This window comes from Oryza sativa, chromosome 8 (assembly GCF_034140825.1).
Source record: "Oryza sativa Japonica Group chromosome 8, ASM3414082v1".
Classification (NCBI taxonomy): domain Eukaryota; kingdom Viridiplantae; phylum Streptophyta; class Magnoliopsida; order Poales; family Poaceae; genus Oryza; species Oryza sativa.
The window spans coordinates 27,616,305-27,728,675 of record NC_089042.1 but is presented as its reverse complement, the minus strand read 5'-3'; the positions used below and the strand labels follow the sequence as shown (position 1 = coordinate 27,728,675).

The following is a 112,371-nucleotide window of genomic DNA, read 5'->3' as shown; positions in this document are numbered from 1 at the left end:
GAAGGCCATTTTGGTTTGATGCCAAAACGTGCCCTACCAAATTATTGGCATTTTGAATAGTAGTTTGGCTAGTGTTTAATTTGCTACCAAAATATACCAATAAGACACATAAGTTGTCAAAGTATTTGGTACTACCAAAATTTACCTATGATTTGGCATTGTCAATATTTTGGTATGGTAAGGGGGTGTTCCCCTCTCTCCCAAACACCCCTAACAAACCAAACAAGCCACTGAATTTTGATTGGACCGCTCCGATCTAACCCTGATGATGCTGACAACTCTCTGGGCATGTCTGGCTAGCTTGTTGTTACCTTCAACCATAGCGATCCAAAGTTTCAAACATTATACCATCTCAATCACATAGTACTAATCTTTTTCACATGAATACATGATCACTCCGTACAAAAAATTCGGTAGTAAGATATAAAATCAAACAGCATATATGCCTACACTACATATACCTCTACGGCTCTACCAAACTGTTTTATATCAAACATTGTCAAATTAACTTTTTGGTGTTGGATGGCATTCCCGCTCTCAGCAAATGCACGTATCATTGCTGTCTCTCTCTTTTTTTTCTTTGGTCCTCTTTTCTCCTATATTGGATGGTACAATGCATAACATTGCGAACATTGTCAGGTAGCGCGGTTTGGTTGTTTTGGCTTGACTATAGCTAAGCTGGACCCTTTTTCGAGAAAAAGCGATGGATCGTAGGGTAATATTTTTAATTCAGGCCTTATTTAGATCCAAAAAATTTTGGCCAAAAACATCACATCAAATGTTTGGACATATGTATGGGGCATTAAATGCGAGAAAAAAACCAATTGTATAGTTTGCATGTAAATTGCGAGACAAATCTTTTGAGCCTAATTACGCCATGATTTGACAATGTGATGCTATAGTAACTATTTGCTAATGACAAATTAATTAGGCTTAGTAAATTCGTCTCGCAGTTTACAGGCAGAATCTATAATTTATTTTGTTATTAGTCTACGTTTCAAATGTATGTCCGTATACTTCAAAAACTTTACATCCAAAAACTAAACACATCCTCAGATGATCGATCTAGCTCTGGCCATTTGCAGTACGGAGTTTTCTGCAACAATTCAAGGTATAAGTAAGGCCGTGTTTAGTTTTCTCCCTTATTCCCGACTTTCCATCATATCATATCAAATCAAAAATTTTCCTACACACATAAACTTTTAACTTTTTTTTTCAAACTCCTAACTTTCTTCAAATTTCTAACTTTTTTCAGAAACTAAACGCAACCTGTGTTTAGATGGTGAAAAAGTTAGGAAGTTAGAAGAAAAATGGTAGTTTGGAGAAAAAAAGATAGTTTATATGTGTAGGAAAGTTTTCAATGTGATGTGATGTGATAGAAAATTGGGAATTTGGGAGAACTAAACACGGCCTAAGAAAGAAAAAGAAAAAATCAGGTTGATGTCGTCACGTTCGATGGAACAGAATACATGCATGATGCATGTGCAGATGTGAGATGTGCTGAAGTGCTCGTCCAGTATATACAGGATAGATTGCAAGTTGCGAGAAAACAAACAACGAATCTCAGCAAAAGTGATCTGAAAACGTTCTCAGTGAACATGAATAAAGCTGGCCAAAACTCTCTGTTATGATCGATCTCCATTGTCTAGAGCTTTCACGTTCACGGATGGATCGAGTTTTGATGACGTTCACGGCACGAACAATATACTCCCTCCTTCCCGTTTTATTGGACGTTTCCGACCAGTTCAACAGGATTAAGGAAGCAATGAAGTTACGATTTTGCCCTTCTTTGTTCATATCTAGTATTCCCTTTTTAAAACATGTTTGACCATTCGTCTTATTCAAAAATTTTTGTGAAATGTGTAAAACTATATGTATACATAAAAGTATATTTAAAAGTATATTTAATAATAAATTAAATGATAGGAAAAAAATTAATAATTATTTAAATTTTTTGAATAAGACGAACGGTCAAACATTTTTTAAAAAGTCAACGGCGTCAAATATTTTGGAATGGAGGGAGTACATACTGCTGCTCCGCCGGCTCGGCGACGAGGCGGCCGTCTGCCTCGCCGCCTTGATGCCGCACGAGGCCTCCAGCTCGTCGTCTCGATTTTGTCTTTCATGTCGTCTCCCCACGCCGTCGCCGCCACACAAGAGCAGGAACCCATAGCATTGCTGTTGTTGCTGATCCGAAATGGTGCTCGTGCTGCTGTTGCTGCGTTCTGATCTGAACTTGATGCTGCTGGGTGCTGGTCTGAAATATTCAGAAATCAGCTTCTCCTAATCTTGAAAAAAGTCGGTCCTCACATGAAAATGTGAACCATAAACCATTGGCAGGGTAGAGATAAAAAACCCACAACTACAACCAATGACTGTATTCCAATTACGGCTCAGAAATCGAAATCCACAACTGCAACCAAGGATTGAATTCCAATTACGGCTCAGAAATCGATTCTTTTGATTCCTCAAACACAAATTCATCAATAGAATTAACACTCAATCTGAGTTGCTTACCTCTCTCGTGCATATCGTATTCTACACAAGCACCATATGGTGTTCGTCGTCGGGCACCGGCCTCGACGTCCGCCATGCCGCCGCCGGCGGCGGCGACGACTTACGGCACCGAGGCAGAGGACGAGGCCATCGTCGGCGAGCAGCGACATCATCACCTCTTCGATAGCAAGCAGTAGCCGGAGGGGACGGCATGAGGGAGTTGTGGATGCAGCCGTAGGGAAGCGCATCCCAGCTCCATGCTCGATCTCCCACGGTGTTGGAGGACAGGGGCAAAGACGGAATGCTTCAATTGATTTGGCTTACGGCGTCAAACATTGTGACACTAATTTTTTTTTGACTTGCGGCGTCAAATAAAATGGGAAGGAGGGAGTATATAACCCCCTGTCACGTTAAGGCATGTACAAACAAAGCCATTTCTAGAGTACCTTCACTAATTAAGGATACTTTTTGGGGCACTCATCTCCCAATGAAAGCTACACTAGGTGAACTCTTCAAAATATGAGGTAATTGGGTCAAGATACTTAAACCCACAATGGATGTTCCAACCAAAAAGCCCACGGTGGGTATTTTCCTATACTACCCTCCTCCACCCCTAGCTCACCGACGTGTCGCCAATCTCTCCCTATCTCTCGCGCGTCGCCGATCTCCTCGCCCTCCCAAGCCACCACCGCCGCCTCCCTCCTCGCCCTCCCCAATCACCGCCACCGCCTCCCTCCTCGCCCTCCCCAGCCACCGTCGTCGCCTCCCTCCTCGTCCTCCCCAGCCACCGCCGCCGCCGCTACCAGAGCTTTGTCGGCGAGGGCGATGAGGAGGGCTGTCGCACCACCGTCGACTCCGCCTCTCTCCTTTCGCCTGTCGTTCGTTGCCGTCGACTCCACCCCTCTCCCTTCGCCCGTCGTTCGTCGCCGTCGCTGCTCGCCCCTCCTCTCTCTCTCTCTCTCTCTCTTCCTCTCCCTCGGCGGCGAGCGCAAGGCGAGGGCAGCGGCGGCGAGGTGTCGTCTTACTCGGGCGGCGGCGGCGGCTCCTCCGCCTTGCACCGCCACCGGCCGGAGGCGACAGATTCAGCATCGTCCTGGGCGGATCTGGCCCCCACACGGCCAGATCCGGTTTGAGCGGCGCCGGTCGCGCCGCATTGAGGAGGAGATGGTGGCAGTGACGGGCGCGACGCCGGCTGCGGAGACGTAGGTACTCGGGCAGCAATGGCCTCTCTCTCTTTCTCTCGTCGTCGCCTCTCTCTCTCTCTCTCTGGCAGCCGGCGAGGGTAAGGGGGAAAACAGGGGGAGAGAGCGGTGTCCACAGGCTCCTCCCCTAGCCACGGCCGACCCAGTGCGGCTTCTTGCTTGGTCCCCCAGCCGAGGAGCTCGTAGAGCCACGTCCCTTGCAGAGGGGTCGCGGCCCTCTGCTGGGAGATGGCTTCGATGGCAAACCCCGACGGCGTGAGCAGGGACACGGGCTAGGGGTACGCATTGAACATGCCCTTAATGGAACACTTTTACTACCGTAATCGTAGATGTATGACAGTTTTAATAGGATTCATTAATTGTGTTGGTGCTTGTTAGGTTGTTTGTTTTTATTTTAAGATAGTGTGTTTTTTTGACTCTTTATGTGTAAATGCTAATAAGCGAATTTGTATAATACTAATTGGCTGTAACTCGTTTAGTAAAGGCTAAAAATATATTCCATTATCTAAAAATTTACTAACGGTTTTCATAACAATTAAAATTAATTGTTCTCTACGCACATAAATAAAACTGGGAACTACAACAGCAGTTTTAATTAGTTCCTTACCCAAAATATGATGTGCTTGTGGGAGGCCTTTTTTTCAGGCAGGCAGGCACACTCCCCTCCGCGCAAGGATAATAGCAAGTAAGCTTAATATAAACTTACGGAAGGAGAGAGAGAAAAAAAAAAGCAGGGTGTTGGTTTTTATATAAGAGCTAGCTTTATACGTCCTTCAAAACAAATATATATATTAAATGCATAAGTGAGAGAGAGATGAGAAGAAAAATTAATTCAAAACAAATATATTAAATGCATAAGTGAGAGAGAGTGGAGAAGAAAAATTAAAGCCAACATTATAACTAATCTATTACTACCTCCGTACATATATGTCTGACGTTGGCTAGTATAAATCTGAACTAGCCAACGTCATATAAAAAAACTAGAGAGAGTATATATATTGGCTTTAAAATGGACTAGTAGTTCTAGTCCTTGCTCTCATATTCTCCATGCTGAGGTAGCTAGCTAGCTAGCTAAACCTACCTACGAGTTCTAATATTCTTGCAGATTAATCTACGAGTGGAGTAAATTTCACTCCATAGCCCGGCCGACAACCCCCAACAAACTTGCATGCTGACACCGATCAGAACGTCGCCGACGACGTCGGCTTCTTCGCCGCCGCCGCCGCTGCCGCCGCCTCCGCCTCCGCCTCCGCCGCGGCGGCCTTCAGCTGCACATCTCATCAACACGTCGATCTATGAGCACACAGAGTCTGACGACGAAGGAAGGAAGGAGACGATAGGGTAGTACGTACCTGGTGGCACTGGTGGCGCAGGGCGGCGTTCTCGGCGCGGAGGAGGCGGACCTCCTGCTCGAGCTCCTGCAGGTACGCCTGCTTCCGCGCGCGCGACCGCTCCGCCGACTCGCGGTTCTTCATCGCGCGCCTCTTCCGCCGCTCTACGCCGCCGCCGCCGCCCAGCTGTTGCTGGTGCAGCTCCGCGCGGTACAGCAGCTCCCGCTCCAGCGACGCCGACGCCGCCGCTGCGCTACCGCCGCCGATGCAGGAGGGGTAGGAGCGGGACGACGGAAGCCCGTCCTGAAACGACGCCGGCGGCAGCACGAGCTCGTCATCGTCGCCGCCGCTACCAGTACCAGCCGCTCGCTCCATGCTCGCTGGAAGTGGCAGGTAGCAAGTTGGCAAAAATGGCAGATAGCAAGTTGGGCTCTCTCTCGCTTTGTATTGGCCGCGCGTTGCTCGCGTGACTTTGAATTGGCCTGTTTCACACTAGCTAGCTACCACATGCAAGCTGCTTTGGAACATAGCAATCACAAGCTAGGTCGTGTGGTCCTTTATATGGTACTCCCCGTCCCATTGGAAAGCAATCTAATCATTGTAAAGCAATCTAATAGCGGAAAAAATATATGCTTGTACTATAAATCTGAAGGGTAGATATATTTAGATTCGTGTTACATCTAATACTAGATTCATATCACGTTCGATCATAGATCTCAACGCCAACAGGACTGACATGGTGCTTAAGGGCCATATATTTCAACGGCACCAAAAGGCCTAGCGTTGATATCGGGTGACGGGTGGTTAGCTAGCGTGCGCCCACCACGTTGGCTAGCTAGCCAACTCGAACAATCCGATTAGGTGGCAGCTATCTTAGGGCATTTACAATATGAGCTACTTCTAAAGTGTTCTTACTAACTGAGGATACTTGTAAGGGAACTCAGCTCACAATGGAGGCCACAGCTAAGTGGGTTCTTCCAAACTCGAAGCAACTGAATGAAAACACTCTATCCCACAGTGGGTATCCCAACCAAAAAGCCACATATATTAATTTCCTCTCCTACCCCTGTCGGCAACGCGGCTCTCACTCCTCCCTCTTTCTTGTCGCCTTTCTCTCTGCTCTCTCACTCCCTCAACTTGCTCTCTGCTCTATCCCTCTCTCTCTCTCTCTCTCTCTCAGCAAAGCGGACGGCGAGGGCGCGCATGTCGCGGCGGTCGAGGCAGCGGACAGCGAGCGTCGCGCGGGTCGCGCGACGAGGAGGACCGCCGCCGCTGCCGGAGCTTCGTCGGTGAGGGCGACAAGGAGAGCCGCCTACTCCACTGCGGATCCGTCGCCTCCGCCGCGGATCCATCGACGCCGCCGCTCGCCGCTCTCTCTCTCTTGTGGGTCCGCCTCGGCGCCGTCCCGGTCCCGGTGGTCGCGACGAAGCTCCTCTCTCCCTCTTCATCGTCGACGTCCGGCAGAGACTCTACCTCTGCCAAGGGGTGGAATAGGAATACGAGCTGGGGAACCGATGTCCACAGGAGCCCATCGCCCCCGCCCCCCCTCCCCCCAATGCGTCTCTTGGCTACGTTGCTTGGCTAAAAAGCGGCAAGAGACGCGTCCATCAGCCAGGGGACGCGCTCCATCGTAGGGAGCAGACGCGGACGGAAAAGCGAACGCCCGTCGGTGAGGGGACGACCTAGGGGTTACCCATTGTAGATGGCCTTACTCACGCTAATTAAGATGATGAACATCAATGTTATTGGGGTTGGCATTAAGATTAAATATTCATATAATAAGCGGTTTTGATTTCTATAGTCAAATATTTTTAAGTTTGATCAAATTTACAAAATATATATATATATAATTTAATAAAACTAATTTGGTGTTGTAAATGTTGTTAAATTTTTCTACAAACTTGATCAAATAAAAGAATTTTTATTAGGAGAAAATGACTTATAATACGGAATGGAGGGAGTGTTAACTTTTGCTAAGGTTCATTTTTTTTAAGGGTTAATGTGTCAAAATTTTGGGATAGGAGTAGTAATGGCTTTCACAATGCGACAGCTCAGTTTTCCACATCAAAGATTCCACGCCATATCAGCTTCTCCCGTTGCCAACTGAAGAATCTGGAGCCTATTTGAGACTCGCGTTTTTTAATAGCTGAATTTGGTAGTGCTCTTTTCCAAACTTTAATTACTCGTTTATTTTAACAAAAAAAAACTACAAATATTTGGAAAGATATCAACAAAGCCGCGCAAGTGCACTTAGGCGTAACTAACAGATCAGATTCCGATCTTCCTCGATGGAAGTTTAGGGTGTCTGTTTGAGAGAGGTAGAAAGTAGAAATTGAGAAGATATGTACAATGAGTTGAGCTATTAACCATGATTGATTAAGTAATAATTAGTTCATACTTAAATTTTGAATTACTATATTTTTTAAAAACAACTTTCTATAGAACTTTTTCTAAAAAACACACACTGTATAGCGGTTTGAACAACGTACGTGCGAAAACAAGGTTTTTTTTCCTCTTTTTGTTGTAGGAACAAAAACAACCTTAATTTACCATCACCTTAAAAACATATCTTTCTATGATTGTCTTTGCATCTTGGATTTTTTTTAAAACACATTATAAATGCGGACGCTTACAACATGCTTATACTCTTCCCTATAAACTCACATACTTATATATACATTACCCATATGAGCATCTTTGGAAAATTGTGCTGATATATCTTAAGACCGACAAAGTTAACACGAGTGCGTCGCTATCGACGAATATGTCACCTATCATTGAAAAAATAACTAGATGCAAATGCGAACACCCATATCAAAGTCTAAGATTTCAATCTAGGTGAGCAGATTTACACGATAAGAATCTTAACCAGTTTATCTCGCTTACTCCGATGTGCATTTTGGATTCTTGGTACCTAATCGATCGTCGATGTGATGGTCATTTGGAATAATTAATAATTAATTGTCAGCGTTACGGATAAGGTATACCTCATATCATACGACTTATGGAATATACGGGTATGGTATACCTCCTATTCTACGATTTATGGAATATACGGATATGGCATACCTCCCGTGAACGCTGTTGGAATCTGTTACAAATTATGGAAAATATCTCCACGAGTCAAGTGATTTCGAAAGTCCTGCTCGGTGGGGATAGAGTTTCCGTTATATCGTATAATATCTGATGTCTCTGAGTCTTACTTGGATATCAAGATGATCCACGGTATAAAAGGGACCCCCAGGGAGGGGTGCAAGGCATCGAATCTCATCGCCAACACACCCACCATAGTTTACAAACCCGGAGTATGCAGAGCCAAGTAGCCGGGAGATCTCGTCGGGTACATCGACTATGATCTTGTCGGTATCGTCAGTTTCGTCTACTTCCCTTGTAATCTGTGGTTCTTCCATATCAATCTTATATAAACTGAACTATGGCTATTACCTGATATGGTGGCCTGAACCAGTATAATCACTGCCTTTTGTTTGCTTGATGTCGAATTACGTAGATCATCGTTCCAACGTACCCCAATACCCTAATCATCCGGTCTACGAGTATCACTCGTCAACATTAATAATCTTTGTTTTAAAATATAAAAATCTAGCACTGATCCAATGTTTAGATTTATAATGCTAGGTAGTTTTTTTAATGTAAGTATTAGGTTCCTCTATTTTGTGGTGGAGGAAATAATATTCTAAGCTCGAGTGTTAACTCTTAACCGAAACCGGCAAGGAATTAAGGTTTGAGACTTTCCGTCGGTGCATTGCTAAATCTGATCGATTCTACAGGTGTGTTTAGTTCACGTCAAAATTAAAAGTTTAATTGAAATTGGAACGATGTGACGGAAAAGTTAAAAGTTTGTATATGTAGAAAATTTTTAATGTGATAGAAAAGTCGAAAGTTTAAAGAAAAGGTTGGCAACTAAACCAGGCCTAGGAGTATATGCTACAGATCTGAGCTGAAATTAGTGTCCCGTATTGTCCTTAAGCCTTTATTTAGTTTCAAACTTTTTCTTCAAACTTTCAATTTTTTAATCACATCATAAATTTTCTACACATAAACTTTCAACTTTTTTCCTTCAAACTTTCAATTTTAGTCAAACTTTTAATTTTGACGTGAAACTAAACACACCCTAATTTCTTCGAAGTTTGTTGGCCGCCTGCCGCCTGCTTACCAGTCACATCTTAGGTGGTGTTTGGTTGAGGTCAGGAAATGCAAACGTAAATGGGATCAGCTACAGCGGTAAGGGAAGAAAATGTATCACTTTACAGGTTTTGTTTGGTTGGCCGCTGTAACGTCTCATGTTTGCATTACATTGTTTGGATGGAACATGGTAACAGGTAACGGCTGCTTCCGAAGCAGGGAGCGCTTAGAACGTGACGCAGCTCAAAGCTAAGGCACATTACAAGCTACATAGCAGCAGTGTTCTCAAACACGTGTAGCACATCAAAGCTATGTAAAAATATTCACAATTTTATAACATGCAACTGTTTGATACTATCACACATTGGGAAGTGTATACAGTCTTGAAAATGTGAACATCAGTTTAATAATCTCAAGTATAAATTATGGATAGTGGTCATATAACAATGAACAAGCTCCAAATATTGTGACTGAGCTAATACATCGGTTATTCTTCATTGCTTCATCTGTGGTAATAATGAAATAATTCAGAAATTAGTGACCGAACAGTTATATGCAATAATTTAAAAAAAAGTCTAAAAACACCTTAAAGGAGTCTAGCACAAACAGTCTTCAAAAGTGATCCAACAACAATCTAAAAATGCAGTGATTAAGATATGCAATAGTAGCTCTCATATAGGGCAAACTCCTAAATTTTGTGACATGCTTCCTGGCCCAAAATAAAGAAAAGAAGGGAAATGTGTATTTTTTAATACCTGATAGCACTCTAGCTAGGGCATGTATAGGAATAATTCAAGAAAAGTTCATGTGGCTTTAGAATTCAAGTGATATAATTGGACAACATGCATCCAGAAACTACTGAAAGTGAATAATCGGGCAGGTCCTCGCTTCATTCTAAAAAGGGCATTGACTCCAAAGTTAAGAAGCACACATGCATGTAAATATGTTCTCATGCTCAAACAAAGATGCAAGGAATCCAATTTATAATGTTACTTCTACATTAAAAGAAATAAAAGATGCCACTGTGAGTTTAAAGGAGAGCACGAAACCCAAAAATATGTGTTCCACTTATGCAATTGGTAACAAGTGGAATAGTTTCTATGGTTTCCAATCATACACTTTTCATGAAATATAAGTTAGCTCACCTGCAAATTTACCCTCCATTTGCTTCTGCAAAGTGAATTTTAAAAGAAAATGGAAAGCAGGGCCATCTGAAGTCAACTTCCTGGACAAGAGAAAATTAAATGCTAATCAGAAAGTAGAGCAAATATTTGTTGAACAATGTCAACAGCAGCTGCAAAAAAAATATTTGCTAACAAAGTTTTTGGAATATAACAAGTAAAGAAATAAATTGCCCATGGGACAGTTATGCACATACCAGATATATAGGCAGTTAACCAACAAGTAAATAGCTGCACCGCGAGACTAATTTTCGCAGCAGTCATGAGGTAAGCAATAATTGGCACTTGAATCCTTGTGGAAGGATCACGATGAGAGCAGTGGAACTCCAACAGTTCAATCTCGATCCAACGATCTCAAGCTAGGGTGGTGTTTGGTTCGGAATACTCAAGAGTAAATATCGGATCCATTTTGACATGCAAATATTTGAAAGCAGCTAGTTTCTTGAATTTGTATCTAATATCAGCCTAGCATCATCCTGGAAGATCTCTGAACAAGATCTTGTAGATGTAGCTTCCGAATACTCAAGAGTAAATATAAGACCCATGCTGGGAGTGAGAACTTCAGAAGTTCAATGAACTAAACAACAAGAGGATACATTGTGATCTGTCTAAATAAAGTACTGAGGAAATATATGGATGAACAATTGACATGAGTGAAACTACTAGATTAGTAGACTCAGATTCAGCGAGTAGATTGGTTTGGAACAGTCCATGCTGCGAAACATAAGTAAATTGATTATATATGTGCAAGATGACAATTCTGTCGAAAAGGCAATGCACGACAAACCTTTTTTTTCCAATCTCACACTCTGCAAAATAATATATCACCTGGCAGTAATGAAAATCAAAATTCTCAAAATCTAGAGAGTAAAATGAGTTGGTCCGACAAAATTTCGGAACTTACCTACACTCGAAAACAAATATGAAAGAACCATCAACTACTATTCCAGATTTTTCCTGCAATCGGGAAAAACAGATTCTACAAAACTCATGTAAACTTATAAAGCAAACAGAACTGAGGCAGGAATACATGCAACCAATCAAGAATACAAATGATTCACTAGTATAAACTACTTCATGATTTGTTAATGAAAAGAAAAAGATCATCAATCATCAGCATCACAAGTATATCATCATAAAGAGTGGTGGTATCAGTGAGGGGAGGGTTCTCACCGGCGACGGCGGAAACGACAGAAGAACCTCCTTGGTGGCTGGTGCCTTCTTCGTGTGCCTCAAGATCTTTGCCATGCCTTCTTGATGCTCAACAGCCTTGTCCTTCTCGCAGATCCAGTCGTCAGGGATGTGGAACTCGAGGGAGATGGAGGAGGGACTGAAGGTAGCAGAGCAGTGGGTTGTCGGCCTTGTCGAGGCGGGCAATCTCCGGGCGGTCATGGAGCGTGCGAGGGGAGGGGCAGCGGCGTCGGGGCAGGGGGCAGCGGTGTCGACGACGCACGCCGGGCAGGGGGAGCGGCGCCGGCGACGGTGCGCTGCAAGGTGGCGGCGCTCAAGGCTAGGTCATGTTCGCTCCGCTCCGCCTCCGTATCGGTAACGCGTAACGCCCGATCTGGAGCGTAATCAACTTTGTATTGGGCTGGGATTCGTTTGCGGGCTAACCGATTACGGTCCATCTAAAACAAACAGATGTAAGGGAATCAATTCACGCTGGTATCTGATACGGGCCGAAAACAGCCCAACCAAACAGCTCCTTACTTTTTGAGCAAGCTTGAAGGATGTTGCGTAATAGAATCTTCAGTTGATTACTTGCAGGAAAGTGCATGCATGTTTTCTTGGCCTGCCTCACGAAAACGGTATGTCCGACAATATGAGCCACATCTATCAACATCATCCATGCCTCTTCAGTCTTAGCTCGCAAAAAAAAAAATCACAAACAAAATGGAAAAAAAAGCATTGCACACTAGTGAAAAACAATACTAAGATTGTTATACAAAGTAGCCGATATAACGAAACGACTAATTTTCTTGATCGGGTTCAATCATTGCTTACTTAAAACATGTCAGATGATGATGATATATAGAAACACACGATATTTATAATGAAGTTTAGTGAAAGCCTACATCTTCGGAGCTCTGATTATAGGTGCTCCTCCCTAATCAACATACTAACATTTAACCGCTACGAGTCCATGGCCTCGTCTCTATTATCTCTCTGAGTATTTACGCTACATTATAGTTATCATCTGACACGTTTTGGGTGATTGATGGATAAAACGATCGAGAATGCTAGTTATCGTTCCGCTATATCGATTAACTTTTATAACAAGGACGATGAAGGATGAACGTATCAGGTTATCTTATTATTTTCTTTTCGAAGAGGGAATTCCTCTGTGTCCCTTAAATCAGCATGGGCCGGAGAAGACAAATGGACCGTCGTATCTTACACTCCGGAAAAGAGAAGAGAAATGGACCGTCGTACTGACAAGTTACTACTCAGCCCACCAACACCTCGGGCCGGAAGCAAAACGGCCCATCCGCGAGGTCGGCCCGCGCCGGACAGCTGGCCGCCACGTGGGCCCCACCGTCGATACACTCGATGCGGCGGCGTCGCCAGCTGTATAAATACCCCGCGGCCTCGCCGAGCCGGCCATCCTCTCTCCTCCTCCCAGTCGCTGTCACGCGCTTCGTGCTCGCCGCCTTCCACCTTCGTGCTACCCCCCGCCATGGCTTCCTCCCTCGCCGGATCCGCCCTCTCCTTCGCCACCCCCGTCAAGGTCAGATCCCCCCACCCGCCACCTTGTTCTGCCGTACATCGATCCATCGATTCATCGATCCGTGTGCCTGACTGGTTTCTGGGTGCTGGGGGTTCTTTTTTTTTTTTTGAGCTTTCGGCTTGATCTCGGGCCTGTTTCTTTGGCCGATCTGTGGGTTTAGCTTCGTGCCCTTTGGTGGAGCGATTCAGATGGGAGAACGGCGAAAAGTTTTCTTTCTTTTTTTTTTTACCCTTTTCGCTTTCGGGTGGGTGGCACAAGTGCTTTTGTGTGCGTTTACTGATCCATTTTGTATAGCAGATCCGAGCAGATCTGCCTTTTGTGTAGGTTGAAAAGGCTGCAATATACTTGTATCCGTATGAAATTTCCGCCTTGTTAGGCTACGAGTAGATTTCCGCATAGTGATGATGAATTCGTTAGTCGTTACTGGGATTTACTGATTCTACTTGGATGGTAACAAAACTATTGGTCCTTTGGGTTCTCCATAAAAAAGTTGGTTCTAGTATTGATATGTTGTACTACCACCTAATAAAGAACGGGCGTATCTTGTTTTCCCTTGGCACGAAAAGGGATTTTTGTTTCGCCCCGTCACCATCCGGCTTACTAGCCTGGATTTTTGTCATACGGCTTCGCAAAATTCTTATGTTCATGGTATATAGGGAAATTGTAATAAAATCTCTTACAGAAAGTAAAGAAAAAAAAACTCTGATGAGTTTGCAACTATGCATTGGAGATTATTTCTCATCGAAATCATCTTTACTCATTTCAACACCCCATACTGGCTACTGAGACAAATTCAAGACATACAGCTAATGTGATACTAGAACAGTAGAATTATGACAATAACACTGTTTTCTATGCTATGTTCTTTTCCCCTGTGGATAGTATGCTATTCCTTTTTCTGCATTACTTCTGTTGTCTAAATAAACTTGTTCCATGAATTGCAGGCAGTCAAGACTAATTCGATATCTTTCACCAGCGCAAGGAAGGGAAATGCATTTCTCCGCCTGCAGCCAGTGCCTATGAGATTTGCTGTTTGCTGTGCCGTGAGTTCCATACTTTCTTGTCATGCATGATTTTTTTTCCCCATCAATCGCTGCTTTGCTATGCTAGAGATGAGATATCCGCTAGCAGTTGTGTTATTTCTGGATGAATGAAAATTTTCACCTGGGGCCAAAACCCTTTCCTTTATGACCAGGGAGGGTTTAATGCTTTAGCTGTTTGGAATTCACCTTTCCATTCTAGAAGGACCTTTTTGTTTCTTGTATCATTGATTTTTTGGTAGGGTAAAGTTGTATTTGGTTGGAGACCAATTTAGAACAAGCCTTGAGTAGAGTATAGAAAATATCAAACTAGACATTGGCAATGCCAATGGTTTGGCTTCAAACCAAAACCACCATATACACTGTTCAAACTACCAAAATATTGGTAGGGCACCGTTTTGGCACTAATCCAAAACGGCCCTATACTCCGTTTTTAAATGTATGGCACTGTTGACTGCGCTATTTCCCTTTTGCATTTTGTGTTGTCGTGTGTTTTCCTGCTACAATCTAAAGAGTGTCTCCTAACCCCTTCTTAATTTCCGCTCAATAGGCAAAAAAGGAGACAGTGGAGAAGGTTTGTGACATTGTTAAGAAGCAACTCGCTGTTCCTGAGGGCACTGAAGTTTCTGGTGCATCCAAGTTCTCAGATCTTGGTGCTGATTCACTGGACACGGTAACTCCCCCATAATTTTTTGAGTGATGTCATGCATATGGTTGTTTTGAACTAAGCAGCACCTTACCTAAATTTTCTATATATTTTGGGGGCCTGAATAGTTGTATCCTTGTAATCAATTTGGCTCACAAAATAATATCTGAGGGATGCTTTGGTAGCATCTCTCGTTTTACAAGTGGCATCTATGTCCTTTTAGAGATGTGGAATGGCTTTACAGCCATAGTGATTATTGGTGAGGCTCGCTCTTCATGTAGGTCTTGTTTTCCAAATCTCTTCAGTACTTTTAAGACTAGAATATCAGATGCATTGGAATTCCCAAGTTGCCACATGAAGTGTGATAACTGTTGCATCAGGTGTGAAAATGATCAAACAAGATGTTTAATCTATGAAGTTCAGGCACATGTGCTTTGTTTGGATGTTTAGTCTAATTCAGTTATAAGTTGGTAGAAGCCTGTATCTTCTTTTGTTTGAGTAAAGGATTACATGTTCAATTGCAAGTAGTAAAACTCAATTGTTGGATTGGTGCAGGTTGAGATTGTGATGGGTCTCGAGGAGGAGTTCCACATCAGCGTCGAAGAGTCAAGTGCGCAGTCAATTGCAACGGTTGAAGATGCCGCTGCACTCATCGACAAGCTTGTTGAGCAGAAATCTGCTGAAGCGAAATCATCTTGATATGCACAAATCACAATGTTGAAGCTCGTAAACTAGCTCTACTTCTACCTTGGGCCAGCCCTTGTTGTTTTAAGATTGTATCCTTATCGCCTTTTTTTTTTATGACTTGATGGTTTGGTGTTCTCAAGATTATTGCCCTCTGTGCCGTAATAATACTAATTAAAGTATTTAGGCCCTCTTTCTTTTAGCTTGGGATTATTATAATCCAGATTATTGGGAGTAAGCTGAAAAAAACAGACAACTTATTGAAGTAGCTTATTATAATCTGATAAGCTCATTTAGGTGAGCTTTTTCTAGATTATTGGGTGAAAAATTACCCACCATGCTACCCCACTCCCTCTTTAGACTTGCAAACCCAATAATCTAGGCTCTAATAATCTAGTAAAGAAACAACTAACCACTTATTTTACTACAGATTATAATAACTCAATAATCTAGATTATAATAATTTTAAACCGAAAAGAAAAAGTGCCTTAAGCTATTGGGACAGTTCAATGGCAATTATCTTGCACTCTGATTTACCTCGCGGTGTGGTTGGTCCATTGATGTGAATGAATGAGGTTGCAACCTGTAACTTGTGAATGGGTGAGGTGAGGAATACGATGGGCAATGGTCTCAACAAGCAGGTTATGTGCATTGGCCATTGGTGATGGCAAGCACATGTAAGATTCTCTGATGCAGCATAAGATATGTCATTCATGTGAGATGTGTATAGGTAAAGAGTCCAAGGAGAGCTTGTTGTAAGATTTGTCATGCAAGATGTGTATGGGTTTCTGTCCGAGGACAGCATACTGAAATTTGGAATGTTTTACCTTCCATCAGGGATCAAAATGATGGTATATTAATTGCAAAGCAACTAGAGGTGAGAGCAAATGGTGCACACTATAGGATAGGACTTAGGATGATGTTGTGATGATTATATGTTGTTATTCACCAAATGGAATGGACTAGTATTTATTTGCATCAACAATTAATCAATCTACAGTTACCTACATATAAAACCATGGACGATGGTGCATACAAGGAGCTGAGCATGAATTGATTGTTTGCCTAAATAATTCCCCAGTGAAGTGAGTGAGATCGATGATGGATGGAACCAATCAAAGTACAATAGCAGCGGCGGCAGCAGCAGCAGGTCAAAGCTTTAACTATCTGAGAATCTGATGAGAGACAAGAAGAGAGATGTGGCGGCTGGCTAGCTTATTGCGCGGTGGCGGCGGAACGAGGAGGCCTCTTGGAGCACTTGGCCTGGACGGCGAGCGTGCCGGTGGTGCCGGGGCAGTGGACGTCGCCGCCGTAGACCTCGCTGGAGACGACGAGGGAGCAGGTCTTCCGGCCGATGCAGGCCTTCTCGACCACCTCCTTGGTGCGCGGCGCGTGGCAGCTGCCGACGGTGTAGTTGCCGCAGATGCCGAGCGGGTTGCCGTAGCTGGCGAACACCACGGACTGGATGGTCTTCTTGGTCGGGCACGACAGCACCGCCGTCGGCTTGAGGCCGCCGGCGCCGGCGCCGGCGCCGGCCACCGCCTTGGGTTGGCTGTCCTTGCTCTCCCACGACCACCGGACGTGCGCCGGGTTCTTCTCCGTCATGAAGGTGCAGATGTTGTCCCGCTTCACCGTCAGGATCATGATGGCGTCGGGCTTGCCCCCTTCCTCCTCGAAGAACATGAGCGTGTTGCCCTTGGGGCGGAGCAGCGACCTCGGGACGTGGTAGAGGTACTGCGACGGCTTGCCGAGGGCGTGGTGGTAGGAGACCCAGTAGCGGCCGAGGCCCTCGCCGTTGACGAAGAGGAAGCCCTTCCCCATGGGGGTGAGGTCGATCACCACCGGGTCGGTCCCCGACGGCGGGTCGAACCGCCGCCGGTACCACGTCAGCGGCTGGTTGTCCTTCCCGGGCTTCCACGCCACCGCGCCCATCCCTTGCTCCGAGTGCACCCGCCGCCGCTCGCCGTCGAGCCCCACCACGTGCCCCCACCCGTTCGTCGTCAGGTCCAGCGTCCCCGTGTTCAGCCCCCGGATCGTCACCGTGTACACCCCGGCCATCCGGTGCTCCAGGTATGACCCACTGTCCTGAAATAACAAAAAAAAAACAACCACCATGGTTGTTGTTGCCCATCATATCCAATGTTTTAAATAGCGGGTTAAAACATTTAGCGATTAGTTTCTCAGACAACTATAGCGATAACTATATTGGGCTAAATAGGGCTATAGTGGCTAAATTGTACATGAGAGCAAATAGCTGGAACTCTTATCAAACAGATATAGCGGAAGATTTAAAACCCTGATCATATCACCACCAAGCTCCATCCTAAGAAGAACAACAATCATCAAAATGGTGGGTGGATGAAAGCTTTATTACCATGAGACCCAGCGTGGAGGAGAGGATGGCGACGTGGTTGACGCCCACTTTGAGATCCATCGCCTTCTCCATCGTGAACGCCTTGTTGATCTTCGTCCCGTGCCCGCACCCTGCAATATTTCAATTCATCCAAACGCACACGGTGGATGGAATCAAGCAGCAGCAACAACAACAACAACAATGGAACAACAAGAGGAAGATGGAAGAAAGCATCCAAGTTAGTTACCTACGAAAGCGTCATTGACAAACGCCACGATGGCGTGTCCATGGCTGCTCACCTCCAGCACCGGCTTGACCTCCTTCCGGTACGGCAGGTCGTCCGTCTCCAGCCGGAAGCTGAGACAAACAGACGACCGTATTATAAATCTCAATATGGTATCAGAGCCATCCAGAAAGACAACGACTACTACCTACGTACCTGGTGGTGTACCAGAGGTAGTCGGTCTTGTCCTTGGTCTGGTTGTACTGCTCGAGTGGCCTCTGTGTGCGGATGGAGGTCTTGCTGTAGCGGGGGATCTTCTCCTCACTGTACATCTCCCACACGTTGTCCTGCACCGTCTGGTCGGCGAAGTGGAAGGTGCGCTGGTTGTGCTGCGAGTTGACGTGCTGCGTGCTGAACACCACCGTCTTGCAGTCGGCGAGGATGCTGATCGACCGCCGCGCCACGAAGTACTTCTGCCCCCTGAACGTCACCGTCCCGTCCTCCTTGGTGTTGTGGTTCGACAGGAACGCCACGCACACGTTCTTCTCCTTCATCTCGAACACCCGAGCCTGCATTGCATTGCACCATGGAAACACATCATCATCATCATCATCATCATCAACAATGGCGTCCTACGTCTTCTTCCTCTTGCCGTCACTGCCATTGCCATGGCATTACCTCGTAGAGTTTGCCGAGGGGCTGAACGGAGGGGTTGCCCCAGAGGAGGGCCTTCTTGCAGTGACGGAGAGCGTGGTGCAGGTCCCTGAGATGGCCCCATTTAGGCTCCTTGTACAGGCCTGCTCATTGCGTGTTAGAAACTGAATTCTTCACAACTCATGGTGCTTCATCTTACACACATTTCTTGGGTACTGTGGATGGATTGTTCAGGGTTGCATACCGAATTCGTCGAGGGGGGCCTCGTCGTAGTATCTCGGCATCACGAACGCGGCGCCGTTCCTTCCAAAGTTGGTTCCTCCATGGTACTGTTGATTATTCACACAAGTAAAGCCACCAGTGTCAGTTCTGTCAGAAATTTCATCTCTCTTCTTTGTCAAGAACAGGTTACTGTTGCTGTTCAGTACTACCATGTAGTAGTTTGCCATTGTGCCGCCAACGGAGAAGAAGCGCGCCACGGAGAAGGCAATGTCCTCCGCAGAACGTTGGGACGGTGGATCACCGAAAACTCTGTACCTGTAGAGATCAAGAACCACCCCCCAGAAAGGAATAGAACATGTTAATCACTAAGAAGTCTGCATAAGTAGTATATATTTTTTTCTCTCACTGACAACATTGACAATGATCTTACAGAACAAGATGAATTGGATTTTACTCAAGTAGTAGTAAGTAGTAACTTACTGAGCAGTCCAGTTTTCAGTCCACAAGAGGGGCTTCTTCTTGTCAGCTGGACCCGGCCAAGTATCTCCACAGTGCCTCCCATTGCAGGTAGGGATCTGTTGGATAAAATAAAATTCAGATTTAATGGCTAAATCGTGGTAAATCCTGAACATGAAAGGTACTGTCAATCCAAAAGTTTGAACAAATTAAGTAATACTTTTGTTCTTTGGCCATGAACAGTCTAGTATCAAGTTTTTATTCCATCGAGAATACTTGCACTTGCTATAAAATGTATGTATGATCTTAATGAAGTTACCACTTCACCAGGAGCTTTAGTCTGCTTGCACATGATCCACGGGACACCAGTGTTGGTTGCGATGGCCATCTTAGCTGCCCAGTTGATGTACTTGGTGCCAGCCTCTTTGAATGCCACCTCCAGGTGCTGGTACTCATTCTCAATCTGTTATGATCATGTAACCAAGAATCACCATCAGCATTCAGAATGTCATTATTCCTTAGCACATTGCCAGATTCTAAGAAACAGGAAGAAAGGGATCAATTTGAAAGATGAACCTGTGCCAGAATGATGGGGCCTCCTTGTGATGCGAAGAGCTTTGCTTCCTTGAGCTTGTTCACTATGAGAGTGACAAACTGCTTCATGTACTTCTGCATACATGAAGTTCAAAAAAAAGGAGATAATCATCATATTAGAACATTCCTGCATTTCAAATACACCTGGCCAGTATTTCGGACAATCACCAAACAAGTTTTCAGAAACTGGAGCAATTAGTTGTCTCAGTCATACTGCGTAAGAAAATTGGATCATGATGTTGTCAGATTTGTCACCTTGAAAGGCTCATTGTTCGTCCGGAAGATAATGTCAGGGATCTCCCGGAGCCAATATGGCAGACCTCTGAAGAAAAACAACAACAAGAAGAAGAAGAGGCAAAAATATAAACAGGAGTTGCAAAATGCAGAGATGAACACGCATGCATGTCTGAATGAGATGGTGAAGCCACACAAACAAACCCATGGTTCCATTCAGCCTGCACGAAGGGCCCGATCCTGACAATGGCGTACATCTCCTTCTCCTGGATCAGCTTGAAGAACTTGATCAAATCATACCTCCCTTCAAAATTGTACTTAGAAACAAATTAAACAGCCATTCATTTAGACACGATTTAATTAGATGGATGAAATCAAATGCAAATTGAGCAATGTGTGAGGAGGGGATGAGGTACTGACGACGCCCTGCTCGGGCTCATGGCCGTTCCAGAAGACGTAGCTCTCGATGACGTTGAGGCCGCCCTCCTTGGCCTTGCTGATGAGGTCGGGCCACGTGTCCGGCGGGCTCCGCGGGTAGTGGATGGAGCCGGAGAAGAAGATCTCCCGGTGGCCGTCGATGATCAGCGACCGGCGGTCGTAGGTGATGACGGTCCCGTTCTTGGTCAGCTCGTAGCCCGACGCCGCCGCGGCGAGCGCTGCGACGGCGGCGGCGACGACGGCGAGCACCGCGGCCGCGGACATGTCATGCAAGGAAGGAAGGACGAGCAAGGAGGGCGGTGGCGAGCGCGCGTGAAAGAAACCAAAGGCTTGGTGGTGGCGCTGCTGCTACTCCTAAAGAAGGAGGTGGTGGTGGAAGGAGTGGCCGCGCGGGAACGAAGGGCATCCGTCCGTACGGCCATGGCCGCTGTCAAAACGGCGCGCGGTCGCACGCGGATTTGGCGCGCGGTGGTGCAAGATCGAGAGGAGCCTAATTTTGGAAGGAACTGACAGGGATGCCATGCAACTGCAGCAAATTAGTGCTCGTTCAAATATGATCAAGTTAGATTTAACTATGAATCTGTATGAATGGTTTGTGAGCACAAACCAAATCAGTTTGGAAGATGAACAGGTAAGGCAGTTGCTGGATTGCAGCGGTCCAGTAATCTGTACTCCCTCCGTATTTTAATGTATGACACCGTTAACTTTTTAACAAACGTTTGATCTTTCGTCTTATTCAAAAAATTTATGTAATTATTATTTATTTTATTTGTGATTTGATTTATCATCAAATGTTCTTTAAGCATGACATAAGTATTTTTGTATTTGCATAAAAAATTTGAATAAGACGAATGGTTAAACGTTGGTTAAAAAGTCAACGACGTCATATATTAAAATACGGAGGGAGTAGTAATTTGGATTGCCATTGATAAGATTTTTTTTTTGGTTTTGCACACTTGAGTCCAAAATAAGTATTGCATGGAATATTTAAATCCAACCATGAATCGACGATACAATTCAAGTAAATGATCTGCGAACAAAAATCAAATCAGTTTAAAGAGATCCTCTTATTCAGAGTATATACCTCGGTGTTAAAAGTGAAGAAGAAAAGCGAAAGGATATGTAGCCTAATGTTTACCAGAGCCTCAGTGGCATCTTAGGTCCTGGGTTTGACGTACCCGTTGACAGCGAGACACCTGTAGTGACTTCATTAATCTCCATGATGAATTTGCTGGCCCAATCTTCAAAGATGATCATAGGGGTAGAGTTTGCGTGCGTGTCAGCGTGTGTTTATAGGAGTGAGTGTGTGTGTTGTGAGTGTCTATGTTGTACTGTGTAATTCTAAAAAAAGTGAAGAAGAAAAGGTGTAAGACATAAAACAAAACAAAACAAAACAATATTTTTTTATTTCAAACAAACAAAAAGAGAAAATAATATTTGAGAGAAAATAAAAGGGGACGTGTCAAAAAAGTAAATAAAGAAGGTGAAGGAAAAAAAAATTGACAATGAGGGCCCACACGCCTTAATACAGTCATGGCAGTAGGTGTAAAACTACAGTAACAGCAGACGACGACTCGAGGGGGCGGAGCAACCAATCGCTGCCTCCCCGCGTTATCTCTTCTCCCCCACACGCACAGTAGCCAGTGAGTACTAGTCACACCACACGCTTGGCTTGACGCCGCACGCCTCCGCTCCGCTCCGCCGCCGCGGCCGATCTCTCTAGGGCTTCCAACCTCGCCGGCGACGCGACGCCACGCCATGGCCGCCCCGGTCGTGGACGCCGAGTACCTCCGCCAGGTCGACAGGGCGCGCCGCCACCTCCGCGCCCTCATCTCCTCCAAGGGATGCGCGCCCATCATGCTCCGCCTCGCGTACGTACCTACCGGCCTACCCCCCATCTCCTGCTCCTCCTAGAACCCTCCCCTAGTTCCTAATCCTTGTGATGGATTCGCGCGGCGGTGGCGAGGGAGGGAGCTCTCGTGTGTTTGGATTTGGAGCCCGCTCGGCTCTGCTTGCCTCGAGTGGTGGGATGAGTTACTGCTGGTGGTGGTGAGATGGGTCGCTTGCGATTGCGAGACTGTATGATTGGGTTTGGTTAGTTGCTTGCGGCGGGTACCTGCGCTGGTCCGTGGCGTGGCTGTTGGGCGAGGCAATTCGACGAACACCTTGAGTGCGTGCGCGCCTGCTTTGGATGGCTCCCAGATTTGGTTTTGATTGTGTGACTGCGCCTTTGGAATTAACGAGGAACGGCGGACGATGTTTAGTTCGCTAGTTCACATGTAGAGTGCACGCGTTTTTCTGTTGATCCGTTGGTTCTCTCATACTAGTCAGGAAACTAGCAACCTAGCAGGGGAGAGCGAGCATTTTTAATCACTCCCCATATTCCGTCATAACGGCAATATCGCAGGAAGCTAAGACGAATTTCTTATTTCTGTCTATAGTAGGTGTTCCACTCCATGAGCTTCGTGTTACATTTGTGGAGCTGATGAGAGACCAGTGTTACAAACTGGAACAAATAAGTGATGTTTCATTATCTAAAAAAAGGGGATGTTTGCACTACTGCTGCAAATGTTCTATGTATATTGTAATTACGAATGGACTCAGAAGAAGCATTACCATTTAACGCACCATTACAGATAGTGCAGCGTGTATTTGCTAATTAATTAGTACTTTATATATGGAATTGTGATTTTTTTTATCTTATATGTTGTATACAGTGTTCTTCTGTAATGTACTATGAGTTTTTCTCATTTATCATGGAGGATATTCTGCGTGCTCTTGGATTACTCTTGGACTAAAACTTAGTTCCTGTGCACTCCCTTGCAGATGGCATGACGCGGGCACTTATGACGTGAACACAAAAACTGGTGGTGCAAATGGTTCAATTAGATACGAGGAAGAGTACACTCACGGTTCAAATGCTGGTCTAAAGATTGCTATTGATCTTCTCGGTATGTATTGTTTGTCCCCAATGTGTTCCTAGATGATTAGACGAAAGTAGCTTTCACTTTTCCCCCATTGTCAGAATGGCTCTAGTTCCCTTTAAACCACTCATCAGCTATATGATTGATGCCTCTTAAGAAATCAATTTGAGTTTTCTTGTCAGTTTCTCAAAATTCTTTTCTTTTTCTATTGTTTTGGGTTTTACCTTGATCGGACTACAAACTAACTCTTTTTTTTCTCTAATTCGGGGATCAAATATTTTGGGAGAAATAACTAAAAAACAAGAAACTCCCATATTTTTGCAACTATTCTCAATGGTGTTGCAGTACTCACCACTCTTCTCTGTACAATTGCATTATTTACCTGTTCCACGTTATCTAGTTTATTGTTATATTGTCACTTTATTCAGTGATGAAATAAATCGAATGATTACTTATGCTTCTCCAATTGTCTTTTACTGTAACAGAGCCTATTAAAGCCAAGAGCCCTAAGATCACATATGCTGACCTTTATCAGGTAAATTAGCGTTGCTTGAATTGGTTCTTGTGCTGCCAACTTATTATAAGAGTGCCTTGATACTGTGACATCTTTTTTTTTTCTTGTCGCACATTTGATCTTTTTTATCTTATCGATTACTGTGTAAATTTTTAAGATCCTAACTAGATTTTTCTTACAGCTTGCTGGAGTTGTTGCAGTTGAAGTTACTGGGGGTCCAACTGTTGAGTTCATTCCTGGAAGACGTGTACGTGAAATAACATTTCTTTATGAATGGATGCATCTTTTATTGATTCACACTTATTAAGTTCTTTTGACCTGAATCAGGATTCGTCAGTTTGCCCCCGTGAAGGGCGTCTTCCTGATGCTAAGAAAGGTAATTGCCACAAACTATTCTTTGAACTGGTCTACCTTTTCTTTTGTCATTATAATCATGCTTCCTGACTCCTAGTGTTTGAAGCAATGAGTCAAAATATGTGTTAGTATTCTACATGTATCACATTTAGTCCCATGCATTTCTCCTGTACTTGTCTGCTAGTACTCATGTTCTGGCATTTAGTACTTAGTGTTGCTTGAGACAACCCAGTTCATGCAATACATACCGTAATATGTACATTATCTTAAACACACATACATCTCTTCATAGATGGGAGCCTCGTCTTTCATTTATCTTATATTCCTGCATATCTGGTATAGTTGTCATTTAGGTGTCATACCAGCAGGTGCTGTTGTATGTCTGGTAATTTGTTTTATGTTATTTATCTGTTTTCCTATTCCTTCTGCCGAAGTCTGTTTTCCTTTCTTACATTTACTGGGATGCAAGGTGCCAGTTCCTATTTTAGTATTTTAATAACTGGTGCCAGAATCCTGTTTTGATATGTATAATCGTAATCATATATCTATTTTTATGGGGGTATATCTGCATTTTATCTTTGTTTCATGAGCAGGTGCACTGCACTTGAGGGACATCTTTTACCGGATGGGCTTATCAGACAAAGATATAGTAGCTTTATCTGGGGGTCACACTCTGGTAAATGCTCTAATTAATGTAGAATTTGTGTAATGGTAATCCTGATTCTTCATGAGAAGCACAGTTTTAACAACTCGCTTTATACTTCAAGGGAAGGGCACATCCTGAAAGGTCTGGATTTGAAGGCGCATGGACTCAGGAGCCTCTGAAGTTTGACAATTCGTACTTTCTGTAAGTTGAATACAAAACTGGGTCATTTACGTACTAATTCTGGGCACTAGATTTGAGGTTAGAAGATAACAGTGTAATATTTTATTTAACTGCAGTGAGCTACTGAAGGGGGAATCTGAGGGGCTTCTGAAGCTCCCAACTGACAAGGCATTGTTGGAAGATCCTTCATTTAGACGCTATGTGGATCTTTATGCCAGGGTAAAAAGGATCTTTTATATATATATTTTTTTTCTATTCCTTGCACTTAAAACTCCCCCATTTTATATGCCCTTTCATCCATTTTTTAGGACTATAGGACCATTAACAAACTATAAAGTATTTGAATTTGTTAGTTGAAAATGCAATTAATAGATTTATTTATTGTCAAATATGATTTCGGAGCATTATATTTTTACAACTTTTACTGCTATATAATTGGAAGTGAATAATTTTCAAAATGCTACAAGAACTGTGAATATTTCATGCCGACGTACTATGCCTTGCGGTGCTCCATAATATAAGTTTTACATTCAGAACCATTTCTTCTGTTCATATGGCAGGATGAAGACACCTTCTTCAAGGACTACGCTGAATCGCACAAGAAGCTTTCTGAACTTGGCTTCACTCCACGGAGCAGCGGCCCTGCATCTACGAAATCTGATCTTTCAACTGGTGCTGTACTCGCACAGAGTGCTGTCGGGGTAGCTGTTGCTGCAGCTGTAGTTATCGTGAGCTACCTATACGAGGCTTCTAAGAAGAGCAAGTAAGATTGCTATGTTCTTCATCAGCATGGCCTCATAGTAAGTATCAGGGTCAAATAACAGAATTCTAGTGATGATCCAGCCATACGAACACTTCCTTCATGTCTACATATACCCTATCAATATTTCATGGGGAATTATATGGAGATGACATAGCTTCACTATTTAAAAGCACTTTGGACATATATTATTCCGTCTTCTGTGTGCTCTCTAATATCTACAAGAACAGTGGTTTGTGTCCTTCGAATGTTTGGTCAACTCACTAGCTAGCAGTTCAAGAACTGATAGACGCCAAAGGTGGAATAAGTAATTAACTTGCCTGAAGGGATATTTTATACCGGAGACCAACCAGTTATGTTTTACGTAAGCGTGGCTCTGAAGGTCCTTTTTTTTTTACTCGTAAAGTTCCAGTCATATGATGGCAACTGATAACAATTCGTACATGATAACGTTTTTAGAGGGATGCTTGTAATTGTAATCAACTCATGAGGAGTTGGTAGTAGTTGTTACAACTTACAACAACACGTGCAAAGATAATGTCATACCGTGTGTTTTTCATTATAGTATTCACGAGCATGCTGATGAACCAACCTGACCCAACACACGACCGTGGCTAACTGACGGCTATACCTATTCAATACTGATTCTTGTACTTCTAAGCAATCGCAACTTTTGCAAGAAGTGTCACAGGCAAGCGATGAATTCAGGCAAAATTGTTATAATTTATTGACCAATTGATTAGGATTTGCGCCCACCAACTGATTTGGAACTAGCCACTGTTTTGTGAAGACATAATTAAATTGGAAGGAAAGAGTAGAGATTGACATGGTAGCACATCATGTGGAAGAAAATATCATGTGTTCTTGTCTACTGTTTGTTAATATCATGTGGCTCATCAACTTCAGTTTCGATTCTTTAGACAAGCCATGTACAATGGGTCCTAGTTCTCGAAGGTATTAAGATTCTTAAGCCAGAATTCAAGGTCATCAATTGGAATGCAACAGCACTACAGCAGTAGCAGACTTGATTTTTCAAGTCCTGTGAGGCTGGAACAATCGTACACTGCTACCTAACCTAACACATGATCACCCAAGACTAATCTGCATGGGAGAATCAGAAAAATTAAATACTAATGTTTGGTATTTGATCATTACACATCACACACGTACTTAAAAAGGTGACCCTACAGTCGTGCACAGTAATTGCTCTGGAGCTTTCTGCATACAATGAGTCACTGAGAATGTAGGACAGCGGTGTAGATAAACATGTGACGTGGCCGTCCTATAAACCGGCCACGTGTACGCCTTTTTTATTTCTCGAAGGTACACTCTACTACAGGAGCAATCAAAATGGTCCATCGCCATTGTACTCACCCACCAATAAGAGAGGCCCATCGAATCGATCGGTAGCACACAAGTATTAATCAAAAGAGATTATTAGCCCATACAGTACAGATGTGTCGCCATGGATTTGTTAGTTCCTCCTACCCAGCTACAGCTATATACTTGGGGCAATTTCGTTTATACCCCCACTTTAGTATCCAATATTGATTCTACCCCTACTTTCTAGAGTTTTCGTTTTTGCCCTCACTTTTTTGAACCGAACAAATTTTTTTTTGCCCCTGTTTTGGATGGAGAAGTTAACGGTGTTAAATTCTTGTCAAAATGATATTTATACCCTTTCATATCTCTATTCATTAGTTGTGTTTTTGCCCCCATTTTATGCATGGCTTTGGAAATTTAAATTCTTGGCAAAAGGATATTTAAATGACCCACGTTAACATAACAATTTGCACAGATTCTGAATTTGATGGAATTTCTACAAAATTTCAGCAGCATTTTGACAAATTGAACAAATTTTTGATAAACCCACATTAACATAACAATTTGCACAGATTCTGAATTTGATGGAATTTCTACAAAATTTCAGCAGCATTTTGACAAATTGAACAAATTTTTGATAAAATTTCAACAACATCTCGGCACCATCTCCAAGCCCCTTGCAGGTCGCCACCTACCCGACGCCCGCCGTCGCCTGGTCGCCGCCCGGCCGACGCCGCCAAGTCCGGATGCCGCCGCCGCCTAGCCGACGCCTGCCGTCGCCTGGTCGCCGCCCGGCCGACGCCGCCACATCCGGATGCCGCCAACGCTCACCGTCACTTGGTCGCGGCCTTGGCCTCCGAGCAGTCGCCATTGTCGCCGCGCGCGGTGGGCGGCAAGCCGGGGGGGCTTGTCCTCGCGTGCGCCGACCTCGTCCACCGGGGGGATCTCGACGGGGCACGCCGCGTCGCGCCGACGCCGTGCTCGACTAGCCCCCTCCACCCCGCCGCCTACCCCTCTTCCCACCGCCGCCTAGCACCTCAACGTCGCTGCCTAGCCCCTCCACCCCACCGCCACTTAGCGCGCCGCTTGGCCGCCGCCCTCTCCCCGGCCGCAGGGAGGAGCGGCCCCTAGCCGCCGCCGCCGCTGCCTAGCGCGCGCCGCTAGGCCTCCGCGGCGCCCTCTCCCCGGCCGCTCTCCTACACGCGCCGGGAGGAGCGGCCCCTGGCCGACGCCCAGTTTCCTCTATCGCCGCCGCCGCTGCCCACTCGCCGCCGCCTGCGCTGCCTGGGTCTTTACGGTCTCGGCGAGAGAAGGAAGAGTCTCTGTATTGTTAACATTTCACAGGGGTAAAAAGGTAAATCACTAATTCAAATATTTCCTTCCATAAATCCGGTCCCACTAAATTCCATCCAATCCAGGGGTAAACGCCTCTTTCAGTTCAAAGAAGTGAGGGTAAAAACGAAAACCCTAAAAAGTAGGGGTAAAACCAATATTAGAGATGAAAGTGGGGGAAAAACGAAATTGTCCCCTACTTAAATGGTTGTTCATATCAAACTTTGACAGGGCTTTAGCTTCTAGATTCTTTTCCACAGTAGTCGAAACCTAATTAAGTGTCAATGGATCTCGGAGAAAGGAATGGAGTGCAACAGGAGTTAGAACCTTTGCTTTAATTATAACCCATAACAATAATTCGGTGAATAATCTATCTCAAATGTTACTAAAGTGTGCTTGGACAAGCATACCGGTGCTAAAACGGCTATAGTTGTTGCCAAGCTGATGTAATCACAGCCGTTTACTGCTAGAAATGAAATGATGTTGTCTATTGGTAGTATTATACTACCAATATTATTATGGGTAAATTTGTAATTTTCTAATACAATGGTAGAGTTACTTTATCCTTTATGTTTTTTTTGCTAAATCTATCTATGATCATCTATTGCGCTGGCATCGCTCATATTACATTAAAAGCTAAAAAAAGAAAAACAAATATTCACTGCTAAATAAATATTATATCCTTTCCGCACTTTTTTTTACTAAAAATATAAATAAATCTTAACTCTTTAATCATAACTCTTTAATAAATGAGATCAATAGTTCAGATTGTTTTTTAATACAGGTGGAAAACATCATAACCATGAGGTTCTTTGAGAAGAGCAGGGATTGAGTACAACAATTGACACTATGGTACTGGGAGGGAGTAGGTAACAGGTGTGTTTTTCCCAGTCGTGTTGATGTCCTGATGACTATTTACCAAGAATCGGATCATCATAATTTGGCGTGCACAAGGTTTTGTGATCCTACTTCGCAGAGTACACGTGTGGAATTTCATCATTTCATGGGTTTGGTGAAATCAATTCAAAAAGGACTGAGTTCGGTGAGATTTTTTCTTTAGTCCAGTATGCTGACCAAAACATGAACTACCAATCTATGTGAGGAATGTATCAGGCACACTTCCAAAACTGAAATTAATTTAGCAACGTTTATTACGCCTTTGACAGATCAATCGAACTATCCACGAAATGGAGATCCCCAGCGAGGATTAATTAGCCGCATGCTAAATACACGAGTACAAATCTATTTTAAAACCTGTCATTTTCCATCGTTTAGTTTAATCAATAACGAGCAACTAAGTCTATGGTTATAGGTCGGCGTGTTCAAATCTCTCCCCTTCGGGAACATGGGTTAACTAAAGCAGGTTTGATTTTGATTTTTTTTAATCACGAGAACATGTATCCCAATTTCAAACATAATTCCATGCAAGAAAAACATGAATTTGTCATAAAAATCGCCCCGTTGTGCGAAATGATCTTCCCATCGAGCAGAATTGATCCACGAGATATCCATGCGAGATTATTTGACGCGACACTTAAAATATAATATTTAATAACAGGAGAATTTTAACACATCCTAATCCTCATAACACGGATTTGGATCAGGTGCAGTTGGTACTGTGACTGCAACTTATGCAGTCCATTACCACCTGTTAGATCCGAATCTAACGGTCCACATGCACCCGGATACTGTAGATCACTAGCAAAAAATATTCAGTATTTTGCGTTGACACTGTAGCTGATGATTTGGTCCATTCATCACCAAAATGAATGGATGTAATTGCATGCAGTAGTTAACTTGCCGTCGCTGTTCATACTGTAGGTGATCCCAATCCTCGGAACACTAATTGTATATGCTCCTTCCCTAATATTAACATACTACTAAATACAACTACCTCTACTACAGGATGTAAGTCATTTTACCCTACATCGACTTACAATTTTAGCAGAGATATCGCTGTTATTGACGACGGTCGACCAACTATGAATAGTTAGTTACTCCATTTGTCCAAAATGTAAGGTAAGGTATTTCGATTTTTTGATTGTACTGTTTGACCATTCATTTTATTTAATTTTTTTTGAAATTATTATTATTATTTTTGACTTACTTTATTATCCAAAGTATTTTAAACACAACTTTTTATTTTTTATATTTACACAAAATTTTAAAATAAGATAAATGGTCAAACAGAGTAAAATGTTAAAATCCCTTATATTATAGGACAGAGGGAGTAGTTTCTTATCGGTTCTATTGAAAAAAATGGAAGTAGCCATAGAAAAAAATAAAAATAAAAAAGGGAGCGTGAAAACCAAATAAATCGAAAGTGTTGTGTTCGGAAAGAGATCATAAAGTTATAAACTTAATAGGAAAGTAAATATTATCATGGTTACAACGTGATATCTCTCTGTATTTAAAACAATAGACTAGGTTAGACAGTTGACGCCACTTTTACCTATACCATAAATATAACTTTATTCCACCAATAATCAAATAAAGCTCATATATTCAATTTAACACGTGTCTGCTAAAACAGATACAATCAACGTTTACACTTTCGATTTCGATGGAAATTTCGGTGATTGTCGGCAGTTCTCGTACCATTTTTTTGAAATTTTGACAGATTTTGACCGGAGTTAAATAAACTTTGACCAACTTCAACAAAAAGAAATTGAGAGAATCCGAAAATTTTGGTCGATGCATTGATTTGCCGGTGAGGTCTTCCCAAATTTAGAACCGAAATTGCAATCACCGGATGCAATTGTGACTATTCCACGAACTCTTCGTGGCTAAGGCCTGGTTTAGTTGAGGAAATTTTTTTAAGTTTGATTATCACATTGGATACAGAGACATATTTAAAGTATTAAACGTAATCTAATAACAAAACAAATTACAGATTCTACCAAGAAACTACGAGACGAATTTATTAAGTCTAAATAATCCGTCATTAGCAAATATTTACTGTAGCACCATATTGTCAAATCATGGCATAATTAGGCTTAAAAGATTCATCTCGTAATTTACACACAAACTATATAATTGTTTTTTTATATTTAATACTCCATATGTGTGTCTAAACATTCGAGGTGACCGCGTGATTTTTTTTAACTAAACAGGGCCTAAGCAGCAGCAGCTAGTTAGAGCATGTACAGTAGTAGACTGTAACCCACTATAAATATATTTTAGAGAAATAAAAGAAGATAGAGAAAAGCAGTGGACTATAGATCTATAGCCAGCTGTAACACAAACTCCAAAACGTAATATGTGTATGATAGGTGGGATCAGCTATTAATAATATAGCAAGTACTATTATATGAATTGGTTATTACATTAGTTATAGAAGATTTGAAGCTACTAGTTAGCTATATTATTAAACTTGCTCTTACAATCAGTTACGAGTAGTATAGTAGCCCATAGCTAAGCTAGGTGTCAGGCGAGGCGCGCAGGATTTTATTACAGCGGCGAGCGAGCGCGACGGCGGCGGCGGGTAGGTCGCTCGCCCCGCCGCCGCCACATGTGTGGCCACCGCACGCGCCGCCGCCGCCCCCGCTTCCGCTTTGCACCTACCTAATCCACCTCTCTTCCCATCCCACGGGCGCGCCGACGTGGCGGCACCCACCGCCTCTCCCGCGCGCGCCAACGCCAACGCGAGACCAACACCAACCAACCCAACCTAACCAAAAACTAAGTTGGCGCCTTTCCCTTCCCTCCCCGCCTATATAATCCCCTCCTCATCCACCCGCCGTGCGCCACCCACGACGACGACGACTCGCCGCCGGCCGAGACCAACAGCGATGGGGAGGTCGCCGTGCTGCGAGAAGGAGCACACTAACAAGGGCGCGTGGACCAAGGAGGAGGACGAGCGCCTCGTCGCCTACATCCGCGCCCACGGCGAGGGCTGCTGGCGCTCGCTCCCCAAGGCCGCCGGCCTCCTCCGCTGCGGCAAGAGCTGCCGCCTCCGCTGGATCAACTACCTCCGCCCCGACCTCAAGCGCGGCAACTTCACCGCCGACGAGGACGACCTCATCATCAAGCTCCACAGCCTCCTCGGCAACAAGTAACTACGCTTCTCTTTTCTTGCCTTCTGCCTCACCTCGCCTCTCTTCCATCCATCGATTTTCATCATCTGTCAGGTGGTCTCTGATCGCGGCGAGGCTGCCGGGGAGGACGGACAACGAGATCAAGAACTACTGGAACACGCACATCCGCCGGAAGCTTCTCGGCAGGGGGATCGACCCCGTCACGCACCGCCCCGTCAACGCCGCCGCCGCCACCATCTCCTTCCATCCCCAGCCGCCGCCAACGACGAAGGAGGAGCAGCTCATACTCAGCAAGCCGCCCAAGTGCCCCGACCTCAACCTGGACCTCTGCATCAGCCCGCCGTCGTGCCAGGAAGAAGACGATGACTATGAGGCGAAGCCGGCGATGATCGTGAGGGCGCCGGAGCTGCAGCGCCGCCGCGGCGGCCTCTGCTTCGGCTGCAGCCTCGGCCTCCAGAAGGAGTGCAAGTGCAGCGGCGGCGGCGCCGGCGCCGGCGCCGGCAACAACTTCCTCGGCCTCAGGGCTGGCATGCTCGACTTCAGAAGCCTCCCCATGAAATGAAATGATCCTGCAAACCAATCCATGATCGTTACACTTTCTCTTCTCTTTTGGGTTCTTGATTTCTTAGCTAGCTTTGGTTACTGCTTAGTGTTAGTCCTTCTTAATTAGGATCAGATAGAGGAATACTTCCTTTGGGGAGATGATCAGTGATCTTGTTGATCACTTCCTCCATTTTGTGTAAATACTGTTCCACTCATACTTAGTTCAGTTGATGATATGGTTATTTAGGTTGTTGGATGTAAATTTGTTCTCGGTCTGAAAATCTATGGTATTTGTCATGCCTTGCCGAGAAGAAAATTCTTGTTACTAATTTCACGAACAAGACTAGATGCAGTAACTCAATAAAGAAATAAAGAAGTAAATCAGAAACATTCCTTGCATCCCTCCAAGTCTAAAGTCTGAAATGAACAGAGCAGCTTCAAGACAATTCTCTGCTTCAGAGTGCAGACACCGGAGAACTGTACTGAAGATGCAGATTTGCTCTGAATTAGGAGCAAAAAGAGTCTAATCTACTGTACTTGGTCGCCTTGTAACAGTCTACTGTACTACCGAAAACTCAAGGAAATCAAGAAAGGGTTTCACCTTTTTCTTCAGGACCCGATGAATGTGTCCGTCCCAAACGGGTTGGCGCCAATAACAACTAGTGTACTGATAAAAGCGCGAGGAGGAAATCAACCGCTACAAAGACAGGTCATGAGATGAGAGACTGAGCAAAGTGAGTGCCTCCGGCTAGTTCGGTAAAGTTGCTGCTGCCTTTCTGCCGTCGCCGTCGTTAATTTTTTTCAGCAACAGTGTGAGCCCCTGCCTATCTCTGAATACTCCCTCCATACTTTCTCTGTCCTAAAAAAGAATCAACCTAGACACGGATATAATATTACATTGTATAACGAATCTGGATATGTCTAGATTCGTTATACTATATAATGACATATTCGTGTTTAGATTGTTTTTCTTTTTACGGAGAGAGTACTCTTTTACTATTCCATCTCAAGTTGCAGGGTCAGATGGTGCTGTTGCTGTTGCTGTTGCCGCCAAAAAAGCAGAGGCCTTGCACTGCCTCAACTTGCTCCAGGCGCCGCTTTGCATTGCACCCTTCTCCATGGATGAGATCAGATTCTGTTTCTGAATTGAATTTTTCAGGGTAACAGACATCAGGCTCAATAACTGATTCATGCATCATAATTAAGGACTCCTTTCATTTCTCACATGAACAGAAAAAAAGCATTAGATTGCGGAATTAGCTGCTGTGCATTGCAGCTTTGCAGGGCAGCACGCAGGGATGAGCTCAGATTCTCTGTTTCTGAAATTTTTCAGGGTAACACAGACATCAGACTGATTATTAGTAACTGATTCGTATCATGATTAATTAATTCTTCATCAGGATATTAGTATAATAAGCACGAGATGGAAGAACAGAAACACTGTCAAGATCATCGAGCAGGTAGCTGGTAGATGATCATCATAGATGGATCGATCCGGAAGGCGGATTTGTTTATGCAGTTGCTATTAATTGCCGACATGACAAGGCGACAAGCACCTTCCAGACCAAGAGGGCCATGCCTTGTTTTGTCCCAAGTTGTAAGGTGGAGTACCACTAGTTGGTGTCTACTAGTAATTAATTACTCCCTCCTTCACTAAATGTTCGATGTCGTTGACTTTTTTAAACATGTTTAATCATTCGTCTTATTTAAAAAAATTTATAAAATATGTAAAACTATATGTATAATAAAAGTATATTTAACAATAAATCAAATAATAAGAAAAAAATTAATAATTACTTAAATTTTTTGAATAAGACAAACGGTCAAATACTTTTAAAAAAGTCAACAACGTCAAACATTTTGGGACGAGGGAGTACTAGTTAATTTTGATTAATCTACTTTTGTTATTCAGTGGAGTATTACAGTGGTGTTGCACCTGCCATTTTCGGCCGATCGGTAGGTTCCGGTTCGTCCTAATGTCACTTTTGCTGGATTATAATTTGTAATGATCTTCTGCTTCGATTTTCCGAGAATTTTATTACAGCACCTATGTCGTGAATGGTAAGGCATTCATAAATAATAACCATTTGGTTTAGTTTGCTACCATTCACCAACCTTTGAAATGTTCACATGATTACGTCCTATATGAAGGACAATGATTACATCCTATATAAAAGACATGAATTTTACCAGATTTTTGTATGTAATTTACACGAAATAATTCAAATCCCTAAAATTCAGAGAAATTGTGTGTATTAGATGGAGATATAATATGTTGAAACAGGTCGGACCCGTGACCTTATCTGCATTTCGGCCAACAGAATATAAACCTCCTTTAATGCATGCATCTAGGAAGAAAAGCATCTATATGGCCCTTTCAGAACAGATAAAAAGTTTGATTAGAAGAAGCTAATTAATAAAGGTGTCAAAAGTCATGGGAAAAAAAATCACGTAGTATTAGGTCCATTCAACTACATTCAAATTCGATTCAGGAACCTAGACACATTGCTATTCTACCATCAGCACAAAAGGGCAACCTATACATATCTCTCATTTCTAAAGTAGTATTAGCATCATGATTAACTGACCACAAGAAGCATACACAGAGAAAAATCTTTCATTTCTGTGTGCCACATCTGGAATTCTGACGGTGGTTTCTACTTTGGTGTTGAGTCTTTGATTCTGCAACGTTGAACCTGCCCAGTTGGGATCAGTTTCTTGCTAAATTGATTTGCAAGCTTTCGTTTCTTAACTTTTGGGTAATGTCTGAAGCATCAGGCTAAATGCTAATCTACACACAAATTGTTGCCCATTTCGGCTGATGACGAATGCTGCCGCTGTTTCATTCCCTTTTGTCTAGTGTGCTTTCTGGAATGTTTAGTACAGTCAAGCCGGCCTAAGTGCTATTTAAAGGACTAAGTGCCGGTTAATGAACGGCTTGCAGGGGTACACGAAAAGGGAAAGTTCACCTTGTCTGAAAATTGTCTCTGCAACAAGCCCTTAAAATATTGGTAGACAACTTATCATTAAATTAATTTTATAGTTGACTTTAGGTATTTTTATCCTAATTTATTTTTCAGCATTAGCTTATAAAAACCACTAATAACATAGATATGAAAACTAGCTGGGTGGCCCGCGCAATTGCGCGGCTAGCACCCAAACAAAATCATATATTTTTCAGTATGATTTTACTTAAAATTTATTAAATAGCTATCTCGTTGTCTTAAGACTTTGAAAGACTAAATCTTATCATCCCCGTATTTCTAATGAGAAATAATATAGTTTTTAAAAGTCACACCAACTACTACCCCTCACTTCTGTCATATGCTTCTTTATTTGCTTGCTTGATCTACCACTATTTCTATTCATTCTCCTTGAAATATTTAAAAATCAGATCTTATAGTTTTTATAATTTCTAGAAGCCCCGTCAAACGCTGTCATTATACTCTTCTACGGGCGTCAACTATCTTTTCTCTATATTGTCATTGGGATTTTAAAAATCGAACATAATTATCGTTCGGGTTCATTTTTTACTTTCTAAAGTCCCGCTAAACCGTCAGCGGCTTTGCCATTGTTTTCCTTTATGGCACGCCCGCTGCCTCCCTTCTTTATCGTCATTGAGATTTTAAAATCGAACATGATTATCATTGTGTTTTTTTTTACTTTTTAGAAGTTCCAAACCTTTAAAAATTAGACCTCGTAGTTTTTAGAGTTTATAGTCTTGTTGGTTTCATTTTTTATAATTTTTAGAAGTCTCGTTAAACGATGTCACTATACTCCTCTACGGCCCATCCGCCGCCTACTCTTTATTGTCATTGGGATTCTAAAAATCGAACATAACTATCATTGGAATTCATTTTTTTATTTTCTAGAAGTCCTGCCAAACCGTCAGCGGCTTTGCCATTGTTTTCCTTTATGGCATGCCCGCTGCCTCCTTTCTTTATCGTCATTGAGATTTTAAAATCGAACATGATTATCATTTTTTTTTACTTTTTAGAGGTTCCAAACCTTTAGAAATTGGACCTCATAGTTTTTAGAGTTTATGGTCTTGTTGGTTTTATTTTTTATAATTTTTAGAAGTCCTATTAAACAATGTCACTATATTCCTCTACGGCCCATCCGCCGTCTACTCTTTATTGTCATTGGGATTCTAAAAATCGAACATAACTATCGTGGGAATTCATTTTTTATTTTCTAGAAGTCCCGCCAACCGTCGGTGGCTATCATATACACCCCACCCGCTGCTTCTCCTTTTTATTATCATTAAGATTTTAAAAATCGAATATGATTAGCATTGTTTTTTTTTTACTTTTTAGAAGTCCCGGCAACCGCCTTGATTGATTGCTTCACAGCCTACCCGTTATTAGGATTCTATTTGGTGTTTTATTAACAGTTTTTATATGTTGTATCAACCGCCACCACTCTACTTCTTTATAGTCATGTTACTTAATTAATCTCGCTATGTGTTTTAGATGGTATTTTCTTTCAATAGTCTTGATTTTCTATCACCAATTTTAGTTATTTATAAATGGTATTCCTAGTATTTTTCTTTTTCTAATTTCAAAATTTATTTTATTTTTCATATTGTGTTCTTTCGATATTTTTATTTTTTATTTTTAATTTCAGTTGTTTCAAAATTGTATTCCTATTTTAACTCTCTTTTTAATTTGCCTAATTTCGGATTTTATTTTATTTTTTATTTCGAATTTTAATTAATCTACTAAGGTTGTTATATGTACTCTTATTTTCAACACTGCTTATATTTAATTTAGAATTTAAGTTAATTTTAAATTGTATTCCTACTTGAACTCTTCTTTTCTTTTTTTTCTAATTTTGATTTTTTTTATTTTTCATTCCGAATTTTAATTAATCTTGTATTGGATTTTTATATGGACTCTTATTTCAATATTTCTTATTTTTAATTTCGAATTTTAGTTATTTTTAAATTGTATTCCTACTCGAACTCCTCTTTTTTTCTTTTTTAATTTCGAAATTTATTTTATTTTTATTCCGAGTTTTAATTAATCGCGTATTGGGTTCCTATATGGACTTCTCTTTCAATATTGCATATTTTTTATTCCGAATTTCAGCTATTTTTTATTGTATTTTTATTTGGACTCTTCTTTTCTTTTTCTCCGATTAATGCGGGAATTTCTAGCCTCCACAGCGAACGTGGTTATGTATTTTTGGCTTGGTTATGTATTTATTGGCATGACAATACTGATACAATTCGAAAACGGCAGAGTTTGATTAGGATTGTTGTCTTTCAATGTTTCTAAAAGTGGTGTGAACACGCGTATTCCCAAAATATTGTCCGTTTCCAGTGTATAGTATGATTAGGTTTTTCTTTTCTTTTCTTTTCTTTTTTACTGATTGTACATTCTCTTTCCAGTACATTAGGTAGACGGATTGTCCGATTCCAGTAGTATGATTAGGTTTTCCTTTTTTTTTTTACCGATTGTCCAATTTGAGTTTCTTAATATGCCTTTTTTTTTATTTCTTCAGTTTTTAACTAATCCTAATCTAGTTCTATTTTTCTTTTTTCTTATTTTTTTGGATAAATGTGAGAATTTCTAGACCATGAGAGCGAACGTGGAGGCTCCTTTTTCTATTACTTTAAAGATATATAATAGATTGTACTCATATTTTTTTTTGTTGCTTCTTTAACTTTTTTTTACAGATTATTAGCTATGAAATTGTCTTAATCATATATATATTTAATTAGGTTAGCTTGAATCGCCATATTATATTGTTGGACGTGTATAATAATTGTATGCTACTGCAAAGATTGACCATAATACAGTGCCCTAAAAGTTATATGATTTGTCTTGAACAGTGGCTGCCGACCTGTGCTACAAAACCAGTCCAAATCGCCATTCAGTGTTAGATCCCCTTTCCGGCAAGTTTGGTGTTAATCAGTTCTCTTCTCTGTCTTGTTCCTCTCCCTGACTTTCGCTTCTTCTGTTGCTCGAATTACGGAGCAGGGCATTCTACATTGCACAATGTGAAAGATACTGTACATGTACGTATGTACATGCGTATAGGTTCCTCCTACTTGGTAGATGATACGTAGAAGAAACCCCTTAGTAAACCATAATTGTGCAGCGTGTGAGCGAATAGGAGTCAAAAAAAAAAAATCAAGAGAAGTGGTGATTGTCAGAGACTGTAACATGTAAAATTGCTGGAAGATTGACAGATTGTTCTTGCGTGGGATGAAAATGGTCGAAAGTGATCGAGAACAGTAGCATATCTTCGAAAATGATTCTCGGTTGGTCTGTCATATTGATCATATTTACTAATTTAATTATTTAGTGTCAATAGCAATACGATGCTAAAAAGTTTTTAAAAAATAAGTTTATCTATTTATACATTCATCCCGTAATAAGTGCGATACATTCGTCTCATTTTAAGTGCACTTGTGGGTTTCCGTGTCCAACATTTGATTGTCCGTCTTATTTAAAAATATTATGAAAAAAATTAAAAAAAATAGTCACACATAAAATATTATTCATATTTTATCATCTGATAACAATAAAAATATTAATCATAAAAAAATTTAAATAGTACGAACGGTTAAATGTTTTTTTAACGGAAAGAACGGATAAATGTTGAACATAAACAATATAAAACTACCGCTTTTTTTAGATAGAGGTAGTTTCGGTACTATATTAACTTATTATGTGACGGAGGGAGTACCACTTTTATGGAATCTAAACTCGGTCGGTCTGAAATTTTTGGACATGTTCACTTTGATGACAAAAAAAACCTTACCAAATTTTGGCATTACCAAAATTTTGGCAAATTTTGGCAACTTGCCAAAATTTTGACGATTTTGCTATATCTCACTCGAAAGATTTTTTTCTTATCTCTCACTCGATTTTCTCACTCAAATTTACAGTGCATTTTCTTGTAAGTTACAGTGTAATTTATAAAACTTACACTGTAACTTTTGTAAGTTACACTGTAATTTTTGAATTTTTGCATGTAAATTTTAAATTTTGTATTGGATTTGGTCTTTTTCTTGAGGATATGGTAATTTAGTGTCCATTATGGTGTTTCTTAATTGCTTTTTGCTTTTTATTATATCTATCGGATTTTAATCTAAAGATTAAAAATCTGTGTGATACGATTATAAAAATCTTTCGAAAGATGTATAGGTACTCCCAAATTTTGATAGGATTTTTTTTATAGTTGCCAAATTTTGGCAGCAAACCACTTATTTGGCAATTTTACTAAAATTTGGTAAGGTTAAAAATAACATCAAAGTGAACAGGCCTTTGTAACCATTTTCATCCCTGCATCTGGCTACCAATTATGAGGTAGAGATGGAGACAGCAAGCCTGCAGTTTTGGTTCCATGGCGTTGTTGTTTACTAGCTCTGGTAGTTGCGAGCAACCATCCGATCAACAGGAGGTGCGGCTGCCTGGTCTCATCTCATCAGTTTGTTTCTTCTCCATGGACAAATTCTATCAATCCAAGTAGCGTTTTGGTTACAGGTTTCTCCTCATTAAGTTGTTATTACAGCGACGCAGCTGCACTATTCCTGCTGATTAACACAGGTAGAAGTAGACAGGTTGGGCTAAATCCGCACCAACCAATTACTATTATCGTGGGTAGATAAAATTAACAACAGATAATCTCTCGCAACAACCACGAACTGACATGACAAAATGACAACCCAGCATGCCAAGACTTATCTGGATATAGAACAGGAGGCAAAGGCAAAGCTGGTAGGTATAGTTGAAGAAGTGAGAACTGAGAAAGATTCAAATCGGGAGAAGGATGGCAGATAGAATTCAGATAGACCATAGATCGATTCAGCTTCAGCAAGCTGATGCTGTTGGAGTTGGCAAAAATCCAGCACCAAATTTTCCATCTAGACAAGGACATTCTCGATCCATTTTCTCAAGTGTGGTGGTGCTATGCTCCAACCATCCTGCTCTCATCTGGTCCTTGTTACTGTAGTACTGAAAAAATAAAAGTGACTCTCTGCAACAGCGATGGATTTGGCACATTGGTCACAGTGAATTGAACAATGCCTAGTAAAGATAGCAAGTTCCAGCCAACCATTCTTCTCCTGCATATCCATCGATCCAATCATTGAGAACACAACCAACCACCAAGAAATTAGATCGTCTGAATTCACACTTGCGTCAGGTGGTTCAGTGATCTGCCTTATCATCACAAATTTTGTACTCCGTTTCGGATTGGAATGATCCATTTCGGATTGGATAGCATGACTGCAAACTGAATCAGCTGGAACATGATTCGAGACAAGATTTGGTTTGGTGTGAAATGTCGTTAGATAAATGATCTCATTTCCACCAACTAACCAGCTCGAAATGCGCACCTCTCTCCAATCCAATGGCGAGAGGAGAGAGAGACAGGGACTTTTTATAACGACAGCAACCACCTGCATCATCCACAGGCATCATCGGATTTGGAGCCAGGTGCTTGTTCATACGCGTATTTAATTTAATTACAAAGAGTATATTTCCTCCTCTACCTTACACTTTTACTCCCTCCGTCCCATAATATAAGAGATTTTGAGTTTTTGCTCATAATATTTGATCACTCGTCTTATTTAAAAAATTTGTGCAAATATAAAAAACGAAAAGTTGTGCTTAAAGTACTTTGGATAATAAAGTAAGTCACAAAGAAAATAAATAACAATTCTAAATTTTTTTTAATAAGACGAATGGTCAAACAGTGCAAGCAAAAACTCAAAATCCCTTATATTATTAGACGGAGGGAGTAACATTTTTCAGCCCTTTATACTCTTAATTTTTGAAACACCCTTACAAAACACCCAGTAGGGGCGGAGCTACATAGGAGAGGGGTGCTTAGGAACACGGTCAAGAATTTTTTTAAGCTATAGTTCATCTATTTTCACCCATATATGCACCGCCTCAATTCAAAATAAAGCATTCCTATTAGCGTAAACTTAATCGAAAGTAGAGTAAATTAAGCGAGTGGTACATCTCTTATTCTCTTCATTTTGTTCTAGTGCCGCCCCTGCACACCAGTTGGACTAATGTGAAAACAACATTGGTAAGTACGAGTGGCTGGAGGTGGTGTGGTTAGAAGCTCTAGATTTTTTTTAAATAAATATATATTATATTTGAAAAATAAAAATTTAAAAGGTTAAAAATAGCAAAAATTTCTCTCTACCTTATCCTCTGGAGCTAATGCACGATGATAAGTGTGTAAAAAAAGAGGATAGTAAAGGAGAGACTATTATGCAAGAGGCAGCAGTTGATGAGAGTGACTCGCAAGCTTATCCCGGTTGCCTTGTCACCGCCGTAAAGGCGCCTCCTCTCCCTATCTTCTCCACTGCCTCATCTCCTCTCGTCGTCTTCACCGCCGTTCGATGAATGCTACTCTCATCACTAGTGCATCCAGTGGTCTGGAATAGTATGTTTCGATGCCAATTCTGTCTCTCATGGCGACGACCTTTGCTGCTGCTTGGTGATGATGGAGGGTTTAATTGATTGATTGTGGAGTCCTAATTTGGACACTAATCCGATCTGGGACCCACCCAGATGAGCTTTAGTGATCCCATGGTTGATCAAAGCGTGCTGCATCTGCTAATCTCTGATGTGAAGCAGATTGGCTGAAGAAGACTTAGATATCCTTTCTTCTTTTTTTCCCTTGATAGTACTCCCTCCGTCCCTTAATATAAGGGATTTTGAGTTTTTCTTACATTAACCACTCGTCTTGTTTAAAAAAATTGTGGAATTATTATTTATTTTTTTACTTGCTTAATTATCCAAATTACTTTAAGCACAATTTTTTATTTTTTATATTTGCACAAATTTTTTTAATAAAACGAGCGGTCAAACAATGTAAACAAAAACTCAAAATGCCTTGTATTATGGGATCAAGGGAGTATGTATTAGCTGGAGTAATTATATTCAGTGCTGATAGAGTAATAATTGTAGCTTCTACTAACTGCCAGTCATGATTCTAAAAAAATAGAAATGTAGAGTAGTATATATCTGAATCTTAGCAAAATATTATTGTATGATCAGATCGACCAATTAAGGCAAGCCCCTCGTATGCTGCTTGTTCGCAGGTGAAGCTGACGGTATGCTGACAGTAGATTTACTTCCTTCATCTATAAATATAAGTATTTTTAATGTTCAGAATTTGGTTATAGATATAAGCATTTCTCAAGTACTACTTTTTCAATTGTCGTATCGCTGAGTGTGAACTTTTTCAAGTAATCTCTCAGTGGTATTAAAGTAATATTATTTTAAGTTTATTTTTTCTAAACTCTAAAAATAATTATATTTATAAACAGAAGGACTAATAATTAATTAAGTGAATAATAAAGGTTGATTAAGTAGGGTGGTACTTGCACTTCCCTTTCCGTTGCTCGACTTGCTCCAAGGGGAGGGTGGGTCCCAGGTGACATGCGAGTGGGTGATGGTTGGTTGGTTGGTAAAGTGTGCGTGAGCGTGTGGGGCCGAGGGGCCCCACCATAGAACGGCGAGGTGAGCCTTATCCGAAATGGGGAAAAAAGGGTGGGCTCTCTTGTTGAATCGGCAAAAAAAAAAAAACTCGAAAAACATTTTTATTTTTAGTTTTTGGTTTTTGATTTGTCAACTGAGACGGAGAGAGACAAGTTGGTTGTCACGGTTTCTCTTTTCGGCGAAGCTTAGGCCAATGGGAGCGGTGGTGTGTGTGGGCGTGTGCCACCCGCACCAACATGGAGGCACAAGTGGTCCACGGGATCATCATGCTTTCCGTTGATCCTTCTCTTCCTCGAGTGGCAACTGGCAACATTTGTTGTCGGGGATCTTTTGTTAATAAGAAAATATTTTAATTACATGCGAGTTATCGTTTACTCTATCCGTTATAGAATACAACAACCTAAAATCCGTTACCGAATAAAATAAGATGAAACGTATCTAAAATCATCCAGATTCATATTATTAGGATATGCCCCATCTAATTCTAGATTGCAATGTCCTGTAATGGAGAGAGCATGTATGCCATGGTATGAATTTTTTTTAATGACCTTTCTGATATTCGAGCTACGAGTGATAAGTTAAGAAACATAAGCCAACTAAAAATAACTTATAAATAATTTTTTTTATATCTATGTTACTAGTGATTTAAAATTCAGTGTTGGAAAGTAGACTACAAGAGAGCGAAATAAACTTTAAAATTCAGTTTTAAAATTTAATATTTTATTGTGATTGGTAAGCTAACGGTTAGCAAAGTAAGTGTAGCTCAACTGATTTGGTTTATTGTAGTAAAACCAGTCCTGTGTTTCCTAAAATAAAAACTGATATACCTTTTTTCTTACGTGAAACAACAGAAGAGGTCCTACTGTGCTATATTATATTAAAGAAAAACTGATATACCTCACACTACTAAAAGGAGCAGTAGAACAAATGAGCAGTAGAACAAAAAAGCATGGGCTCCAGACACAAGACGAGAAGTTGGCCCAGATCCCCGCGACGGAGAGCAGCGGCCCGCACTAGCTCATAGTACTATTCTTCGTTACTGTCTACAACCAACAGGCAACAGATATATTCATACATAAAAGGAGACCCACTGAGTGGCAACTGACACGATGAGCATCGCAGCAGTGTTGTGCAACATCACAAAGCATATAGCATGAGGATTTACTCCAGGTAGGCTGATCAGCAAATAGCCATATCCACTTCAGTTGAACCAAACAGTTCTGCGTTCCTCTCAAACAAGAACAGAAAAGAAACAACACATGCTAAGAGAGATTATGCTTTGCTGAATCATGATGATCAGGTCAGGTTTCTTTCGGGGCGCCCTTCTTCGCGGCCTCGGCGGCAGCCTTCTCTGCTTCAATCTCAGCCACGTACTCGTCGATCTCAGCCTCCTCCAGCTCGCGGAGGCCATCCTTGTGTGTCATCACCGCAATCTCGATGTTCTTGCCACCGCTCTCGACAACCTGGAGACATCAACCCATTACTCAAATTTAAGATATTTGTTGCATATAAAATGCCAAGCATCAAATGATATAGCTATGATGGAGAAACCAACTCAGCAAAAAACACTGAATAAACAAAGGTCAAAGGCCAATGAGTTCGTCATGAAAAAAAAAAAGCAAAGCAAGCAGGCATCTCTGTCTACAGACAAGTAAAAAAGGATGACATTTGTTGCACTAAAAGAGCTCATCAGAAAATTCTACATGTGCAACAGACTGACAAAATGCTTAATTACCTATCAAATGGCAGTAGTAATGTCATTATAAAGAAATAAGTACCATGGACTCAATAGTTAATATGCATATGTGATAACCATTTGAAGCCACCAATGAATGTATAAGCAGAGTAAGAAATTGATTTCGGATATCATGAACTGTGCATATGTGATAACCAATGGCATTGGTGGAGCCAGAATATTCTTAATGAGGGGTTCAGAATCTGACCTAAGTGGCATGATTATTAGAATATAGTGACATTTACCAGTAAATTATCAAATTGGTTCATATATGGTATATAGATTCATGAAAGTTCAAATCTAATAAAATAAGTGACTCTTCATTCCCTTGAATAGCTAGTTTTCTTATTTGAGTATAAATTGTATATGTTTATGTATAGTGTGGTTGGTTAGCAAAGAGTTTGGGGTACACATGTACCCCCATGTACCCATCTACCTCTGCCACTGACCAATGGAAAAAAGGTCAATGAGTTTGTCATATGTGGCAACTGGCAAAGCATGAAACAAAGTACTAACATACTACTTTGTCTTCCAACAACGAAAAAAAGCAAGATATTTCACTAAAAGAGGTACAGACATATACGTATATGACAAAATGTGCAAGAGACGTGCATTTTCACGGTCTGTATGAGCAACAGATTGCAAAAATGATCAACTGCTTACCATTAGCTAGCATAAACTCAATGGTGGCTGTGCATATGTGTTAACCATTTGAAGCCACCAATAAACGAATATATAACCAGATGCAGGCTAAGAACTTGATTTGAAGTATTTAGCTATGAACTATGTGTCCTTGAGGAACATAACCATTTGCAGTTAGAGACTTACAGTAATGAAAAAAGGACATTTAGACTTAGGCCTTCTTTGTTTAGGCTTATAAGCTAGCTTATGAGCCAAAAAGCCTAAGCCTAAACAAACAAGCAGCTTATTTGTTTGCCCTTTTTAAAGCCACAAGCCACTCTTACACTGTTAAGCCAAAAGCTAGGTTGGAGAAACCATTTTGTTGGATTATATGAAGTGGAGGTATGACTCAACCATTGAACTTAGGATTTCAAATCCACCGGTTTATAAAACATATAAGCCAATAAGCTGACTTAAAATCTCAAGCCAATAAGTCTAAGCCTAAACAAAGATGACCTTAATTTGATATGTATTTTTGTAATGGTGTATATACATTTTTTTTACCTAGACAGTAAATACAATGAACTAGGCATCCGTGCCTATATCTAAGCAGCAACATACTAAAGCGGCAGCAGAGTTGACAAAATACATGCAAGTTGCAGCTTCTACAGTGCAATAGAAGAGAACTACAGGTGCAGATTATCAATAACAGAAAAACAAAAGTTTATATGCCACTAATCAAACAACTTTAATAACTTTTGAAGAGAAAAATGTACTCACATAAGAATGCCTTTAAAAACTTTTGAAACCGTGCTTAACACTTAAAATATGAGATGCAGATGACAATCAAAATACACAAATGATTAAATAGCTAGAGACGATTTACTACGGATAAAGAGTTAAAGACCTATAGCCAACACTACAACAATAAAATTTGAGGTGCAGATGAAAACCAATATACAAATGCTGAAATAGCTGGAGATGATTTATGAGATTACAGATCCAAGCCATACCAATTGCTATGATCACTCCAGGCACCAATAAGTATCATCTTTAAGATGGAAGCAAACACAATAAAACCAATCCCATCCATCCCACTCTATTTTAGGTTCATGACTGCATTTATAGTCTCAGCCGATTGTAACAAAGATTCAGGGAACTATTAATCTTTGCACCAAATTGAGTCATATGGAACTTAACGAAGATAACGATGTTCAATCGTAGGCGGGCATCTTACAAATTACTGAACCAGTCAACATAAGCAACACAAATTAGTGAATTACTTTTGAGTATCTGTCTTCAGAAGCACAGTTACTGATTCAGTGGTAGTGGATCAAAGCTAGAGGTAGTTTTAACTAGTAAAATTATTCAGTGTGAAGTGTATATATATACCTCAAGGAGGGCTCGGATGGCAAGCTTGATGGTCTCCTTGCCGGAGGTGTCCTTGTAATTCTTCTCGAGGAACTCGCGCATGGAGTTGGAGTTGCGGCCGGTGGCGTTGGCCTTCCAGGCGGAGAAGGTGCCGGATGGGTCGGTCTGGTAGAGGGCGGGCTTCTCGGTGTAGGGGTCGAAGCCGACGATGAGGGTGGAGAGGCCGAAGGGGCGCACCCCGCCGCTCTGGGTGTACTTCTGCTGCAGTCCGGCGATGTAGCGCGTGATGTACTCGACGGTGACGGGGTCCTCGACGGTGAGGCGGTGGCTCTGGCACTCGACGCGCGCCCGGTTGATGAGCACGCGGGCGTCCGCCTTGAGCCCCGCGCAGGCAAGCGCGATGTGGGTGTCGAGGCTGGCGATCTTGCGCATGGACCTGGATTTGGGGGGGAGATCGATCCGCGGGTGAGATCCGGCGAAGGGGAGGGGGCGGGTTGAAGGATTTACCTGGAGTCCTGGAGCTTGGGGGTGGATTTCTTCTCGACGCCGAGGACGACGGTGTCGGTGCCGCGGACGCCGACGGCGGCGTTGCCCTTGCGGACGGCCTCGAGGGCGTACTCCACCTGGAAGAGGTGGCCGTCGGGGGAGAAGACGGTGATCGCGCGGTCGTACCGGGCCATCCCTGCCTGCTGGTGGTGGTGGTGTCGCCGCCGGCGAGGTTTTCCTGCTCTCGCTTTGCTTTTCCTTGTCGGTTGCGCCGCCGCCTCCGCCTTTTCTCGTTGCTGCTCCTGCTCCGCCTTTTCTTTCTTGCAAGAAAAGAAGACGACGACGACGAAGACGAAGACGAAACGGACTCCCATTGGCCCATGGGCCGGATCGTATTCCGGCATGGGGCTCGCGTTATGAAGCCCACTAAGAAAAGGCCAGAAAGCCCATGGTTTCTTGCTCACGAAGGTTACTGCAGGCTGCATCCCATGGGCCCATGGTTAAGAGGGATCGAAATTTTATTCTCCGTTCCCCCTTTGATTCGAGGAAAAAAAATCGATTTTGGCTATATCTTACTCGAAAATTTTTTTTCTTATCTTTCACTCGATTTTCTCACTTAAACTTACAGTGCATTTTCTTGTAAGTTACAGTGCATTTTCTTGTAAGTTACAGTGTAATTTATGAAACTTACATTGTAACTTTTGTTTTTTAAGCTACAACGTAATTTTTAAATCTTTACATGTAAGTTTTGAAATTTGTATTGGATTTAGTCTTTTTCTTGAAGATATGGTAATTTAGTGTCCATTATAGTGTTTCTTAGTTGCTTTTTGCCTTTTACTGTGTCTATCGAATTTTAATCCAAAGATTAAAAATTGCGTGATACTCATAAAAATCTTTCGAAAAATGCATAGGTACTCTAAAAAAATAATGGTTTGTGTGTGTGTATATGCGGTTTATGTACCTATAGACTACGTGTATTGACTGCCTAGGAAAAAAATATAACAGTATATCAAACAAAATGTTTTATCAATAGTTTTGCTGCATCATAAGTTCATAATTTTGGCCATGTCAATATATATTGCCTCACATGGGCATAAATTTAATTTGCAGGCATCGAGCAGTCACCAATTATCCATGTCTCCCCATCAAAATTTGCCAATGTCAAAACTAGAGTCAAACCAACACTGGAATACTAGGAGCCCTTGTCTAAAAATGCTTTAATTTCTAAACGGATGGATTTGAGAGAATAAAAAAAAGTAAGCATGAACTAGCTAATTGAATTTGTCGACATCATCAGGGCTTGCAAACCCATTTAAAATCTGAATTGGGCCTTTCATCTATCTCCTCAAAAGGGACCAAATCTGACTCAAACTTGAAAACTTGTTGGATGCACTTGTGGCGTAGTGGAGCTTCCGCTATCTTCCCCCTCAAAAAATCATACCTGCAAATCATAGGTAGTGTTTAGTTCGTGTGCCAAATTTTTTTAAGTATACGGACACACATTTAAAGTATTAAATGTAGACTAATAACAAAATAAATTACATATTCCGCCTAAACTGCGAGACGAAACTATTAAGACTATTTAATCCATTATTAGCAAATGTTTACTGTAACACCACATTGTCAAATCATGGCGTAATTAGGCTCAAAAGATTTGTCTCACGATTTACATGCAAACTATATAATTTTTTTTTTCGTCCATATTTAATGCTCTATGCATATGTCTAAATATTTGATGTGACGGTAAAGTTGGAAGTTTGAAAAAAATATTTTGAATCTAAACACGGCCATAGTATGAATTAACAAACACATACCTGTAAGGCTCCTTTGGGTTATATGATTCTCATATGAAAAATTGCAATCCATAGGAAATTTTACTATAAATGCCATTTGGAACAAAGGATTTGAAGTAAAGCCCTGTTTAGATTTCAACGTTTTTCTTCAAACTTTCAACTTTCCCGTCACATCGAACTTTCCTACACACAAAAAATTTTAACTTTTCCGTCACATCGTTCTAATTTCTTCAAACTTTTCAATTTTAGTGTGGAACTAAACACAGCCTAAATAAATTCCTGTGGATTGAGTTCCTAACTTCCTATACACCAATTCCGTAGGAAACAAACAATGAGCTCAAACTTGTCTCTCTACTCTCTCTATAGAATCCACCAAATTCTCATGTTTTTTTTTTCCTTTCAACCATCCAAACAATACACATTTCATATTCCTATATGTTTTGCCTGTTTCTGTATTTTTAGAATCTTGCGTTCCAAAGAGTAAAACTACTACTGTTTAGCTAATTATTTGCAAATTGATTTAGATATGTGTAAAACGGAAGAAGCAATTATTAAGTATATACAGTTAGCTTAATTACCACAGCACTCTGTAGACGCTGTTGAAGAATGCAACGTCAGATGCGTAGAGATCTCTGAGTATGAATGAGTTGCCTTCCTCCATTGCCAGCCTCGTCAAGCTCGCCGTCATCTTCTTCTCCCACCTCTCCTGCCTGTAGCCGGCCAGCACCCAGACCTCGACCTCCTCGTCGACCACCACCACCAGGCACAGCTTCCCCTCCACCGCCGCCACCTTCTTCCGCGCCCACCTCTTCTCGGTGGTGGCCTCCGGCGGCAGGCCGATGAGGCGCCACGTCTCGGTCTTCACGTCGAACGCGAAGATGTCCTCGGCGCCGCCGCTCAGCCTGTCGGGCCACCGGAGCCAGTGCATGGCGCCGTGCGCCCTCACCGCCGGGGCGGCCTCCACGAGCGACTCCGGCCACACCGCGACGTCCGCCGACCGCCGCCACGCCATCCCCCGCGAGTCGAACACCTCGCAGCGGAGGCAGTTCCTGAGCGTGGGGACGGAGAAGCGGACGATCTTGAAGTCCGCCGCGCCACCGCCGCCGCCGCCGGGGCGCGCCAGCATCGCGGTGGCGGCCGTGCGGTAGCGCAACCTCGGGTTAGGCAGCGCGCGCCACTGCCTAGTCGCCGGCTTGCAGACGTAGTAGGACGACGCCGGCTTGCGCGGCGTGGCGGCGTCGGCGTCGGCGTCGACGCAGCAGACGAGCCCCCGGTGCGGCGAGACGGCCTCGACGCGGACGTGCGGGGAGGGGAGGAAGTCGAGGGACACGAGGTCGGCCGGCGGCGGCGAGGGGTGCATGGAGGAGACGAAGGTGGCGTGGTAGCGGTTGCGCGCGACGGTCTGGACGAGGTAGCCGGAGACGGCGTCGGCGCGGCGGCAGTGGAGCGGCGCGAAGGCGGGCTCGTAGGTGAGGCGGCGCCAGCGGGTGGAGACCTGGCGGCAGGCGGCGAGGTCGTCGAGCGAGACGCGTGTGAGCATCTCGAACACCTGGTCCTCCGGCAGGCTGATGACGTCGCACTGCTCCGACGAAGACGAAGACATCATGGAGAAGAGAAGAGAAGACAAGTTGGGGCAGAGGCAGGTACTAGGTGAGGATCTAGCTAATTCAGAACTCGATGTGTGCTAGCTGCATTGCATTGCAGGCTTGCAGGGCAAGAAATGTTGGAATTAATGAATGGGCCTTAGCCCACTCGAAGATTAATTCTTTGGAAAATCACAAAAGCCCACCTCATGGGATGGCATGCATGTGGAGTTTAGTACCATCTTGCTTATTCTAGGAGAGGGGGACCTCCTTAAAAGGGAGGATGTCCTCCTAGCCACTTGAAGCATGTGTGGTGGAGAGAAGAGGGGAAACACACGCGCGCGCTCGCTCGCCTGGCCTGGCAGGCGGCGCGCGTGCACGACGTACGCGTCGAATGGTCCGAAAAATTGGCTCCTCACCCTTGCGCAGATGCAGCCTCCTTTTGCAGTTTTGTTTTGCTGCAAATTCGGATTCGTTTTTGTGTTGGAAACGTTCCGAAAAATCCGGTGCGTGCAAACGGCGTGGAGTCCGGATAAGTTACGCGCGACTTATCCGGTTCGGTTACGCGCAGTAGAGATCGTGCGGGCGCCCTGATCAAGCGACCCTTCTCTATATAAACCGACCCGCCGTCTTCATGCAATATATACGCAAAATCAATCTAGGGTTTGCCTCCTACTCTGTACTGCGCCGTCGCTCGTAGCCTACTCCATCCCGCTCGCCGGCGTGCACCAGCGATCGGGAGAGCAGGTCTCCGGAACCTCTGCCTTTGACGTCCTGCACCGGGAGAAGGCGGCAATAAGGTTTTTGGGAAGCGCTTCGCGCGACTGCTCCCTGTTCGTTCGCGACGGCTCGCCTTCCTCTTCGCTCGCGTGTTTCGTGCCTTCGTAGACACCTGCGAAAAGTTTCGACCAAGCAGCCGGTCTTTTCGTCACCTCGGTACGTGTTCAATATGTTGCGCATATTTGATCTGTTCATGTTATACTGTGTAGTTTACATGTGTAGATCTAATGATGCGTTCATGCTAGTTTTCATCTGTAATGTCATGATTTATTTATGGAATAGATTAAATCATTATATGTCTATAATCTCAACAATCCAAAAACCTTATTATAGGCACTGTGATTTTACTATGGCTGGTTTTGCCGATGCACTGAGGCCGGATAAATTCACCGGTGTGCATTTTAAGAGATGGCAGATCAGGGTCACTCTGTGGCTGACAGCTATGAAATGCTTCTGGGTGAGTACTGGCAAACCTGAAGGAGTTCTTACTGCTGAACAGCAGAAGCAATTCGAGGAAGCCACTACTCTCTTTGTGGGATGCATTCTTAGTGTTCTTGGCGATCGTCTGGTCGAGGTGTATATGCATATGACCGACGCTAAGGAGTTGTGGGATGCACTGAATACTAAATTCGGTGCTACTGATGCTAGCAATGATCTGTATATCATGGAGCAGTTTCATGACTACAAAATGGCTGACAACCGTTCTGTAGTCGAACAGGCTCATGAGATACAAACCATGGCTAAGGAACTCGAACTCCTTAAGTGTGTCTTACCCGACAAATTTGTGGCCGGGTGCATTATTGCAAAACTACCTCCATCTTGGAGGAGTTTCGGTACTGCACTCAAACACAAGAGACAGGAATACTCCGTTGAGGGGTTGATTGCGTCTCTTGATGTTGAGGAGAAAGCTCGGGAAAAAGATGCCGCGTCTAAGGGCGATGGTGGGCAGTCCAGTGCCAATGTTGTGCACAAGGCCCAGAACAAGAGCAAGGGGAAATACAAAGCTCAGCAGACCACCAACTTCAAGAAGCAGAAGAAGAACAACAACAATCCTAATCAGGATGAGAGGACTTGCTTTGTGTGTGGCCAAGTTGGTCATCTGGCTAGGAAGTGTCCACAGCGCAAGGGGATGAAGGCACCTGCAGGGCAGACTTCTAAGTCTGCTAATGTGACCATTGGCAACACTGGAGATGGAAGCGGGTATGGTAATTTACCTACTGTTTTTTCAGTTAATCAATCTACTAATTGGTGGGTTGATACTGGGGCCAATGTACATGTTTGTGCTGACATCTCATTGTTTTCTTCTTATCAGGTCGCACGGGGTTCCACCGTCCTAATGGGGAATGGGTCACATGCTTCTGTTCATGGTGTTGGCACGGTAGATCTGAAGTTTACTTCGGGAAAGATCGTGCAGCTGAAGAACGTGCAGCATGTCCCTTCTATCGACAGGAATCTTGTTAGTGGCTCCCGTCTGACTAGAGACGGATTTAAGTTGGTTTTTGAGTCTAATAAAGTAGTCGTGTCTAAACATGGATATTTTATTGGTAAAGGTTATGAGTGCGGAGGCCTGTTCCGCTTTTTCCTTTCTGATTTCTGCAATAAGTCTGTGAACCATATTTGTGGCAGTGTGGATGATGAGGCTAATGTTTGGCATTCACGTTTATGTCATATTAATTTTGGCTTGATGTCTCGGCTTTCCAGCATGTGTTTAATTCCTAAGTTTTCCATTGTCAAAGGTTCTAAGTGCTATAGTTGTGTGCAATCGAAGCAACCTCGCAAGCCTCACAAGGCTGCCGAGGAGAGAAACTTGGCACCACTAGAACTCCTACATTCAGATCTTTGTGAAATGAATGGGGTGTTGACGAAGGGTGGAAAACGATATTTCATGACATTGATTGATGATGCTACTAGATTTTGCTATGTGTACTTGTTGAAAACGAAAGACGAGGCTCTAGACTATTTTAAAATTTATAAGGCAGAAGTTGAAAATCAACTTGACAGAAAGATAAAAAGGCTTAGGTCTGATCGTGGTGGAGAGTTTTTCTCGAACGAGTTTGACTTATTCTGTGAGGAACATGGCATCATACATGAGAGGACGCCTCCCTATTCTCCCGAGTCTAATGGGATTGCTGAAAGGAAGAACCGCACACTGACTGACTTGGTGAATGCCATGTTGGACACCGCGGGACTGCCTAAGGCATGGTGGGGGGAGGCATTGTTGACCTCAAATCATGTGTTAAACAGAGTTCCTAACAGAAATAAGGACAAAACACCATATGAGATATGGATTGGTAGAAAACCATCACTTTCTTATTTGCGCACATGGGGTTGCTTGGCGAAAGTCAATGTACCAATAACAAAGAAGCGCAAACTTGGACCTAAGACTGTGGACTGTGTTTTTCTGGGATATGCTCATCATAGCATTGCCTATAGATTTTTAATAGTTAAATCCGAGGTACCGGACATGCATGTTGGTACAATTATGGAGTCTCGTGATGCTACCTTCTTTGAGAGCTTTTTCCCAATGAAGGATACACATAGTGGTTCGAACCAACCCTCTGAAATAATTCCCAGTTCAATCACACCACCAGAACAAACTGAACATACACATGAACTTGTCTCTGAGGAGGATGTCAGTGAAGCTCCTCGAAGGAGTAAGAGACAAAGGACGGCTAAGTCTTTTGGTGATGATTTCACTGTGTACCTCGTGGATGACACTCCTAAGTCAATTTCAGAAGCATATGCATCTCCTGATGCAGACTACTGGAAGGAGGCTGTCCGTAGTGAAATGGATTCCATTATCGCTAACGGGACTTGGGAGGTGACAGAGCGACCCTATGGGTGTAAACCTGTGGGGTGCAAGTGGGTGTTCAAGAAGAAGCTTAGGCCTGACGGTACTATTGAAAAGTACAAGGCTCGGCTTGTTGCTAAGGGCTATACTCAGAAAGAAGGCGAAGATTTCTTTGACACTTACTCACCTGTTGCTAGATTGACCACAATTCGTGTGCTACTTTCCCTAGCAGCCTCACATGGTCTTCTCGTTCATCAAATGGACGTTAAGACAGCTTTTCTTAATGGAGAGCTGGATGAGGAGATCTATATGGATCAACCTGATGGGTTTGTAGTTGAAGGTCAAGAAGGCAAAGTGTGCAAATTGTTGAAGTCTTTGTATGGTCTGAAACAAGCTCCTAAGCAATGGCATGAGAAATTTGACAAAACATTGACATCTGCAGGCTTTGCAGTCAATGAGGCAGATAAATGTGTGTACTATCGCCATGGTGGGGGTGAGGGAGTTATTTTGTGCTTGTATGTTGATGACATACTGATATTTGGGACAAACCTTGAGGTGATAAATGAGGTTAAATCATTCTTGTCTCAAAATTTTGATATGAAAGATTTGGGAGTAGCTGATGTTATCTTAAACATTAAGCTAATTAGAGGTGAGAATGGGATTACACTCTTGCAGTCCCATTATGTGGAGAAGATCTTGAATCGCTTTGGCTACATTGATAGTAAGCCTTCTCCAACACCTTATGATCCTAGCTTGTTGCTTCGCAAGAACAAGAGAATTGCTAGGAATCAACTGGAATACTCCCAAATCATTGGCTCGTTGATGTACCTGGCTAGTGCAACTAGGCCTGATATCTCCTTTGCTGTGAGCAAGTTGAGCCGATTTACCTCTAATCCGGGAGATGATCACTGGCGTGCGCTTGAGCGAGTAATGCGCTATCTGAAAGGTACTGTGGAATTGGGGCTTCACTATACTGGGTATCCTGCGGTACTGGAGGGTTATAGTGATTCTAACTGGATCTCTGATGTGGATGAGATCAAAGCCACTAGTGGATATGTTTTCACACTGGGTGGTGGTGCTGTTTCATGGAGGTCTTGCAAACAGACCATTTTGACGAGGTCAACCATGGAAGCAGAGCTAACGGCACTGGATACTGCTACTGTTGAGGCAGAATGGCTGCGTGATCTATTAATGGATCTGCCTGTTGTTGAAAAACCGGTGCCGGCTATCCTTATGAACTGTGACAATCAAACGGTAATTGTCAAAGTGAATAGTTCTAAGGATAATATGAAATCGTCTAGACATGTGAAAAGACGATTGAAGTCTGTCAGGAAATTAAGAAACTCCGGAGTTATAACGTTGAATTACATCCAAACAGCGAGAAACCTGGCAGATCCCTTCACGAAGGGACTATCACGAAATGTGATAAACAATGCATCGAAGGAGATGGGTTTGAGACCCATGTGAGTTATACTATGGTGGTAACCCAGTCTATGTGATCGGAGATCCCGTGAATTAGATCCTGGGAAGAACAAACCATTAGTAAACTAGAGGAGAGTATCAATATATATACCCTCTCCAAGTGAAGATGCATGTACTCTCGTGAGCTGCAAGGCAGGTTGGCTATGCCTTAATGAGTTCTGTTGGCTTTAATTAGCGAAGATGTTGTCCTGCAGAGCATTCTTGAAAGAACTCACCTTTGTGAGCTTGACTGTTGGTCGCAGTCTATGAAGATTTTGGGTGAATCTTCTAGGAAGCTTACTAAAGACCTAGGAGTATGACCTATACGCTCCACCCGAGGGGTAGTCTACAGACGGTCTAGTACCAGATAAGACTTTGAGTGAAACTTGCTTGCACAAGACTTGCAATTCAAGGCGTAGTCCATTGTTCAAGTTGTGAGTAAGTGTAGCTTGGAGTTCTAGGTGGATGTTCAACCTTAATTGGTCTCCATCGAACCGCTGGTATATAAACAGTACATTGGAAAAGGCAAATCTCAGTGGGATTTTGAGATTTGGTGGGGGATTGTTGGAATTAATGAATGGGCCTTAGCCCACTCGAAGATTAATTCTTTGGAAAATCACAAAAGCCCACCTCATGGGATGGCATGCATGTGGAGTTTAGTACCATCTTGCTTATTCTAGGAGAGGGGGACCTCCTTAAAAGGGAGGATGTCCTCCTAGCCACTTGAAGCATGTGTGGTGGAGAGAAGAGGGGAAACACACGCGCGCGCTCGCTCGCCTGGCCGGGCCGGGCAGGGCAGGCGGCGCGCGTGCACGACGTACGCGTCGAATGGTCCGAAAAATTGGCTCCTCACCCTTGCGCAGATGCAGCCTCCTTTTGCAGTTTTGTTTTGCTGCAAATTCGGATTCGTTTTTGTGTTGGAAACGTTCCGAAAAATCCGGTGCGTGCAAACGGCGTGGAGTCCGGATAAGTTACGCGCGACTTATCCGGTTCGGTTACGCGCAGTAGAGATCGTGCGGGCGCCCTGATCAAGCGACCCTTCTCTATATAAACCGACCCGCCGTCTTCATGCAATATATACGCAAAATCAATCTAGGGTTTGCCTCCTACTCTGTACTGCGCCGTCGCTCGTAGCCTACTCCATCCCGCTCGCCGGCGTGCACCAGCGATCGGGAGAGCAGGTCTCCGGAACCTCTGCCTTTGACGTCCTGCACCGGGAGAAGGCGGCAATAAGGTTTTTGGGAAGCGCTTCGCGCGACTGCTCCCTGTTCGTTCGCGACGGCTCGCCTTCCTCTTCGCTCGCGTGTTTCGTGCCTTCGTAGACACCTGCGAAAAGTTTCGACCAAGCAGCCGGTCTTTTCGTCACCTCGGTACGTGTTCAATATGTTGCGCATATTTGATCTGTTCATGTTATACTGTGTAGTTTACATGTGTAGATCTAATGATGCGTTCATGCTAGTTTTCATCTGTAATGTCATGATTTATTTATGGAATAGATTAAATCATTATATGTCTATAATCTCAACAAGAAATCCGATTAATTGGATCGGCAGCTAGAACAGTTAATAATAAGGCGAGAAAAATCCTCGCCGCACGCGGAGAGCCGAATCGTGAAAGAAAAATGCAGCGAGCACGTAACTCCATGGGTTGGAAACGATAACGAGGTGAAGAAACGCGTATACTATCTTCTCAACGATAACGAGATGCAACGATAGTCAAGCATGTCAGGATATCAGGACTGGAGCTTTGGGCATGCCGCTTCCGTAGCGGCCAAGCCTACCAGGGTGTGTTTAGTTCTAGGGTGTAAAAATTCAAAAGTATACAGACACACATTTGAAGTATTAAACGTAGACTAAAAACAAAACAAATTACAGATTCCGCATGTAAACTATAATATCATTATTAGCCGATTGGTTTCTACTGGATTATATTGTTATTTATTACGTTATCATCAGCCGAATGTCTCTAGATCATTATTTACTTAAGTATCAGAATATATATATAGCCGATTGCTCAAAACCCTATCGACATAGGCTAGTATTGGCATCGTCTGAAAGTACTCCATCATCTTGTCAGCTGATCGGCTCTTTGGTGATCAATATATTTATCTATCTTGTCAGTTGCAAGATTAAACTGACTGGCAGATCCACATCTCATCAAGTTTTAGATCTACACTGGAGCTAAGCAGATCTTCCAGACTGTTGTGTTCGTCGACTTAGTTCGCGCAAACACAGTTCCGACACCATCAACCGAGCGCGGATTTTTAATGAAAAGATATCCCCAAAAGAAGAGTCTGTTCACTTTGATGCCAAAAAAAACCTTACCAAAATTTGGCATTGCCAAAATTTTGACAGGATTTCTTATATAGTTACCAAAATTTGGCAGTAAACTAAATGTAGCTACTTTTTTAGCAACTTTACCAAAATTTGGTAAGGTTGAAAATGACATCAAAGTGAACAGGCCCGAAGCAAGCTGTACGGCCCAATCCAGCCCATTGGGAGGAGTAGAGTAGCCCAGTTATTTTTTTCTTGACCTGGCCCGGCCCAAAATTGATTTGCTGTCTTCTCTCTCCAGGTGTTAGTTCATCCATGATCCATCTGTCGTTCGTTACAGCCAAGAAAGAAGGGATCGAATATTTGCTTGAGTCGGCGGCATGATGCATTGCATGCGACTTTGAGCGCGATATCGTCATGACTCATGAGTTGATGTCTGCTGATCGATCGAGACGCCCTGAAACCGTGCTTTCCCTGACGGTTCAGAATTGGCTTCAGGTTAACCTCAGATCGGGGAGTTTCATCATTACTCACTGACGATATTAATTAATTCTTCTAGATTAGATGTGGAAATAGTAGTAGGAGTTATTTTAATATAATGATCTTTCCTCTAAAAAAAGAAATAGTAGTAGGAGTAGATCATTTCCTTGAAATTTTCTCATGCTAGTAAATTGACATTTTTCACAGGCTGCTTTAGTAAGGATTCTGTCACATCTTATCTGAATCAGCACTAGTATTTCGTTACTGCTTCCTTCACTGAATGGTTCATCTGTCACTAAGAAGAAAATAAATCAACAATTTGTTCAGAGGTTTGAAAAAAAGATAAGCACTTGAAAGTTACACCCTCTCTGAATTTACCCTCTTGTTTCTTTCCCCTTCATAGAAGATGAGATCATCTCTTGCGGGGACTTGTTCTTCACGCTGTCACTGTTATGTAAGATGGGGCTTCTTCCTCACCTCTTGCATAAAAATCAAGGAACTCATGTGATGATGGCCGTTGGCCGACACAAAATGGCCACCTGAAGCATAACCATATGAAAGCAGAGATCCAGGCTCATAAGCCCTTTCCCTTTACAGGGCATTTTCTTCAGGTGTGTGCTAGCTTAACACTAAGGTTATCACATACCAAAGTAGGTTCAATATTCTGCTTTTCATTGTCATTGATGAGCACAACTCACATCTTTTGCCTATGCCTCCCCCTTTTGCCTTCACCACATTCAGAATTCCTTTTGCATCTTGTTTCTTCAGAGTTCAGACACCCTTTCATTGCAGATCAGAATGATTGATTGGTTGGTTAATTATACCAACAAACCCTCAAAATTCTTATCAGGTATACATCTGAGACAAACAGGATCTGTATTACTCTTCCCAGTTTACCTCCAAAGTGATTCTTATCCTCTCTATAAAGACAAGAGAGAATCTCAGATTGTGCTACTTGCTGTGCGTCTTGCTCAAACTTTCAGAAAGAAAAAAAAAAGGAGCTTACCAGATCAGAATATCAGATCATATGCTCTTCTCGTTTAGATTCAAAGCAGTGCATCTGGAGTCCACATTGATCAGGACCCCCAAAAAATTAAGCACAGCAAAGAATGTAACTAGAATAGCAAGGTTTTCTGAAAGGCAAATAAAGCAAAGCAAACACTTAAGCTGAGCAGCAACTACAACTGCCAAACTTGAGGTTGAGGACGCCTGCATTCTCTATCCACAAACAAAAAGTCCTAAAGAATGTGCTCTCCACGTCTCCCCCTTTTGATCACTCCTACTACCGATCAAGAATCCTTCTCACTTGCTACTAGCTGAATAATACGGGATGCTCCTGCTGGGCAAGCAGGATCACCACTGCAATTGCCAAGGCAGATTGGAAAGCTAAGGATGCCGGCCATGATGCCGCAGTTGCAGCCATCCCCGCGCCACTGCTGGCCTTCAAGCTCGCCAGCCACACCGCATCTTCGAGCTGCTCGTGGCTCGGTCTCCGTGATCCGTTCTTTGAATTCCCACTGCAAACATACCAAATTCATGAAACAGTTAATCAACCTGAAACTGATGATGAGAATTTGCTGTTGCAAGTTCCTTCCATGCCTACTAGGAAATTGCAACTTTCCAGTCAAGGCCAGCTTAGGTACAATGTGAGTGAAGTGGGGACGAATCAAAGGAGAAAAAGATTGCTCCTCCTTTTCTTAGCCTAACTCTATCACATCCTCAATGAACCTTTACTTTCCCCAATTCATGTTCCACATCGAAATCCCCAATTTTAGCCCAAAATCTCAATGTGCTGCAATCAGTCCACTATACAATTCTATCATACACATAAAAATCTCATACTGGTAATCGAAATCTCAATGCAATGGATTCGCTGCGATTGATTTGAAGTGTACAAACCTGGATGGAGTGGATCGGGGGCAGAAGGTGATGGTGTAATCGGTGTGGTTGCAGGTGAAGGTGGAGGTGGCGTCGTCGTAGGCGTAGCTGTAGGATTTAGGGCACGCCGACTTGAAGAGCTGCGAGTACTGGGAAGGGTGGCAGGTGTCCGGGTTGCCGTAGGCGCCATTGCAGCAGTACTCAGGTCGGCCGAACGCCTCGCAGGCGCTGCGGCAAGCGCGGCCATCGTCGGCGCGGAGCTCGGAGGGGCAGCGCTCGTTGAGGTCGACGAGGCAGCCGGTGTCGGGGCAGTCGGGGGCGGAGGCCTGGACGAGCATGGGGAGGTTGTAGCCGTCGACGAGGCTGACGTCGTAGAAGTCCTTGCCGTCGGCGCCGTTGAGGGTGAACTCGGCGAGCGTGGCGGGCGGGGAGGCGCCCGCGCCGCGGCACTCCACCTGGCCGGAGCCGCAGTCCCCCGTGGCGCAGGAGCCCTTGCCGGAGTCGTCGAATTCGCAGCCGGAGCGCGCCCAGAAGCGGCCCGACCACCCCGACGGCGCGTAGAGGGAGCGCGACCCCCCCGGCGAGAGCGCGAAGCCGGTGGTCTCCAGCGGCGGCGTGCCGGAGCCCGACAGCACCCCCGGCCACACCGTGTCCGTGCACCGGTTGGTGAAGGTGAAGGTGATTGCGCCGACGCCGACCGAGCCTGCGCGCGCGGAGGAAGAGGAATCGAATCCCCCAAACCCCAAGAAAGAATCAAGTCAAGCTCCAAATCGCGAGCTCCAGTAGATAGTAACCCAGCAATGGAAGTGACTGACCTTGGAAGAAGGAGAGGAGGAGAACGGCGAGCGATGTCGGGGAGCCGAGCAGCTGCATCAGCATCAGCAGCATCCGTGAATCCATCTCGAAAATCGAATCAAGAACGACTCACACGGTTGATTGAATGATTGAGCTTGGGGGATCTGGTGTTCGACAAGATTTGCTCGCTCGCTCGTTTGGATTGCTTAAATCGCGGCGGCGGCGGCGATGGCGGGGGAGTGGGCACGATCGATGCCCATAACCCCGAATCCGCGGACGCGCAGCTGAGCTGAGGTCGCGCGTTGCGTGGTGGAGTGGAAGGGGGAGGTGGTGCTCGTGCTCGTGCTCGTGGCCGTGTAAACCTCTGGGCGATGGCGGCTGCTGGCTTTATAACCAGAGGAGGCCGTTGCTTGCTCCGCAAATTCGCGATGCTTTTCTTTCTTGCAATCAATCTTGCGACTTGCGTCCGCTTTGTGTACTTTTTGCTCGAATCATCTCTCAATCAGCACGCGAGTCAAATGCAGCGACCGCGAGATTAGTACTCCATTTTACAGTGAAGAATTCTGAATTGGAATCCATCTGGTAGCGCACTGCTAAATTGGTACTCCATCCGTCTCAAAATATAATATTATTCAACTTTAACATAATCTTTGATGTGCTACTTTAACCACCATAATTAAGATTTTTAAATAAAAAGAGTTGCATATTATAGTTTGTTCAATGATAAATCTACTAACATCAATTTTATATGATTGATCATTTTTATTTTTTTTACTATTAATAACAAAAGTTAAAAATATTTGATTTAGCACTACTTTAAAAATATTTATATTTTGGGAAGTATTGAATACTTTTATGAACGTAATTCTAGCACCGGTCGCCTGCTTAATTCCGGCTTCGGTGAGCCAGCAGCTCGCAAATGCACACCGAACTCAAAATTCGAGCCGGTTCGTTTTGGTAGGATTCGATGAAATTTCCAGTGATTTGCGACGGGGTTCATGTTCTGACCAGTTTGAATTTTGTGAACGTTGAGGTAGTGGGACAAAATTTTTGTTGTTTGTTTTGTTGGTAAGCGAGTGGCTTTTGTTCTGTTTTTTTGCTTGTCACGTTGTGGGCACAGTGTTTGGACGGTTTGGATCGGCCCAGCGACGTCCATCAGACCTCCGCTTTTGCGGCACAAAACGATAGGAGAAAGGGGAGCATGCAACATGCCGTCCGAATTTTCAGCCCCAGAGAAACCGAAAGCTCTTAATAATTATCGGATCCATTCTGATCACCGATCTATACCTGACATAAGATTTTCTTATTCAGTGAAAACCAGCATGTTGTCATGTTGTTCCAAGGTTGATGCTCCCTTTTCTCCCAATGATTTCATCACCGTAAACGTTGAATGGATCACACACGTCTTGAGTAGATGAGTGGATGACACATTTCTTGAGTATATGAATGGATCACGTTGAATGGATCATATATAAATTTATTATAATTTCTTTTTAAAAACAAGTTTTCAGCTTTTTAATAGTTAATCTGTTCGTTTATATTTTTCATCATTCTATTACATTCATCACAAAATCATTCATCTATTCATCGTTCCATTCTATTAAAAAAGAGCATACTCAATCAAACTTTATTCAGCTCGATCACACTGTACCTGTGTATACAATACAGTACTGTGCGTGTAGGCTAACTCATAGTTCTTGGCGAATTCTTCGCACGTAAGCAAACAAACGACTGATCACGCAGCATGCACTACCATGCTTCTGGTGTGCAAGTGCTACTCTAGTACTACTACACTGAGTGGAGTAATCAAGAGAATCATTAGGCACTAAGTCTTTTAAAAAAGAGGGATATTAGGCACTTGCCAGGTTACCACCGCTGCAGCCTGCAGATCACTCTCAGCTTCAACCTTTTCTGAATTACCACTACTTTTTAGTACTACGTGATAACCTTTCTCATTCTTCTTTCCTAAAAAGAAGAAAGGAATGCAGATCAGATGAAGAGATCGCTGATCAGTAGCCTTAGTCCACATCGAGGACTGGTTTAGTTCCCAACTTTTTCTTCAAACTTTCAACTTTTTCATCGCGTCAAAATTTTTCTATACACATGAACTTTCAACTTTTCCAACACATCGTTCCAATTTCAATCAAACTTTTAATTTTGGCGTGAACTAAACACACCCCGAGTTAAAATGTTGCTTTTCTGAAATCTGAATCCGAACAAACGAAACTATTGCAAATTAATTGGTTCAGATTTCAGACTGTTACTAGTACTCCAGCCTAGTTTAGTTTCCAATTTTTTCTTCAAACTTTTAACTTTTCTATCACATTAAAACTTTCTTATACACAAACTTTTAACTTTTCCGTCATATCGTTCTAATTTCAATCAATCTTTTAATTTTGGCGGTGAGCGTGAGACAGGCCAGCTCCATGGCGAAGTCAAGCTGTGAAACGCAAGCAGGAGCTGTCTGTTTCAGCCGACGTGCAATCTGACACGCTGAAGAATCAGCATCGATGTGACGGCCGGCCATGGCCTGAGGGCCATCTCATATTAGTAGCTGCCCGGTTGATCGATCGACCAGCCTGTAATTGATGCAAATGCTGTTCTGTAATTGATGCGTACTATGCTGTTGTGCTCTGCTTCAGTTTCCTTGTGGTTATACGTCACTGTTGAGTTCGGCTAATCCTCATCGATCTGAAAGCTACTGCTACTGATCATCTATCTGAATCTGATCGAGATAATTTAGCTCTCTACTCAGCTAGAATATCCATCTCTAACCATCCAACCCTGACAAACCATGGCATCTGCCTACACTGCTTTTCTTGCTCATCTGATAATCTTTCATGCTTATTAGTAGCTCAAAAGAAAGCAAAAGATCTGTCTTTTTCTTTTCTTTTTCATTCGCAAAGCCTGGCTGCTAATTAACAGGTGACATCTGCTGCTGATAGCTTTCAGTAAAGGGAAGCCCACGTTTCATTTGGCTGCATCATTAGCGTACGACTCATAGCCATAGGCATCATAGCTGTAGAATCCCTGTAAGATCTGAACAGGAGACAGGGAACCGATAGATCAGAATCTGAACATGGATTCCTGTGGATTCAGAAGAATCTTGATCCATGATAAGATAGGACCATGCAAGTTGCAACGAGGATAAGATACGCCTTCTGATCTTCAGATCCCGTTCATCTTTCGTCAAGTTCGGTGGTCACAGGCTAGGCTAGTGAATCTTGTCAAAATCTTTACAGAGATCATATCATCTCAGCTTTTTTCTGCATGAGATTTAGAGTCTGAAGCTCAACTGATGCCAGAACTGATCGACCACCTGTAGTCAATCACCCTTACAGAATACTCCTAGCTAGAAGTAATACAGTAGATGAATTACCAAGTTTTGCGAGTTTTCATCTTGTCACGTTCTTGCAATCACGGAAAGAGGGGAAAACCTTTCAAATTCAAACCACCAAACTCAAAACGAATGCATTTTAACTGGGTTGATTCAAATCACCCAGCAACGACATGTTGGGCGTGGGCCTCATGTTTTTGGGCCGGTTCGTAGCAAGTAGGTGAAATTGCATTTGAACTGGGCCGATTGCTAAGTTAATCTTCCTTATCATGGGCCTGAAACCGACTGCTATTTGGGCCCACAAGTACTATGGGCCGGCCCACCCACTCGCCTCCTTCCTCCATACGCTTCCATCCAATCGGATTTCAGCAACTCCACTCTACTCCGTCGCCGCCTTCTCGCGACGCCTCCTCCTCTACTCCGGCGACGGCGAGGCGGCAATGCATCCGCCTCCTCCGACGCCGCGTTCCTCGGTTAGCTCCTTCACCGGATTCCTTATCCCACGCCCTCTATTCTGCGGTCCTAGGTTTCGTAGTTCCTCGGTTAGTCGGCTGCTGTTCGATCGTGAGGAATCGCTGTGGCGCGGGAGGGAGGAACCGCCGCCGGACTTCTGTTCGCCGACGAAGCATGTGTTTTCCGTTCGCCGTAATCCTCCCTCCCATCACCGGCAGTAGCCAGCTCGGGTGTAAATTATTTTTGTTTTTGAATTTTTTGATTGGTCACTGACTCAAGCGCAAACTTGCTTTGCAGCTTAACTTAATTGTCGATTAGTTCAACATGTTTTTTGTAGATTGGATTGGTATTTCAGGGGATATACTGTTAACCATCTGCCAGTTTAGTTAATTGTAGGGTATAATCGGCTGATGCCTTTTATTTTTAACAACAGATTCACAGTTGTACTAGTATTAATTGGGTTCTGAGTGTATTCTATCAGTTGGTTTTACAGGTTCAGGTTGGTGAATGGGGAATTCGCACAGCTGTAGTGTTGTTGCTTGAGCACTTCTCAGAAAAAGCATCCCAACAAAGCTTCGAGCCGATTACAAGACAGTGGGCACCAAGGTTGCCTATTGCTTTATGATCAGCAATGCAGAGAATGTGCTCAAGCTAAGATGAACTTTCTGAACCTTGCAGGTTTCATCTCACTTTATGCGTTGTGTAATATGTAATTGTTGCATGACACTCTTGCTCTTTGCCTTACTAAATTCACCTGGCCGTGTACATCCTAAGCAGAAGAGAATGCTGGACGAACCATTGATCAGTCCATAATTACCCATGAATGCTATAGGCAGAGCAAAGTAACTCGTGTTGGTGCTGTGTCAATGGTCTGTCTGGTAAGTTGCCTATCACACAAATTGATTCTCATTTATCAACAATGCAAATTCTACATGTCCTCTTAGTTGTGAAATACAAATTCTAGCATTTGTTCGCATCATGTCTATTTCCTAGTACGATCCTTGCATATATCAATGTCTGTGTACAGTTTTTGTGCTAATGTTGCTGAAATAAACATGATTTTGTTCATGTAGAATTTTATTGCTAGTTCTATGTGCAATCCTTTTGCGTGTTCACGAAAATTGCTCTACATTAGTGTCCCTTGAATATAGTGTTGTACTATATGTCATACCACTCGGTTCTCACCCAGTAAACTGGTATATAGATATTTGCTGAGAGATACAATGCATTGGCCAATCATATGAATTGCGCAAATTAGTCAAATAAAATAATTGGCATTAACCAACCTGCTATAAACCGTCTTTGCTTGGATTGGAGCAAACTAAAGTATTCTGGAGGCAAGATCTTGATAACTTCTCCTGAAGTCTAGGACAGACAGGATTGCATTAGGAACCAAACATTGGAGTTATTTACACACTGGCACATGTAGACCAGGTTTGGTGCCTCAATTTAAATTGACATTGCAGATTGCATCAGTTCCTGACAGTGACTAGTGACTACATGGTCTGTACATGCAGCTAGTACTACTTTGATAGACTAGAGGCGTCAAATGGGCCAATTTGCTGTTGCGGACATTGTATCGGTATCTTACTTGGATACTCCCTCCGTCCCAAAATAAATGCAGTTTTACACTATTTATGTTCAACGTTTGACCGTTCGTCTTATTTAAAAATTGTTTATGATTAGTATTTTTATTGCTATTAGATGATAAAACATGAATAGTACTTTATGTGTGACTAAATATTTTTAAATTTTTCATAAATTTTTCAAATAAGACAGATGGTCAAACGTTGGGCACGGATATCCACGGCTGCACTTATTTTGGGACGGAGGTAGTACAAGGTAAGATGATAACTACATGTCACAGTGTCACTGCCAGGTTAAAATGATGTGTTAGAAGAAATGTCAAACCAAGATAGTGGCAAGTTTATTCCATCTTAGAAATCAATAAGGAGGGTTAGTAATCTATATTTCAAGTACTCCGTGATGGGCCTCATACAAGCAAGAAAGTTCAAGTAGTTTCCTTAGGGGAAGAATTCGGTCAGAATGATGATTGACAATATAATATTCTAGGTCTCTGGGATTTTTTTTTTTGTTGAGAACTATTCAATAAGGATGACTAGCAATAGAATGCTGTGTGATAAAATTGAATTCTAGATGGACATCCTGCAAGCAATGAAGCAAGAAAGTTCCAACTTTCCAAGTGTTTAACTACAGGACATATGATCCAAAAGAGCTGAACATATACAAAGTTAACTTGTCAAGCACAACAAAAATAAAACGCAGGCATCAAATTTGAGAATCTTCCAGTAAATGATTGAACTTTTTAATATACATCAAGTATCAGGGTGAAATGAGAGTACAAGATGCTAAACTCCAAAGGCCAAAGCTATACATGCAAACCAGTCATCATTAGTCACCACCAAGGGATACATACGTCAACAAGGAACACCAACCCCCCTACAAAAACCATTTGATGCCCGGGACAAAATCAATCTCTTCCAACCAAACATGGAATCCAACTGATTGCATCAACAATTCAATTCAAGTCAACCAAAAAACACCTGAATATATATACAGTAGTCAGCTGGTTGATGCAACGAAGACGACGACGAAGAAGAAGAAGCCGGTCCATCATCTTGGTAGTATCATCCTACATGTGCCTCTTTCTGCATCAAAACCGTGCATCTCAGTAGTAACCTTTTGCCCCTCTGGATTGGTAGAGCTCCATTCTAATCTTGGCCTCCAGCAACAAGTTCTCGATCAATGGATCTTGCACCATGGCCGCTTGCTTTGATGCCCACTCGAGCAAGGTGAGGATCTCCGCTTGCGCGAGCTCCTCGTTGTCGGGGACGTTGTGCGCAATGTAGCACACGAGGAGGAGCGCGGCGATCTGGACGGCCTGCTCGGCGAAGTAGACGAGCTGGACGAGGTGCTTGGCGCCGCCATGGTGGATGATCGCCTTGGAGTGGTCGACATGGAGGTAGTTCTCCGTGCAGGCGAACTTGGTGAGCGCGGCGGCCGCCTCCCGGCTGACGTCGGCTTCCCTCTCGTCGAGGAGGTTCACCAATGGCCCGATGATCCGGGTCTCGGTCGCCCGGAAGGTTCTGGAAAGGCAGCCGAGCGAAATGATGCATGGGATGAGGAGCTCGTCGTAGTCGGCCTTGTGGACGACGCGGAGGAGCTGGTCGACGACGGCGCGGGCGGCGGGGGATGTCGGCTTGAATGCCGATCGCCGGAGGTCGGCGTTCTGCTCGGCGACCAGGCAGATCTCCATGAGCGCCATGGCCGAGTTGTACCGCACGTCGTCGACGCCTTTCTCGAGGAGGACGGAGAGGCAGAGCAGCGCCCTGGACTCGGTGATGTTCTTGCACACGGCCGCGTTGCCCATGGCGAGCTGCCACAGCGCCTTGGCGGCGTTGGCCTTGAGGTAGGCTTTCGTCTCCGGGTCCTCGAACTCCCGCGCCTTGGTGCTCGTCCCGGACAGCGACGCGTTGTGCTGCTTCGTCCCGGCGACGGTGCCGCCGACGCTGACGCTGCTGCTCGAGGTCGTCCCGGTTCCTGCTGATCCTGCGCCTGCGCCGCTCGAGCTGGCGGCGCCGCCTCCGGTGGGCTTGGCCGCCATGGCGGTGGTGGTGGTGGTGGTGGCGGCGGCGTGGTCGACGGCGTCTAGCGCGTCGTGGTGGTGCGAGGAGGAGGTGGAGCCGTTGTTCTTCTTGTCCATGAGGACGGTGTGTATGGACATCTTGGAGGCGACGGCGTACTTGGAGTGCTCCTGGACGGTCTCGAAGGCGAGGTGGGAGACGAGGAGGCGGATGACGTTGCTCTGGAGGAAGGCGTCCTGGCATTTGGGGTGGTTGGTGGCGAGCTCGGAGACGGCCCAGGCGACCATCCCTTGCACCTTCATGGGTGCGTCCTTGAGGATCTTGGCGAAGGCGGTGCAGACGCCGGCGAGGACCATGAGCTCGACGCACTCGGGGTCGCGGCCGAGGAGGCCGATGGCGAGGGCGGCGGTCTCCTGGCCCTCGGAGGAGCCCTCCTTGATGAGGCGGAGCAGCGGGGGGACGCCGTCCTCCTCGATGATGAGCCTGCCGTAGCGGTCGTTGTCGCGGGCGAGGGAGACGATGCTGGCGGCGGCGTCGGCGCGCGCCTCCGGGTTGCCGGTGTAGAGGACGGCGATCTGCTCCCAGATGAGGAAGAGGATGGGCTCGTTCTGGGCGATGGGGGGGAGTCCGATGTGGTCGTCGTCGAGGTCGTCGGCGTTGGAGTAGTTGGAGACGCGGAGGATCCAGGAGAGGTCGCCGAGGGAGTTGTCGAGCTGGTTGGAGGTCTTCTTGAAGGAGCCCGCGGGGATGATGGTGAAGACGCGGCGGATGAGGCCGTGGCCGCGGCAGCGGTCGAGGAGGGCGGCGGCCTTGTCGAGGGCCTTGCCGGTGTCGTCGAGGATGCGGCGGGCGGGGCGCTCGTAGAGGTCGGCGCGGGCGGCCTGGCGGAGGAGGGAGGCGAGGCGCTCCACCTTGGCCTTGAGGTCGAGGCACTCCTGCCGGCACGTCTGCGCCTCCTCCGCCCACTTGATCACCTGCTCCGCCAACTGGATCGGCCGCGCCAAGATCGCCTTCAGGTCGTCCATCTATGATGATCCCCGCCGACGATCAGCAATGGCGGCGAGACAGGAGGAGGAGGAGCACCTCCTCGGCTTGGGGGGGATTCCGGCCGTGCTCCTCCGGCGGCGGCGGCGGAGAAACCGGCGGGCGGTGGGGGTGGGATCGCTAATTGGGGGAAGGGGAGCGGCATGTGCATGTGAGGCGAGCGCCGCGCGAGATGTGGATGCCCTGCCATGGATTGCCGCCTTCGGATGGAAAGGGAAGACGAGAGGTTTCCACGCTTTTCGGGGTTTGTATTTCCGATGCCGTTGGATCCCCCACCTCCTCACTATCTCCTACCTCCGCTCTTCTAATTACTAGCATTTTAGAGTATATTCCCATTGGTAGTTATACTAGAAATTAAGGATTTTTTTTCCTGAATTTTAGATATAGATTGTACCAAGGTTTTTTTTAGCATGTTTTTTATAAAAGCCAATCATTGGTTTTAGTAAGAAAACGTTTTTAAAAATGTTGTTGTAAAAATACTACCACCGTTTCAGGTTATAAGACTTTCTAGCATTATTCATATTCATATATATGTTAATGAATCTAGGTATATAATAATTTATAACCTGAAACGGAGGAAGTATCAAATAGATTTATTTTTTTTAAATTATAATAATTAAAACTCAACAAATTATGTGTTAATGGTTTTCTCATTTTACGTGATCTTACTTGATACAGTCTCCATCTCTTGCGAACCGGGCTTATTGAAACGGATTATTTTCTCCATGCTTCAGAAAAAATATGTTTTTCCTTTAGAACTTTTTACTTGTTTCTTAAAATATTTAATTTTTCCTATAATAAAGTAGATAATCGTCTTGATAATCTAAATAAAATGGCTCCGAGTAATTTTACATGTAGTTAGATTTCCAGACACTATACCTCATAGATACGAGCACGACTCTTAACTTTTGGTTTCATGGATACAATTGGATTTGATGTTACAAATAATTCATACAATCGTATTTTCTATACAATAGATTTTTAAAGTTTACTTACATCTTGTATACAATTGTGAGCTTTATATCCATGGAAACATGTATTCCTTCATCTACAATTGTGTAAATCATTTTTTGCCTTTCAAATTTGATAATTTCTAGATCCTCAAGAGCGAACAATGACATTCATTTTCGATAACAGATCCAACAAATGCTTGCTACAATTGCTCTTTCATTTGTTGTCTTTCTCGTAGGTTAGTAGCCAAGGCATGTCTAACGTGAGATATCATGTCCTACTCTTTTCTCCTATTTAATTAACTCTATGCAAATCAATAGAAACCTATCCTACATCTACATGGCAGCAAAATAACTATACATAAACACTATCCTATCCGTGTGACATCGAAGCAAAGTGGATCCCGCTTTTCTCCACCATACTGTATACGGTGTAATTTTCATAAGAACTTTCTGCACGTGAATTTTCTATAAAACTATTTTCATAAACAATTAACAATGTGATTTCATTTGGCCACCGCCATCGACACGGATTGAGACGGCTCCCTCCTCTTCTTGTTCGACTTCGACCACTGCTATCGGTGTAGATCTGGGTGACTCCCTCCTCGTCCGCTGCCCATGTCGGCGGTGGCATCTTCCCGATGATGGCCTCCAAGTTCCTCTATTCTGATCTCTCCAAATTGTCATCCTTTCTTCCAACTTGTTGGACTACACGAATTGGTTTCTCTCTCCTAGAGCCACCGCTTCTTCTGCAAGCTCTTCTGACACACTGCAAAACCACTCCTCCCCTCCATGATGGCATCCAAACCTTACGTGGAGGCTGAGACCCCACGTTGGACATGGCCTAACAAGTCGTTCTCGTCCACAGGAAAACGCCCATGGATGTATCAATGCATCATGCACGATCACTCTCTTTAAACCTTGTGATCCAAAAAGGAGAAAAAAAGATCGTGTCATGTTGACTTGAATCACACCCAAGTACTGTATATTGAAACTACAAGTTGGCGTTCTATCTGAGTTGCCGCAGAAGGGAACAGAAATACAGAATCACTGAAGAAGATAGAAATACAGAATCACCGAATATAATTATACAGTAGATTGGTTCATGTCAACCAATCTACTACTCCATCCGTCTCACAATATAAGGGATTTTGAGTTTTTGTTTGCAACGTTTGACCACTCGTTTTATTCAAAAATTTTTTGCAAATATAAAAAACGAAAAGTTGTGCTTAAAGTACTGTAGATAATAAAGTAAGTCACAAATAAAATAAATAATAATTTTAAAAAATTTTGAATAAGACGAGTGGTCAAACGTTGCAAGCAAAAACTCAAAATCCCTTATATTAAGGGACGGAGGGAGTAGTACATATCTCGTCAACATAACACTGTGGGTGTGTTTCAATAATGGGAAATGGAGGGTGAGATTGAGATTAGGAAATGAATGAAAGGTTAGGATTAAATAGATGAGGGAGAATGAATGGTTAGGATTTAAAGATGTGTTGGAAATCATTTCCCTTTCCCATTTGCCAAACACCACCTATAAGAATAAGATTCTCTAAAGATTCTTCAGGGCAGACAGTGTAGTGTTACGTTTTCTGAATGGTTGCCTGCCCTGCCCGGAAGAACATCAACACAGACAGGTTGATGTTTTTCCATGGAACACAAGCTTAAGACAATTTGAAGGCGCCAATCGTAATATTCATATTGTTGTTCCCTCAAAAAAAATATTTATATTTTTGCAGACTTTCCAGGCCTTCCATCCACCAATCGGCGATGTTCCCTGTGTTCGCTGCCGTTGAATAAAACAACTCGTCTGCCTCGTCGTCATCCAGCCATCCACGTTCTAGAACAAAAAGCTAGCCAAAGTCGTCGGCATATCTCGCCAGAATGGAAAGAACGATACGAATCGAACACAAGAAGAAGAAGAATAAGCAGAGGCAGGGCATGCATTTTCCTTCAAACCTCGCGTCAAAACACGCTAGTACAATACAGTAGTAAGTACATATTCACAGTACATGATGATGATTGGGTTAAGTCTGGATTCCTAATACGCTACCTAGTCTCAATTTTGCATTTTACATTCATACACAAGGGATCGATGCGAGGAGGAAGATTTTACTTTTTTTTTACATAGGCAGGCATGGGTGATCACCGTAACTAAAAATTTGTGAGGTGAGCGGCCATGGCCGTGAAGAGACAGAAATCGCGTGTGTGCGCTACCAGCACTGGTCGGTCTCCCAGGTGCGGCGTGGGCGGCGGCCGTACCAGCGCGGCGCGGCGGCGGGAGCCGCCATCGTCCGGTGGTGCGCGCCGCGCGCCATGGAGGCGACGGCGACGACGTCGCGGTCGTAGCGCGCGCGGCTGTCGGGGTCGGAGAGCGTGGCGTAGGCGTCGTGGAGCCTGACGAAGTCGTCGGCCCCGGCGCTGGCGGCCACGTCGGGGTGCCGCTCCCGCGCGAGGCGCCGGTACGCCGCCTTGATCTCCCGCACCGTGGCGCCGGCACGCAGCCCCAGCACGTCGTACAGCGTCCCCGCCGGCGCCGGCGCAGGAGCCACGGCCACCGCGCACCGGACCTTCCTTGCCCGGTACGACCCAACCGCCGCTGCCGGTGGCGGCTTGGGCGCGAAGGCGATCCCCACAGAAGGCGCAGAAATCATGAGAAGGAAGGAAGAGAGGAATGGTGGGCAAGAAGCAGATCTGGGAAGACGGAGAGGGGAATTGGGAAGCTTTTATCTAATACAAGATGTGGAAAAAGGAAGGAGAGGAGGCAGGTGAGACGTCGTTGGGTGGCACCCGCGGATTGTGTTGGATTTCGGGGTGGAATCGCCGGTGGTTTAGTGGTATTTTAAGGCGGGTTTGGCGATAGGATCGTTGCTTGGGTGGTAGTCAGCATCCGGTTGCGTCGACTTGGGTAGTAGTGCTCTTTTCTTTGAGCATGAAATGAAAATGAAGGTTAAGATTTTTAGAACAATTAATTAAGATTTAATTATTATAGACTTAAAATAGATTAATATGATATTTTAGAACAATTTTTATATAGAAAATTTTCGTATGAAATACGCAGTTTGAAAAGCGTGTGTTGTGAAAATTATTATCTTCGTCCAAGGCTTGATGAAGAAATGAAGGAGACATTGGTGCATGCGTCGCTGTCCGCTTCCAAATCCCAAATTGAGCATTTTTTTTTCTCCGGTGGATTCTGTGGGTGCAGGCTGCGTCCGACTCTGGGCGTCTGGCCCCCCGGTTGATGGGAGGATTCGGATTCTTTGCATTATTTCCTTCCTGCCCCCCACGGTTTGTTTGGCGCGCGCACGCTGATTCCGCCCGCCGTCTCTCTCTGTCGCTGCTCTCCAAGTCCGACATGACCCGCGCGCCGCGGCCGACCACCACCTTCACTCGCTCCTTGCAAGTTGCTGTAGCTCTCGGACAGCTCGCCCCATCAGCACAAAAGTCAGCTACTACTAAACTTCTACTACTACTGGTTTCTTCCTTTTTTGATAGGGAGAAGTTTAGCAGGCCGGGCCGCACTTCGTTCACGCGGGCTGGTGATATAGGACCGAACAAGTATGGTTGTATTGTACCAAATGTCACTCTTCAGAGCCACTGCATTGTTCAGTCAGGCCCAACAGATAGCACAAGTATGTTAAGTGCACCGTTAAAATGGGCTATTTTAGTTTTTTTTTTTTGCCTTTGCTTCGAATAAGTTACAACAGATTATTACAGAGTTTATTGGTCAAAACGACTGCGTTTTTTCATAAATAAATACAGTCTAATGAAAGCAAGAAAATTAACTGGAAATAGGCTAAATTTTGAGATGACAACCTACTGCTAAGGGCTTATTCGTTTCAAAGGAATTGCAAAGGAAAAGCATAGGAATAGGAATGTGTTTTAAAATACCATATCATAGGAATGCACCATAGGAAAACTTTAGGAAAGTTTTCCATTCCTCCATATTTGAAGGAAAAGCATAGGAAAAAATAATCCACTCTAACCTAATGTTTGCATTCCTTTGGTTGGTTTGCTCAACCAACATAGGAAAAATTTCTGTGTTTTTCAATCCATAGGTTTGCACATGTATTCCTATAGTATTCTTACATTTTTTATATTCCTACGTTTTGAAAATCCTGTGAACCGAACGAGCCCTAAATCTTTATCTATAGTCGACGAAAATCTACATATAATCGGATATCGCGCACTGCGCACATCGAACTGAAGCGGACGATGCTACAAAAAGTGTCAACGAGAAGTAGGTGAACTTCACAGCACGTTACAATTCGTTGCGGTAACAGTATATGCTACACCGTTCAAACGTGCTCATCTGCACCTGCCTGTTCTGTCTAGGACAACGAAATTTCTTTCCAAGACAGTGCGGTCTTCTAGAAGATGCTACAGTAAGTGCCAACAAAAATGTTGCCATCCAAACATCAAAGTATGGAACTTATAGAAAAAAAATTGAAAATATACTTTTATTTTTCATATTTTGCATTTATATACATGTCTGAGATTAATTTGCAAAAATATACCCAATCCACATGATGGTTGCGTGAGAGCGCCGGTCCCGCAGGCCGGGGATGCGATACCGCACCGGTCCCGCAGGATAGGCGAACGGCACCACGGGTTGTTTGCGTCACGGTGCGGACCCGCCGAGCTAGAGCGCTCCCGCATATTGGATGCACGGGACCGCCGCTCCCGCACCCACATCGTTTCCTAAATTGTGAATACATGTCCCGCACGGAAAACGGAACAGTACATCAGCACATGATTAATTAATTATTAGTTATTTTTTTTTCAAAAATGGATCAATATGATTTTTTTAGCAACTTTCGTATATAAACTTTTTTAAAAAAAGCCCTATTTAACTGTTTAAAAAGCGTGCGCACGAAAAACAAAGGAGATGAGTTGGAAAAATTAGGGGAATAAACTCACGTAACCGGAGCACTCCCGCATAGCGGATGTGCGGGACCGGCCCCTCTCCCGTATTCCGAATGCGCGGGACCGCCGCTCCCTCATGGATGTTGTTTCCTAAATTGTGAATACATGTCCCGCACGGAAAACGGAGCAATAAATTAGCACGTGATTAATTAATTATTAGTTGATTTTTTTTAAAAAAAATGGATCAGTATGATTTGTTTGAGCAACTTTCATATAGAAACTTTTTTGCAAAAAATGCACCGTTTAGTCATTTGAAAAGCGTGCGTGCGAAAAACAAAAGAGATGATTTGGAAAAATTAGGAAATAAGACACGGAACCGGAGTGACCACGGGACCGGCTTCGGTACCGCGCGTTGGAGCCGTGGGACCACGCCGTTCTGCGGTACTGCCGCGCTCCGCGGTAACGACTCGGTCCCGCAGTCCAGCTATGCGGGCCCGGCTCAGTTGCTCATCCAGTTCCGCGCGACCGGCTCAAGTATGTGGTTCGCCCTCGCTCCCGCATAACCAATCCGCGGGTTAGGTATATTTTTGCAAATTAATCTCAGACGTGTATATAAATGTAAAATATGAAAAAGAAAGAGTATATTTTCAAAATTTTTTCGGAACTTATAGGCTACAACAGGCCTCAGGCCACCAGGAGACTATAAATTAATTGCTTTGAATTTGAATGATGCAACCATGTAATAACTATTTCACATCTAATCAAATCATACATGGGCGACAATGAGCGTCTTAACCACGACCCAATGTAGCGGCATGGCAAAGGAAGCACACAAGTACAGAGACCTGAACAATCCACCAGCTCCTGATGCTTCCATTTCACCGATGACAGAAAGTATCAAGCTGCCGCTACTTCTTTTAAATTATACGCCCATAATGGCTACAATATGTAGTGATGTCATGCCCGGGTGTCCTGTGAAGTAGGAACTTCAGCACTGCACATAGGGCATACCTGCAAAGCAATCAAGGAAATTTATCACCTTTCGGAAATGAAAATGCTTTCTCCAATAAACCTAAACTGCTCCCGTTATTGGGTGCATTGAACATGCCAAATGATGTATCTTCATAGTCAGGTGGCAAAAGAAAAACATTGATTCAATATCTGACAAGGAATAGGGATGTAGGGTTCATAAGCCGTTGCTTTCATTCATCAAGGGGTTGGTGGATATGAAGACTGGAGATGCTGTTAATTATATACCTTATTTAATTGCAGCCATTGGTTTATGCATTCAGAATGGTATGAATGCTTGCAAGGAAGTGCAACCAATGATTCACCTTCCTCAAATTCCACACGGCAAATAACACATCTGCAAATTAGTTTCATTTATCAGTACAGTGCCGGTTACTTCTAAAAAAGGGGGGAGATATTAACATACTGTTCCATGTTGCCGTCTTGCTTATCTTGTGCTCGATAAGTTATTGAAGGTAATGAAGCAAGTGTATCAGCAGAGAGGCCTCTGCTTTCCGTACCAACTACTTCACCCAATGCAACCAGCTCCTAAGAACACCAACATTAAATTTTAGTAGCAGATCCTGAAGCTTTAGATGTGTACCAAATGCAGACAGTACCGGTCTTTTTTAAGGGAACAAACAACTTACCTCATAAGAATATTCATCTGGATCAACATCTTCCCATGCATCCTAAAGTCAGAAGTAAATAAAAAAGTCAGACAATAGCTTTATTATTGGAAGACTTCAGGAAAACAAGACCACGGCATTAAGAAAAGTGCAAATTGCTCCTAGTTGGGTACATTTTAAGCCATTACCTCCCCCCCCCCCCCACACACACACACACCCCATCCCAATTCTCACATACAGGAATTGGCATTAAATTTCCATTTTCAAATGAACAATAGTATACTTATTTGCAAGCATCAGAATCTGATCAGCAAAAGCAGCAGGAAAAGTCAGTTCCCAAATTATAATTTGAGTATCTAGAAATGGAAATGGACGGACAAAGGTGATACCGTGCCATTGAGTTCAACAAACCTGTATCGCTTTTAACATAAGTAGCACAGCTTCTAACTTCTATATACCAGGAAAAGAATGTAGTATATATGCCATTACCATATTAGTTCGATATGCACCTAAAATATTCACCTACCCATTCTGAAGAATGGGACTACATACAGATGGGTATACTTGAATTTCTCCCATAATAATCCAAAAGTTACCCTCCCTTTCTCCTTGTCTCTCGGAATCCAAATTATTCATTGAATGGTTGCATGATAAGCATGGAACAATGAATTGGAGATATCGTGCATTCCAAACTCATGAAATGGAAGAAAATGTCACCTGTGGATCATCCCCGTCTTCATCTTCATCATCATCATCATCATCATCATCCTCATCATCATCATCATCAACATCGTCATCATCATGGTCCATCACTCGCCCTACAAAACAACAACAACAACAACAACAACAACTGTAAGCTACACACAAAAATGAAATAAAACTATGAAAGGAAGAAAAAAAAAGGATGGGGGATAAAATTCTCCCTTGTGCACTCACAATCACTGAGGCCCGCGAGCGCCATGAGGCGGCCGGCGACCTCGCGCTCCTCGGCGTCCTGCAGCGCCCGCGCGAAGGCCTCGTCGTCCTCGTACCGCGCGGGGTCCAACTCAGCCGGGTCACCGGCGGCGTCTGCGTCTGCGTCGGCCACCTCCTCGTCCTCATCCAGCGCCTCCCCGTCGCCGTCCCCGTCCCCATCCTCGTCCTCAAAATCGCTCCCCTCCCCTTCCTCGTCAAACTCGTAGCTCCCACCATCGGAGGCCGCGTAGTCGCCGCCGTGGTGCGCGCTGAGCATCATGTACGCCCGCTCCTGCGCCGACAAAAAAAAAAAAAAAAAAAAACACGGATAAGCCAAACCCCCCCGACCGTGGTGAAGCAGCGAGATCCCGAGGCGGCGGCGTACGGCTTTTACCTGCTCCTGGAGGACGCGGGCGAGGGCGAGGTCGGCCTCCTCCTGGGTGAGGCTGGTGAAGGGCCGTCTCCCCGCCGCCGCCGCCGCCGCGGAGTCATCGGGTGGAGCTGCGGCGGTGGGAGGGTTGGGGGTAGGGTTTTGGTCGGCGGCGGCGGCGGTGGTATCCTTGGCGGCGTCCATGGGAGGAGGGATCGGAGAAGGGGGGAAGTGGTGGTGGGAGACAAGGAGAAATGGTGGAGAAGGAAAAGCGAGGCGGTGGCGGCGTGGCGTGGGTGAACGTTAAGCAAGCGAAGCGCACACACGCGGTGGTGGTGGGCTGGGATGGTTTCAGTAAAAGAGGAAAAGGACGAGGCGAACAGAGGTAACCGTTTCCGTGTTTCAGCTTTGGAACGGCAGTCCAGCACCCCGAATCTACCTGACCTCAGTTTAGGATGTAAACGCAGCCAGCATGGGCATGGCAGGTCGGTTCCGTTTGGGTCCCACAGGTCAGCCTCTTTGGTGAACTTCTCTTACAAACGGCCCATCATCGTGGAAATAAGCAAAACGGCATAATTACAAATGAAAAATAATTTATGAATAAAACTTTTATATACATGTTTTTGGTGATCTAATAAAAGTAAAGGCTGAAAAATAAACTTCCATAAAAAAAACCTCAAAATCAGGTTCAAATCAAATTCAAGATTAAAAATTCAAATTTTGACTGATAAGTATAAGTATAAACGAAAAGATGAGATACGAAGACTCCTTTTGGTGAACTTATGTAGGTTCATTTTGGATTATTTTAGGAGGGTAACAAATCAGCAATTTTGTTTGGAGTCTCATGAATAACTCTGTTTCGTTTCTAACTCTACCCTACCAAAAATGACATTTTGGTAGTGCAAGGCATAAGAAAAAAAAAAGAACAGCCCGTAATCCAGCTTTGCTTATGCCCATATGTATTGGCAAACCATATAAAAGTTTCATATGGAGCATAACTTTTTCATACGGAAAAAGAAAAACGAAAGGCAAAGGATATTCTTGATTTGGGGAAATAGCTCACGGAACGGAACGCAATAGAAGTTGTTGAATAGGAATTCTATGTTGCTTAGCCGGTGGGCGAAGAGAGAAGCAGGCGGCATGATCACGGCAAGCAAGGCATGCTGCTGCGGCGGCGGCCAACCTCGTTTCTTCTTTCTTGCACGGATGCGGCGTGTGCCATAGATGCTTTTTCTTGAGGTGTTCCAAGTGAAATGTTAAAGGTACAGTAGAGAACAAACTATACGTGCAAAGTCTTCCATGGCCTGCCTTGCTGCTTCACCCAATGTTCGTATGCAATTGCAATTTGCTTGACTGATTCAGCCTCTAGCACAAATGGGCCAACAGTAGTTGCTGTTTCCTAGTTTTTGTATGGTCTCTGATGTCACGTGGGTTTGCTTCTGGCCCATCATAGATGCTGACTAGAGAGTTCTGCTAGATAAACAAACTTTGCACACCAACAGCAGGAGGTGATCAATAACGAGATCCAAATTAGGGGAACTATCTTGGTCTATCTATTGGGGCCTGCGACAACTGATCGTATGATAAAAGCTAAGTAGTTAAAAACTAGTCTCTAGATTTCATCACGGTCTCTGGTAGGTACATTTTTCACATGAGCAATTTGTAACTGAAAAAAATTATCAAGCAAACAAGGCTCTGGTATCCGACGATGTACTAAACGTGCACAAAGCCCATAACATGTTGCATCCTGCTGCATTTTTACACCACTCCAGACGGAAGTCGAAGGACAAGTTGCCCACCAAAAACACTGCAGCAAAAGATCACTGGTTAGCCAATCTTCACAATTTTGCCTTGATGACGGTAAAAGGTAGATTTATGTACCTCTTCACATAGTAGTAGCAGAAATCAGCAAGGATGAACGTCTGAACGATTTCAGAGAGAAGCACCATCGAAGGCCAGAGACCATAGCCCAGAGCAGTCAACAAGCGACCACGGGTATCCAAAACCTGCAGATTAGATCACAGCAAATTGATTTAGATGGGCTTGCTAAAAAAAATCCTATTCTGTTTACAGATTAGATCACTACTAATCATGCATCAGAAGTAACAGATTTCTCAAGAATATATACAGCTTAAAATGCAGACATTTACATCCAATATGCAACGGAGTAGAACAGTGTATTCCCTATGATATGATGCATCAGGAATAAGCATGAATGACGATGATACAACAGGAAATACATATCAATTCAAAGATGTTAAGTTCCGCATTGCTTCCAGAAAATCTACTAGCTGCATTGCAGTGAGAGTCTAGATACTCCTGCGTAATAAACTAGAACAAGCAATCAGAGGCGTTGTTTATTTTTCTAACTGCACATTTCGCTTTTCCCCCCTGTTTGGTCGATCTGAGGAGTCTGGAGTGTCAGCTCTCAACCTCCCATGTTAATGTTACATACTGTAACTGGTCTGAACACCATTTGCATTGGTTCTATGGTCCAAATTTCAAAACTACAACAACACTTAAGGAGGAAGGAGGCTGAGAAAAGAACCTGAAGGACCCAGTGTGCGCAGCTAAGAAACCTTGCAACACCCAATGCAAACACATAATGAGCTGTAAATGGTTCCACAATCTGCACCCCAAAAAGAAACAAAGTAAGAAATTCAGCCACTGGACTGTGCATTGAAGATCATATGTATGTATCTTTAAGATTTACCTTTGTGTTTTGCATCAAACGCAACTGTGGCAGCACTGAAACAGCTTCCAAATAAACACAGAAAGCCCAGGAGATCCTGTTGATGATGTTATGCGATGTTGAAGGATGAACCAGGAGAGCTAGGCCAGCACAAGGTAACACCTGGAATGTAACGTCTAGTAAGATAGCATGTCTAGCAATAAGAAGGGGGCTAACAAGATGAATGATCAAAACAAGTACATAAGCATGTCTGGCAAAAAATAGTTAGCACCCAGAATAGGTGTACAGATCATTGCATTGGTAATGAATACTAGTAAACACATGCAACTGCAATATACAAGCAGGTTATGATCTTGGCGGTGGGAACCTGGAAATTTCAAGTGCTTGAACTATGTCTTTAGTCTAGATCAAGCAGGGGAACATTTATAGAATTTGTGTTTTGAGCAGCTCCAACAGTTATAGTTCACACAATGAAGTCAGAAAGTTTACACAAAACAGAGGGCACCACAAACTTTATGTTTAATAGATTCGAAGAGTTTTTTAGTCTAGACTCTAGAAGCTGATATTGCACTTACCACGTAGTACAATGCAAAATTGTCCTTGTCCAGCATATAAGTTGACCTCAGTTTGAACCGAATCATGTAGATGACAAAGAGAGTAGCTGCTAGTGTAGCTGTATCAAGTATGGTATGGATGTCATACTCCATAACAAAACTGCAGTACAGCCTAACAGCCAGAAATAGTGCTGTTAAATCCTGAGACTTGAGTGAGAGTCCTGCAGTAATTTAGAAGGTTTAAACAAATTAGAGCATGAGTTACATAAATGTAGGAATTAAATGAAGAGAGTAACAAAAGGGACAATTAAAAAGGTCCCAGAGTTGGGGGAGGGGGTATGAGGGGTGAGAGGAAATTCATCTTGCAATTGTAATTTTCAACATGCGATTCTATACCAGTCTACTCCCTGTCATTCAAGCAGTTAATTCATCTTATTTTATTTTTTGAGAAAGGGAGGCACCTCCGTTTTCATTAACGAAAACACCAACATTACAGAAGTCCTTAAACTGCATGCAGTTAATTCATTTTGATGCATATTAAATAAAATAATTGGTCTATCCTCAATAAAAACTGGGAAGTGAATGCAGCATCCACTATCTAAAAAAATTACCTGATTACCATACAATTTCCACTTTCAAACAAGTGATTTTACAGCTTGCTAATGCATGCAGATAAACAGCTGTACTGATGTAGTGAAAACCAGTTCGGTTAAAAACTTAGAATACAATAGACCAATTGGGATTTTGCTATTCTCTTTCCACTCAAGAAGCAAGAACAACCAAGTTGCCACAGAGCAATCATAAATTCCAAGCAATTATGCTTTTGGAAAGCAATGGAATTATGAGATGGACCATATCTTGGTAAGTTAATTGCCTAATATTTTAATGTCAGAATCACCATCTTTATACCCCCTTCTAAATTCTTCATTTGCACAACCAAGCACTCAGACATAATATGTTTTCAGAAAGTAAAGCACGAAAGGAGATGGAAAACAACAAGTTCCATGACAGAGAAAGGCGTTCTAGTAGGGACTGAAGCAGCACCACCAATCTAAACACCATAATCTATGCGCCGTCCACCAGGAGATGACATACTCCCTCCAACAAACACTTCAATCAGCTACCTGACAGACCAGTACTGCTCAAAACAAACTCTGCTAGTGCTACCCTACAACACATCTACATATAGAATGTCCACCTCATTACTAGAAAACCTGTAGTTGCATACACAGATGCAGTAAGAATTGCGACCGAGCAAGGTGATTGGATTGAACAAGCAAAAAGCTGCTTCCTCAATTTGAGTTTAGAATCACCCAGCAATATCACCACATGACAATCTCACCATGCCAACCTCAGTGTGAACATATAGTGTAAACTTACCACTAACATAGCAATATACAAGTCAGCACAAGTTGCAGGCAGTATTAAAGTGTGGAAACAAAACAGTAAATTCCAAACCTCTCTCGGCTCTCGCTAAATATAACCCAAATTACCCATCTCCGTAAACAAATCAAGTCGAAAATATATAAAAAAAATTAAATACCTCCACGCGAACAGTGAGGAAATTAGCAGTAAATAAGGTGCGTAATAAATAATCTTATCGGAGCGGAAACACATCCAACACACAAACGCAAAACAAGTCACAAAATTATTTCTAAAAAATAGGGATCCGGAGGGGGTGGAATCCAGGGAGTTGTGTGGATCGAGGGGATGACGTCGGGAGGGAAGAAGGGGGGAGGATTTTTACCGGCGCAGGTCTTCTCCTTGGTGAGCTTGTAGATGAGGACTCCGAGGCCGAGCGCGTGGGCGGCCTCGGCGGCGACGAAGAGGTTGTCGTGGTCGTGGACGATGAAGCGGATGAAGACGAGCGCGGCCATCCCGGCGACCACGGCGAGGAACGCCTTGACCTTGGGCGGCTGCCTCCGCACCCAGCTCAGCACCACGGCCACCGGCCTCCTCGACCCCCTCATCTCCGGCTCCTCCTCCTCCTCCTACTCTCCGGAGCCTCTCCGGCCACCCTAGCGCCGCCCGGCGACGGCGAGCACCACCACCGATCGGGGCGAGGCGAGGCGAGCGCGTTGTGTTGCGGCGTGCAGTGCGCGTGAGTGCGTGGGGGTTCTAGTTGGGGAGGAGACGGAGGAGGTGAAGAGCAGTTAAGGCCGTATCGGGTCGGGTTGGGTTGGTGCACCAGTCTGCCCGCGTGGCTAACGCTGTGGATTTCCTTCCGTTTCAGCTCGGATCACGGTAGATTACGATAATCAAAGTGAGGTTTAGTGGTTTATACTATTTTTATACTGTACTGTAGTATATGCCAACTTGCTAAGGGTCTCTGATTGTTTCTTTTTTTTTCATTTAGTTTTTGACAAGGTATGTGATATGGAAGAGATTTTTTTTAACCACTCGCATGATACGGTGCGATGTTCTGTTGATAGAGCATGAAAAAATTTTGATAGAGCATGAAAAAATTATAAGATTACAACCATATAAGGTCGTAACCAGGATAAAAAAAATACCACCACCCACATACCGACAGCACCAACACACAGGTCCGGGAGAACCAGAGAAGCCTATCACCGTACCAGCCGCCGCTAAGCGTGACCGACCACCGCTAGACTAACAAAGGAACACAGAAGAGATCGCCAAAAAAACGCTCTTACAACCAACACAAAGCCTAACTTTATCCTAAAGCGTCCTTGCACCAATTTTTATATTGTTATATACGTGTTCAACGATTATACTTGTCGGTGACATGGGACCGGGAGTATCATGACTTAGAGACTTGAGGCAGACACGATCACCCACGTGGCCTAACACCCTCGGGGGGGGGGGGGTCGGGCCCGAGGGTGATACGGCCGCCCTTCTCTTTGTCTCCCCGAGGGGTCGGACCGCTCCCGTCTCGGCCCCGAGGGCCGAGGCGCCCCGACCCCTTGTGGTTTTTGCGCCGCGTATATGGGGTAGGTGAGCATAGCGGGGCTCACCTAACCACATTTATTGCGGTTTGGACGAGCGCGTCACGCCGCATGTAACGCAGTGCAGCGCGCTCGTTTATCCGGTCAGTGACCAGTCACAGACCGATCAGATCGTGGGTTAGGTGGCGACAGGCGGTCTGACGCACGCCTCGCCCCATCCCGTCAGGATGAGAGCCTCCAAGCACTCGTCCCTAGCCGGAGCCGGCGTGTTAGCTCCTGGAGATGGCACGTTGGTCCCGGTCAGATATATACCAGGCTTCATCCTAACCATTACAAACAAGACATTGTATGAAGAGGGGCGAACATGCAGATTGATAAACTGACGCGTGGTGGACAAGAATGACCGATTTGTGACCGGTCTGACACTGGTCATGTCGTCAGCAGACAGCCATGTTCCCACGTCGCGCCTGCTTCCGGCGGAAGTGGAGGTAGGTATGGGCCGTCCCATCAGAAGGTCATTCGGACGGCAACCATACAAGTCTCCGTCTGTTTATGAAAAGATAGGATAAGTCCCCACAAAAAAGATAGAGATGGTGCATGTGGTATCCCCTTGAGGTATAAAAGGAGGACCTTGCCCACTTAGAAGGGGAAATTTTCGGATCCAGAACGATCAGAGAGGGAGAGAGTAAGAGCTCTCTGGTTCTCCAGCTCTTTTGTAGCTTCTTCATACACAGATCCACCAAAACACAGGAGTAGGGTATTACGCTTCTCAGCGGCCCGAACCTGTATACATCGCTCGTGTCTTGTGTGTTTCCACTCTCGCGAACTTTCCACAGGCTAGGAGCTTAGAACCTCACCCAGAGCCCCCGGCCGAACCGGCAAAGGGAGGCCTGCGCGGTCTCCCGGTGAGGAGCCCCAAGCTCCGTCAATACTAATAAAACTTTAGCCAGAAAAAAAATGTTTTTATGCTTTGGTCATAGAGTCATGGTGTGGTTTTGGGGTTACAAAATCCATTAGCTGACCAGAACAACCAACTCGCTAGTGTTCGTGTAGATAGGTACAAGTTGACGAACTGACGAGCGTTTAGATGTGTGGTAGGCCGGGGCAAGCCATCTGATCTGCTGATTCTCTAATAATCTCTACTGTATTGCCTAATCAAGGTCTCCGGTATTTGACCGGCCCGGCACGTATCGTTTATTAATGCGCCTCGTGGAGTGGAGAACGGTGCGTGACCGCGCAGGCCACGACGACGACTTGTGTGAGAAACAACGTATCGCCCGGGGCCTCTTGACCTTGGGTAATGGGTTCCAGCGAGAGGAGAGAAAAAAAAAAACGAAATTCCGGCAGCGAGAATCACGCCTGCACGCCGCCGGGATGGCTCGCCGTACGTCGCCGGCGGCCCCCGCCGCAAAATATATGACCCGTTTCGATCTGGGCCGTTCAGATGAGATCGAGCGGTCCACACTGGGCGTCGTCGCTGGGCAAGACGTGCGGGGCTGTGGGCCCCAGTTTTTATGTGCAGCGAGGGGGTGCGTGGTCCCTACGCAGGCCGTGCAACTGGGCCTCGGTTCCCCACTGTGGCCCCACCCACGTTATCTGACGCGATACGGCCCGCACGTGAGTTACAGCCCATATAGTACGGGCCTGACGTGAATCCCGTTCCGGCCCATCTGCTACGGCCCGCACGGTAGCGCCGAATCCCATTCGGTACGGTGTGTTGGGCTGGTGAATGACCTGTTGTGCATGGGCTGGCTAAGGGGATTGATGGATGAGCTTTAAAAGGAAAACAGTATACTTTGACTCCCTCAACGATGGCCCGAGTATAATTCATGCCCTCCAACACAAAACCAACTATATCAACTATCAAAACTGGTGCCCCTTGGTGATTTGGGAAGCAGTATTGGCTGATGGGGTGGTGTTGATTTAGTCTTCGTCCCACGTAGCTCTAGCCCTGGCGGTTGTCCCTTCTCGTCCTCTTTATCTTCGGCACCGCTACCTTAGCCATCACTGTGATTATCGAGGTTAAAACCGCCGATACCATGTCCTTCTCGCTCATCCTCAAGCCATTGTTGGGTGACTTTGTCGTGCACAAGCGGTTTGACTCTCCCGCTAACTGAGGTGGCTTGGCGCCGATGATGTCGACCCCCACCGCGGTTGCTACATCGGATTCGGAGGTGACGATGAGGAGCGCCATCCCGGTGTGAGGCGATACGGTAGTGGTGCGCGTCCGGTAAGTGTTGACAATACCTGTTGAGATGACCACCGGCAGGGAGAAGGGCGCGTCTGCGCTGGCGATGCAGAGGCTGTCATTCTTAGTTCTTGGCGAGGTAATGGTCGAGAAGTGGCCATCGCCAACATCGACGGCGGTGACGAGCGCTACCGAGGCGCAAAAGGAGGATACAATGATGACGGTGGAGCAGACAAGGAAGGAGAACAAGATGCTGACAAGGGAGTTGGACGAGCTTCGAACAGTAGCAAGGGGGAAAAGGAAAGAGGAAAAAGATGGGGAGTGAGGAAAGAGGAAAAAGGAAAGGAGACAATCAGACAAATGATGACATGTGCATCTTATGTCAATGGGTCCCATCTTTTTTTTTGGGTGAATGATATATGGGTCTCACATATTTTTCTTGTTTTTGTTTTTATTCTAATGCCACATAAACACCACATGGGACAGATAGTAGATCAACACCGCCACGTAGATGCTACGTCAGCCAAAACTGTTTTCCAAATCAATCAGGGTCACCGTTTATGCTCGTTTTAATAGTTGGAGAAATCAATATATCCGGTATTTGTGTGTTCGAATATGAATTACTCATACCATAGTTGATACCATAGTCGAGGGTGTCAAAGTATATCTTTTCCGCTTTAAAACAAATCACCACCCTTATTTTGCTCTTTTTTTTTACTTTTGCTACATGAACAATTTTTATTTTTCATTCGGATGCATCTCTTTCATATATAACGAAGTCAACATAGGAAAAATTCCAAGAATTCATTTTTTTATTTACCCGGTCAGTCCATAACAATTGAATAAAAAAATGTGTACCTTTAAAAGAGTTTAGGCCTCTTAAAAAAAACATAGGAATTTCGAAGGGATTTAAGGTGGAATTGACTACGAAATTCATATTCCCTCTGTATTTTCATATTTGACGCTTTTATATTTATTTTTAAATTAACCAACGTTACATATAAAAAAGGATGGAGGGAGTTCATTCCAAACAAATCCTTATTGTTTTCTACAAAAAACAATCTGAACTTTCTGAAAAAGACAGGAGTTCGCCCTCCAGCCATCGCCATCCAACGCACTGTTGTGTTGCGCCCTCGTCAATGGCGTCCCCTTCCAAGCGCGGGCCGTACGCCCTCCCCTCCGACGGCGCCCTCCCCTTCCTCCTCCGGTGGTGGGGGAAGGGAAAGGGTGCGAGGTCGCCGTCACCGCCACCTCGGCGAAGTCCGCGCCTCCGCTCGGTCAGTGTGCGCCCGTTCCGTCCATTACCAACCAAAGATTCCACTGCACTTTTGCTCGCTTCGCTTTCTAGTCTCCTGTACACATCTCCTCGCTGCGATCCGTGCCCTAGCTTTCCGATCTTGCCGCGATCTTGGTGGGTATACTTGCTTGTCTTACTGACACACATGGTCGCAATATCTGAATGCGTCGCCCTTGTCTTGTCCCCCCATGAGATGAACCGATCGATGCATGTTGATTTTGGGGGTGGAAGAACAACTTTGATGTAGGCCAAATTTAGAGGCATGTGTCTCCTCTCACACTAGTTTTTAGTGAAGTGTTGTTATATGTGAATGACAATATGTGAAACACCTTGCAACCTTCAGTAGTAGTCCTCTGCAATGACATGAGCAGATACGCGAAGTCGTAGAGTTTGGTTGCAGCAAGGACCCATGAGGGTGTAGGTTTTGTACAGTCTAGTCCCTTCTTCTGGTACTTTTGTCTTATGATGATATCTTGGAAGACCAATACTTCCGTGTGCTCATGTAATTCAGCATCGGCAACAATATAGCTTGAGACTGAATCGAGGAATGCACACAAGATCTCCATGCTGCGTTGGGTCGTATTCGGGAACGATGCCAATGAATGAACAAGAGGAGCATTCCAGTTCTAATTGTTAGCTTACTATTAGCATTGCCAATTTGTCATGCATATGCCGTTGGTACAGCCTGCTAGAACTAATTCCATGCTCTCATTATCTGTCAGATAGAGTGATCAATCTTGGATGATTTTGTAGGTAGACAAGCTACACTTCCTAGCATTTTTTAATTATATTTTTGTCTGAAGAGGCAGGCACAACATTTTCCTTTAAGCCCAGTCATTTCTTTCAACCTTTTCAGAAAGTCATTGTGCTAATTGCTAAATAAAGCAAGAGGGATACCTTACTGAGGGTACCTTAGTTCAAAACGCAAAGTGGCCATGAAGATCAATATTCAAAACCTAAATATATAAATTACCCTCTAATCAAGAGTACCTTTAATGTTAAGCGGCATCGATTACGCGTTTTCTTAGCTGGAAGGTTGGTAATCCAGGTTGTTATTCAGTGCATTTAGCTGATGTAGTGATGGAAATACTAGACCCATTCTCTTTTTCATGCATTTTAAAAGCTAGCCACCTCCGTTACATGAGCAGTAATCAACTAACCATATCCATCGAATGTATACCAAATCCATGTAATCTGTCTAAAACCTTGCATTTTAATGGAATCATGAGCCTGTTGGTTAGTGGTTACTGCACAAACACGAGATGGTAGCTCAGTGGTTACTTCTATGTGATCTTATCTATAACATTGACTAGCTCAACCATTGGAGAATCATGGTACGGACTTGAAAGTGTCAGGTCTTTTACTTGAAAGCTGTAACTCAGATGGGTTGGTGAGGACTGAGGAGCCTAAATATTGGTAGTCTCACTTACATGCACATGTAATTTTGAAGGGTTTTTATTATTAAATGACCTCATATATAGATAATGTCACTTGTTCTTTTAGTAATATCTTCCTATCCTGTCAAGGTATAGTCAGAGCTTCAGGGAAGCAGCCAGAAGTTATACTGAAAGGACACACAGACCTCCCACTAAGTCCTACTGTACAAGCTTGCTTGAAGTTGGGCACTGAATAATCAACTACCCCTCTCACATAAGAGGGGGAAAAACAAGAGAAAAATGTTGAAGTTACTATTCCCAGATAATCCCTCCTGTTTAGTTTTTTTCAGGACCAATTTTGCATGATAATACCAACTGGATGATGTCAGCTAAATCTTCTCATCTAGAAATGCAGTCCATTGATTCTAACTAGTACAGACTACAGATAGTGGAAGGCAGGATGGAATAGACCAACCGACTAGAAAGAAAATTACTCCCATGATGATGGGAGTTTCCTTCTTCTAAAAGCTACGTTTATTTACTGTTTCATCTCAGAAACATGCAACGGCACTGGGTGTAAATATACAACAGATGCATTCCTTACAGAGTGTTTGTTTCCTAAGCATATGTTTTCTCAAGAGTTTGTTCTCACTTTTTGTAGTTTTATATATCACTTCTTGAAATCTGGAGTATGACTTCCAGAAAATACACAATGAGCTTGGTTTCAACATTCTAAGTACACATGTAAATCTTACATCTACTAATAGATAGCTTGGTTACAAGCTTGCTGATTGATTGATTGAATGTCCCCTTCTTACATCAATACTCCAAAGTATGTATCACCAAGCTGACATTGTTATCTTGTTACAGCACAAGGTCATTTTCTTCTTCATGTCGGCAGATTCTGTTGTGTGCCCACAGATAATAAGCTATCCCTTGCTGTCATTTCTGGGTGAAGGTACAATTATCCATTTCTTTTCCCGTTCCTGTGGTGAGTAGGATCTGAAGAGTGTGGTTAGATGCCTAGATCATACAGTTCATAGTTCACTAGTTTTCCATTTTGTATCCTGCTACAAAATAATCAGTTATCTTGCACATTGAATCAGTTGTTTGATGGAACAGGGTACTTGAAAGTTACTGATGGTGGGCACTGTTTTCTCAACTCAAATCAATTAGTTACTGTTTTTCCTGATATGCTTTAATGCCTAGATATCGGCAGAGCTATTGGAGGCTAGCCTTTTCTGGTTGATCGTAAAGTAAATGAGTAATTGCATATTCGAGGAAGCTGATATATGACATGGTTGATATTTTTATGTTTGTGACTCTTTCCATCTTCAGTGTTGCTATTGACAAAGTATGTCCCAGCCCCAGGTATACTTGTAATTTTTTTCCCCAACAGACTTAGCATTGGTTCCTTAAGGCTTTGCTCAGTTAATCCCTCTTAGAAGGGGATTGAAGGGGAATTAGAGGGGATTTGTTCCACACCTATTGAGGTGTGGAATTAATCCCCTCCAATCCCTTCCTCTTCGGTATTAACCGAACAAGCCCTAGAAAAACAATTTGCACCTGTACATGTATGCCAGAAGAAATCACTTGGTTGAGTTCTTGCCTACTGAAAGCTGATGTCATGAAATTCAGTGCTATGACATCCTAAATTGCCTGTATCTTGTATGACAATTTTCACCACTGGAGTCACTGATCGTGATTATTTTTCTACATATTACTGTAGCAAAATATACACCACCATGTGCTCAAAGTCATTATTCTGGTCCATACGATGAGTTACAGCTCACAGCAATCACATGAAGTTAGGGGGGCTCCTCAAATGGTTTGGTACTTTGGTTAGCAGTTAGCTATAGTTCACAGCTGATGACGAAATGGCTACATAGGTGGGTAGCAAAGGCAGCATAAATGTGTAGCCTTGTGGGAAATGAAAGCAGCAAAAGCTTTAAAAATACTAGTTAAAATGCAACTTCATTCCAGAGAAAATCACATCTGAGTTTCCTGTAGCATCATGTGCGACCAAATTGCTGCTGTGCTAATAAAATAGTACATATTTTTTATACTTAATTTGTAAATTCGATCAACAACTAAACTGTAGATGCACCACGTTGCAGCAATGCATATATGTGGATTTTTGGGTGCAAGTCTACTGTAGCACGGATTGAGGCCTTGCTTTCTAAGCACACTAAATTAAGCCAAATCATCATCACCACCACACAAAATTCATGAAAGACACATTTTTTTCGAGAAACTGAGGAAGTGAGGAGCTGACCTATAAATATGCAAGCACAGACACCAATTGCAGTTGCAACAGAGCTGTCACCACCCTTTCATCTGACGCTTGTGCACAGGAGTTTTGCAGCTCACTGGACATGTGCAAGCACTAGAAATTTATAAGTGTTCATTTTATACAGGATTCCATCTATCTGGTGCAAGTCTGCAGTAACTAGCAAATGGGGAGGCAGCCGTGCTGTGACAAGAAGAAGGTGAAGAGGGGGCCATGGACGGCAGAGGAGGACAAGAAGCTCATCAGTTTCATCCTGACACATGGCCGCTGCTGCTGGCGAGCAGTGCCTAAGTTGGCAGGGCTGCTGCGCTGTGGCAAGAGCTGCCGGTTGCGGTGGACCAACTATCTCCGCCCTGACCTCAAGCGTGGCCTCCTCACCGCAGACGAGGAGCAGCTTGTTGTGGACCTCCATGCCAAGCTTGGTAACAGGTACGCCTACTTGCATGGATATCTCATGATATGATATGATATATTGTAGCACGCTTATAAGCTTGCATATAGGGCATCTCATATGTTGATCCATCTGCCTCCTGCTATGCTAGAAAATGCTATCTGCATGCATTCCTGGGCATGAACCCATGAGTGAATTCCTTTTGATTAAGTTTAGAAGCATCCAGGAAAAACGGAATATAGGTAAAGCAAAACTTCATGGTAATGAGCAGTGGTGCCACAATGCTTCTCAAAAACCAAATTGCATGCAGTTAGTGTGTGCATCGTGTATGTAGCAGTGTGTAGTTACATATCAATCTCTTGGTATGCTTTAGAAGCAGTGCATTTGTGTTTCTAAAGATCGTATGAGCACTTAACTTGTAGTATGTTTACTATGTATATGAACAAAAAACATGATGTATGCATGCATGCATTTATTAATTATTACAAGATGCATAGTGATACATCACTCCCTCTGTTTCTTTTATGGATCAAACTCATAAAGCTTTGACCACTAATATGCATCAAACTGTTTGGATTTGTTATTTCAAAATGAGATTACTAGATTTTTAATTTTTCATGTAACTTCTTCGTATAATTATACTTGAAATCTTGATTGAGAAAAAATGATGGTCGAAGGTGTGTGCTACAGATCATATCAATTTCTAAAGCTGAAAGTAAAGGAGCATAGATAGTATGACAGATTGCTATCTAATATCAGTATTGGCGTCCCAACAAAATAATTGAGATTATTTTTGTATACAACTAATTAGCAAATGACTATATGTGCCCAATACTCAACCAGCTGAATTTAACCAAGAGCGTCAAAGTCATATGCACACGGTATCCTTGTCAAATCTCAAACCTCCAGTCTGCCTCCATGACTATTAATCACTACAAGCTTATCTAAAAACTATTAGTACTTTGTTTAGAATGAAACAAGTCCTTATATACTGAGAGTAAGCTACCCTTGGTTAACATTTTTGTTGGAACTGCTTAGAATAATCTATCTGGAAAGGAAATTGCTGATAATAGGACCTCATATCTTCTAAAAACTTACTGTTAGCTGTCTAAGTGCAACTGTATCAGCGTTCGACATTTTTGACAGTTAATTAACCCGTGGGTTTTGCATGTCATTATTTCACTAGGTCCTGAATGAGTGATTCTTGTTCCTTTTATTATCTTCTTCTCTGTAACCTCTGTTGTTGATTTATTGTTCCGTGCCTTTGGTCATTACAATGATGCTAATGTGACTCAAAAGAATAATGGAATAGTAATGCTTGTTTTTGTTATTGCCCTCTAAACCGACAAATGTTATGTTGATGTAACCTCCATATGTTATGTAGATGAACCAGAGAGAGAAAGAAATAGAACAATTCAAAGGCTACAAAGTAAAAGTGATAGCACCAATCATGTCGTAATCAACCTAGCTTAGTGCAAAAAATGTTGAAACATGATATCGAATACACTGCTATCATTAGCAAACTGGGAAAATACTTGAAATTGGTCGAATGGCTTGTCTTTTTCACCCTTTCGGTTCCTTGCACAAAGAAGATAACATTACCATATTTTTTTACTGGAATAACATTACCATTTTCATTACTCTTGATTCTTGATACCTTGTATCCGTACACAGATGGTCCAAGATCGCCGCCAAATTACCAGGGAGAACAGACAACGAGATCAAGAACCATTGGAACACGCACATCAAGAAGAAGCTCATCAAGATGGGCATCGACCCAGCCACACATCAGCCTCTGCCCAACACCAAGGTGGTTAGCCAAACAAGAACCTCCACGCTGTCCACTGCCACAACCGAATCAGCCAAGTCAAATGGTATGGCATATCCGTTCGATCCCGAGGGAGGCTGCAGCAGGGACATGTCAGTGCCCACAGACTCGATGGAGCAGTCAAGCAGGAACACCAGCAGTCATGGCCTGGACCCATTGGTGAACTGGCTGTTGGAGGCAGAGCTTCCAGCTGACGAGCCATGGCTAAATTTTACTAGCAGCAATGAAGATGACTTCAGTGGCATCGTTAAGCAGTCAGCATGGGATGGAAGCACAACAGACTGGCTGCTTGACTACCAAGACTTCAGCATGGACGATTCGAGCTTGATTGATGGTGCAAGGGTTCAGAATTCAGATGGATTGAACTTTTAGACTGAAGGGGCATACAAATTGTGCATGGCTGGTAGGTGCAGAAGATTGTGAAAAGAGAGCAAGGTGCACTGTGTCCCAAGCTGTGGATGATAACAAGACCAGTTCTCCCAGGTGCCTTGACAGACACAAGCACAAGATATATTCAGAACATAGAATAGTGATGTTCCACCCTTAAAACCAAGGGCTTTGTGTTTATAGAACCTATATTTCTCATAGATGAAAGGTTGTAGAACTAGAAACCCTTATAGACACGTTTGCATGTATACATGCTTCTGTTCAGAAATATGAGAGGTCATCTCCATTCTCCAGGTGACGTGGCACTCTGATATCCAAATAGATGGCAGTGTAAACTACTTTTTTTTTTCTCTTGATAAGGCATTTTCCTATGGAGAATCTCTCCACCGGTTAGTAGCAGTAGCTCACAAGAACTACTAGCCATTCACCACCATACATGTATATGAATAAACGTTGTTTGCTTGATACTTTTTGGGGGGTTCTGTTATACTTAATGCATTTTAATGGATTATGTTGATGCTACTACAAGAGCAAATTGCTTAATAAAGTTAACATGGATTTGGTAAGCGATAACGACAATTGCACGGTAGATCAGTTTTATTGAAACTGACCAACTCGGATTTTGTACATTCAGAGTTGGAACGATGCACTGTTTTCTCCGTCTTCCTGACAAAGATTTATCATGTATTGGGGGTCAGTAAGCTAGGACAACGTCAGCTGTTCGCACTGCTGATGTTATAGAAAGATGCAATATATCTATACTAAACTTACAAATGATCAATTCTACGCTATCTTATTTGCGTTTATCTTCTGCAGAAAATGGAACGAAGTTACAAACATAATTCATGGTAAAAAAAATAACTTTATATCTGTGTTATTAGTGATTTATAAGCCAATGCTTAAAGAATATAGTACAGTGAAATAAAACCCACAAACCCCGTTTAAAAAAATAAATTTGGGTTGTGCTAATAAGGTAACTAAGGTAACGAGCAACAATGAGAGGATTAGAACTCATAACTCGTTGCAGGATGGCTACCTGTCAGAAAGAACTGCTTTGCAAATTGACTTGCTTTCTTTCTACCACCCTGACGGCTCCATCACTGTCAGATATTTTCTTGAGCTTGCAACAAAGTCGACGCGATGAAAGCTAGCCCTCACAAACAAATTCATGCATGCGTAATGGAATTAGATAATGTTTTGAAGGTTGGGTGATCTTTATCACACATTTGTTTAATCCCTCATCAATGGTGGAATTAAACACTGAAGATTTCGTATGCATGACTTCAGATTCTGATCAAGAGTGATGACTGCACATACTGATCAATGGTGCAGGGAGATCCAAGCTGCCCTAGTTTATCACAGATTAAGAAAGCTGTAATGATGATGAAGTATCATAATGATATGATACGACTTACGACTATGTTTTTCTTTTATAAATTATTACTGTATTTGATATGACTGAAACAGGAGGCAGGTTGCTATCCTGGTACCTCCCAATGTCGATTACTTGCTTAATTTCTACAGCTCCTTCCGTTTTATATTATAAGTTGTTTTAACTTTTTTTATTTAGATTCTTTTAAGTTTGATCAAATTTATACTACTCCCTCCGTTTTATATTAAAAGTTGTTTTGACTTTTTTTTATTTAGATTCTTTTAAGTTTGATCAAATTTATAGAAAAAAATAGCAGTATCTAAAACACCAACTTAGTTTTATTAAATCTATCATTGAATATATTTTGATAATATGTTTGTTTTGTGTTAGAAATGGTACTATATTTCTACGTAAAGTTGATCAAAATTAAATAAGTTTAACTAATAAAAAGTCTAAACAACTTAGTGAAGGGAGTACTCCCTATTGCTATTAGGGAGTGTGACCTATATGAAAAGTGGTAGTCATTCAAGACTGTCAAGTTAGTGTAGAAACATTTAGTGTTGCAGACTGGAGAGAGAGAATAATGGGCTTTTATGGGCTGCAAAGGCCGGAGGGATCAGTGTTCTGGAATCTGGATGAGCTGTGTACGGCCATATGGGCCTTAAAGGGTCAACTTATTTTTTTGGGCCGTTTTTCTGTAGCAAAATGGGCTGAATTTAACACAGCTGATTTGCTGTCCTGTATCTGTGCTTATCTGCCTAATCCACCCGGCTCCACTTTGTGGTACAGACAGAGAGAGAGCTGAAGTGACTAACACAGTGATCAGTGTCTTCCTCACATGTTGGTGGGAACCGCAACTCAAATTGGAGCAAGTGCCTATAAACTACTCAAACTCGAGTAACTATAAATTTACATGAAGGTAAGAGAACTTATAGAAAAAAAGAATGTTGGCTCATATAGTCATGTACTCTAAGATAAATGTATGGATGAAAAAAGATATAAGAAAAATATAGAGATAAACTTATATATTATACTACATATTAGGTTTAATATGAGCTAATAGCTAATATTTATTCTACCATTAAACTTGTTACTCCGTCCGTCCTAAAATATAAGGGATTTTGAGAAATTTGACATATCATAATATTATAAATTTGGACATATCCCAAAAGAAGTAATAGCTAATAATTTTAATATCAGTGGTGCCTTGTCACCAATTTAGGTAAGCTAAAGTATTTTCCTTTTACTCATGGGCACCAGACAGGCCCGTGGATGTGTGTGTCCCTCCTCCCCTCCCCCCCGGAACACGGGCAAAGAGACTGAGATTAACAGCACTAGGCTGAGTTCGGCAAACTGACTTGGGAACTCATTCTCGCAAATGTAAAACGGAACTACTTATTAGTACATAATTAATTGATATTACTTGTTTTTTAAATAAATATATTAATATGATTTTTTTAAGTTATGTTTAATAGTTTGGTAACGTACGTGTGAAAAATGAGTGGGTGAAGTTGGAAACAGTGAATAAAACACTGTCTAAAATGTTAATGACTCGACCACCATCAAGTGCTAAAGTCTGCATTACCTCCGCTTTTTTATTAACATGTGGATTCTATCTCGTTTTTTTAGCACATTTTTCAAACTGTTAAACGGTATATTTTCTACAAATTAGTGAAAATTTAATAACATTTTTATATGAATAGATATGAAATTTGTTGTACTTTTGTTATCAAAATTTTAGTATGTCAATATTTTAACAACAATTTAATTGGAATATATATGAAAATTTAGTACTTTTGTTATCGATTCGTGTCAACAAGATAGAGATATATGGCCATAGCCGAATCATTGAAACTAGGTACTACCCGTAGCAAACTCACTCCCCTCTTTTTCTACGCGCACGCTTTTCAAATGGCTAAATGATGTGATTTTTTAAAAAGAATTATATACAAAAGTTTCTTAAAATAAATAAATAAATTTATTTTTTTTAAAAAAATTAGCTAATACTTAATTAATCATGTGTTAATAGGTCACTCCGTTTTTAGTGTGGGAGGGTGATTTGCTTCCAAACACAAGTAACGATCCCAGCCAAGACAGCCCATGTGACCTGACCTCCCCTCCCTGAGATTGAATGGTCAAGGATATGCAATCTTCAGATGATTTCAGATGAGTATATTCTACACTCGTTTCGTCCGATTTTGAGTGCAGTCACGAGTTTTCGTGTTCAATTTTAATCGTCCGTCTTATTTAAAATATTTTTTTAAAAAAAAATTTAAAAAACAAGTCATGCCTAAAGTATTGTTCATGTTTTATTATTTAAGAGCAAGGCTAATAATACAGACAACCTATTGGATATAAGGTTCTTTGTAGTCTTTTCTCAGTCTACCCATAGAAGCAGGTACAATAGCAGACTATTAGCCAACTATAAATATATTTTAACGAGATAAAAGATGAGAGAGAAGAGCAGCGGGCTATAGATTTGTAGCCAGCTGCAGCACGGACTCCAAGACACAATGTGTGTATGACAAGTTGGACCACATATTAATAGTATAGTAAGCAACTATTGTATGAATTGGCTATTAGATCGGTTATAGATGAATTAGAGCTTGTAGTGGGCTATACTATTAAACTTCTCTAATAGTTAGCTCTTTACAATTAATACAGAATCCACTTGTCTCTCTCACAGAGTTTCTTGGTTCTTGTATCCAAGCCGGCTGTAAATTTACAGCTCGTTTCTCCTCTCTTTTCTCCTCCGACTCAGCATTTAGCCAGCTTATACCCTACTATTATACTTGCTCTAATAACAATACAAATACTAATCATAAAAGAAATTTAAATAAAAGGGACGATCAAAGTTAAACACGAAAACTCATGGTTGTATTTAAAATATAACGGATGTTGTATTTATATTGAGACGGATGGATTACTCTTGGTTTAAGTGCCTGATTCCATGACTTGTTTATTCGCACGAGGGCATGCACGAGCTACACTACACCTGAGTACCTGACATGACAGGGCAACCCACAATAATTTACCCCCATTTTCGTTTATTCGTCAGCAATCATGGTATAATTTCCTTGAACAAAAATATCCAGATGAGGCTGTGAGAAAACATAACAAGATTCTTCTAGATTGGTAGTACTTCCTCCGTTACACATTCTAGTATTTTCTATATTTATATTAATGTTAATAAATCCAGATAGATAGATATGTCTAGATTTATTAACATTAACATGAATATGAAAAATGTTAAAATGACTTATATTATAAAACGGAGAGAGTAGATGTCACTGGCCAGTGCCCCCTGTCCATTTCTCTTCCTCCTACGTCCCTCCTTGTTTTTGGCGCGAGAAGTCGATCGAGAACGAAACAAACTCGGCATCTCCATCGTGCCATCCACCGCGCGCTTCCGTCCACTCGCACTGATCCTTCCGGCGGAGCAATCCATGAAATCCTCGTCGTCTTGCCGTGTTTGGTTGGGATTGCATTTGATCAAGAGGATTTATATATGTGGATTTGCAGCTAGCTTAGCTTAGGGCATGTTATTTTCTTCCCTTTCCTAACTTCTATCCATTCGTTTTTCGAATAAGCCAATTCTCAAACAGTTAAACGATTGTGTTTTGAAAATACAATTATAGAAAAATTGCTTGAAAACCATATTAATCTATTTATACTATAAGGCTGTGTTCGGGTATCCTGGTTCCCATCCGGAATACTTCCTCCGTATTTGAATATATGACGCCGTTGACTTTTTAACTAATGTTTAACCATTCATTTTATTCAATTTTTTATGTAAATATAAAAATACTTATATCATGCTTAAAAAATATTTGATGATAAATAAAGTCACAATAAAATAAATGATAATTATATAAATTTTTTGAATAAGACGAAAGGTCAAACGTTAGTTAAAAAGTCAACGGCGTCATCCATTAAAATACGAAGGGAGTTGTAATTATGGAAAACGGAGCGATCCATTTAGCGCGTGATTAATTATATCTATTTTTTTTCAAAAATAGATTAATTTGATTTTTAAAGAAATTTTTTATATTTTTGCAAAAAACGTATCATTTAGCAGTTTAAAAAGTGTGCGCGTGAAAAATTGAGAGAGAGGGGTTGAGAAAAGAGGGTGCCGAATACACCCTAAATAGGTTGATGGATTAGCTCCATTTTCCACCTAAGAGTGCATTAATATCTCGATTGCTTGGCAGTCATGGAGGTGACATCCACCCCAGCGATGCTGCTCTACGCCGCCCTGTTCGCGGCGGCGCTGCTGTACCTCGCCGTCGCGGTCCGGCGCGGCCGCGGCGCCGGCCTGCCGCCGGGTCCGACGGGGCTGCCGCTCGTCGGCAGCTTGCTGTCCCTCGACCCGGAGCTGCACACCTACTTCGCCGGCCTCGCCGCCAGGTACGGCCCCATCTTCTCTATCCGCCTCGGCTCCAAGCTCGGCGTCGTCGTCACCTCGCCGGCGCTGGCGCGGGAGGTGCTGCGCGACCACGACCTCGTCTTCTCCAACCGCGACACGCCCGACGCCGCGTGCTCCATCTCCTACGGCGGCGGGCAGAACATCGTGTGGAACCCGGTCGGCCCCACGTGGCGCCTCCTCCGCCGCATCTGCGTCCACGAGATGATCGGCCCCGCCGGCCTCGACAGCCTCCACGGCCTCCGCCGCCGGGAGTTCATGGCCACGCTCCACCACCTGCGCGCGCGGTCCGGCGAGCCCGTCAACGTCGGCGCGCAGATGTTCCTCACCGTGATGAACGTGGTGACCGGCGCGCTGTGGGGCGGCAACGTCGGCAGCGAGAGCGAGCGGACGACGGTGGGGAAGGAGTTCCGGGAGCTCGTCGCCGACATCACCGAGTTGCTCGGCGCGCCCAACGTGTCCGACTTCTTCCCGGCGCTGGCGCCGCTCGACATCCAGGGCATCCGCAACAAGTCCGACCTGCTCAAGGACCGCTTCGACGACATCTTCGCCAGGATCATCCAGAAGAGGACCGAGTCCGACCATGCCGCCGCCGCCGGCGAGACGGCGTCGGACTTCCTCGAGTACATGCTCAAGCTGGAGAAGGAAGGCGGCGACGGGAAGACCGCCTTCACCATGACCAACGTCAAGGCCCTGCTCATGGTAAGTGCTCACTGCTCAGTCACTGCACTGCCGGCGTCGGAGACGACGACACCACCATTCATGGCTGTGTGATTTGGCTGCAGGACATGGTGATCGGGGGGACGGAGACGACGTCGAACACCGTGGAATGGGGCATGGCGGAGATGCTCCAGAACAGGGGGACGCTGCGCAAGGTGCGGGAGGAGCTCGACGCGGTGGTGGGGCGCGACGGCGTGGTGGAGGAGAGCCACCTCCCGAAGCTGCACTACCTGAATCTGGTGGTCAAGGAGACGCTCCGGCTGCACCCGGCGCTGCCGCTGATGGTGCCGCACTGCCCCGGCGAGGACGCCACGGTGGGCGGCCACCGCGTCCCGGCGGGCGCCCGGGTGTTCGTCAACGTGTGGGCGATCCAGAGGGACCCGGCGGTGTGGAAGGACCCGGAACACTTCATCCCGGAGAGGTTCTTGCCGGCGGACGGCGGCGGAGGGCGGAGGCTGGACTTCACCGGGAGCGAGCAGGAGTACATGCCGTTCGGGTCCGGGAGGAGGATCTGCGCCGGCGTCGCCATGGCGGAGCGGATGGTGGCCTACTCGCTGGCGATGCTGGTGCAGGCGTTCGACTGGGAGCTGCCGGCCGGCGAGCGGCTGGACCTCGCCGAGCGGTTCGGCATCGTGATGAAGAAGGCCACGCCGCTGGTCGCCGTGCCCACGCCGAGGCTCTCCAACCCTCAGCTCTACTCCGCCTAGATACCAAAGGTTTTAAATCTCGGGCTATAATTGTAGCTAGCTATTCGAAAATGATCTAGCTATTTACTCTCATATGCATTTTAGCTGTTATTTACCGTTTGAGATAATCTACCACAAAATATCTTAGTCTGCTATTTAAAACACTGCTAGATGCTGATGTCACTCCATCAATCAAATACACTCAAGTCAAATGTTAGTGAGAGTTCAGTTATGTTCGGCTCTGTTCATCGGCACGAAACAATTTTTCCGAGCTGGTGTGTTAGCTGGAGAATGTCCATCTATGCTTTCATCTAGGAATGTATACTTAATATATTTTCAGCTAAATATGTATGAAAAGATAATGATATATACTACAAATATTGTGTGTATTGCCGATAAATAAAGGATGGAGATAGAAATTTACACCATTGTTGGCACTGTTCTTTGTAACCTGGTCTGTCTAGATCTTTGGATGTTTGGAGAACACACCTGGATAACTGAAATCCTGCTCTGAAAGAGACGGAAATATGAATCCGATGATTTGTGGGCTTTGTGGTGAGCTGAGACGTAATCCTGATATTTTGGAGAAAAGGCTTTCGCCCAGCTTTACTTAAAAAAAAAAAGAGTTCATACAGAACGTAATCCTGATATTACTTATCAGAAAACGAGAAAACGACAAGCCACTGAGCTAAAATTCAAGGTTACGTTAGCACACTATAGGTTGTATGGGAGCTGAAATATAATCACTTATAAACCGTTTGGTCCATTTGTGTGGAATGGAAAAAAAAACAACGTACTCCCTCCGTCTTAAAATAAGTTAATCCAATCTAAATTTTTAGTATTATGATGTGTTATATATTGTACAAAGTTAACTTATTTTAGTTAACTTATTTTAGGATGAATTGATTCCTCAGTTAGAGTTCCTCAGTTTCTTTTCTTTTCTTTTATTTAGGCAGCGCTAATACACAGTGGGTCACGCGCGCGGGAGCGGCACATGTCGCCTCAGAGACCCACTTCTCTCGGTCGTCCCTGTTTCCTCCCATCTCTCATGTTCTTTTTTTTCTTACGCTTAATTATTGGACTGGCCCAAAATTGTTATGCACAGAAAATTTATACATATAACGTTATATATATAATTCATATATATAAGCTTTGCACATACATATGAAAAAAAAATACATCGGAATTTTATACATATATGTGTAAAAGTTTTGTATCTACAAATTGAAAAAACATTTTGAGAAAGAAAAAATACGTACAAAAGTTGTACATATACAAATAACATACAAACTCTGTGTTATATAAATTGAAAAAAAAACTTTTTTTTTGAGAAAAAAACATGTGCATGGGCAGTGAGGCCCATCTGCCTGAATTCGGCCTATTCTAAAAGAAGGCCTACTAAGCCCGAAAGAGAAATAGACACGAGCAAAAAAAGAAACAGCCCAACATATGCTGGGCCGAAAATAAAAATTCGGATAAAAGTTCACATAAGCCCTGCGACTTTGATCCTTGGTTATCCTACGTATTATATGATGATGACTTTCACTCTTCTCACGCAATTTTGATCCTTTATTTTCTAGTACAAACGATTAGTACACACAGTAATAAATATTTTGGACCAGGTTGCAATAAGGATATAAGTGGGCCAGCCCGTACACCCGTAGATGGGCTATGACCCATTTAATGGCCTATAAATGGTTTGTGGGCTGATCCGCAAGTAATCCTTGGTTGCAATATTATTACTAGAAAAAATGTATGTGCTTTGCAACGAGTGAATGCTATTTTAATCTTATTATTCTTATACGGTTTAGCTAGGATGAAATTCACCATGGGAATTCTCTCGAATTTCTTTTTAGAAAATAATGAGCTGTAATTAGGAGTCCGACTTTCATCTCAAGTTAGCGTGCAAGTTTTTTAAAGAAAATTCTTATATGACATCTTTTGTATTTCCAAAAGCAAACGAACTGAAAATCCGACTCATACACAGATCTGTATTTTCAAAAGCAAACGAACTTAAAAACCGACTCAAATACGAATGACATACCAAAATACTGACAAAAACATCTTTAATTTTTATAATAGTAGAGAAGAGATTATAAGTGCCGATATGCTGTGTCCTATGCCCCTATATTCATATATGTATGCTGTGTCCTTTGAGTTTGAGACAATATGGTGTGCAATGCAAAGCTTCTTTCCCTGCTTTTTCTCATTTCTTTCTCTATTTTTTATGACTCGTTAAGTCGTTATCCTACTTTTCTATGCGTTATTTGTGCTGGCCTCTTTACCGGGCAACCGTGTGGGATAAATGTTTCATGCCATTATCGATGGCGATATGATGATGCTGACCCCCCACCACTATCATATTATCGATGGCGAAGTGGCCATGTGCTTGTGTTTTGAATGGCCAAAGACATTAATTAAGTAAGAAGCCGATGCTAATTAAGAAAGTTTTAGGAAGCACCTTAAGCACTCTGTCAGAATGCTCAAGTCATCTTTTGGACTATCTGTTGTCTGCTTTGAGTCAACAAGGTGTGCATTCCCCTGCTTTTACAGATCTTTTTGACTTGCTATCCAACTTTAATTTTTATCCGTCATATTTATGCATTAAGCCACAATCATTCCTTGCAGGAAGCAAAAAGAGCTTAAGAGAAGGGAGCACAACTGCCACTGCTACTTGCTGCTTACTTCGTCCTAAAAATAACTTAACTTAGAAAGGGACGTGACCCTCCTAATACAAACGAATTTGGAGGAGCTCAATCAGCCACAGTTCTTAAGGAGACAAATTCTCAACGAAGGCCGGAGATGAGCTCGATCAGCTGCAGGTTTATTCAATTTATTTATCCTGTTTAAATGCAGCAGCAGCAATGGTGCATGCGTCACTCGACGACAGCCACAATTGCGATATTCTTGCGCCACAGGTAGCCTTTTTGAGCTTCCTCTGCAGATCGAACAAGGAAGAAAGTTCGACAAACAGTCTGCATTAGTTGTTCGATCGCCAAAGTGGGTGGTTGGAAGTATGCAACCTTTGTCGACATGTTCAAAGATAGTGTGTGATATATCCTCTTAAACAAATATGTTTTTATAACAAAATATATGTAATTTAAATTAAGAACGATGCTCCGCTGCTCTATATTAATAATATTATACTACCAGTAGAAATGATTTGAACCGTTCGTTATCAAAGTTAAATTAGTAATTTACTAATATAGTGATTAAGCGTAACTTTGTTTATGTTTTTTTTCCGACTAGATCGATCTATAGTCATTCTTTGTGCTGACATCGCTCATGTTCCATCTAAAAAGCTTAGGAGGGGATTCAATCATTGTTTAAATGACAATTATACCCCCCTCAATATATTTTTTTTTACAATAATACGTCTCCACGTTTCTACTACCTTTAATTAGGGTGTAGTAAAATATATCTGATCCATTTGCTCAAATTAGCTCAATGGTTCTTATTGTTTTCTACTACCAATATAGAGCATCGTAGTGGGACTCTTAAATTAATGACTATCTACTTACAATAGTTGAGACAAGAAATACTTTAACTGTTATAAAAATGTTATTTATTACTAAATTTTCTTATTACCCTTATGCACGCTTCTATTTTGGGCCTGTTTAGTTCCACAAAAAAACTTTTCGTAAAAGCATCACATCGAATCTTTGAACAAATGTATGGAGCATTAAATATAGATAAAAAGAAAAACTAATTGCACATTTTGCATGTAAATCGCGAGACGAATCCTTTGAGCCTAATTAGTCCATGATTAGCCATAAGTGCTATAGTAATCCACATGTGCTAATGACGGCTTAATTAGGCTCAAAAGATTCGTCTCGTGATTTCCAAGCGAGTTATGAAATTAGTTTTTTTCATTCGTCTTCCAAAACCCTTTCTGATATCTGGTCAAACGTCCGACGTGACACCCAAAAATTTTATTTCACCAACTAAAGTACTAAACAGGCCTTTTGTTTGGCTTCTCTCTTTACCAACTAAACAGGCCCTTAGTTGCCAACTTGCCAAGACTTCAATTCCCTTTTGATAACCGTGACAGTACAAGTATACTTATTATCACAACTTAAAAAACGACGCCTACTCGTTAGCTCAACTCTGTTTCTTGCTTCCATGATCCATCACCATAAAAAAAAAAACTACACGTGCACATCATGCCATTGTCCATAACCTTACTGTTCGAGCATTTAAAATCATCTCTATTTATTTTAAAATATCTGATATCATCTTTAAATAGAGTGTAATAATTAATGATGTTATTATAAATAATGCAATAACGTTTAGGTATTTGCTCAAATAAGCTACACTCAATTATTATAAAATACATATGTAAACAAACTCACCCCCACACTGACATGATATGAAAAAAACACAAACTAAAGACTTCAACCAAAGATTACACACTATATATGCTCACGAGGCTGGTAAGCACTAATTATCTTCCCAAATCCAAGAAGAAACAGAGCGAGCAAGCCCCCGACACCATGGGTGACGTCACCGCCGCCGCGGCGCCGTCGACGGACAAGTCGAACAACCTCTTCATGCAGATCGTCGTCCACCCGGACGGCACCATCACGCGCCCCTTCGTCCCCGACGCGCCGCCCTCCGCCACCGGCCCGGTCCTCTCCCGCGACGTGCCGCTCGACGCCTCCCTCGCCACGTCGCTCCGCCTCTACCTCCCCAACCCCGCCTCGCCGCCGCCGCCGCCGACGTCCAAGCTCCCCGTCATCCTCTACTTCCACGGCGGCGGCTTCGTCCTCTTCTCCACCGGCAGCGTCTTCTACCACGCCTCCTGCGAGGCCATGGCCGCCGCCGTGCCGGCCATCGTCGTCTCCCTCGACTACCGCCTTGCGCCCGAGCACCGCCTCCCCGCCGCCTACGACGACGCCGCCTCCGCCGTGCTCTGGCTCCGTGACGCCGCCGCGGGGGACCCCTGGATCGCGGCGCACGGCGACCTGTCGCGGTGCTTCGTCATGGGGAGCAGCTCCGGCGGGAACATGGCGCTCAACGCCGGCGTCCGGGCCTGCAGGGGCCTCGACCTGGGCCCCGCCGCCGTGCGCGGGCTGGTGCTGCACCAGCCGTACCTCGGCGGCGTGGCGCGGACGCCGTCGGAGGAGAAGTCCGGCGACGACGCGGTGCTGCCGCTGGAGGCGAACGACAAGCTCTGGAGCCTCGCGCTGCCGGCGGGCGCCGACCAGGACCACGAGTTCAGCAACCCGGCGAAGTCGATGGCGGCGGCGGCGGCGGCGTTGACCGGGCTGCCTCGGTGCCTGGTCACCGGGAGCGACGGCGACCCGCTGATCGACAGGCAGAGGGAGCTGGTCGCGTGGCTGCGGGGGCACGGCGTGGAGGTCGTCGCGAAGACGGACTTCGCCGGGTCCCACGCGGCGGAGCTGTTCGTGAAGGAGACGGCCGACGAGCTCTTCGCGGCGGTGTGCGCGTTCGTGTCCGGCGCCGGCGACGTCGTCCACAGTTGATGATGACGTACGCATGCAAAAGTCTGTGTGTCACTATCACCGTATGGACAATAATAATCCGGCACTGCATTGATTGCACTGATGATGGTGGATGAGTCAGTTGGTACGTGCAGCTAGCTAGCTGCCGTGGCGGTGCTTGATTTTTTTTTTTTTGTGAACTCGGTGCTTGATTAATTGCTTGTTGATTTGCATAATGCAAATGATGTACTCCCTCCGGTTCCATAGTTTTATTGTTTGAGACAATGATACGTTCTTCAAAATATATATTTGATCTTATTTTTCTTTATAATATATACCATAAAAGATACATGTTTACTTTTATTATAAAACTTTGAAAGATAATATATATGTATGTTATTTTAGTTGGGTGTAGCTATATTTATGGCGCCATATTTTTCATCAAAAAATAGTCGGCATGTATTTACATTGTAAGTCCCTAAATTACATATGTAATTTTAGTGTATTTACAATGTAAGTCTCAAAATTACATATGTAAGTACTAAAATTACATATGTAAATTCGAAAATTACATACTAATTACATATGTAAGTGGGGTGTAAATGAGGTGTAACTACTGTGTAAGTGGCTGAAAAAAAATCGACTGTAGCATATTGCATTATATTTCTAGCAACTCCGTTTTAGTTCTTTTAAACTAAATACTTTTGAAGTTATTGATTGCCAAAGCTACACAAATCTGACCTTAATCTTATCAAAAACGTCAGGAATTAAGGAACCGGAGAGAAGTGTAATAATAATAATAATAATAATAATAATAATAATAATAATAATAATAATAATAATAATAATAATAATAATAATAATAATAATAATAATAATAATAATAATAATAATAATAATAATAATAATAATAATAATAATAATAATAATGGGAAGCATTGCTTGAGGAATGATGTAACGGAAGGCGATAAGTCAATCCTCGTTGATTCGTTCTGAATCGCTGTACACAGTGCCCAATTACGATCGAAGTCGTCCATTTGTCACAAAAACGTCAGCGTCAACGCTGATTTCATAGAGATTTGCAGAGGTAGCAGCTGCTGTTTGTGATAAAATTTCTTCCTTGTCAACGTTGGCCCAACACGAGATTACTTCAGCATAGCATGCGCACCGGCGTGGTTTATGAATGGAGTCAAACGAACCGAGACGTCACTCCCTCAAATATGGACGTAATTACACAGATAGTGGTATCTGGTTTGTATAAACCAGCTACCACTCCATCTATAAGAGGCATCATCCACATATACTTCAAATACAATTTTCTCTTAAACTACTCATCCGATCTACGATCCGATTACACCATTGTGTTCGTAACAATTAAATCTTTACAACAAGATCTTACATGATTATATTTTGATGAAAAATCACAAATTACTTTTATGATATGTCTAAATTACTTTTAGATTTTACTAAGTTACTTCTTAGATATATAAAAGTAAATTCAGTAAAACTTAAAAGTAATTTACATATATTATAGAAGTAACTTAGAACAAAACGAAGGTAACTTTAGCATGTCATTTGAAGTAAATCCGTTGTAGAGATAAAAACAAGACTCTATCTAGAAATTAAATTAACCAGCACAAATTATGGAATTAACTGAAATAATAATAAAAGTAATCACCTCAGAGCATTATGAATGTATAGGAAGTATTTTAATCAAATATAAAAGTAACTTATATATATATATATATATATATATATATATATATATATATATATATATATATATATATATATGATAATTTGTTCAATGAAATAAGGCATTAATTAAAGTTACTTTCTTTCTTTCTTTTGTTATAAGTTACTTCTATAATATATATGTAAATTACTTTTAGGCTTTACTGAATTTACTTTTATATGTCTGAGAAGTAATTTAGTGAAATATAAAAGTAATTTAGACATATCATAAAGTAATTTGTGGTTTTTCATTAAAATATAATCATGTGAGATCTTGTTGTAAAGATTTAATTATTACAAACACAACGGTATAATCGGATTGTAAATTGGATGAGTAATTTAAGAGAAAATTTTATTTGAAGCATAGATGATAGGGATATTTCCCCTACTTGCTCAATAGATTAATAGCAACAAAAACTTCTAAAGTACTAGCACGTGGATGTCTCTGGTTAAGACTAATTGGTGAGGCCTCTCCAATTAGATTTACCGCTCAAATATTGCTGAATCTTGGCCCACAAGTATCTGCGCTTTGAGGGACTAGACTTTATTTCCCAGACAAAATGGGCTGGATTAATTGGTCATGTTCGGCCTAGAGTATCTATTGGGCCAGATTCTATGTAGAGAGTAGCAGGCCGGCCTATTCCGAGCCCACGACCACATTGGAACTTTTGCCGCAAGTGTCGTCCGTCCCGATCACGTACGGTGATGCATATGCAAGCCTCCTTTGAAGAATGAAGAATTCAAGCCAGCGAATGCAACAAGGATTGATCGATATAGATAGTAGGATATGTTAACGGGCAATGCTACAGGATAATATTCCGTTCAAATAAAATGATACTACCTAATACCTAGGTATAGAGGTATCATCTCATCTGAACGGGGTATCAACCGATACCTATATATTACTGCATCCGTCTTATAATATAATAACTTTTGGAGTTGTCCAGATTAATAGCTAAAAATACTTATATTTTAGAATGAAAATTGTGTAGATATTAGATGATATCTTAGAAGTATCATCCCGTCCAAACGAGAGAGAACGTCCTTTTAGCATTTTCCTATGTCAGCAGGTGATGGTTTCCGCTACGAAACAGGTGACTGGTCTGGTGGGTTCAGCTGATGAAGCACTCATGTCATGTTAAGCCAGCAGAAGATCGATCGAGGAACGTTGGCCCACAGGCGCCTATCAGTGGACGCCCCGGTTTACTTCATCTAAAGCAGCGTAATAAAGCAATCCCATAGTTGAGCCCGTGCTAGTAATTAAATTACTACCCCCCTAAGCAGGTTTAGAAGGCACTGTAAAAAAAATACTACTACAGGTTTAGTAGTGCACACAGGACAGGAGATGATGATCTCAGATGGAGGGAAGGCACTGTAAAAAAAAAAAGATTGTGGTCATTTTCAATCACCCGGTACTCAGCTGCAGCTGCAAGGCGAGGCACGCTATCCGAAGGAAACGAAGCAGGAGATATTCATCACACAATCACTGTCTCGTCGTCTGCCTAGCTTTTGCTTCTTTTTTTTTTTATTTTTACCGTGGGTGTGGGCCGGTGTGGGTGTTCGTTAGGCGTGGGGATTTGCGCCGTCTGTCCAGTCTCCGCCGCATTTGGAAAAGACAAACAAATCCCACCCCCCCTGCCGCTCGCTCTCCGCCGCTGCCGCCGCGATTGGACGTCGCCGCAGCTCACCTCAGCTCACCTCTCCTTGTGACTCGGAGCAGGTACAATAGCAGTACATATTCAAAAGATAAACGAGAAGAGATAAGAATAGCAGGCTATAGTTTTATAACCAGCTATAACATAAACTATAGAACATAATATGTGTATGATAAGTGTAACTAGATATTATTTTTACAGTAGTATATGTTTTTAAATAATTATTATATGAATTGGTTATTAAATTGACTGTAGATGATTTGAAGTTTGTAGTTGGCTATATAATTAAACTTGGGCCCAGTGTAGATCCCACCCAAAATTTTTCACCTTGTCACATTGAACGTTTGAAACTTGCATAAAATATTAAATATATGCTAAAAAAATAACTAATTACACATATTGCGACTAATTTACGAGACGAATCTTTTAAAACTAATTGCTTCATGATTTAACAATGTGGTGCTACAGTAAACATTTGCTAATGATAGATTAATTAGGCTTAATATATTCTGTAATTAGTTTTTTAATTAGTGCCCGAACATCCAATACTATATCTCATATAATACCCGAGTAAACATCCCCTTGCTCTAATGGTGTTTTTACCCGGTGGGCAATGCAAATGCAATGGGGAAATTGAAGTAGTGGCAGCTATGGCCAGCGTGGTGTGGATGTGTATTGTATGGGGAATCGATGGGGTGGGGATTCTCGAGGAGGAGGAGGTGGGAGGATGAGTCAACCGCGTCGTACAGCGCGCACGGCTCGAGGTGGCCTACTCCGACTCCGATACCATGCGTTGCATTGCATGCCCTTGGATTGGCTGCCCCATTATTGGCCCACGCCACGGACTTCCATCTCTTTCTTCCCATCCTTTTTTTCCAAAGGAAAATTACTCTACTAGTACGAGTTTATTCCCTCCTCTCTCTCTAAAATCAATCAAATGCTCCCTCTCTTGTTTAAAATTTACTTCCTTTAGACCCATAAAAAACTAACCTAAAACCGATTATAACATATCCTGTTACTATGAACTTAGACATATATTTAACTAGATTCGTAGCACTAAAATATGTTACATTCAGTTTGAACTTCGTTTTTTCTGTGTGTATGAGGAATTAGTTTTCATTATCTACTTATTGTCTTATCGGTCACGAACAGAATTTAAGTTTTAAAACTTTTGAACCATTAAGAATACACATATAAATATTTTTATCCCGTATCTAAAACAAAGACGAGAGCCTTATTACTGCGGTCGAGTTAATTTGCTTTGTTTTATACACACGATCGAGTAGCTAGTGGGTAGGCTGTGTTTGTAACCCCATGTTCCCATCCCCTCTCCCTCGTTTACCACGCGCATATTTTTCAAACTACTAAATGGTGTGTTTTTTTGCAAAAAGTTTCTATATGAAAGTTGCTTTAAAAAATTAAATTAATCCATTTTTTTTAAAAAAA

At 43.2% G+C, this 112,371-nt stretch overlaps 15 protein-coding genes and 1 long non-coding RNA gene across 17 annotated transcripts; 7 read left to right on the top strand and 9 right to left on the bottom strand.

Annotated features, from left to right (window-relative positions):
- Positions 1-4,525: 4,525 nt before the first annotated feature.
- Positions 4,526-5,444, bottom strand: LOC9272719 (protein ABSCISIC ACID-INSENSITIVE 5). The gene is made up of 2 exons (XM_015794163.3): positions 5,051-5,444; positions 4,526-4,966 (listed from the first exon to the last, which is right to left on the bottom strand). The coding sequence occupies exons 1-2, from the start codon at positions 5,402-5,404 to the stop codon at positions 4,880-4,882; spliced, it is 441 nt and encodes a 146-aa protein (XP_015649649.1). The 5' UTR covers positions 5,405-5,444; the 3' UTR covers positions 4,526-4,879.
- A 7,512-nt stretch (positions 5,445-12,956) lies between these two features.
- LOC4346249 (acyl carrier protein 3, chloroplastic) lies at positions 12,957-15,644 on the top strand. The gene is made up of 4 exons (XM_015795191.3): positions 12,957-13,081; positions 14,026-14,124; positions 14,672-14,794; positions 15,323-15,644. The coding sequence occupies exons 1-4, from the start codon at positions 13,031-13,033 to the stop codon at positions 15,464-15,466; spliced, it is 417 nt and encodes a 138-aa protein (XP_015650677.1). The 5' UTR covers positions 12,957-13,030; the 3' UTR covers positions 15,467-15,644.
- Positions 15,645-16,397: 753 nt separating this feature from the next.
- LOC4346248 (beta-galactosidase 11-like) lies at positions 16,398-20,949 on the bottom strand. The gene is made up of 13 exons (NM_001403689.1): positions 20,608-20,949; positions 20,392-20,504; positions 20,209-20,275; positions 19,936-20,028; positions 19,679-19,822; positions 19,384-19,478; positions 19,113-19,218; positions 18,926-19,010; positions 18,706-18,824; positions 18,244-18,596; positions 18,052-18,161; positions 17,826-17,935; positions 16,398-17,536 (listed from the first exon to the last, which is right to left on the bottom strand). Exons 1-13 carry the CDS (start codon positions 20,887-20,889, stop codon positions 16,667-16,669), a joined length of 2,547 nt encoding a protein of 848 aa, NP_001390618.1. The 5' UTR covers positions 20,890-20,949; the 3' UTR covers positions 16,398-16,666.
- Positions 20,950-22,209: 1,260 nt separating this feature from the next.
- On the top strand, positions 22,210-26,245 carry LOC4346247 (probable L-ascorbate peroxidase 4, peroxisomal). Its single transcript, NM_001403688.1, has 9 exons — positions 22,210-22,496; positions 23,452-23,576; positions 24,035-24,084; positions 24,245-24,310; positions 24,391-24,439; positions 25,011-25,093; positions 25,185-25,264; positions 25,360-25,462; positions 25,804-26,245. The coding sequence occupies exons 1-9, from the start codon at positions 22,384-22,386 to the stop codon at positions 26,008-26,010; spliced, it is 876 nt and encodes a 291-aa protein (NP_001390617.1). The 5' UTR covers positions 22,210-22,383; the 3' UTR covers positions 26,011-26,245.
- A 6,161-nt stretch (positions 26,246-32,406) lies between these two features.
- LOC4346246 (myb-related protein Zm38) lies at positions 32,407-33,500 on the top strand. The gene is made up of 2 exons (XM_015795425.3): positions 32,407-32,712; positions 32,789-33,500. The coding sequence occupies exons 1-2, from the start codon at positions 32,450-32,452 to the stop codon at positions 33,255-33,257; spliced, it is 732 nt and encodes a 243-aa protein (XP_015650911.1). The 5' UTR covers positions 32,407-32,449; the 3' UTR covers positions 33,258-33,500.
- Positions 33,501-44,473: 10,973 nt separating this feature from the next.
- Positions 44,474-48,290, bottom strand: LOC4346245 (proteasome subunit alpha type-7-A-like). Its single transcript, NM_001422681.1, has 3 exons — positions 47,948-48,290; positions 47,462-47,876; positions 44,474-45,176 (listed from the first exon to the last, which is right to left on the bottom strand). Exons 1-3 carry the CDS (start codon positions 48,118-48,120, stop codon positions 45,015-45,017), a joined length of 750 nt encoding a protein of 249 aa, NP_001409610.1. The 5' UTR covers positions 48,121-48,290; the 3' UTR covers positions 44,474-45,014.
- Positions 48,291-49,041: 751 nt separating this feature from the next.
- On the bottom strand, positions 49,042-51,354 carry LOC107277157 (F-box protein At5g49610). The gene is made up of 2 exons (XM_026020021.2): positions 50,298-51,354; positions 49,042-49,367 (listed from the first exon to the last, which is right to left on the bottom strand). The coding sequence occupies exons 1-2, from the start codon at positions 51,323-51,325 to the stop codon at positions 49,220-49,222; spliced, it is 1,176 nt and encodes a 391-aa protein (XP_025875806.2). The 5' UTR covers positions 51,326-51,354; the 3' UTR covers positions 49,042-49,219.
- An 8,749-nt stretch (positions 51,355-60,103) lies between these two features.
- Positions 60,104-62,118, bottom strand: LOC9272385 (thaumatin-like protein 1). Its single transcript, XM_015795579.3, has 3 exons — positions 61,781-62,118; positions 60,987-61,668; positions 60,104-60,604 (listed from the first exon to the last, which is right to left on the bottom strand). The coding sequence occupies exons 1-3, from the start codon at positions 61,863-61,865 to the stop codon at positions 60,400-60,402; spliced, it is 972 nt and encodes a 323-aa protein (XP_015651065.1). The 5' UTR covers positions 61,866-62,118; the 3' UTR covers positions 60,104-60,399.
- A 3,346-nt stretch (positions 62,119-65,464) lies between these two features.
- LOC112936227 (uncharacterized) lies at positions 65,465-66,396 on the top strand. Its single transcript, XR_003238352.2, has 3 exons — positions 65,465-65,570; positions 66,032-66,228; positions 66,328-66,396. It is a non-coding gene; the product is annotated as an uncharacterized lncRNA (long non-coding RNA).
- Positions 66,397-67,844: 1,448 nt separating this feature from the next.
- LOC4346242 (uncharacterized) lies at positions 67,845-70,420 on the bottom strand. The gene has a single exon (XM_015793997.3). The coding sequence runs from the start codon at positions 70,178-70,180 to the stop codon at positions 68,240-68,242; it is 1,941 nt and encodes a 646-aa protein (XP_015649483.1). The 5' UTR covers positions 70,181-70,420; the 3' UTR covers positions 67,845-68,239.
- Positions 70,421-73,072: 2,652 nt separating this feature from the next.
- On the bottom strand, positions 73,073-73,848 carry LOC4346241 (chaperone protein dnaJ 11, chloroplastic). Its single transcript, XM_015793526.3, has one exon. The coding sequence runs from the start codon at positions 73,804-73,806 to the stop codon at positions 73,366-73,368; it is 441 nt and encodes a 146-aa protein (XP_015649012.1). The 5' UTR covers positions 73,807-73,848; the 3' UTR covers positions 73,073-73,365.
- A 2,868-nt stretch (positions 73,849-76,716) lies between these two features.
- Positions 76,717-79,252, bottom strand: LOC4346240 (E3 ubiquitin ligase BIG BROTHER-related). The gene is made up of 7 exons (XM_015795100.3): positions 79,004-79,252; positions 78,592-78,901; positions 78,373-78,473; positions 77,677-77,718; positions 77,454-77,575; positions 77,276-77,384; positions 76,717-77,029 (listed from the first exon to the last, which is right to left on the bottom strand). Exons 1-7 carry the CDS (start codon positions 79,181-79,183, stop codon positions 76,976-76,978), a joined length of 918 nt encoding a protein of 305 aa, XP_015650586.1. The 5' UTR covers positions 79,184-79,252; the 3' UTR covers positions 76,717-76,975.
- Positions 79,253-80,574: 1,322 nt separating this feature from the next.
- On the bottom strand, positions 80,575-84,349 carry LOC4346239 (uncharacterized). Its single transcript, XM_015795101.3, has 6 exons — positions 83,973-84,349; positions 82,247-82,446; positions 81,693-81,833; positions 81,528-81,608; positions 80,861-80,985; positions 80,575-80,786 (listed from the first exon to the last, which is right to left on the bottom strand). Exons 1-6 carry the CDS (start codon positions 84,193-84,195, stop codon positions 80,738-80,740), a joined length of 819 nt encoding a protein of 272 aa, XP_015650587.1. The 5' UTR covers positions 84,196-84,349; the 3' UTR covers positions 80,575-80,737.
- A 4,055-nt stretch (positions 84,350-88,404) lies between these two features.
- LOC4346238 (MYB-like transcription factor ODO1) lies at positions 88,405-95,358 on the top strand. 2 transcript variants are annotated; one of them, XM_015795228.3, is made up of 4 exons: positions 88,405-88,599; positions 90,866-90,953; positions 92,413-92,714; positions 94,351-95,358. In XM_015795228.3, the coding sequence occupies exons 3-4, from the start codon at positions 92,452-92,454 to the stop codon at positions 94,874-94,876; spliced, it is 789 nt and encodes a 262-aa protein (XP_015650714.1). In that variant the 5' UTR covers positions 88,405-88,599; positions 90,866-90,953; positions 92,413-92,451; the 3' UTR covers positions 94,877-95,358. The 2 variants fall into 2 exon arrangements, with proteins under 2 accessions (XP_015650714.1, XP_015650715.1); XM_015795229.3 differs by having other exon boundaries at positions 88,405-88,733.
- Positions 95,359-100,417: 5,059 nt separating this feature from the next.
- On the top strand, positions 100,418-102,520 carry LOC4346237 (flavonoid 3'-monooxygenase CYP75B137). The gene is made up of 2 exons (XM_015795227.1): positions 100,418-101,388; positions 101,472-102,520. The coding sequence occupies exons 1-2, from the start codon at positions 100,477-100,479 to the stop codon at positions 102,111-102,113; spliced, it is 1,554 nt and encodes a 517-aa protein (XP_015650713.1). The 5' UTR covers positions 100,418-100,476; the 3' UTR covers positions 102,114-102,520.
- A 2,504-nt stretch (positions 102,521-105,024) lies between these two features.
- On the top strand, positions 105,025-107,802 carry LOC4346236 (probable carboxylesterase 8). The gene has a single exon (XM_015793431.3). It carries the CDS (start codon positions 106,511-106,513, stop codon positions 107,576-107,578), a length of 1,068 nt encoding a protein of 355 aa, XP_015648917.1. The 5' UTR covers positions 105,025-106,510; the 3' UTR covers positions 107,579-107,802.
- The last annotated feature ends 4,569 nt before the right edge of the window (positions 107,803-112,371 follow it).

Bases quoted from the DNA above. Each gene is read 5' to 3' on its own strand.
- LOC9272719 (XM_015794163.3), bottom strand. From the start codon at position 5,404: ATGGAGCGAGCGGCTGGTACTGGTAGCGGCGGCGACGATGACGAGCTC. The intron at 4,967-5,050 runs GTACGTACTACC...TGAGATGTGCAG, and splicing joins TGCGCCACCAGTGCCACCAG to CTGAAGGCCGCCGCGGCGGA.
- LOC4346249 (XM_015795191.3), top strand. From the start codon at position 13,031: ATGGCTTCCTCCCTCGCCGGATCCGCCCTCTCCTTCGCCACCCCCGTC. The intron at 13,082-14,025 runs GTCAGATCCCCC...CATGAATTGCAG, and splicing joins CCTTCGCCACCCCCGTCAAG to GCAGTCAAGACTAATTCGAT. The intron at 14,795-15,322 runs GTAACTCCCCCA...GGATTGGTGCAG, and splicing joins GTGCTGATTCACTGGACACG to GTTGAGATTGTGATGGGTCT.
- LOC4346248 (NM_001403689.1), bottom strand. From the start codon at position 20,889: ATGTCCGCGGCCGCGGTGCTCGCCGTCGTCGCCGCCGCCGTCGCAGCG. The intron at 20,276-20,391 runs GTTTGTTTGTGT...GTTTTTCTTCAG, and splicing joins CAGGCTGAATGGAACCATGG to AGGTCTGCCATATTGGCTCC. The intron at 18,597-18,705 runs GTAATGCCATGG...AATGCAATGCAG, and splicing joins CCCTCGGCAAACTCTACGAG to GCTCGGGTGTTCGAGATGAA.
- LOC4346247 (NM_001403688.1), top strand. From the start codon at position 22,384: ATGGCCGCCCCGGTCGTGGACGCCGAGTACCTCCGCCAGGTCGACAGG. The intron at 24,085-24,244 runs GTAAATTAGCGT...TTTTTCTTACAG, and splicing joins CATATGCTGACCTTTATCAG to CTTGCTGGAGTTGTTGCAGT. The intron at 25,265-25,359 runs GTAAGTTGAATA...ATTTAACTGCAG, and splicing joins TTTGACAATTCGTACTTTCT to TGAGCTACTGAAGGGGGAAT.
- LOC4346246 (XM_015795425.3), top strand. From the start codon at position 32,450: ATGGGGAGGTCGCCGTGCTGCGAGAAGGAGCACACTAACAAGGGCGCG. The intron at 32,713-32,788 runs GTAACTACGCTT...ATCATCTGTCAG, and splicing joins CACAGCCTCCTCGGCAACAA to GTGGTCTCTGATCGCGGCGA.
- LOC4346245 (NM_001422681.1), bottom strand. From the start codon at position 48,120: ATGGCCCGGTACGACCGCGCGATCACCGTCTTCTCCCCCGACGGCCAC. The intron at 47,877-47,947 runs GTAAATCCTTCA...CCCCAAATCCAG, and splicing joins CCCAAGCTCCAGGACTCCAG to GTCCATGCGCAAGATCGCCA. The intron at 45,177-47,461 runs GTATATATATAC...TGATGTCTCCAG, and splicing joins CCATCCGAGCCCTCCTTGAG to GTTGTCGAGAGCGGTGGCAA.
- LOC107277157 (XM_026020021.2), bottom strand. From the start codon at position 51,325: ATGATGTCTTCGTCTTCGTCGGAGCAGTGCGACGTCATCAGCCTGCCG. The intron at 49,368-50,297 runs GTAATTAAGCTA...TATGATTTGCAG, and splicing joins AGCGTCTACAGAGTGCTGTG to GTATGATTTTTTGAGGGGGA.
- LOC9272385 (XM_015795579.3), bottom strand. From the start codon at position 61,865: ATGGATTCACGGATGCTGCTGATGCTGATGCAGCTGCTCGGCTCCCCG. The intron at 61,669-61,780 runs GTCAGTCACTTC...CCGCGCGCGCAG, and splicing joins CCTCCTCTCCTTCTTCCAAG to GCTCGGTCGGCGTCGGCGCA. The intron at 60,605-60,986 runs GTTTGTACACTT...GTATGTTTGCAG, and splicing joins CCCCGATCCACTCCATCCAG to TGGGAATTCAAAGAACGGAT.
- LOC4346242 (XM_015793997.3), bottom strand. From the start codon at position 70,180: ATGGACGACCTGAAGGCGATCTTGGCGCGGCCGATCCAGTTGGCGGAG.
- LOC4346241 (XM_015793526.3), bottom strand. From the start codon at position 73,806: ATGATTTCTGCGCCTTCTGTGGGGATCGCCTTCGCGCCCAAGCCGCCA.
- LOC4346240 (XM_015795100.3), bottom strand. From the start codon at position 79,183: ATGGACGCCGCCAAGGATACCACCGCCGCCGCCGCCGACCAAAACCCT. The intron at 78,902-79,003 runs GTAAAAGCCGTA...TTGTCGGCGCAG, and splicing joins CCCGCGTCCTCCAGGAGCAG to GAGCGGGCGTACATGATGCT. The intron at 77,719-78,372 runs GTGACATTTTCT...TTCTGACTTTAG, and splicing joins AAGACGGGGATGATCCACAG to GATGCATGGGAAGATGTTGA.
- LOC4346239 (XM_015795101.3), bottom strand. From the start codon at position 84,195: ATGAGGGGGTCGAGGAGGCCGGTGGCCGTGGTGCTGAGCTGGGTGCGG. The intron at 82,447-83,972 runs GTAAAAATCCTC...AAATTACTGCAG, and splicing joins CAAGGAGAAGACCTGCGCCG to GACTCTCACTCAAGTCTCAG. The intron at 80,986-81,527 runs GTTCTTTTCTCA...TCTAATCTGCAG, and splicing joins GCGCACACTGGGTCCTTCAG to GTTTTGGATACCCGTGGTCG.
- LOC4346238 (XM_015795228.3), top strand. From the start codon at position 92,452: ATGGGGAGGCAGCCGTGCTGTGACAAGAAGAAGGTGAAGAGGGGGCCA. The intron at 92,715-94,350 runs GTACGCCTACTT...ATCCGTACACAG, and splicing joins CATGCCAAGCTTGGTAACAG to ATGGTCCAAGATCGCCGCCA.
- LOC4346237 (XM_015795227.1), top strand. From the start codon at position 100,477: ATGGAGGTGACATCCACCCCAGCGATGCTGCTCTACGCCGCCCTGTTC. The intron at 101,389-101,471 runs GTAAGTGCTCAC...ATTTGGCTGCAG, and splicing joins ACGTCAAGGCCCTGCTCATG to GACATGGTGATCGGGGGGAC.
- LOC4346236 (XM_015793431.3), top strand. From the start codon at position 106,511: ATGCTCACGAGGCTGGTAAGCACTAATTATCTTCCCAAATCCAAGAAG.